This window comes from Acipenser ruthenus, chromosome 2, assembly GCF_902713425.1.
Source record: "Acipenser ruthenus chromosome 2, fAciRut3.2 maternal haplotype, whole genome shotgun sequence".
Taxonomy (NCBI): domain Eukaryota; kingdom Metazoa; phylum Chordata; class Actinopteri; order Acipenseriformes; family Acipenseridae; genus Acipenser; species Acipenser ruthenus.
The window spans coordinates 65,953,370-66,097,548 of record NC_081190.1 but is presented as its reverse complement, the minus strand read 5'-3'; the positions used below and the strand labels follow the sequence as shown (position 1 = coordinate 66,097,548).

General features: G+C 38.3%; 2 protein-coding genes across 10 annotated transcripts; one reads left to right on the top strand and one right to left on the bottom strand.

Annotated features, from left to right (window-relative positions):
- The first annotated feature begins 29,344 nt into the window (after positions 1–29,344).
- On the top strand, positions 29,345–97,566 carry LOC117409372 (protein FAM13A-like). Of its 9 annotated transcripts, XM_034015329.3 has the most exons (21): positions 29,345–29,406; positions 29,644–29,728; positions 32,137–32,309; positions 57,068–57,109; positions 64,820–64,861; positions 65,175–65,354; positions 69,131–69,320; positions 70,811–70,887; positions 71,643–71,685; positions 78,329–78,479; positions 81,124–81,189; positions 82,543–82,759; positions 83,670–83,811; positions 84,071–84,152; positions 84,820–85,025; positions 85,179–85,262; positions 87,925–88,020; positions 89,425–89,508; positions 91,852–92,051; positions 92,360–92,461; positions 94,823–97,566. In XM_034015329.3, exons 3-21 carry the CDS (start codon positions 32,251–32,253, stop codon positions 94,944–94,946), a joined length of 2,187 nt encoding a protein of 728 aa, XP_033871220.3. In that variant the 5' UTR covers positions 29,345–29,406; positions 29,644–29,728; positions 32,137–32,250; the 3' UTR covers positions 94,947–97,566. The 9 variants fall into 9 exon arrangements, with proteins under 9 accessions (XP_033871220.3, XP_033871214.3, XP_033871213.3 ...); XM_034015323.3 differs by lacking the exons at positions 29,345–29,406; positions 29,644–29,728 and adding an exon at positions 31,869–31,994 and having other exon boundaries at positions 83,673–83,811; XM_034015322.3 differs by lacking the exons at positions 29,345–29,406; positions 29,644–29,728 and adding an exon at positions 31,869–31,994.
- Positions 97,567–98,862: 1,296 nt separating this feature from the next.
- LOC117409135 (probable E3 ubiquitin-protein ligase HERC3) lies at positions 98,863–135,528 on the bottom strand. Its single transcript, XM_058985435.1, has 31 exons — positions 135,058–135,528; positions 133,989–134,118; positions 133,782–133,858; positions 133,265–133,471; positions 131,254–131,345; positions 131,003–131,133; positions 130,728–130,855; positions 130,383–130,459; positions 129,879–130,003; positions 129,091–129,150; positions 128,730–128,835; positions 128,412–128,604; positions 127,724–127,878; positions 125,796–125,870; positions 125,419–125,475; positions 124,826–124,918; positions 124,616–124,735; positions 123,255–123,398; positions 122,893–123,059; positions 122,365–122,428; positions 122,210–122,268; positions 121,633–121,816; positions 121,320–121,419; positions 120,832–121,043; positions 107,414–107,502; positions 105,931–106,006; positions 104,872–105,038; positions 100,506–100,695; positions 100,461–100,469; positions 99,715–99,817; positions 98,863–99,071 (listed from the first exon to the last, which is right to left on the bottom strand). The coding sequence occupies exons 1-31, from the start codon at positions 135,284–135,286 to the stop codon at positions 98,863–98,865; spliced, it is 3,828 nt and encodes a 1,275-aa protein (XP_058841418.1). The 5' UTR covers positions 135,287–135,528.
- Between the last annotated feature and the right edge of the window lie 8,651 nt (positions 135,529–144,179).

Here is a 144,179-nt window from a genome sequence, read left to right as displayed (position 1 = left end):
AAATCAGAGCCTGCAGCCTTTGGGTAAAACAGAGCAGAAAGATTTTAAATGAGAAACTGCTAAGGTATTAAGGGGAAGATGTTTAAATCTTTTAATTGGCTTCCCCCTGATTTGAAAGTACAGTGCATCCAGCTGTGTCAGTTTCCTCCGGCAAAGCTAGTTTAGAAATACAGATGAATCAAGCCTTAAACATAAAAGGCAGAATTCTGTGAATGTCAGTGGTTTATTTAAAATGTATAAATAGTTGGACTGAAACTGAGAAAAGATCTCTTATCTGTCTATGTGTATTATTACCGGTACAGAATTTCCATCCCGAAGAAAACTATGAATGTTTTATCTTGACTTAAGAGATTCCCCCAGAAGATATCATTAAATTATTAATATCTATTTTCTAAATCATAGGTTATCTAATATAAATACAGTAATATATTTGTTTCTTTTCCAGACTGACCAAAAAATTGTGGAGTGTCCACCGTTCCAACTCCGATCAATACACGTATTGTTAACAGAGAGCCTGCTAAAGCAAACTCTTGGCCTCGGCAAGTTTCCATGCAGATCAGTATCTAATACGTTTTAAAATAGTATTTCTATGATAGATAGAGTGCATCAAAAATAATGTTGTTTTCTGTGGCCACACAGCAACCAGGCACTTGAACCATTTCTACCATCTCTGCAATCTAATGCCCTTCAGCGATGAGGATTTCCTAGTCTGAAATTCTTAATGTGAGATCTAATGTTAACACCCTCACATGATCCATGACGATCATGATATTATTTGTTTATTTAGCAGACGCCTTTATCCAAGGCAACTTACAGAGACTAGGGTGTGTGAACTATGCATCAGCTGCCCAGTCACTTACAACTACGTCTCACCCGAAAGACGGAGCACAAGGAGGTTAAGCGACTTGCTCAGGGTCACACAATGAGTCAGTGGCTGAGGTGGGATTTGAACCGGAGACCTGCTGGTTACAAGTCCTTTTCTTTAACCACTGGACCACACAGCCTCCTATGATGAGATGAAAATCACATGATAGGCAGTAAAGTAGTGTGCGGTATAGTATATATCAAGGGTAATAATAATTTTATTATACTTGGTACATATGCAGAACTATTTCTGTCCAGAGTTACCCCAAATAAGTCGCACAAGTTGGAGATAACACTGGACAGGTCATTTTCTTGGCCATCGTAAGGGCTACAGATTAGAAACAATATGTCCCCAAATCAGTGATTTGTGCAGATTCTGACAATACAGAGCAGAGCTGCCTGCGAGCTTCATGCTGGGCTGTAGAGATGAAAGTTTGACCACAACGTTTGTATAGTCATTTTCACCCTTCGCACAAATCATACAAAAAAGGTAGGTAAACCCAAGAATAGAATAAAACTAAACTTTTCATCAGAAAGCTAAGAACCAGGGTTTTAAAACAATGTATAGTTTGTTTATATTTAAAAAGTAAAACGTAGTGCGCAGATTTAATAAACAAACAAACAGTTTTCACAAAACAGAAAACAAACGGCACTTTGGCCAAAATAAATAGACAAATAGAAAATAGACACGAAACCAAAAAAGTATCATGCTGGTGTAAACCAGCACGGATAGCAAGTGCTTTCTTGTCTCACGACTCACGTCTCTCGTTCCTCCTGAACACACAACCCTGTATCACCCGTGATCACCCTATTTACGGCTCCAGCCACATTCCCATGTGTTTTTGCAGGGAAGATTTGAACTTCCTTCCTGTCACCCATTATTCCACACACACACACAGTCATCCTTGTGCTCACATACCAATATACCTTTTTAATCTGCACATGAAGTGATTGTGCAATCTCTGTGCCTAAATCCAAATATACATTTTAAATCACCTGTGCTACATAACCCACACTCCGTGCACCACTACATACACACTACATAAAACATAAAACACGCACAGACAGATGTTGCCGGCTTGTCACCTCATGTGACTAACCTGGCGACACACCTGTGATGTGTCTCCCACTTAGGACAATGTTCTAGTTTTCAGGCACCACGAGGGCAACATTTTCAATACCAGCTCATCATATTTGATAGTAGTGTCACATGATAATAAAGATATATTATAGAGGCCATAACAACCAGTAAATGATATGAAGGCTCTAGATATGCAATAAGTGAATGTTAATGTCCATGGTTACAATAATATATTTAAGCTATAATAGAATTATCTTACAATAATAAAATACACATGTAGCGTATTTTTTAAAAATATGTTTTACTTTAAAGTATTTTGCTGTGTATGCAGTATGACTGTCATTCATAACATCTTTCATTTTAATAGTAAACAAAGTGAAAAGAAAATCAATAATCTCAGGTCTGCCTTCTTGCGTTCGAAAGCCTAGCATTAAAAGCATTAAAAATTGTTTAGGAAAATGAATACCAATACTGTATATTTATTATGTTTGGCATATTGTCGACTAAATGCTTGTCTCTTGTGTGACCATCGCAAACTGTAAGGCAACACGCAGGCAACAAATGTGTTCCTCTTGTTGCCGTCGACAAAAGTTGCCCGAGTGACCAGGCCTTTAAAGTAGCAAAGGGTGTCTATGGAGAGTGATAGGATAGTTAGAATAGTGAAAAAGAACCGAAAAAGAAAATTTGACCTACTTATTTTTTTTATTTTTTTTTACCAGTACTAGCTCACATTAAGGAATCTTCATTTAGACCAATTTAAATCCACTTCATTTTCAGAATTAATTAATCTAAATGTCATGCCATGTGATGCTAAAACCTTGTTTAATAAAAGACAATCTCAAGTGAAATTTACTTAAATAGTTCAGGCTGCACTTTAAATTAAGCATCTTGTATACTCATTAATTGCCATTTTATTAAGTATTTCTGACTAGTCTGCAAAGCTTTGTTAAATTGCAATATATTACGCAGTTAACCTTTAGTTGCAAGACTAACACATCCTTGTCCTCGTATAAACAAGAGTTTGTAAGACAGTGATGAATGATTTTGCGATCCATTGTTAACCCTTTTTATCCTGGATACCTACAAACAAAAGGTTGGAACTGACAACAGAGTTATATCTCAGATAACACCAGCTACTATTGCTGTGATATCCAAGACAACAAAGAAGCTTATACCAAATACAAATATAAATAGTGTGGTATGTTATGTGTTTGTTCTCATGCGTGTATTCAAGCTACTGTGTACATTAACAGACATGTATTTTTTTCCATTAGAATGTTACAGTTCTCCCCGAATCTGCATTAATATAAAGCATCCTATAATTGTATGCTTCCCTGCTCCAGGGAAGATGGCAATTGATTTTCTATAGTTTATTTGTTTCCCAGTCTAACATAACTACCCCAGCATGAGGTACAAATTCAAATTTTGACATTTATAGAAAATATGTAAGAGTAAAAATAATATGCACAGAACAAAACATTAGATAGTTGAACAGAACTAACTTGCACTTAGTCTGAGCTCCACCCCTCTCCTGCTTCAGCACAGCTGGACTCAGTCAGTGGAAGGCAAGGCAGACAGGCCCGCTTTGTCCTGCCGTAGAGATTTCAGTCGTTGGCAAGGGTATTGTGAACAATATTCATCAAGGGTTTTTCTTTTGTGCCCCATTTTCAAATCAAACTACTAGTAACTGTCACCGTATACCTAAAGCAAAAGCTTACGTACACCTTAACCTGCTAATTTCAAAGTAGGCGCTTTGAATGACAGGCGCTGTAGCTGGCAAATGAAAGTGCACAGTCGGTGCAGGTCTTGAAGATTGTCCTTTCGAAAAACATTTTTAAAACGGGTTTAAAAAAAAAATACACAAATAGAATTCCTGCATTCAGCGCCCGTGGGGTGTCAAGCACTAGCAGTCTGCTGTGACTCTGCAGCTATTAATCTTGCTCTCCTCTTCTCCTGTACGCGTTCCCTGGAGGGCACTGAAATGCCGGCTGTCCGAAAATGGTCAAGAACACCTATATAATGAGCCGGCAGGTTGTTTACTCAGAAAAGTCCCTCAAACAGATTTTACAGCACATTAAAAGTGGTCCACATCGAATATGAAATGCTCAAATCTCTTATGGACTTGCCTGCATTCAGAAATCGGTGGTACCAATATCATAAAAGCAATTCCTCGACTTATTGGAGAATTAAGAGATCAAGATGTCAGGCTTAAGTGACGAAGGGCATAAATGAAATTTATAATTAAAGTTCGGGAGGAGGGTCAGACACCAATCTCCGCATCACCAAATTGAATCATTCAATTTACACATTAGCTAATTAAATTGTTAGCACTATAAATACTCTCTTCACTTATCTCTCAGTTGCGTTTTGATTTCATCGTAACCCACCACCTCCCCATCTCCACCTTTCTTAATAACAATTTTTATGTTTTATCAATGGGGTCTCAGCCTCGTCCAGTCGGCCAGGCAGCGAACCCTCAAACCAAGTTAGGTTTGATGCCAAATGAATGTGTATATACAGCATACTTTTCTGTAAAATCGCATACTCCGCATTCTCTACAATAAATATTTGTACTAAAACATTTTGTGATTGGTGTTTGTCCCGAACTACTGAATATACATTTTGTTCTAATAACTGCATACAAAATGAAATTCTTATCGGTGGATGAGACTAATAAGGAATGGGAGCCTTGGCCCATGTACCTCAGCAGCTACAGGATAATGGCTTACTACTCATCATATACATGCCTGAAGCTCCCTCTGCTGTTGCAAGACCCAAGTGACATATTAAAACAAATGTTGAAGCTAGCCTAGAAATGAGAAGAATAAAAATACAAAAGAATACCACACTGATTGTTTAAAACTATGAAGTCTTTCCCTATATTTTGACAAATGTCATCAGAGCCATTCTAGAACATGGCTGTAGAATCATACACAAATGAAATAGCCCTCTGTCAGTCTGTCAGATCTGCTGTCTTGTCAAATGTAGTTGAAATGTTCTTGCAACAGGGAAATGCAGATTTCATATATTAGACTACACATATCAGGGATTCCATTTGTGTAAAAAATTATGAAGTTCAAATTTATTTATCCACTACCCTCCAATTAGGGACATATGACAAAACACAGAACTACTGCCAGCAGAGCATTTTTTGCCCTGAATATCTTACTCTCACTGAATAGATCATATCAAAACATGCAGTTCTACTGTACCACAGATCTTTTAGGAATATATACTTAATTTTAAGTTGTTGTTCTACCTGTTGTTTCACAAACTCCAAAAGTTGCAGACCCTCAATCAAGTTGCCCCCCAGTCATTTCCTATGAGACATGCAGAAGGATTGACTACTGGTGATTCCAGGTGAAAACATCCATGATTTGTGGTGGCTATACTCTTCCTGATGAGTTGAAGGTAACAAAGAACCAGTATTTATACAGTAAATGGGGTGGGGTGGTAGTGGAGATGTGTGGCGGTGACCCCACACTGCAAAAGTATTAAACTGTTTGCTTTTTCACAGGGAGACTCTGGAGGGACCCTTGTTTGCCAGTCCACAGTCAACTGTGGGAGGTTCATGGCATTACCAGCTTCGGCCCCATTGGCTGCTATGCTATGGTCAAGAAGCCCAGTGTCTTCATTCGCTCCTCTGCATACATCCCCTGGATAGAATAAGTTATCAAAAAGAACATCTATGACTTAAACAGTATGTGCTTCCTGGATGTACTATTTTGTGGCTTGTTCATAAACATGAACTTAAAGGGACATGAAAATCTAACTGGTCTTTATTCAATTTACCTAAATATCGAACACAAGCTGAAATTCTGTTGTCTAGAGATTATATATAGCCCTCAACAATGGTTATGAAAACCAACAATTCTTAACAGTCTCTGCAAGTCCCTTTAGTTTAATTTTAAAAGGGTGTAAAAACAGTTTTAATGGCATTGATAGTGGTAATTTTCTTCTTACAATGCTGATATTTTCTTTATTATATGTGGAAGTCATAAATACCAAATTGGAACATTTTGTTTAAATGTATTTAGTTCAAAGTAAATACTTATGGCACTATATAATCAATAGTTGAAACAGGATCTGCACTACTTGCTTGAGCATGAATTGAAAAAAAAAATAATGACAGTTTTGGCTAGGACTGAAGAATGTGTTCAGTAAGCATTAATTTAATTATAAAATATCCTCTTGTTAAAGCTCTTGGTATTATTGTAGCCCTGTCACCAATTTTTAAATGTAATTTCAGACATTGACAATCATGGTAGTTACTCCTTCCCAGAAAGAATAAATGGAGTAACAACCAAGACTCCAGGAGGGATCGAACATTATGGGAAATGTAGGGTATTATTATTATTATTATTATTATTTATTTCTTAGCAGACGCCCTTATCCAGGGCGACTTACAATTGTTACAAGATATCAAATTATTTTTTTACATTCAATTACATTATTTTTTACACATTATTTTTACATACAATTACCCATTTATACAGCTGGGTTTTTACTGGAGCAATCTGGGTAAAGTACCTTGCTCAAGGGTACAGCAGCAGTGTCCTCCACGGGGATTGAACCCACGACCCTCCGGTCAAGAGTCCAGAGCCCTAACCACTACTCCACCCTGGGTATTGTCTCAACTATTCCAAAAAGCTAAATGACTTTCTACTTATGTTTCAGTTCAGTAAAAAAAAAAAAAATTATTTTCCTATTCTCCTTGCTGAAAAAGCAAAACATAGTACAGTAAATGAAGATGTATCTTTGTCTCAGGATTGAAATGAAGAAGGAAACGGTTGGAATGATGTAGCACTTATATTGCGTTTGTAATATTTTTAATTGATTTTTCAAAGCCTCTGGCTGTGGTGGTGTAAAGGAGCTGTTGAGCACAGGAGGAACCTTTTCCTCCATGCGATATCCGCTCAGCTACAGGAACAACGGCAGCAGTTTGTCCACCTGCATTTTCAGAGCTTCTATCTGGAAAACAGCTTGAACTGTGTCAACAACCAAGTCACCCTCTCAGATGAAGTAAGCAACATAGGTTCAGGGTATTTTATAACCTTCGATACAAGCAGTTATGCAGCTGTTTTACACACAGTAGAGTTTAGAGTGTTTTTAGACTGGCCCAGCCCAGCCCTGTGGGTGTTGGCTAGAGCCTGCACTTGCTAACAAGTGTAGGGACTTGCACAAAGCAGGCAAGACTACAGGTTCACTTCTAAACCAGGAATGTAAACATATGGCACTGTGGTGTGTGTGGGTTGAAGTATTTTGTTGTTTTATTCTCTGTCCAGGGCATTAGCATGTTAGCAATTTTTTAGAACAACAAATGTGTGAGACTGTATTACCTCTCTAATGTCATTTACCTCTATTTCCTTCTTGCAGCACATACTGATAATTGAAAGTATACATAAAAATAGTATGACTACACAATACAGCAACGTGTTTCTCAAATTGTATTATAAAACTTTTAGTACCATTTTCCTAGAAATAAATATTTGCTGATAAACTTAACCATCTCCTGTTACATAATGATCTTTAATGGTAATGCATTGGCACTAGTGAATGTAAATGATGTTGCGATACCAGTTTTGACTGGGGATAAGTGTTGCCGGAGAACAGGGCAGTTTGGATAATTGGGGTTCAAATGTAATTTATGTTATTTGTTTCTTCTAGGGATCCACTGCAGTAACACAACACCTTCAGATCTGGTAAGCATCAGCAACACTATGACAGCCCAGTTTACCTCGAACGCCAAGACTGTGGATATCAGCTTCTTAGCTACGTGGAAAGCTACATGTTCCCAGTAAGACACACTCCCATTTCATTAATTGCTGGTTGAAAAAGTAGCATTCCTTTTGTAGGCTTCAATGTAAATTGTATTAAACACTTAGCAACTCCAACACCAAGGGGTGCACTTTGCAAGCCCATCACAAAACAAGGAAGTTATAACATTAAAGTACATTTAATTGAACCCAATCTTACTATTAGTGTCCATTCCATAAAGAAACGTAAGTGTATCACCCGGGAGGGGCACTAGTTCTTTTCTGATCAGGGTGGGATCAGCCAGGCAGAATACCAGAAGGAAAATAAACTAGACCACACTATTATGTCGGGCAATGAACATGGTTTTATTACATACAGATGGTAAACTATACTTAAACAGGACAGATCTAGAATACACAGTAATGGCAGGGGGTTTGCACAGCCGATTAATTAAAACAATAACTAAACACTGAATTACAATTTAAAACTAAAGGGCAGTGCGGCTCAATACCTGCACGGAGATGGGGCTCACAAATAAAAACAATAAAACCAATACATTCTGTCTCCAGCACTCCTAAAACCCCAATGCCTTTTAAAATACTAGTTAAAAAACACATACACGACAGAATGGAGACCAAAAACGCAGGCAGGGAGATTTGCTGCTGGAGATCGTGGGGGAGGTCAGGAGACCTGCTCCCACTGCAGCAGTTTCGCTGCTGGAGATCGTGGGGGAGGTCAGGAGACCTGCTCCCACTGCAGCAGTTTCGCTGCTGGAGATCGTGGGGGAAGTCAGGAGACCTGCTCCCACTGCAGCAGTTTCGCTGCCGGAGATCGTGGGGGAGGTCAGGAGACGTGCTCCCACTGCAGCAGTTTCGCTGCCGGAGATCGTGGGGGAGGTCAGGAGACGTGCTCCCACTGCAGCAGTTTCGCTGCTGGAGATCGTGGGGGAGGTCAGGAGACCTGCTCCCACTGCAGCAGTTTCGCTGCCGGAGATCGTGGGGGAGGTCAGGAGACGTGCTCCCACTGCAGCAGTTTCGCTGCTGGAGATCGTGGGGGAGGTCAGGAGACCTGCTCCCACTGCAGCAGTTTCGCTGCTGGAGATCGTGGGGGAGGTCAGGAGACCTGCTCCCACTGCAGCAGTTTCGCTGCCGGAGATCGTGGGGGAGGTCCGGAGACCTGCTCCCACTGCAGCTTCTTCGCTGCCGGAAGTACTGTGGTCGGAGCCCCACCAAGGGGAGCTACCGGCTACGAAGAAAGGGGGAGAGGTCAGGAGACCAGCATCCCCCACAGCAATTTCGCTGCAGGAGTGGACCAGCATGCTGTCAGCCGTGCCACTACTGGCAGGGGTGCTGACAGCATTTCCAGCCATGGGCCCACTGAAGCCTCCCTTCCCAGCCCGAGACTTTGTTCTGGACTGCTGGGTTTTTAAGGGGAGAGGTGGCCATTGAGGACATGTGTGCTTTGCACAGGGGGGGTATATGTGACGAAGTGCCCGCCCCTGTGTGTATTTTCTGTGTTATATGTTGTATGTTGCGTGTGTTAATGTTGGTGTATAGTCATTGGTACACGGGATATAAATGGGTGTGTGCAGCACGAGTATTTAAATTGTATAATTATATTTAGGCACTTCACGTGCATTTAAAGTATAGTACGTGAGCACGGGGTTGCACAGAATTAATTCACGTGCTGGGATTCAAGTGAATAATTAATTAGTAATTGAATCCCAGCACAACAGTATTTATAGATGCACGTTTGACTCATTCGGGGTTAGGTGTTCGAGAGTGGAGAACGGGCGAGAGAGAGAAGGAGAAAGAAAAGCGAAATAAAAACGAAATAAAAACGTAAAGTGTTTGTTCTCACCGTGTTTGTTTGTCTCCGTGCACCGTTTGTTAAGTGTTAGTTCGTTTTGTTTGTCTATTTATTTTGGCGTAAGTGTCGTGTCCTGTTTTGTGTTTGTGTTTGTTTTTGTTTGTTCAACCTTTTTATTTTCTGTTCTGTTTATTAAATGCTGAGCGAAACCATTCGCTCAGCTCCACCAAACCACACCTCTCTGTCGTTTTATTTCCTGCTTCTGGTCTGACGCCACCCACTCCGGCCGTCTTTGTGACAGGGCTGCAAACAGGGGAGCATTAACGTGTTAGTGTAATCAGTTAAAATCTACAAAAAGTAATAATGCCATAATGAATGTGCTTTAAACAAAGTGATGGAATCAAAAAGACAACATTAAATAAAAAGTGAATATACTACAGTAATGAATCAAATGAAAAGACCTAAAGAAGAGACACACTATCTTTTTGCAGGTATTACTGGCTCTGGATGTCATTTTACCAGTGAACAAGCATAGTTTGTGTCACCAGGCTGGCCTAATGGCACCTACCCTCCACAGAAGCTCTGTACATGGCACGTTACAGTGGGACCTAGCAAGGCAATTCACATTTTTTCCAGGTATGAACCTGTTTGGTAGCTGTGTGGACTTTGTGGATCTGTATGATGGAGACCATGCAAATGCTACCAAATTAGGTTAAGTGTTCATTTTATTCTGAAATCTCCAAACGTGGATCTCAGTCGGGTTTAATTAATTTAATCCTTTTTTTTATCTTGGGGTCCCAACAGACTTTAATCAAGCAATAATTACAGATAAGTGAGAATCACAATTAAGCACTAACTACAGTTAAATGATATCTACAGAGTGCATTAAGTGCACAAGGATATAACAGTCTTTCAAAGGAGACTGTTTCCAAGTAACTAGATGCATCCTCTCATTATAGCTACTATATGGCACATGGTCTTTCCTTGTTTCAGGTCCTGTGTGAGAGTCAACACTGTCCTGTGTATCACATGAATACACATTTGGAATCCTAATCCAAGTCAATGACAAATCTCTATTTGTCATGATGCATCTCTATTTGTAGTTCTGACTGCATGTTTTAATAAAGTGAAATCCCAGGGGGAGAAACCTTTAGTCAAGCAAAATGTCTGTCACTACATCATCTGTTTAAAAAACAAGCACATAACTTATAGTGATTTTCACTGGAAAATTATCATAAATCAACACTTTTTATTCCAATTAAGGTCGGTTTTGTGGACTTTTGGCCCCACCTGTACTGACGACAACAGGAAACAAACTGGTGATTCGATTCTACAGTGGAAGTGAAGATGTAGAGAAAGGTTTCTGTGGGTACTGGACAAATGATCTTTTTGTTTTCCCCACCTGACCACCCAAACCCTCTAATACCAGATACAAACATGTTTCCTTTTTTTTTCACCATTTTGTGTAAAAACCCCCCCCCAAAAATTCTGCACACTAAAGCTTAACACTATGGCCCTCGGAGCCAGTGAAACCAGACTATTACTGTATGTCCACCATGCCAACTAACCTAATATGGAATAATGCAATGCTAATGATGTGGTGGGGAAACTAATCTTTACATTCGCCCCTTTATACTCTCAATCCCTGTTTTTGCATTTCATAAATCTTTATTTTAAAGTTACATTTTAAAAATAGTTGTAGGATAAGTTGGGGTGCCATGTGATTCAGTTGTACAGAGTTTTTAATTACCGAATTCTAACAACATGTAAATCTACTGTTCCAATTGATTAGTGATATCTGTTTAAAGCAGACGCTTCAGATGGTAATGTATTCAGAGAGGCTTGGGTTTTAGATCCCAAATAATATGCAGTCAGATTCCTGTGGAATGTCTTCATTGTATTGCATACTGTATCCTGATCCTGGTTCTAAAAGCATTTACTCTCTTGAAAACACTGTTTCACATTACATGTTCAATATCACGGAACTCATTCTTAACTTACTGTAAATATTTTGTGTGTTCCTCATGGTAATTCTAACAAAGCCATACTTTCTGTCACCACAACACAAAAAGCAAAGAAAAGCGTATTTCCAATGATCTTAGTCTTCTGTGAGATGCACTCCCATGCAGACTTAGGCAGTTCCACTTAAAATGGCTTGGCAGCATATATACCTGCCTGCAGGCATGCGTTCACACTCTTTGGTTACACCGATTTACTATAGCAATATAAGCCTAAGATACTAACCAGCTCCCATGTCCTAGTTACAGGAACACAGCTCACACCCTTCCCCTTTTGCTTTTAAAGAAAGTAGAATTTCCCATTGAAAAGACCTCTGTATGGACTTCACATTCACAGCTGTTAATACACTGTATGTTGCAGTGTAGTGAATATCATTTGATTCTCATGGATTCACTAGAGGTCAAAGTGGTTGACTGTTCCCCACTTCTTTACTCTTTGCAGCACAACACAAGCACAGTGCGACTGAAAGAGGATATGAAGAAGATTGTCCAGCAGCCACTGATCAAACAGAAAGGCTTAGGGTGCAGGAAAGCATTTGACATTTCTCTACTGGACCTTCAGCAGCAAGGGCTAATACACGATGGTATTCCAAGTCTGGTGAAGAGCATGGTTGAATATTTGATGGAGCAAGGTATATACAATCGATAGCAAAGAGAAAATAGTGTTGGTAAATTTTATCCCCATAGTAGACTCAGTTAACTGGAGTAACAACTGTTTTTTGTTGTTGTTGAAAGATTCCTCTTCCACATAGATTTAGCAGCAGGGATACAAACTCTGTATACTAATATAATATAAATTAAAAAGTTTATAAAAACAGGTAAAAATTAACAATCACACTGTAGCGTTTGACGTGCTAGTAAATACAGTGCCGGCTCAACAGAATTCTATCAATAAACCTTTTTTTTCTTTAGATGCTTGGCTCTAGCGATATTGAAAACATTCATTTTAGACGGACTGCGTTCTCATTACGACAAGCTTTGGGATTTGGCTCCTTCTTGTTGCTGTACTTTTATGTGAGATTAAATCAGATCTAAATATTTTTGGCAGCCATCAGATAAAACTGAAAATGAGTTTAAATGATAAAAGATCAACAGCAATTATGTCAAGTGATGTTCTACTGTTTCAGTAGCAAAGCATGTACAAAGCCATTTTTTGTGTATTTTTAAATGTGTGGAGTTGCTTAAACCAAGTATCATTTGAGTTGAACAAACTGAAGTTTGTAATCTGTAAAGGCCATGAAAAGGCATGAGAAATATTATTGAAACTTGTAGTTTTTCTAGCAAACTTTTTGTACGTATGTCACTTTTTGGAGATAGATAGATAGATAGATAGGGTACTGGTTATCCAATTGTGATGAAACTTGCTAAAATCAAGGACATTCTTAAATTTCAGAATCTGTGGGTTATACGGAAGTTGTCTGTCCGTCGGTCTATCTGTATATCGCACTTTTACATATGTTTAGAGAATAGCTTATTCAATTATGAGGAAAAAGTTGTTTGTAGATTATTTACCTGTGTTTTTCCTGGATACCACTGCACTGATCATTGGTATTAATCTGAGATTTTAAATTGTAAGTAAAGCTTTATTGAATGTATCCTTCTGCCAGTGCCAAATAGTCCCTGTACTTTGGCTGCAGAGACTACAAACCTGTTACTGCTGAAGTAATTGTTTATTTTTGTAGATATGCTAATTTATTTACTTATTTATCTATGACCCTAAAACAAACTGATCATCAAACTAAGCAATACAATAAAAATACAGTACATATGGGCCCTTGGGTTAACATAGCAAGTTATTATTTTTTGTATTTAGAAAAAAATGGTTCAAATGCAACACTGAAGTAAATTTGACCCAATAAGTTGAAGTTACACAGTAAGCAGTATCTCCATTGTCCCACAGTCTTAACACTAGGTGTCACTGTCTCCCAGTTTGATAGCTTTTACATTCTGTTGTACCTTTGTGCTTCATTTTCCACATATCAAGTATTGTAACCACACTATACCCTATACCAGGGGTGCACAATTCCGGTCCTGGAGGGCCGGTGTCCCTCCTGGCTTTTGTTCCAACCTTGCCTAAATTACTTAATTGGACCAATTATTACCAATTATTGGTCTAATTAAGTAATTTAGAACACAGTTGGAACAAAAGCCAGGAGGGACACCGGTCCTCCAGGACCAGAATTGCACACCCCTGCCCTATACCATTAATGTGACCAAAAATCAGCATGGGTATAATACTGCACAGTCAGTTATGACTTCTCGTACTGTATGTGTAGGCTGATGACTTAAGATGTGAGAATGAAGTTGTTATTAGAATTGCTACGGGTTACCAGAAGGGGGCAGTGTGGTATTTGTACTATTTTTCTTATGTTATGTAGAGCACCCTGTGAATATTTTCAGTTTGATAAAATTAATTTTTGATGTTGTTGTTTTTTTGAATGAATGTTTCTGAGTCAGAAATTGGATTGAAATTACTGTTTAAAATAGTAAAACAACAAACTCTGTTTAAAAAACAAAGCAACAACAATTCTCCACACTCACACACACACACACACACACACTCACACACACACACACCGGTGTAGCCCGAAGATTTAAGGAAGAACAATTATATTTCTGTGTCTTAAATGCTGGTGTTGCGAACTTTCCTTGAATGGTAATTGTGTACCATTCTGCAAGGTCAGGCGTGCCATTGATCAGGATGGATGCTGCATTTTTAATTGCAGGGCTTCAGCAGGAAGGCCTGTTCCGGGTGAATGGAAATCTGAAAGTGGTGGATGAGCTGCGTCAGAGGTACGAGAGCAGGGAGGATGTGGACCTCGTTCAGGATGGAGATGTGTGCTCGGTCGCCAGCCTCTTGAAACTGTTTCTAAGAGAGCTGCCTGATGGTGTCCTAACCTCCGCTGCACAACCCGCAGTGATCCACCTGTACCAGGGTGAGTTGAAGGATAGGGGCAACTAAAATCTGCATCTATGTAAAGCCCTTCGTCTTGGTGCCTTGCCATTTTTGGGGGGTCAACACTAGCGCTTGTACTGTGCTGTATATCTATTTGTTATAAAGGAATTTCATTGGCTTAGCTGCTGAGATAAGTTTACTCAGTTACCCTTTTGTACATTTATTTGTCACCCTGATCTCGCTATTTTATGGCTGTATCACAACCTTTCTATGCTTAGAAGCCAGTTCTCGAAGAGCATGCCGTTCCAGCAATTGCCCATCCCTCCCTGTGTCTGCAAGTTTGTGCTGGACTTGGCAAGAAAAGTTAGCTTGTTAGTGAGTAAATTCACACAACATTCTACAGACCTTGCTGCAGCACTCCAGATTAAGGATTTATAAGAAAGTAATGCTACTAGTTGCCAGTCCAGTATGCAATAAATATTGCATTTTAAGTAAACCCACATGTTGAGGCTTCTTTGAACATCACCTGTAAGAAAGCAAGTTAGAAGTAAAGTCATGCACCTTACAAAAATACTGTTGTAGGATATTTGTTTATACTGTGAGTATGTCCTGAATTTATTCTCAGTAGAGTGTTTATATTGGTTTGCAGCTGCTGAATGTATAGAGAAATGTTAGAGCTTGTCTCGTGACATTCAGTGTGTTTACATGGCCAGTAATATTCCACTAGTATTCGGAATGCTGAATATTCCGACATGTAAACAGCATATTCGGAATATGAAGAGGAATATTCCACCTCTGCTTATTTGGAATATTGGAGCTGGCATATTCCACTAATATGTGGAATACTAGTGGAATATAAAGCCATGTAAACAGCATATTCCGACTATGAAGAGTAAGCCACAACAGACACGTGCAATTATTATTATTATTATTATTATTATTGATTTCTTAGCAGACGCCCTTATCCAGGGCGACTTACAATGGTTACAAGATATCACATTATTTTTTACATACAATTACCCATTTATACAGTTGGGCTTTTACTGGAGCAATCTAGGTAAAGTACCTTGCTCAAGGGTACAGCAGCAGTGTCCCCCCACTTGGGATTGAACCCACGACCCTCCGGTCAAGAGTCCAGAGCCCTAACCACTACTCCACACTGCTGCAATAACAAATACTCATAGCAGTAAACATGACGGCACGTGCAAGAAAACACAGCTGCTGTTGGTCTGATGAGGCGACAACACTTTTATTAAGGATTTTAAAGTCGGGAAACAGCTTGATGGCAAGAAACAGATGTGCAGAAGTGTTTAAAAGGATAGCGGAAAAAATCACGAAGGGGGATTTTAGAGAACTGTGGATCAAGTTCGTCATCGATGTAAAGTTTTAAAAACACAGTACTATAAAGCAAAGCAAAAAAAATAAAAAAAACAGAACAGAAGTGGAGTGAATCTGTCAATGTTTCCTTATTTCAACCTTATGAATGACATGCTGGGTAATTGTCCTTTGTCTTCACTGACCCAGTGTAGCATCCTGTGAGATAGTGCACCCCTTCAGCGCAGCAGTGTGCCTTTAACACGTGAACATCATGTGATGTAAGGGGAGACTGGGAAAAAAAACGTTTCTAAAGTGCCACTCACCAGTAGGTATCCGAGCGCTGTATAGATACAGCATAAAATTCTCTTACAATTTGAGTACAAAAGAATAGACAGAAAACAGAAATTCAAAATTCAATCAAATGCTCTTTGAAAAAGCAATTATGCATATGATGGCTCTTTGAGCTAATATATGTATATATATATATATATATATATATATATATATATATATATATATATATATATATATATACACACACACACAGTCACCTCCAAAATGATTGGCACCCTTGATAAAGATGAGCAAAAAATAATACCAGTACTGAGCTATATTTTAATTTTCCAACATGAGGAATATATTTGACTTTATTAATGATTCAATGGAATCAACCAAAATTACACATTTCTCAAATTATACATTTATTTCCAAAAAACAATATTAAGTGTCACAATTATTGGCACCCTTGTTTTCAGTACTTTGTGCACCCTCCTCTTGCAAGGATAACGACACTGAGTCTTTTTCTATAATGTTTATTGAGATTGGAGAATACATTGGGTGGGATCTTAGACCATTCCTCCATACAGAATCTTTCCAGATCTTTGATATCCTTCGGTCTGCGCTTATGGACTGCCCTCTTCAATTGAAACCACAGGTTTTCAATGGGGCCATTGCAAAATGTAGATTTTGTGGTCAATTAACCATTTCTTTGTGGATTTTGATGTGTGCTTGGGGTCATTGTCTTGCTGGAAGATCCACTTGCGGCCAAGTTTCAGCCTCCTGGCAGAGGCAACCAGGTTTTTGGCTAAAATGTCCTGGTACTGGGTAGAGTTCATGATGCCGTTGACCTTAACAAGGACCCCAGGACCAGTGGAAGCAAAACAGCCCCATAACATCAAAGATCCACCACCATATTTTACAGTAGGTATGAGGTTCTTTTCTACACATGCATCCTTCTTTTGACGCCAAACCCTCCACTAGTGTGCGTGGCCAAAGCACCCAGTTCCAATCGAAGTGCCAATGCCGTTTAGCAAACTCCAGGCAGTTACGTTTGTTGGTTGCTCTCAATAAAGGCTTTTTTCTGGCAACCCTTCCAAATAGCCTATTGGTATGGAAGTGGCGTCTAATTGTAGATTTGGAGACTTGGTGACCCCAAGATGCAACCAAGTTCTGTAATTCTCCAACTGTGGTCCTTGGATTTCCCTTTGCCTCCTGAACCATCTGCCTCACTGTGCGTAGGGGCAAGATACACTTGCGTCCTCTACCAGGCAAGTTTACCACTGTTCCAGTGGTTTTAAACTTTTTAATTATTGCCCTAATAGTGGTAAGTGGTGTATTTAGTTTTTTAGCTATTGTTTTGTACCCATTGCCTGATTATGAAGGTCAACAACCATTTGTCTCTTTTCATTTGTGAGTTCTTTGCCTTTCCCCATGGTGATGGATGACAAATGGATTTCATATGCGTGTTACCTCATTTTTATACCCCAGTGAAACAGGAAGCCATGGAAGGCCACAATACAGTTCCTTAAGACTGAGATGAACTTAAAGAAGTAGAATGTTAATGCAGATTTAATTTTGTTTGATTTTATTAATAAGAATCTTTAGGAGTGCCAATAATTCTGACATCTTTTTGAGAAAAAATGTTATTACTTGTTATAAAAAAACTTTTTCTCTGAGCAATTGTTAGAATAAAATAATTTTTTTTCCCCATATTTGAGCATAACATATAGTTCATTACCTGTGTTTATTTTATACAGCCTTTTTTGCTCATCTTTATCAAGGGTGCCAATAATTTTGGAGGTGACTGTGTGTGTATATATATATATATATATATATATATATATATATATATATATATATATATATATATATATATACACACACACACAGTATTTGCTTTATTTATTTATTTACTATGGTTATTATTCGACTGCACATTTGTTTACTGTAGGCTCTGTTGACATCATAAGCGTGCATGTCTGCGTGAACACATTCCACCCCCCCCCCCCAAATAACAGAAATATACATCCACACCACCAGCTCTTTACAGTAAACAACAAACTATTAAATCAGCACTCTCTTGGTTTGCAGTGGGATGTGAGGTATGCATGCGTTAATGGCATAAAAGGAATATTCAGTTTACCATGTAAACGCGGAATATGAAAGGAATAAGAGAATTCCGCCTGCATGTATACAGAGCATTCGGAATATTCTAGTATTCCACATACTCTGAATAGTCTGAATACTTGTGCCATGTAAACAAACTGATTGATATTGCATGTCACAGTCTGGAATATCCAAATGACAGTATACACTTGATACTGTATTGCTTAACATGATATATTGCTTTGTTTGAAACCCCAGGTGTAGTTAACATCATCAAAAGTTATTTAAAGAAAAGTCTTTGGTCTTGGAAGATTACATAAATTACATTATTCATTTTGTAGTTATTACTGGTAATGTTGTGTATGAAATTCCATTATAATTTCCATATTTGATGAAATGATGCACCAGTATAATAAACTTTGACCTAGTTGGCGAAGTGCATTGCTGAGGGGTGAGGCTTCAGGGGTTATTATATATGTGAGTTAAGCATGATATACTTCACAGGGACTGACCTTCCTTCAGTTCTGCACCAGTTTTAAATCAAGATTATCATTTTGCCAAGTTTTTACAAAAACAGTCCCCAGCTCCAGTGGGAGAGCAATGAATAATTATCTCTAAAGGCTTTTTCCTAGTCGGCTGGAAAATAACAGTGCATTGCTGTTTATTTACATCCATCTAATTAAGCTGTGAGAGTAATGCTTCTATTGTAAAGCCCTGTAACTTTCCGTATGCCAAGGCAGTTGGTGAAAAACAAATGGGATCCTGTTCTTATTATATAGCCTAGTCTTCTGCTGTTTCCACAAGGTGTCCAACATTTACAAATACCGTATTGAACTAGTATTTACGACTTAATGTAGAACCATATTCATATTGAAATGTAGACTTGCTGCTGGTGGATACTTTTAGTTGTTAAACTGTACTGTTTTTGCTCTGCATTACTTTAATGTTGGATACTGTCTTGTCATCTCTGTTTGTATTTTGTATTAAATCTGCTGCAGTTTTGTGAGCCTCTTGGCCAGGTCATCATTAAAAATGAGAATCTGTTCTCAATTGACTTATCTGGTTAACGGATTGATTGGTTGGTTGATTGATATTTATAAGGCATTACATTTTTGGCATGTTGTCTTATTGTTATAGTTGTACTATTTAATAAAAATAAAAAGATCAATTCTGACCAAGACTAGTTATGCCCATAATGCTTAGAAAAACCTCTTCTGGAATGAAAATCTACTAAGAAATACTAAAATATGTGATATAGTAATCCCTGCCATTAAGTTATTTATTAAATGGTTGGGGGGGGGGAGGGGGGGGCTGTGGATCGGAGAGAGTCTTGGGTTCACCACTCACATTGACTTTCCAGTCTTATACTATAAGTATTAATCGACTAGCAGAAGGAGCTGTGAATAGACCTGTGATCTCACTGACCCTCACCAACAGACCACCAGCTGTCTCTCTGATATCAGATTTTTGCCTCAGATTTGTCACCTCTCATTACTTACAAGGTCAATCTCTGAACCCCCCAAACTCGCCAGCTCCTTGCAATTCTCTCGATTTATCTGAACAGCTATGGGCCCCTCCTTTAACCAAATTTCTTACATTGCAATAGAAACAGTTCAACTGAAATTCTTCCTGACCTGTAATTACTAAGGTCTGCCGTTGCTGTCCCTATTCTCCTTCAACTTTACATGTTCTAATCATCCTATGTAGTTCATTTAATCTCCCACCTGGTAGCTCTGTATTTCTTTAACTTTTTTTTAGCTATTGACCTGACATTGGTCTACCCACTCCTTAGGATCTTATTCAGCTTTAAATTTGTCATCTGTTGCCCTCCTGAAATCTTAAAAAAACAAACAAACAAACAAAAAAAAAAAACATTTTCCTACATAAATAGTAATTCAGTCCTTTTTAATGGAGGGAAAATCATGGCAATCACATTTTTAAAATCGTCAGTTAATGTTATCACTACTTTATTGAGTTGGTCTAGTATTTTTTTAAAAAATCTTTATTTGTTATGTTCCATCTAAGACAGGTGTTTTTCACAGTTCACAGTGATGACGATCAATTGAAAGATCTGAAACACCTGCTTCAACAGCTTCCTGATATCCATTACTGCCTGCTGAAGTACTTGTGCCAATTCCTGACACACGTTGAAAAACAACACAAGGACAATCGAATGACTGTGTTTAATCTGGCCACAGTATTTGGGCCAAACATTTTTCAGTAAGTAGAAATAACCCTTAAGGTTTTTAACTCCCTTTCTTACTGTCAGGTGGGACCCTAATGACTATTGCGCAGGAAGAGGATTTATAATAATATTATTATTATTATTATTATTATTATTATTATTATTATTATTATTATTATTATTATTATTTGTTTATTTAGCAGACGCCTTTATCCAAGGCGACTTACAGAGACTAGGGTGTGTGAACTATGTATCAGCTGCAGAGTCACTTACAACTACGTCTCACCCGAAAGACGGAGCACAAGGAGGTTAAGTGACTTGCTCAGGGTCACACGAGTCAGTGACTGAGGTGGGATTTGAACTGGGGACCTCCTGGTTACAAGACAGTTTCTTTTATAAAATGTTGAGCAACTTGGAATACAGCTCTTGATAGCCTTTAATTCCATAGTCCGAGCCTTTTTGGTCATGACTATAGACTAATTACATGTCAGATAGTATCATACCAGCTGAACTCATTTTAGGGTACTGTACTTATTTTAAACTTGAGTACAGGCTAACCCAGGTTGGATGTCATATAATCCAAAGCACTGAAACTTCTCACCATCACAGTTGGGGTCAATTCCAATTCCATTTCCAGTCCCAGTTCCCTTTTATACAATTCCAATTCCTATTCCGTTTTACGGCATAGTCTTTACTGAGGTTTATGCCATAGGCTTTATCTTGTTACCTGACAAGTTCATTAAGTTGTATACAGTATTTGTATGCTCAATAAAGCCCTTGTTATAAAATGATTGGAATAGGAATTTGAATTGATTAAAAGGGAATTGGGATTAGAAATGGAATTGGAATTGAAAAAATGGAATTGACCCCAACTCTGCTCACCATGACTGCAACATTTAATGCATAAGCACTCTGTACATTTCCAAGGTGGTGTGGTCATCAGCGAACACTGTTAATTACAAATTGGACGCATGCATAGTAGTACTTTTTTTTTTTTTCAATTCTCTAGCCACCACTAATCAAGTTAATGAAAGTTAAATAGGGTTCCAGCTGTTTGTTCAATGACACATTTTACATTTAGGAAATGGGAACCTTTTGAAAAGCATTGTTAAAATGTTCGTTGCTAAGCAGCTCAATTGTTTGTTGTGTCTGTTGAAATTATGAAGTGGCTGATTTTGACAAGCATTCCACTAAAATATATTTCCGTAAAGGTTTACTCATATACCACATTTTTGTTGAGCTGAATATTTGGTAAGTTTTAGAACAAAGGCAAAGATAAACATACTATTGTAAACATAAAACTGAGCAACTGTATTTCTATTATATTTTTCAAGATTGTGGAATGTGCTAGCAATTCTTTAGGCAGTAATTACCAATAGCGGTCACAGGCAATGGATTGATGAGCTACATGGTTAACCTGGAATAGCACTGTTTGTACACTGTTCTTCCTGGATTCCATGTCAGAAAAGACCATTCTGGGTTTTCCGTTAGGGGAGCTGCAAGCTGTCTTCACCAAATTTCAGCAACCAGTTACTTTTATTACAAAACAAAGAGGCAACAGTTGCTGGCAACGATTGTTGACCATGATTCCCTAAAAGGTTGCCAGCATATGGCTTTTGCCTTCCTTTTTATGGATTTCCTTTGCATGGATTTATTTAGTTTTGTGTGTTGTGCGCATGCAGCGACGTATTCTGTGCAGATGCTCAAATCGCTCTTCTGCGCAAATGCATTTTTTGGCATCCAGTGCAAACATGTCTGTAAATAACTTATACACCCAAGGCTATGAATAATAGTTAAAACATTATAATGTTTTTTTGCATTCTCTTGCCCTGAAGTTACTATAAATAGTAGGAGTGGTTACTATGAATGCCCCTAAATGTATAAATTGAGGATGTTACTTACCTGCATCTTCTTTGTACCTGTTTTTTTTTTTTTTTTTTTAAATGAGCAGAATTTACTAATACAAAATCATGGCACATATCTCTATTCTATTATTATTATTATTATTATTATTATTATTATTATTATTATTATTATTATTATTATTATTATTTATTTCTTAGCAGACACCCTTATCCAGGGCAACTTACAATTGTTACAAGATATCACATTATTTTTACATTTTACATTTTATTCCATTTTTTTTTTTTTTTTTTTTATGCATATAAGGTCTTTGGACGTTAAATCAGCTTGAAATTGCAGCCTTTAACTGAGATTTAAAATAAAGAAACTGACAATTAGATTTCCACGAAAGAATCATGGTGCATACAATCCAAGTGATTCTGATATCACCATAGGTGCGCTTTCAGCACCGAACACTAATATCTATTTGAGCAAAAATGAACTATTGCAAAAGATGCAATACATTTGAAATGTGCAGTTTTTAAGTTATTTTCTTAAGCCCCTTTCAGACTGACACCTCTACCTGGGTCATAATCCTGCATAGTGTGAAACCACGTACCTGGGTTGTACCCAGGTTAACCTGGGTCCCAGCAACCCACCTCAGGATGTGGGTTGACACGCTTTGACCCGGGTTGAGACAAAATGTATGACGGCTGACGAAATAACAAACAGCCACGCCTGCGTGAAGGTTTCACTTCCGCAAGGAAAGTTTTTGTTTATTCTGTTTAGCCATATTTCTTTTGATTGAGACACGCCATGAGCCAGATTGCAGCAGGGATGAAGAAACATTTGCTCTAATCAACATTTGGGCCGGTGTTTCAATCCAGAAAAACTTGGATGGAAGCGTCTGTAACAAGCTTTACGAGGCATTCATAAGCGTAATGTTTACTTGCCCTGCTTTATCAAAAGCAGTGTGAAATCGCGTAGCCGACCCGCATGACACCGGGTCCTGACACGGGTAGGTTCTGACCCAGGTAGAGCATGCCAGTGTGAAAAGCTTTTGTAGGAGCAATGCAAACTGTCGTATATCTCCACCATGAGCATTTCAAATCTGTTTATTGAATGATGTCTAAAAAAAGAAAGTGTCAGACATGCTTATTGAGGATTTCAAAATGTCCTGTATTGTTGATCACATCTTTTTTTCCATGCACAATACCACAGATAGCCAAACAGAATGAAAAGTACATGCTTGTTGGTGTTCAGCTGGGATGCAAATTTCACACCAGGGTTCTGAAGAGGTTATTTCCTGCTGAAATAGAGCAGTGCTGCAATTAAACAAAACATTCAACAGCTCTTAGCTTTGGGAAGCTCAAGGCATGTGCAGCCCATCCCTCTGCATTATGTGGCTATGCAGGAGATTTCCAGTAAGTACAAATGCTTTGCAGAGGAATCAGTCATGCTGCTAATCAAGAGTCCAGGATTGGTCAAGGTAAGTTATGAGGAATATGTAAAATATAGTATATTTTAGCAGCGTAATATCTGTGTGTTTTCCTTTTTAAATGCGAAGCATCACTAAAAAAATAAAAATAAAAAATAACAGATTTGATTGCATTATTACTTGATATTTGCTGTATAATTTAAGACTGAAACCTTTTAATCAGACCTGACGAATTACCTTTGAAAACAAGTAGACTAATGTTGGTCAGTAATTACCAAAAACTGGTATGTAGTTTGCTTCTTATATATAAAAAATATTATATATAAAAAATATATGTCAACTTCAGTTAGTAAGCAAAGGTTTGGCCAACAGTGGAGCACAGAATGCTAAAATGATACTTTCTCTCTATCCTTCACACACCTTTACACAGGCAGCATGGAAAACATTTGACCTCCAGAATACCAAACCAATTCTCTGTTTTTCAACATTCTCATAATAAGAGTAGAACCAATGATCCGATCTCTATTGTGTTTTAAGTAAATCTGTGAATTGCAAGTAGGTCAAAATTGCTGCTTTTGCCTTTCTGAAAGGACCATTGACCAAGATCCAATAATGATCTGCTAAGGATTTACATACATTGGACAGGTGTTCATTGTGAAAACACTTAGTATTTTTATTTGGTGGATGTTGCATGGTCTATTTGCCATATTTACCAAAATGTAATGACTTTCTGAATATGGTTAATTACTTTAGATTTGAGAGATTGTCGCAAAGTGGTTTGCAGTGCGCAGGTGTAGAGGTGATGCAATGAGTAAACCGATAACAAACAGCAAAGTTCACGGTCCAAACAATTCTTTATTTGTTTTTATAATCCAGGTTGTTTGGCGACCATAAATAATAATCCCTGGCAGTACACACAGGGTTCAGTCCCAGACTAATAAACACGGTATAAACACAAACAGAAAACAAACACGATCACAAGTCCAGAGTGAGTGCTTTGGTACAAATGATGAATTACAATTTATTAGTGAACAGTAGTGCAGTGCTGTTCAGGTTAGTGCTGTCCGGAACGTGTTAGCCATCTAATAAGAACAAACGAGTACAATTAGAACAGTAAACAAACGAACATGAAGCACTCACGGTTACTCTACGGTCCTTCAGCGGTTCTCTCGCAACCATAACAAAGGAACAGTTCACTTTGCCACATCCCCTTTTGTACCTTCAGCCACGCCCCCTCGGTTAGTGAGTGCAATCGCTTTTCCTCCAATCCGCGATTGCTACATTGCTTCCTGTCTGGGGCGATGACTTGGTGTACTGTGGCTCCGCCCCCTTTCTAGATGGCCGACTCCCACCTTTCCCTGGAATGAATTGCCAAATCTTCCAGTCTGGGGCACACTGTTCCCTTTACACAGCACCCTCACAGGTCGGGGGGGGGGGGGGGGGGGGGATTTATAACCAAGATTAATTCTTTCTCTGTCACAGAGATATATAAAAACATTGAATTGAACCATATAATACAATAGCCTACTTTACAAAAATGAACTGACTAGAAATTTGCAAAAGCAACAGCCATTTACAATTTACAAAACAGTGTTCAAAAAACAGTTATTATCGTGCTATCTCAGTCAATACCAAAATAATATATATTTTTTTGCACCGTAAGTGCATCTTAACCAGAAAGTGACTGCAACAAAAAAGTGCTGGCTTTGGAGGCTGGCGGAAATAATTTTTCAGCTTTTTAATGGTACAGTAATTATATGAACCCCTTGCTTTCTTGTTTTCTTTTACTGATCATGTTTAAACTGGGCATTTTGTTTTATGTGAAGTGAAACTGAATTCCTAAACGCACCGCCTTTTCTTTATCTGCAACTGAATCCATTCTGTCCTGCATTTACTGTTTCAGATCCATAATATTATTTGCATTCAGTTTCTGTCAGTACTGTGCTGTTCAGTTGGTAACAGCATGTATAAGTAACACGTGCTAGAGGTCCGACGGTTAATAGAGTGTATTGTATCTTACAGGATTGCATATGATAGGTTCTACTGTATTATTATTTATTATAATAATAATAATAATTATTATTATTATTATTATTATTATTATTATTATTATTATTATTATTATTATTATTCATTTGAATACAGGGCTTTCATGGTGTATTTTCTCAGTAATGGTGTAATAATACACAATGGAATTAACTGTACAGTAAAATAAATTTAAATGAGGAATATATATATATATATATGTGTAATGCATCTTAATGAAAGGGTTACATGGGTAGAATCGATGTTCTATAAAAGAAATACAGCATTTAGTATGACTTATGGTAAGTATTACTATAATTTACATTATACCTTTCATTTAACTATTTAACGGTCTGTCTGTCACACACTACATTGTGACCATCATAACAACCTTGATTTTGAACCAATCTTCACATCACTTTTGTTGTTCAATCCTAGCCTCCTGTATACATTTTGGATTGCGTTTGACTATTCTTTCACTTACTGTATACGCTTCTTATACGATTATGATGATTCTTTATGTGCCTGCACTGGTTTTCATACAGGGTAATGGCTGCAGCTACTGGAATACATGTTTCTAGTTGTGAATAATAATATAGGCAGTAGATGTGCACCGTTCTCTTCCAGGACTCATTAAAACACAATGTGTATCCGTCCATCAGTTCAATTATGTAGCACCACTGTTTGTTTTTTTTTTAACCTCCTACACTTTCATTTACTTGCCAGGAGAGAACAACAGTGTAGCTGGGTAATTAACATATTTGAGGATAAGCTCCTATGTCTACATAATCTATTGGATACAAAAAAAAGATTGCAAAAAGCAAACTGAAACTCATGGTATCCGGTAATTCCAAAATGTGTTTTCTATTGCAGTTTCTGTTCCGGGTTCGAAGGTATGAAGGAGCAGGACATTTGCAATAAAATCATGGCCAAACTGATAGAGAATTACAGAACCATTTTTGAGTCTGGGGAAGACAAAGAACAACCAACAGAAGAGATTTCTAAAGTCATTACAGCAAAAGTAAGTACGTTGTTTAACGTGTGCCATTTCTCTGACTGCAAAGTAAGCATGAAAGGAAGGGGAAGCAGCTGTGATTCTAGGTGCGAGTTCAAACCCTTTGTGAAACTGGCAAAGCTGTCAGCTACAGTGACCTCCCTCCAACAAACTTCTTAAGCAATGTACACAAGGTTTGATCAAAGCGCTTGTATCCTACTACTGTACCTTGTCTCAGCTGCCCGGTTATTATTATTATTTATTTCTTAGCAGACGCCCTTATCCAGGGTGACTTACAATTGTTACAAGATATCACATTATTTTTTACATACAATTACATTATTTTTTACATACAATTACCCATTTATACAGTTGGGTTTTTACTGGAGCAATCTAGGTAAAGTACCTTGCTCAGGGGTCCCCCACCTGGGATTGAACCCACGACCCTCCAAGAGTCCAGAGCACTAACCACTACTCCACACTGCTGCCCCGGTTCAGTGGTGAATGCAAGAGGAATGGTATTACGAGTCCCAAATTAGTGGCAGAGGCTGGACTTGAACCATGTTCTTTTCTAATAACCAAATACTGTATAGCTCTGAGAAGCATGTCATACATTTTAGAGCCTGGTTTTCAAATTTCTGAGCCCACTTAGCATTTCCAGGTATTTTGGTGTAAAATAAACAAGGGTAGCATTAGCTGGAATCACACAGGGTCATGCAGTTTTGTTTATGTTAAAAAGAAGCCAATTACGTTAAACAACTGCCAAGAAAGGGGCTCAAACAATAGCCAAAGGTCAGTTAGCTTTCAAAGTGACTCTCCTTTTTTCTTTTGTTCTTAAAACACTTTTGGCAATTGTAAAGCAATGTTTCATTGTATTAGCATTTAAAGTCTCAAGGGTAACACAATGCTATTGTGCAATATAAGGTTCATTTTATTTATTTATTTATTTTTTAAATATTGAATATTCACACAATTAACAAAAAGTAGGTAAGTTAAATAAGGTGTATGCTCAAAGTCCACTAAAACTTTTTACATACAAGACCAGAAGACCAGGTCAGATTTGTCAAAGGACATTTGATTCCCAAATCACATAATTACATTTCTTTTCTTATGGAACAAAGCAATCGATGCACTTTAGTTCAATGTGGCAGTCCAGTAAAAAATAAAGAATAAAAACCCAGATAACTGAAAAGTACTTAATTACATTGTTATTGTTTTCGATCTGGTGTGTTTTTATTTGTTTTTAACATAAATAGAAAAAAACACCTTTATTTTGCTTGCATTTTAAGGGATAAGATGTGTTATGACTAGTTAATACTGAGATCTCTACTACCGGTATAGACATGAGCAATTAGTGTGTCCTCTGGGCACCCTGCCCCGAGGACACACTAGCTAGGCTCCGGCATTTATTTTGTTTATTTGGACTTGCTCCTGTACAGCTTGTATAGGACTGTTTTTTTCCTTATGGAGATTTATGGTGCAATTAACTATAATTTATTGCAAGTTGGCAAACTGTTTCAGTGTTCGATAGTACAGTATGAACAGGCTGTTTTTATTGCAATACCATTGATCAAATGCTATTTCAACATTGCATTTACAGGAAAGGTTAATCTACAACACGTTTTACCCATACGTTAACAAGGTCATAAAGCTTCAGGCTGTCTGTCTGTGTAGGATAAGGCTGTGTCTATAGGAGGCTGTGTGGTCCAGTGGTTAAAGAAAAGGGCTTGTAACTAGGAGGTCCCCAGTTCAAATCCTGGCTCACTCACTGAGCAAGTCACATAACCTCCTTGTGCTCCATCTTTTGGGCGAGACGTTGTTGTAAGTGACTCTGCAGCTGATGCATATTTCACAAACCCTAGTCTCTGTAAGTCGCCTTGGATAACAGTGTCTGCTAAATAAACAAATAATAATAACACAAAATAATAATATATTAAGTCATTGCTTTGCTTGTTTAGAATATTTTACCAGGAGACCCTCTTGAGAAGGAAACTTTTTTTTTTTTTTTTCTACACAGCATCCAAGGCAGGAAACATCAAAACATATCACAGCACAAATCTCAGACCAAATAGAGTTCCTTGTCCAGTGATTAATTTCAAAGAAAACAATCCATGTTTCAAGTCGGATTTCTGTAAATTACCAGAAAAGAGGATGACCTGAGACCAGGTCTGTTTAGTAGATGATGAATGAGAAGAAACATCTTTCACATGATGACCGTCAGGCTTATTTAGAAATGAATTGTGCAATGGTTCATTCAGTCTCATAGTCAGATCCAGTCCTAGGCGCAGCGTCTTAGTCACTGGTAAAATAATGAAAAGTCAAAAACCAGCATGTTTTTATAGGTACTCATTGCTAACTGCCACTAAACCTACATTCAAAGGTAATTTTAAACATGGAGCAGATTTCTTGCCAAATGTTTATGCAACTGAAAGCAGAGTTTAAGAATCTTATGGTTGCTGATACAAATGCTGTGTGTGTGTTTAAAAATGAGAACGAGTTTTCAAAAGGCATTAAAACTGAACAACTGTTAATGGAGATGCATTATTTAAACACTGGATGGTTTTATCCCTCAGTTAATGAAGAAATCAGATGCACATTTGTACAAGAAAAGTTTCTGTCTTTCAGGTAAGCATTTTTAATCTAAATGCTATGGTGTGTAGGCCGAGGGCAATGGGACAGATTTGAGGGATCTTGTCTATGTCTTCCAGGAAGCAAACTTTAACTCACCACTGTCAGTGAAGTTGTCTGCAAGAATTGCTACAGAGGTGCTGACTCCAGCTCCAAGAAAGAAGAAGGTAGGTATCAGGAGTCCGTGTGTCTGCTAACATTTGTGTGGATATTCTACAGATTATACCATTGAACATTTAAAAGGAACTGTAAAAATGGCCCGTAACTGTAAAAAAGGATACAGAGGCACATGACAATACAGAATTCAAGTTTCTCTGTTCAGTGTCTGCACTTAGTATAAACGCAGCAGCGTGCTACAAAGGGTATATGGCTAAGATTTGAACGCTTTCTATAATTTCTTTTAGGAAGCAAAACTATGTACCTGAACCTTTGAAGCTGTCAAGTGGAAGTGCTACGGAAGTACCAACTCCAGTTCCACGAAAGAAAAAGGTACAGTAGATATCTGGGATGATTATAGACAATTTCTACAAAAACTACAAGCAACAATGCTCATCTATCTCTATCTCTATCTATCTCTCTATCTGTCTATTTCTCTCTCTCTCTCTCATCCACTCGGGGGCATAATAGTGCATTAGTGACATCAAAATGGCATATTCCTCTACAAGATTATACTTGACCTTTGACCCATATTTGAATTCTGTGCACCCCGAGACCACTTTACTAGAGAAATGTTAATTTATGAACAACAAAATGAGAATACCGTGGAAAAAATAAATAAATTTGATGTAGCGCTGGTACATTCATATCTCAGAGAAACTGGAGAGGAATGTGAAATTAAAGACGTTCCTGTCAATGACTTGGACCAACACCTGGCAAACTTCATCTTCTGTATAAAAAAACAGCATGGCAGCGAGTATGAACCTGGAACAATTTGTAGTTTTTTAGGCAGTGTAGACAGCTACCTGAGGTAAAATGTTTATCCACATTATACCGTAAGTAATTATTATTATTTTTTTTTTTTAACATTTATCAACATACTAAGGTGTTTAAGATTTTTATATTTTTACGTTTAAAACTTTCAAGCCTTAATTCTAAATGTGTCAATTGAAATTAAATGTTAGATCTTCAAAATAGCTAACCCTTGGGGTCCCTGAGTGGCTTCCCTTGTAAAAGCACGCCCACGTGGTGTGCAGGGTGAGCCATACTGTCAAGGGAGTGCAGGGGAGCCTCCTGGCTGTGCAAAGTCGTCGGTCTTCGCCCGAGGGAGTGTCACGTTGGCTCTGGTGCTTCCTCTGGTAAGGGAGACAAAATCAGAAGAGACTGTTTTTCCTCATCACGCTACAGCAGACCCTACTGGCTAGGCGCTTGTTTATAACTTGACCCCGTGGACAATTGCAGCTGTATGTGTAGTACAATAACAAGGTGTTTTCATGTATTTATTGCATTGAACATACCATTTCTCTTGAAATATACAGTACCTTTTAGTATCCAGTTCTTTCAGAGCCCTAAATATATCACATCAGTTCCTTAAAGAGCAACCTGATTTGGGGTCTTAAATTTCACAGGTATCTTAACAAACTTATCTTAACAAAGGGTTTAGTAATATTGATGCTACAAACATAACTTGAGAACAAGGCAAAACAAGTAGGCCTAATATCCTCTGTTGTTCATAAACATTTCCAGACATGCCAGAGGATGTCATTGTTGTAAGATCTCTTATCAGTGTAATGCAGATTTAAAAACAAAGTCAGTCAAAGTCAAAATGATTTTAGTAGCCATATAATGTATTTAATGTTACCGTGTTGCTATTAGTGTTAAATTGAACAAAAGTAGAACACAAAATTGAATTGTTTTTACTAATTTAGCCACCTATTGTGCAGCTTTAGTACAGTGACATCATCTGCCATTGATTTTACTCATTAGATACAATTAAAAAATACTAAGTAGGAGACACATCGCCTTTTGAATCCAATGAAATGGACAATGGATGCCTCGGGTAGTAGAGCTTCTCAAAGCAGAGAGGAGGGCACTTGACAAACTGCTGTAGGAAGGTCATTAACAGAGCATTTTTATTGCCATTTTTCTATGAAATGAGCGCTCTGATCTGTCATATCAGTGGTCTGGGAGATCAGAAGCAACCATTCGTAACCTTTATTTTTTTTCTCTCTGTGATAGAAATGTTTTGTACAGAGTCCTGTAAAAAAAAAATAATAATAATAATAATAATTATGTTATATATAATCCTACTGAGTTCTATGGCTTGGCATGCAAAGATTCTACAGGTATTTGCTACTGGTGGTGTCTGGTCACAATTAACTATATATAATCTTTGGAAACTCTGGTGAGTGATATTTACAGTATGCCTAATTTCTTCTGTACACAAAACCTACTGGAAAACATTCTCAAGCAAATCTAATGACAGTAAAAATGTATGCAGGGTTTAAAAGAGGAAATGCCTAATCGTGGGTTGGTTTTGGTGCTATTCTTCTTTATCAAGTGTCAAGATATAGAGGTCATGTCCTTTCCTTTTTCCAGTCTCCAACACTTTTTTTTTTGTTTTTGTTGTGTGATGCATTTTCCACACCAATGAGACTGCAGCAAATCTTTATAGTATGGTAGTATACATAGTTTTTCATTAGAGATGAAACAGTTTATTTAAATTGTGGCCGCAACAAGAACTGTGATTTAAAAAATAAATAAATAAAATAAAACAGGTCTTAGCACCCACCTTTGCATGGTAGCATCGGGCACTGAGGTAATTAAAAAAATCCTCTCCAGTCTCTCCAGAACCTCCAGTCAGCTGTGATAAGTAGCAACGTGTTTGGTTTTGTTTCTATCTATAATTGAGTCTGTATTTGTACTGTGTTGTATTATGATCATCTTCTTTTTTTCCTTAGATTACACAATCAAAGAGTGAAGGAGCAATCAAGCCTGTACCCCAGCCTGGGCAATCAGTAGGAATCCCACAGGTCAAGCTGAGAATATCAGAAAGAGCCCACAGTCTGGAAGAGATGGAACGGGCTGATGAGATGTCTGAAAATATTGTCAAGAGTACGGAGTCTCTGACTAGGTAAGTGCTCAGGGTTTGTACTCCAATATGTTTTCTGTCTTTAGTTCAGCATTACATAGATGATTCTGAAGCAGTTTAATATTATGAAATTTACAAGCAGTACTTCACCTGTGTTTTGTGATTACTTATTCTTCTTGTGGAAATGTTATGATAAAGCTGAAATTGTAGGTACTATAATAATAATATATTAAGGAAAGTATTATCAATATATAGACATTTTTTGATGCACTTTCACGTCTTGAACAAAACCAGATATCACTATGAACATACACAGGGAAATTCACATTTTGTAATGTAATGAACTTACCTCTGCACGGTGTCTGTACCTTGGCTGACCCAATGTGATAATGTATTGTTTCTATTTTTCTATTACTAGTTTCAGACTTCAGCAGCATTGTATAATCATGTGAGACTTGTATTCTCTTACACACTTGCTATTTATGAGCCAATTTGAAATGTACCAAATTAGCATGTCGGTGCCAGCAGTGATAAGGCCATTCAGGCTTTAAACCACCATTCTTGTTACATTGTTGTGCTGGCCTAGTACACACATACTTTTTCTCTTATCTAGTCAAACCAGTCAAAGTCATTGCCTGTTTTAACAATCAGTATTTAGGTTGAACATGCTCCAAGTGTCGCCTGCTGATTTTACAGTAATAATAAACAAACAGAATTGATCTGCACTGTTACTAAGCAAACTTGGGGTAGGAGCCATTTTTCTTTTAGGAAAGCAACAGATCTCAAATCTATTCATTGTTAAATTAAAAAAAAAAAAAAAGAACAAGACCCACGGTTCATACAACCTGTTGCTTGTTTGCTTAGCATTGTAAAAACATTGGGGGGAGAAACTTTGCTTGTAACAATTTTGTGTGTTTTCAGTGCAAATATAAAAGAATCCAACAAGTTGTTTGATCCACTAGGGAGAGTCTTGAGCTGTCTTATTTGCTATAAACACCATTGGAAAGTGTACATACTGCATAATCATTATTAATAGATGTTACATGGTGGGGGTTACGGTAGGAAAGGTCAGACAGAAATCACAGATGCATATTTGTAATAGACAACAAGTGCCAGCGTTCTATCATATTTTTTTCACCATTAGATTCCTTCGTGCGATTCATCAGGTTAAGCTCATACACATTTCTTGTGAATTAAATTACTGAAAGTTGTGGTACTACAAGAGCTTATATTATGTATTTTGTCTATAATTCTTTTACTGACAGCACAAAGGAAGATAATGACCACCACTGCGTATCTGTCTCTTTTTATTGAAAACAACCAGAAGCTTCCTCCTTCCTGGGGGCATAAATACCTTAGACGGGGTTACAAACGTGGTTCCCAACCTGTTCATCCTTACGTGTGTGTGTGTGTGTGAGAAATTGAGAGCTAAAAAACCTTAACTTGTGATTTATGTGGAGATTAGCAATGTATGGTTTATGGTCCTCAGAACAAAGTGCAGTAGAACCTCAGAGTTATGAACACCAAACTTGCGAACTGACCGGCCTACCAAACACCCCACTTTCAACCGGAACTATGCAATCACTTAACCATGTGTGTAGTTCAACCAGATAGGCACTCCTATAAGAGGCGTGCTGGTCATGGAGAAGGCAAACTTACTGGACCAACAAATGTATCCTGAAAGGTGAGGCAGATTTCAAAGCATGCAGGGAACTTAAACAAAGCACGGGTTCCACCCCCTCCCCCCCCCAAGCCAAAGGTGGCTGAATGACTGAGCAAGCTGCATGAATGCGTTTTTTTTAAAAACAAGCATACATGTTTTTGCTAGTTACGATTTTAATGGTACCTTAAATCTAGCCTTATTCTGCTTTTATAGTACTATTTTAAAGACTTTAGAACCTTAACAATGTGATGATTGCATTACTGTGCTGTATCCTTGTATGATTTGCCAGATTAAGGCTAAAGATACCTATTCAGAGCTACAGACGTTTCAGGCTTACACAAATAACCTCCATTCCCAAGGGGTTCATAACTCTGAGGTTCTACTGTAGATGTTAATAAAAAAGTCCTTACATTCCACAATAATATACTGCCGGCCTTAACGGACATTCAGACTTTTCAGTACATGGTGCAGAGTTTCACTGCCATATAAATACATGCAATATATGTAGTTACAGTGTCAGTGTCCCCGTCCCCCCATCCCTCAGTTTGGACACTTTCCCATTGGCATTTAAAGCTTTCTGAGAAAACACGAAAGAATTTAGAACACCTAGAAATGTAAGCTGCTTTGCATCTTTAATACCATTGAGCATATAGCATATTCACATTTAATTCTAATATGTGGATGAAGCCCTAGCTGCAAGCTTTTATTGCTGATCTAAATTTAGCCATGTTAACAAATAACAGGATGTGTTTTATTATTATTATTATTATTTTTTTTTTATAGTCTGATTTTAGTACTTCCAAACCAATTAAAAGTGCAGCTGGCAAAAGTCCACTGCTCCCTAGGTAACAGTACAAATAATAAACTGCACAGTGTTCTTTGTAGAAATATTATTAGTATGCAAGGTAGCATACCATGTTTTCTATTTCATTTTTTAATGTTATGCTAACTATTTTAAATGGGGATAAAGCCGTACCATTTAGCTAATTTGACATTTATAATTTGATAAACAAATCCAGTATTGGGTAAGAAAGAAGTTATTTTTACAGCATTAGTCAAGTCTAATGTTGTGCACTTAAATAAAATGAATAAATGTAAGACCACATTTTTGGTTGTTTGTGAGTTCAATACAATGCACCAGTCTATTATGGATGCAAAAAGCTAGCTATTTGAATATTTCTGTGGTAGAAAAGGTGTACTGAAAATATTTTTCCTTTAACACACAGCTGCATTTATTGTACCTGAATAAGTTCTCAGTTAGTATGTAGCTGTAAAAATCATTAATAAAATATGAACACCTTAAAGTTGAAGGTGCAATAACCCAGCCTGAGCCTTTAAAAAACACATTCTTACCTCACATTAGCATCACAACATTCTCACAAGTCCCATATTGTTTGGCTTTTGATCTTTTTTTGTTCTCCATGCTTTTTAATTTTCTCATTAATTCAGTTATTTTTTCTTTTCCTGTGGTATGGTTAATGGGTTCCCTCCTGTGCCTCATACCTATAAGACTTTTCATGAATAGGAAAGACAACCAATTACCTATTTACAGTACTATGGTGGGCTAATACATTTTACCTGAATCTAATATTAAGTTATTAGTTAGTAATTGACTTTGATTTGTGTATGTACTCATCTTGGTTCATTGATTTTGATATATTCATCAATTTGTTTATGGCAAATGGCTCTGAATAGGACGGTTGTATTTAGGCTCCATGCCTGCTGCAATTCCAGTTTGAAATTGAACCATTTATTGTATTGAGTGTATATTTATTGATGGTTTGTGGCAGAGCGTCTGCTTATCGGAGGAAGTAAATGACTATTGATGCACCGCTGACTGGATATATTCACTTTTATACCTGTGTATATATATATATATATATATATATATATATACAGTGCCGTGAAAAAGTATTTGCCCCCTGTCTGATTTTCTGCATTTTTCACATTTTATTTGGTCAGATTTTTTTGTCGGTTATAAGTATATAGAGGGAGTCTGAGAGAAAAAATGACACCAAAGTTTGGTGCTTCTTTCATTTGTTTGGTGTGCAAGGTAATCAAACATGCAATCTTAAGGTATGAAAATGTTATTGAATTGTATTTTGTCACACTTGTACTTGCTTGAACCAAAGTCATTGTATTTATCTTGCTCTTAATTGTATTATTACTTGTACTGTGATACTTGAAATGTATTTGCTTTCGATTGTAAGTCGCCCTGGATAAGGGCGTCTGCTAAGAAATAAATAATAATAATAATAATTATTATTGCCCCCCCTAGTTAACTCAACCCAATTTAAAGGGATAATTAGGGTCAGCTGTTTGAGTACTTTGGTTAACAACCAGGCCTGATTTGGGCAAGCCCTGCCCAATATACATCTGACTAACTTTGGCCCTTACCATCAGAGTGAAGTTGTCAGCACACAGGTTCTAGAGGTACATCATGCCACGAACAAAAGAAATTCTTGAAGACCTCAGGAAAAAAGTTGTTGATGCCTATCAGTCTGAAAGGGTTACAGAGCCATTTCCAAGGCTCTGGGGCTCCACTGAACCACAGTCAGGGCCATATTGTCCAAATGGAGAAAGTTTGGGACAGTTGTGGCACTAGCCACATAAGTGCTTAAAAAACACTCCCTTTAGTTAAAATGCCTGGCCAGGTAACTTCTTAATCATTGTATATGTAATTAGGGATTCCCCTTTAAGAAGGCTGAACTTCCATGAGTCTTGGTTATTTTTTAAACAGGTAAAGGGGGAAGGGAGGGAGGTCTGTGTTCTGTGTTCCTCCATTTTGTGTATGGCGGTGTGGGTTGTGTGCAGGTACTGAGTGGGTTCCAGTTTGCTTTCAGGATTTTATTTACAAGAAAATTAAAATAAATAATATCTATACTATCTTGGAGCATCTCTTGGATAACTTGTTGCTGTTTTACTGCCACTTGAACTACACAATAAGCATCAACAAACAAACAGTTGGGTTAGATCGTTCTGGGTTTTTTTCCATTTGTTCTTTTTTTCTGTTGGACTTCGTTTTTTTTGCATTTTGGATTTGGATTTGTTTCTTTTTTACTCGGTTGGATTACTCGGATTATTTTAGGACTTGATTTGTTCGAGACATTGCTTTGCATGAGTGATATGTGTGTGATAGCCTTTGTTATATATATAACTTGTTGCACTTATAAGTTTTTTTTTTACCATATTAGCAATTCGCTATTTCAGATCTCTATTTCCTTGCCTGACTTTAAAATTGTTTGTTACCTTTCCCTCTACTACTTGTGTGCTTGTCTTAAATTGTTTGCGATTCGCTTGTGTATAGTTTACTGGTGTGTGTGGTATTAAGTTTGTTAATTGAGGACCCTTGTTTTTTTTGTTTTATTCGCTGTTGGCTGAAGCTCTTTGTTTCAAACCGTTACACAGTAGTGAATCTTCCCAGGAGTGGTCGTCCTGCCAAAATCTCTCCAAGAGCAAGGCGTAAAATCGTCCAGGAAGTCACAAAGAACCCTAGAACAACATCCAGGGATCTGCAGGCCTCTCTCGTCTTGGCTAAGGTCAACGTTCATGACACCACCATCAGAAAGATACTGGGCAAAAATGGGATTCATGGCAGAGTAGCAAGGTGGAAACCATTGCTCACTATGAAGAACATGAATGCTCGTTTCATGTTTGCCAAAAAGCACCTGGATGATCCTCAAGAGTTCTGGAACAATGTTCTGTGGACAGATGAGTCAAAAGTGGAACTTTTTGGCCGACATGGGCCCCGTTATGTCTGGGTAAAACCAAACACTGCATTCCACAGTAAGAACCTCATACCAACGGTCAAGCATGGTGGTGGTAATGTCATTATTATTATTATTATTATTATTATTATTATTTATTTTTTAGCAGACACCCTTATCCAGGGCAACTTACAATTGTTACAAGATATAACATTATTTTTTACATACAATTACATTATTTTTTTTACATACAATTACCCATTTATACAGTTGGGTTTTTACTGGAGCAATCTAGGTAAAGTACCTTGTTCAAGGGTACAGCAGCAGTGTACCCCACCAGGGATTGAACCCACGACCCTCCAGTCAGGAGTCCAGAGCCCTAACCACTACTCCACACTGCTGCCCTGTCATTGTTTGGGGATGCTTTGCTGCATCAGGACCTGGATGCCTTGCCATCATTGAAGGAACCATGAAAACTGCTCTGTATCAGAGAATTCTACAGGAGAATGTCAGGCCATCCATCCGTGAGCTGAAGCTGAAGCGCAGCTGGGTTATGCAGCAAGACAATGATCTGAAACACACACGCAAGTCTAATTCAGAATGGTTGAAGAACAAGAAATTTAAAGTTTTGGAATGGCCAAGTCAAAGTCCAGACCTAAACCCCATTGGGATGTTGTGGCAGGACCTGAAACGAGCAGTTCATGCTCGAAAACCCACAAATGTCACTGAGTTGAAGCAGTTCTGCATGGAGGAGTGGGCCAAAATTCCTCCATGGCGCTGTGAGAGACTAATCAATAACTACAGGAAGCGTTTGGTTGCAGTTATTGCTGCTAAAGGTGGCGTAACCAGTTATTGAGTCTAAGGGTGCGATTACTTTTTCACACGGAGGCATTGGGTGTTGCATAACATTCTTTAATAAATAAATGAAATATGTATCACATTTTTGTGTTATTTGTTTACTCAGGGTCCCTTTTATCTAATATTAGGTTTTGGTTGAAGATCTGATAACATTCAGTGTCAAAAATATGCAAAAATGCAGAAAATCAGACAGGGGGCAAATACTTTTTCACGACACTGTGTGTATATATATATATATATATATATATATATATATATATATATATGTATATATATATATATATATATATATATATATATATATATATATATATATATATATATATAAACGAAAATATCCAGTACATATACATATACACACACACACACACACACACACAGGGGTGAAATTCTGCCGGTACTCGATACCGGGTCTTATTTTGATGCCGGTACTGGGTACCGGGACTTATTTAATCTGCTTTTCATCCAATGCGGAAGCATTCCATCCACTCACACAGTTTACTAGTGCAATGTTTTCTCAAATGCGCTTTCATTCAGCACAGTTTGTTCTGCTTGCATTAAGTTTTGTCATACTGCTTCTGTTTCTGTTAGCTGCTGTTGGTCACCATTATTATTATTATTATTATTTATTTCTTAGCAGACGCCCTTATCCAGGGCGACTTACAATTGTTACAAGAGATCACATTATTAACGCCATTAACGTCAGTATAATCACTGCATGTTGATTGGCCGAGCATTCGTTCTGATCAGATTTCATTTTGGCATGAGTCACAAATCTCCGCTCATTTCGCTTTGTGTCAGTGCTCATTCGTTGATCAGTGAGAGACGGCTTTAGCAGTGCAACGTGAAAACAGCGGTATGGAGTAATTATCATTATTATGAAGTAATTATTTTCTTTACTGTGGCGAAGAAACTATCTGAAATATTCGAAACGGTGAGGTGTTTTTTCTTTGTACATGCCTCCTTTTCTAAAACATTTTTTGAAGAGTTTATTTTAGTTAAATGTGAGTTTTCACTTTTATACTGTTTCTGCCTGAAAAATCTGGAATGGATCATGGTAATTAATCTACACAGAAACACAACAGAGAAACACACAGAACATATTATTGTAAGATAAGTAATAAGTACAAAATAAATAAAAGAAACAGGGATATATGTTCTAATCCAAGGCTATTGTAGCATGGCCAGGTCCTACTTTAGGTGAGTACTCAGGGACAGGAAACTATGGGGATAATTTCAGAGAAATGGAGATTAAAATTGCCAAGTACATCATTAGTAGTAGTAGTGACTGTTACATAATAAATCTGAGGGGTGTTTTAGCCCATATTGCACATTGTTTGACTTAGACCTTCTTGTATCATTTTTTCATATCACAGTTTTTTTATACCATTTTTTATAACCTCATCCCTTTTTTAGGATATCTTGAAACAAAACTCCCCCTCTACAGCAGTTACTGCATAGTGTAATATTTCTTAATGCTTATTTAAGGTTTAACTTAAGTGTTATATTACAGTACATGGCAGAGATACATGCAGAGGGTACAAAGCTTTCAGTATTTTCAGCTTCTTTGTTTATGGTGAATTGGTTATAATTGATCAGTTATTTAATGCTAATTTTGTATTTGTATATGTATCATGTACCAATATGTATACATTTTTTAAGAAGTTATTCATTGGTAATAGTGTGTGTACGCATTACGCCTGACTAAGCATAAAATGTACATGTGTGGATGCGTTGAACTGGATAAATTAAACCTTTGCGGTCCTATGTCAGACCTGGTCCGACATTGCAATTATTCCTATCCGGTCCAATGTTGGACCCTGTCCGACATCATCAAAAAGACGCAAAAAACAGGTTTCTAGTCATTTTTTCTCCGGAAAAAGCAGAGAAAACCATTCAATGGCCGAATGGGAGCGACAGGAGCCAAGACAAGACGAAAAAAAAAGGGCGTATCTCATGAATAGTCATACTTGCCCCTGGGATTGGATAGGGGCGGTCATAAGGAAACAAGCTGCCTGTGACTGCATCAGCGCTCAGAGAATATCACGGACCTTTGCAGAGCTTTTTTCAGATGTTATAGTAATAAAATAATGACTTGGATCGCATTATTGAGGCATTTGGTGATAAAACGAGTGATCAGGAGATGATTGATCGGTATGTATGACTATTATTATTATTATTATTATTATTATTATTATTATTATTATTATTATTATTATTATTATTTATTTCTTAGCATATGTGAAAGCTATAGTGAACGAAAGGGTGGGGCGGGGCTGGAGATGCCTAGAGAGTGCTTTGTTGATATGCAGGGCTTTTTAAACCCGTTTGACTGTGGAAAAAAATACTTTTAAACAGCGCGTCTAAAATTAACTGCGCGTGTGAAAATAAATTGGACCTGACACGGTTAGAGTTAGAGTAGAGCGCTAGAGAGAATATGGCATAATGCAGAATTAATGAGAGGGGCGAGAATTGCCCTTGAAATATATTTCTAGGAATGTTTGAAATTGAAATACTTAAGATAAATACCGTTTTGCTATTAAAATGATGCTAATACTGTATTTGTATAAAAAAAAGTGTGTTTTTGAAAAGTAGTGTAGCGTGCACGGGGTAGGGGTCAAGGCTGGTAGGTGACGCAATCAAATATGAAGAAATAAACCCAATACTAGCAAGTGAACAAGTATCATAGTTAAACACGACAAACGCAGAAAACCAGACACCCTCAATATATATTATTCAGCCATCAACACCAGACAGAAGGATATCTACATCATCATATGGAAGGAAGCGCAAATGGATGGAGACACAGATGGATCACATTAGTTTACTGTAAAGCTACGCCTTAGTTGGTGCTTATCTTGGCGAGAGCTGAGTTCAAATCAGCATGAAGTTTTAACATCTACTCTTGTGTAATGGAAATCATGAAGATCTGGATACGTTCAGTGACTGCTGTGAATAGTGCAGCTGGCAACAAGGGAAAGACCTCGTGACAGCCTGGAGAGACAGCTGACAGGAGGAAAGAGACCCCATTGGGGCTGGCAAGGGTTAGCTACCCTTGTCGGCAGTATCCAGCTCTGTGTTTACAGGATGCTGGAGACACCAGCCCAAGGCTTATAAGAAATTAGAGAAAAATACCCCTAGAGTCTGCAAGAGCAGGGGCGAAAGATGACTCAACGTTGGACAACACAGTTAACAAATTTGGAACGGAAACAGATATGAGTATGGAGAGTACTTCACAAAAGACTAGTTCAAGATCTGCAGTTAGCAAAGACATGGAACTCCAGGTTTGTGTCTGCGGCTGGAGCAAGGCGACAACGGTCAGGGGTTTGAAGATTCATCAAGGGAGAATGAAATGCTTGAGGGAGAAGGGTCAGGGGCCTTGCGTTGATCAGTACTTCTTATGAAGTCATCAAGTCAGTCGAATGAAGTCCAGCAACAGGAAGCAAACCACAGTTCGCAGGATATCAGCACCCCTGTCATAGACATGAGGAGGACTTGCATGGACACAGTTCGTGATGAACCTAATGATCCTTGTGAACCCGGTCAGAAAAACCAGCATAAGAGAGAAAAGAACCTCAATGGGCCCAAGCCTGGAGTTAAATGGCCAAGAGCTTGTGAGAAAACTGCATTGGGTTTGCGTTGGAAAGGTTAAGTGGAACAGTTGAAAAGAAGCTGGATAAATTTGGGGACATCATCTACGCATATGAAAGTGAGAGGTTTGGAGTTGAAAAAAGGAAGGAAAAAGTACAAACTATTCCTTGAAAGTCTAGACGGCAGCAGGAGATTGAACGCTTAGTTGGAGAAAGGAGACAGCTGAGGAAGCAATGGAGAAGAGCAGAGCAAAGTCAGAAGGAGGGACTCAATCTCTTACAAAGGGTCATAAAAGATAAGCTTGCAACATTGCAGAGCTGAGCACCTACGGAAATGCTACAAAATGGAGGAGCGTGCAAGAACTAACTTTTATAAAGACCCATTCAAATTTGTAAAGAAGTTATTCACCGGTGAGAAGAATGGCACACTAAAAGCATCTAAGTTTGAGCTGGAGAGATATTTGGAGGAAACACATACAGATTCAAAAAGGCAGGAGCCTATGTCAATTCCTTCAGACATCCCACCTATCAATCCACCAGAATACCAAATGGAGGACTGTGCACCTAAGTGGAAAGAAGTAGAGCGAGCTGTGAAAAAAGCAAGGGCTTCATCATCTCCAGGGCCTAATGGAGTTCCGTACAGAGTGTACAAGAGTGCTTCAGGAGTTCTATGAATTCTGTGGAAATTGATGAATGTGGCATGGGAAAAACAGGTTGTACCAAGAGCATGGCGCCGAGCAGGTGGAGTCTTTATACCTAAAGAAAAAAAGTCTACAAGCATCAGTCAGTTTCGCCCTATTTCCCTATTAAACGTAGAAGGCAAGATTTTCTTCAGCATTATTGCTCAGAGATTGTCAACTTAACTATTAAAAAACTGCTTAATTGACACTACAATTCAAAAAGCGGGCATTCCAGGTTTCCCAGGATGCTTAGAACACATCAGTGTGATCTGGCAACAAATGCAATCAGCTAAAATGGAGAGGAAGGAGCTCCATGTGACATTCCTGGATTTGGCTAATGCATATGGTTCAGTGCCACATGAACTTCTTTGGGCAGCATTTGATTTTTTTTAGTGTACCAATGACAATAACAAATTTAGTGAAAACCTACTTTGGAGATTTGCAATTTAGTTTTTCAACTTCAGAATTCAGCACTACATGTCAGTGCCTAGAAGTTGGAATAATGGCAGGATGCACCATTTCTCCACTGGCTTTTACCATGGCAATGGAAGTAATCATTAGGGCATCAAAATGGGTAGTGGGAGGATAGCGCTTGGCTTCTGGAATGTGGCTACCACCAATTCGAGCATACATGGATGACATGACAACCATGACTACAATAGTAGCTTGCACTAATCGATTATTGGGCAAATTAACCAATAACATTGAATGGGCACGAATGCAATTCAAGCCCACTAAATCAAAGAGCATCTCTATAATTAAAGGTAAAGTAGTAGATCAAATGTTCTTCATTAATGGTGAGGCAATACCAACAGTGTCTGAGAAGCCAGTGAAGAGTCTTGGGAGATGGTACGATAGGGCTCTAAAGGACACAGTTCGTGTGGGAGAAGTTAGACAACAAACAGTGGAAGGGTTGAAGAGCATAGACAGCAGTGTTTTACCAGGCAAACTAAAACTCTGGTGCTTTCAGTTTGGTCTACTGCCGAGGTTGCTGTGGCCACTGACTGTGTACGAGGTTTCTTTGACAACAGTAGAGAAGCTGGAAGCTTTAATCAGTTCATACATCAGGAAATGGTTGGGAGTTCCACGCTGCCTCAGCAGAGTGGGACTATGGTAAAGGAATACTGCAGCTACCAGTCTCCGCTCTAACCGAGGAGTTTAAGTGCGCCAAGGTCAGACTGGAAATGATATTAGTAGAGTCACACGACAAATGCGTAGGGAGGCAGCACCTGTGTTGAAAACTGGAAGAAAGTGGGCGGCAAAGAAAGCTGTGGAGGATGCAAAGGCTGCCCTTCGAATTGGTGATATCATGGGGGAAGTTCAGCATGGAAGAGGGGGTCTTGGTCTCGGTTCAGCTCCTCCTACATGGCACAAGGCAGCCCCAGCTCAACGGAGGAAGCTGGTAGTCAACGAGGTGCAAAAGCAGGAGAAGAGGATTAGGTGCGTAAAGGCCATTTCCCCGGCCAAGCAGGGAGAATGGATGAAATGGGAGAGTGTGGAACAGTAGGGGTGGTGTTACCTGGGTGATGTGCTGTGTTGGGTTGGCGCCAGACATAACGCTTTGCATTTAGGCCAAATAGTTCAATGTTTGTTTCATCGGACCACAGAATCTTTTGCCACATCTTTTCAGAGTCTCCCACATGCCTTGTGCCTTTGCAAATTCCAAGCAGGATTTTACATGGGCTTTTTTCAGAAATGGCTTCCTTCTCGCCACTCTTCCATACAAGCCAGATTTGTGGAGTACCAGAGCTATTGTTGATACATGGACAGTTTCTCAGCCATGGAACGCTGTAGCTTTCAGAGTTGTCATTGGCCTCTTGCTGACTTCTCTGACCAATGCCCTTCTTACCCGACTGCTCAGTTTGGAAGGACGACCTGCTCTAAGCAGATTCTGGGTGGTGCCATATACCTTCCACTTCTTAATGATCGACTTGACTGTGCTCCAAGCGATATTCAGTGCCTTTGAAATCTTTTTATACCCCTCCCCTGATCTGTGCCTTTCCACAACTTTATCCTGGAGTTGTTTTGAAAGCTCCTTGGTCTTCATGGTAGTATCTTTGCTTTGAATGCACTACCCAACTATGGGACCTTACAGAGACGGGTGTATTTAATCTCAAATCATGTGAACCACTTTTATTGCACAGTGGACTCCATTTAATTTATTGTGTGAATTCTGAAGGCAATTGGTTGCACCTGAGCTTATTTAGGAATGTCATAGCAAAGGGGGTGAATGAATACTTATCTAATGAAGACTTTTTAGGTTTTTATTTAATTGACTTGTTTTTTCACCCCCCCCCCCCCCCCCAATCTTTTCACACACTGAAAGTGTTGAGTAGGTTGTGTAAATCAAAGGTAAAAAAAATCAAATTTAAATGCATCAAGATTTCATGTCATCGCTGAATACGTCACACCCGTCACGTGGCAAGTGAAAAATAAGGCTGGAATCAATTTTGCTTTGCTCACTCCTTGCGTTGTGAAACGAAGAGGTGTAATGCTTCCAGAATTGAAAGTACATTTTAAAATACCATGACTATTATATGTATGGTTATACTTTACAACAAAATGATCACTGTAAATGTCTTGTTAATATCTTTTATGCAACCATCCCTTCAAAATACGCACTGAAAAATGAAATTAATAAAAAACGAAAAACAGGAGCTCATGTTTGTACAATATTGTAGCAGAAAGTCAGTTGCATAGTGCGTACCGCTCATTTGTGCCCTGTTGGTGACTAGCGATTTCGCACCGCAGAAATGACCAGCTATGCCGCGCCACATATGTGTGTTCCGGCCTTAAGTCTGTATTGTTTAGAATTGGTCATCAGCTATGGCGAGTGTTCTGGACTTTTGTTTTGAGTCCTGCCTTGGTTAAGTGGTACACTGGGTCTTGACAATTTTAAAAAGCAAAACTCTTTATTAATAAGACTACATTTATTTTTATAAAACCTAGGCGGAAGACGTGCATTTTTGATACCTTTTATTAATGTACAGTATCTTAATCAGAATTGGAATTTAGACTGATACACTGTTTTCTTTGTCAGTAAAAAAATAAAAATCCAGACCATTTTTTTTTTTCTACACCACTTAAATACAATTCAACGAAGACAAATGTATTAATTCTTTGGTTAAAGTGCTCCTTTTGTTTTTCATCAGTTTCCATGTATTGCTGTTTGGTGGAAAAATGTCTGATTTTCACAGGAAACTGTTTTGTATTTTCCCAGTCCTGTCAGTCTTTCAAGAGTCACATTGTTGTATTTTGGAATTTCAGCTGCACGTTGATTGTCTGCATTTCCTTTTGATATTGTTTGATATTGTTACCCTTAGGACTAGAGCGGATCAACATTTATACCCCTCATATGGCTAAAGTTACAGTTTGTTATGAAAAGTCAATAACCGATCTTTGTTTTCATTGTAAAATATACTGCATTCTATTGTGTATCATTTAAAACAAACCATTTATAAAACATTAATATTTATGTTAATGAGGAATTTTAAAAATCTTTTTCTGAAGAATACACTTCAGATGAGGTTACCCTGTAACATCACAAGAATACACAAATTGCCAGGTAAATCACAAGCAGCACAGCGCTGTTTTTATGGTCGTCATTAACATTGTGGATACTTGCACAATGTGTGTATGTCACACTGCCCTGAATTATCTCCAATTTTGGATTTGATTTATTATCCATTGATTGTATACAAAATGTACAATATGTGACCTATGAAGACCCTTCTTTTGTGGGGTGATAACACATTAATTTCAGTATTACTGCGAAACATTTTACCTTTTTAAATGAACAACACATAAAGAAGCAATTACTAATCATGATAAACTTACTGCAATGTAAAAAAAAAAAAAAACACTACTGTACATTACCTGCTTGTGTTCAGTTTTCACCTGCACTTGTCTGACAACAGGGTTGACACAAGTAAGAGGTGTGCCATTTGTAATGAAAAGGCAAAAATGTAAGGAATATTGAAGTCTTAAAACAAAAATTGTAGCTGCTAGCGTAAAGAGTTGCAGTTTACTGAACATTTTTTACTCAAATATGCAAGCAGCATTGAAGAAGAAAAAAAAGCAAAAACTATGTAGCAAATATGGCAAGGTACTGTAACAGAAACCCTGTAAATATCCTCCTCAGAGCTGTATTTAAACATAATTAAATGCAGTGAGAGTGAATAGAATAGCTGTATCAATGTTCAAATATTAAAGAAATACAGAATAACTTTAGTGTAATAGGGTACTGTATAGTGTAAAATACATACAGTACTTCTGTTCAATTTAAGGAGGAGCAGGGGGTTGTTATTTAATCCATATTCTCTCTGCTGTAGGGATTGTGATCACAGTATGCTGATCAGCGTGACACCATAAAAGGGGTATGGATGCAAAGGAATACTCCATTGGCTCTCCCTGAGAGTGACTTGCTGAATGCACAGTTCTGGGAGGGCTCCTGTAACTGACATTCAAATCTCACAGAGGAGCAGGGGAAGGGGAAACATGAATCCCTGCTTTGATTGGCTGGGTGCTTAACTGCTCTTCCTAGGAGAGTTGGGGTCAAAGGGTAATGGTCCAACTGTAGCTAGGCATGCAGCTGACAGCACAGACTAGCTTGGCTATATCACTGCCATGGAGTGCATTCTGGTCTGTAGATATAGCATAACTTTGTTGATTCATGTCATCAGGCTATTGTATTTGGTTTAAAGGACCGTGTTTTGCAACTGGAGACTATAGGCAGCCTTTGTTGACAGAGACAAGAAACTGCACAGGAACCTGTGGCTCTGCAAGCTGTTCTCATTTGTGCGTGATGGTTACAAACTTTCTTTTCCTGACAGGAATGGCTTGTAAAATCATACCTCTGCAAAGGTAAATTGTGGCTGCTTCTTTTCATGGTTGATCATCACTATATTCTGACAGCAGTTGTTTTTTTTTTATTTGTTTTTTTTATTTGTGATGAACTACACATGTGGTAAACTTGCTTCTCAAAGCACACACTGCATGTATTCATGCATTCTTTAAATAATTTAGATAATTGTTTTTTTCAAAAAGGGTTATATTTGAAGGCATATCTTTTAAAATGTGTTTTTGAAATCAATGGATATGCAGTATGTTACACAGAATTACATTATTCATTGGTATACAATGCATTTTTTTAGATTAAATTGTACTGTGCACTATTTTAAATCTGTTAAGCATTCGATGTTAAACTGGACATTTTAAAGTGAGCAGTACATGCTATATATATTGTAGCAAATCCATTCCAAATCAGTTAGTGAAAAATCATTCAACATGGGTTTCACACTGCTTTGGCTATAAATGGGGTATATGCGTACGCTTGAAAGGGTAAGCATCGATTCATGTATGAAAAGGGTATACGTTTTCTCATAAACTGGACTCAACAAATTGAAACATTGCAGTCCCAGTATTGAGTAGCTCTGTGAGAACTGCACAAAAGTGTGATACAGACTGTGATCTGAATAGTAGTCAACTTGGATGCTGCAGTGACTGAGAAGATATAGTGGTCTCATTTCTTTCAAGGTTTGTAGCTTGAACACATTTCAAGTTCCTGGAATAAAGCAGTAATTCATTGAGATTATTATTCAAATTGTGAGTGGCTGTGCACAAGGTTTGTATTTATCTAAAACAGGTATGTTTACATGTCTGTTTGTCTTAACAGCTTAATCAGTGCCTTAAAATATGAAAAATAAAAATAAAAGTTTTTAAATACCATTAATCCTTAATTCAGGTTCTTTTGTTGTTACGGGTGGGGAGGGGGCGATGTTTTGTTCTTAGTATCTGTATATTCCGGTATTACTTTGCTTTAGCAATCCATTCTATGAGTCAGAAAATGATCTCCCTTGTTAATCCCCAGCACCCACCCACGTTTACATCTGATGCCTGCTAATGTATGAACTGACTTGGCAGGAATGTGTGTGTGTGTTTTTTTTTTTTTCACTTCAGAGGTATAAGGATTATATGAGCATAATAGGGGTGAGACGATGCACCAAGTTCACGATACGTTATGTATCACGATACACAAGCTACGATACGATTCGTATCACGATACTTACGAAAAACTCATCTCTGCTTGACAGACTTGAAAATATTTCCGATCTATACACAGATTCAGTTGAAAATCAATTATATGTATTTACCACTAAGTAGTATAGCACTTGTTGAGTTTAAAGACAAAGCAGTATGTCATCTAGAGTTCCTGGGATATCAGATTTAACTTAATTAACCAAATCTCCTTACCACATTTCTGAGAGAGGAACAAAAATACTAAGCAGTGTGTTTGATAACTATTAAAGTACAAACTTTGTTCATGTGTTTCTTTAGAAAAATCTAAATATCAAGGGCCTCATGCACTGAACAGCAGTAACGTGTTTTGCACGCAATAAGCCCCTTTACTGGGCTCTTTAATTATAAAAAGAAATAACTAGATATTTTTTTAAGTTTAACTAAAATTTGCTTTCCTCTCTGTTTTTGAATCACATATTGTACTTTTTTAATAACAAATTATAGTTTTATATGTAGTTCATAGATTATAGAAGAACATTTTGATACATGCAATTTATATTTCAGTCAAATCAGAGAGCACATACAGTTAGACGGCTCACAACAGGGCTCACCACAGCCAGGCACCAGGGACAGCATTCCAATGCAAATATACCGTATCGGTATCTTTGCAACTGTGCAGGGTCTATGCAGCCACAGAGCAGTTTAGATGCATGATTGGCCAATGGCTTTTTGAGTTTTTATTGTAAAGTGCCATGGGTTGCTCTGCATGAAGAGAGCTATATAGAAGCAATTGTGTTGTATTGTATTGTATAAAGGAAAGAATATCACCTTAATTCAATAATAGGCATTCTAATTGTAATTAGCATCAGATATAGCATAAGCTCCACTATACAACAAGTTATGCCTTGTATCCCTTTTTTAACTGAGTTTGAATTAATAAGAACATAAGAACATAAGAAAGTTTACAAACCAGAGGAGGCCATTCAGCCCATCTTGCTTGTTTGGTTGTTAGTAGCTTATTGATCCCAGAATCTCATCAAGCAGCTTCTTGAAGGATCACAGGGTGTCAGCTTCAACAACATTACTGGGGAGTTGGTTCCAGACCCTCACAATTCTCTATGTAAAAAAGTGCCTCCTATCTTCTGTTCTGAATGCCCCTTTATTTAATCTCCATTTGTGACCCCTGGTCCTTGTTTCTTTTTTCAGATCAAAAAAGTCTCCTGGGTCGACACTGTCTATACCTTATAGGATTTTGAATGCTTGAATCAGATCACCGTGTAGTCTTCTTTGTTCAAGACTGAATAGATTAAATTCTTTGATACATACGACATGCCTTTTAAACCCGGGATAATTCTGGTTGCTTTTCTTTGCACTCTTTCTAGAGCAGCAATATCCTTTTTGTAACGAGGTGACCAGAACTGAACACAATATTCTAGGTGAGGTCTTACTAATGCATTGTAAAATTTTAACATTACTTCCCTTGATTTAAATTCAACACTTCTCACAATATATCCTAGCATTATGTTGGCCATTTTTTATCGCTTCCCCACATTGTCTAGATGAAGACATTTCTGAGTCAACATAAACTCCTAGGTCTTTTTCATAGATTCCTTCTTCAATTTCAGTATCTCCCATGTGATATTTATAATGCACATTTTTATTGCCTGCATGCAGTACTTTACACTTTTCTCTATTAAATGTAATTTGCCATGTGTCTGCCCAGTTCTGAATGCTGTCTAGATCATTTTGAATGACCTTTGCTGCTGCAACAGTGTTTGCCACTCCTCCTGTTTTTGTGTCGTCTGCAAATTTAACAAGTTTGCTTACTATACCAGAATCTAAGTCATTAATGTAGATTAGGAATAGCAGATGACCTAATACTGATCCCTGTGGTACTCCACTGGTTACCTCGCTCCATTTTGAGGTTTCTCCTCTAATCAGTACTTTATGTTTTGTACATGTTAACCACTCCCTAATCCATGTGCATGCATTTCCTTGAATCCCTACTGTGTTCAGTTTGAGAATTAATCTTTTATGTGGGACTTTGTCAAAAGCGTTCTGGTAATCTAAATAAACCATGTTGTATGCTTTGCAATTATCCATTGTCGATGTTGCATCCTCAAAAAAATCAAACAGGTTAGTTAGACACGATCTCCCTTTCCTAAAACCATGCTGACTGTCTCCCAGGATATTGTTACCATATAGGTAATTTTCCATTTTAGATCTTATTATAGTTTCCTTAAGTTTACATATATTAGAAGTCAGGATTATTGGTCTGTTGTTACCTGTAGTTATCATGGAAATAAGTTCTATTCAACGGAAGACGTTTTAGAGAACTGTAATTCCTTGGTTCTGGTCTGAATGAAAAAAGAGAGCAAAGGCAGAGCTGTCAAGCAATAACCGTTGGGTTTGCAGTGTAAACAGAATGATGCAAACATTTGCATACATTATAAATGCTTCAGTTGCCCGAGTTTTCCATGTATTTATTTAATGTAGCTTGTGATGTGAGTAATATGTATATTAGAACATTAGACTGTGTATATGCTTAAAGGGACAGTTGTTATCTTGCATTGCAGAGTGAATGTGCCTTTTTAAGCTTGTGCTTTTTTTAAAAGTCTCTATAGAATTTGTCTATACTTGGTTTCATTGACGACAGTATAGACAAGTTTAATAAATGCCAAAGTTTTTTTTTTCCCCCAGTTGATCAAAACAGACTTTAAGGATTATTTTAAAGTTTTGTGAATAGGGCACCATAACCCTTATAAAATTGTGTTTGCACTATATTTTGGCAGTTTTCCCATGGTTGTTCACCCAGTTCAAAACACTGCCATGTCATCTGAGACTTGAGCTTCTACCTTACATGTGCTAAATTAAAAATAGTACATGAAGATACTCAGACACTATACTGTCAAATATATTCAAGCTGTCTGGCCGACTGTCTCAGAATTAATAAATCACAAAATACCTTTTGTTACTTTGGACCATGCTTTTGGAATAGATATTCTTGATATTTTTAAAACTTTATCCAATTTAACTTTAAGTTGTGATGAATGTTCTCTCTCTCTCTTCTCTCTTCTCTCTCTCTCTCTTTCTCTCTCTCTCTCTCTCTCTCTCTCTCTCTCTCTCTCTCTCTCTCTCTATATATATATATATACACACACACTGATGCACAATGAAAACGCAACACTCGGGTCTAATGGATTTAATCAAATATTTTAAACATAGATATCAAATAAAGTCACAGAAAATGTGAACAAAAATACAGATCAAAGAATCATGATAAGTTTGCAGTATGAAACGTGACACAATGTCAAAATGAAAACATTACAAAGTTAGTATCGGGTATGACCTCCCTGAGCATTAACACAATCCTGGCAGCGTTGACGCATACATCTGATCAGCCTCTGGATAGACTGCTGTGGGATGTTCCGCCACTCTACCTGTGCAGCTGCAGCCAGCTGGCGAAGGTTGGCTGGTGATTTGGTCCAACAGATGTTCTATTGGACTCAGGTCAGGAGAAAAAGCTGGCCATGGCAAGACCTCGACATTGATTTCTTGAAGTTGTACAATTGTAATCCTAGCACTGTCTGGTCTTGCATTGTCCTGCAGGAAAAATTGATACTTCTGGATTGGCTTGCAGGAACGGAAAAACTGTTGCCTCAAGGACTTCCTCAATGTGTTGCTGAGCAGTAAGGTTGCCCTCAATCTGCACCAAAGGTGTTCTTGTGTTAAATGAGATTCTTCCCCACATCATCACCCTTCCAATGCCCCACCGGTTGGCTTGAAAAACACAACAGTGGTGGGCCGGTGTGACCCTCTACCTTCCAGGACGTGGCCTGTCCTTTACAGAGCCGGTTTCTTGGTTTCTCTGGACTAGTCTGCTAATTGTTGAAGCAGAACATCTCATTCTCTGAACAACTTCTCTCACAAACTTCCATCATGCCGATAGCAACCAGACCAGACTCATTACTCAAGTGGGGCATGGTCGTATCTTTCGCTGTTCTTACGTTAATTAAAATCATGTATTTTTTAAAATGGCTATTTATACAGATTCTTAATCAACTCATTTTGGCAATTTGAACTCAACTCAAATACCAAACACTGAGCACCTGGCGTTTTTATGAAATCACATGATTTGGGCTCAGTATTTTGTTATCCCAAGGAACAATAATCAAACAATCAACAAAACCTACCTGCTCACTATTTAAAATGTAAATAACATTATCTATTGTATCTTATGTAACATTTCCTGACATCCAGCCTCGTTTGAAAGATTACCCTGGAAGCAAATACTGTTTTAACTTCACATGCTTCTGTACTTTTTGTACAATATTTGCAACAATATTGGTAAGATTTAAAGATGTTGTGCAAGTACTAGTTCCACAGGGTTTTTACTACATTTGGTTACACTGGTTATTCATTCTCATTACCCGCATCATAATGCAAAATAATCATGCGGTTCCATTTTTTTTTAACCCTTGTAAAAAATGAAGCAACATGCTGCTGCTGCTGCTGCTTCTGTGTCTATAAAAGTAAACAAACCAACATGCAGTTAGAGGTATAAACTAGTGCAGGATGTGAATGAAATTGATTAGCAAATACTGAATGTAATTTCTTTGAGTACTATTGGTGTTTTCATATGCGTTTATGTGTTTGTTTCCTATACCAGAATAGAGCTTGTGATTAAGTTCACCAAGTCGCAATGAAGTGGGCACAAGCAAGACAAAGCTGGCAATGAGCTAGCATCAAAGATGCATAAAATACATCTTAAGTGAAGCTTGCAGTGATATTGTTAATACGGATTACACTGGTCTACAGTACACAGACGTCACGTACACACACGTTGGTAAATATCGAAATTGCCCTGGCAATGACAAATTATGCATATTATTGGAAAATAAACATTAACCTTTTTATTTTTAGTAAAATTCATCCTGTACAGGGTGGACTTGACACATGAGAAAGCAGTTAATAATGTTGACAGTGGAGGAAGGTTTGCTGGGAATCGAGATTTTTTTCTTATTTTTAACTGGGAGCAGGCACTTGAGTTAATGAGTCATTGCTAAGTTACAACATAACAATAAGGATGTTTTGCTATCCACAGTTAATTGGCCTTGTGAGAATTAGAACTCTCTGCACTGTAATTCCGAGTGTGCCCTGCTTCTGGTCTTGAAGTTTTCGGGTTTATTTTTGATCACATGACATCCCTTTAAACCTATTTTGAGCCGATTCTGTTTCCTAATTAAACTCAGAAAAAGCTGTTAATTACAAAACAATGTCACTTGTTTTACCTTCATATCTTGACTGAGCCGGATTCTGTTTCGCTTAATTTTGATTTCAAAGAGACGTGACAAATTACATTAGTTGCTCATCGCTGATCCGAATTGCATTACATTCTTGCAGTCGCCTAGTTTATCATGCATTTGTTATTTTCACTCATTTAACAGAGTTGTCCCTACAGATTTTCTTTTCCCATCATTTTAAAACTCCTTGATTTGTAGCAAAGAAATATATTCTTAAACCAAGTTTTTAATTAGTGTTTTTCTCTTATTTGGCTGCAGAGACAGCTTAACAACTACCAGATAATATTCAGTTCAACCAAAAAAAAAAAAAAAATTCCAGATAGTCTTAACTGTTTGAATTATTGAAGGGCGTTTTTTTAGTCCACCTTATTGGCCAGAGTAAACCTACTGTAAACGTCGGTGGCACAACAGGACGCAGACGTGACCTTGGTGGAGCTGGCCCTTTGTTGGCATCATTTGGTCAGCAGCAAAAGGTAGAGTATGTGATCTGGGCAACAATTGACATGTACAGTGATGAGCCTGATATTACAACCCTTGAGAGGTGGTCAGCTAATAATTTGCCTTATTACTAAAAATGTATATAATATATTGTATGCAATAATCATAGCAGACACTTAAAGGATGTACTGTACAGCTGTTTTTTTGTTTTTTTTGTTTTAAATACAAATTCACAGTGGAATAAACCTTATTCCCATTGCCAGAACTGCATTCTATTATGATGCAGGATTGAAGTATTAATTTTGTGGTTTTTCCATTTGTGCTGCAGTAATGTTACATATTGTTGTGCGCTTGTTAATACTGTTCATTGGAGCATATTGCATTTACCAAAGTGGTCTAATGGCCAGATCTAGGTTCAGAGATTTACCTAATGCACTAGGAACGAAGTTCGTACCTGACTGTTTAATTCCAAAAAATGTTATCCAAATCGTATCATTGGTTCTACTCCTATTGTGAGAACATTGAAAACAGAGAATCAGCTTGGTATTCTGTGAAGTCAAAGTTTTCTCACAATTCTTGTATATGCCGTAGTCTCCATAATCTACTTACCGGTAGTTTGTGAGCTATGGTGTGAAAGAAAGACGGGCGGAAAACATCATATTAGTAGCTGCTCCCTGTTTTATGTGCTGCTGATAGTGTGTCTGCGTGCCATTCCATCACATCTTGAATGGAGTTACTTTAGATGGTATTTTAATCTGAACCTTTTGTTTTGTCCAGAATGGGGCTGTAGTGGCAAAAGTTCATTACAGTAGTGGCATGTGATCTGCTCAGCTTTGAAGTATTTTGAACTTTAACACAGTTTTGGTCTCCCTAAGAGGCTTTTAAATCCTTTTGTTTTGAGACTATAAAGTACTTCTAGTACTCCATTCAAGACCCATTCATAAGAAGTCAGTTTAGTTACTTAAAGGACTTGCACGTAGAAGTACAAATATAAATCAATAGTTATAATCCCTGCAAGCATAATCTAGTTCTAAGTAAATCATTAGTATTATGTGGAGAAACTGAAAATATGCCTAATAGGATGTTTTTATGTTGGTCATTTACTGGAAGGCAGGAATTAGTAAATCTGGTCATAAACAATGTCCCTAGACATGCAATAGGTGTTTTTAATGACCACGATGAGCCTGCTAAAAGAAGAGGTTATTTCTGTGTATAGCGTTTGAGAAACCTGTAAAGCTACTAAAAGGTGGCCTAAGGAAATCTTGTTTGGCTCTGCAGCAGGCTTTATTTCTATAATTAGGTTTTGTAGACAATTTTAAAGGATACCAGTAACCAGTTAAATGTTGTTTTTGTGTGTGTGTGTGTGTGTGTAATGAAACCTAGGAAGAATTTGCAATTTGTAAATTTTCTTTTAAGGTATACTGAAATAAATACATAAATGAATAACTATTGTTTAGGTCTTTTTGTACAGCTCTTTGCCAAAACTACAGAAGTGTCTTAATATTTTTGATGGGATTAACTGTGATTTTATTGACGTCACAAATGGGCTCATAATGCGATTTGTGATTTTCTAAAAAAAACCTTTTCATATGATTGTTTTGTGGCTGTCGTATGCATATACGAATTTGTTGTACTTTCTGTACTTTAGACTCAGCCATTGTACAGGAAATAGTCCAAACAACATGCTATTTTCTGTTTACGTCCAAATCCGAGAACCCTTTTTTTTTTTGTCTGTTTCCAACTGCCCACACCTTGTATAGTAATTCCTTTTTTTCTGCACATTTAGTGTTTGTACTTTTAATTGCATGTTAAATTCATGCATTGGAACAGCCTTTTCTTGGAGGGAGCAATTCTATTGAGACATTTAAGAATGTATTACTATATGGTGGTCAATTATGCATGGTCCGTACTGATGCAGATCTATGTTTAATTGAGTAAACGTTTTAATCTTTTATCTCCGTCCTACTGTTTTATGGCCATCCATGCACTAGCAGCTGGGCTCACCATCAGAATAATCTCAAACCAAAGGCCTAACATGGACACACCAGCCGGTAGTTCCTCAGTGCAGTCATTGTCTTGTTGAAATACTTTCTTACTTCCATGTTCATACTAGGGCACACCTTATATTTTGCCTTGCTTCCATATTCATGGCGCAGTGACTATTTTGTAATGCTTACTGTACTTCACTAAAGCTTTTTATTTCATAATCATAGTTTTAAATCAGCTTTTCCTGCTGTACCTCAGCTGTGCTAAACACTACCCGCATTAGTGTGAAATATAAACGTATTCCTTGTACTACAGTAGTTCACAACATATTTCTTGTTTGTTTTTTATCTTTGAGATGTGGAGAAGCTGACCTGTGCTTGAGGAAAAAACAGATAATGTTGTTGTTTTTCTGCCACAGTATTTATTGTCGAGAGCATCTGAAATAGATAATAGATTCACTGAAACTTCGCTAAAATCTACTGTCATTCTTCAGATATTTCTGTAATAAAATAACAATTGTATATCATTTAAACTAGTTTCTTTATTTTCTTTTCCAGCTCTCAAGATGATGAAAGGCCAATGTCTCCATTTTACATGAGGTATACTTTAGTTTATTTTTTGTTACGTGAATGTAGTTTTTCTACATAGTTTACAGTGTGTTTGTGTATATATAAATTTGCCTACCTCTTTGGGCAATAGAGATTAGAATTACTGGTATACCAGATGTGGGCCTATATGCAGCAGTGTGGAGTAGTGGTTAGGGCTCTGGACTCTTGACCGGAGGGTTGTGGGTTCAATCCCCAGTGGGGGACACTGCTGTTGTACCCTTGAGCAAGGTACTTTACCTAGATTGCTCCAGTAAAAACCCAACTGTATAAATGGGTAATTGTATGTAAAATAATGTGATATCTGTATAATGTGAAATAATGTATAATGTGATATCTTGTAACAATTGTAAGTCGCCCTGGATAAGAGCGTCTGCTAAGAAATTAATAATAATAATAATAATAATAATATGCATAAAACATGTCGTAAATTTCTGGCCATTCAAAAAATTACCGTTTTATAAAATATAATGATTGATAAGACTACTGCCTGGTTATTTTACAGGCCAGTAATGGGTTTAGATATGATTTAGCATCACGGATTGTTACCGAGATGTTTTACCTAACCAATTGTCAGAGATATGCAAATGAGCTGTGTCCCCTACTTAAGACGTCAATGGCATACACTGTCTGTCACGTTATGGCTACGGGACATGTCTGGAGACAGGTTGTCCGAAATATCGAGATGTCCGGTTTGTATGTCTCCTTTCTTTCTTTTTTTCTTTCTTTCTTTCATTCCTGCTATTTTGGCGTTTTTTTTTGTTCATAATTACCTACCTAAAACACAATTATTTTTTAATGCGTTTTTGATCATGGTGAAGCATATTCGTAAGTATTCATATTGGGAGAAAAATGATATACGTGATTATAATCGGTGTGTAGTTTAATTGTGTTTCCAAAATAAACACAAAGACGTTATTTAGTGGACGGTTCGGTACTGTACATACACAAAGATCAAACGAAGAAACCAGTTATAACGCATTTCTTTCAGAAGAAGCCAACTCTAGGTAAGAATGTTTAGTTGTGATACATTTTAGTAAATTAATTATTATTATTATTATTTGTTTATTTAGCAGACGCCTTTATCCAAGGTGGCTTACAGAGACTAGAGAGGGTGAACTATGCATCATCAGTGTTTTTCCTGCACAGTGGCATGCCTTCCCCCTCCCCTGATATAACGATTTAAAAGCTGTTAGTTTTTAGTATTTTCATGTATTCTATTTTTGTGCGATGGCCCTGATGCCATGGGCTACAAGAATTGGAGGTAATTCTATCCATAAATTTACTGTTTGGCGACAGCATTTTTTAAAAATATATATTTCTTAAGAGAAAAAAATCCAAGGAAGTGCTGTTTTTTTTAATACTGATGTGTTGTAGGCAATGTTTAAACCGGGCAGTTGAGTTTGCTTTATTTATATGGGTTTATTTATTTCTCGTTATTTTAACTGCACACTGATGCTCTGTCCAAGTGCTGCCCTACTTGGCGTACATTTATAGCTTTATATAGTACTGTCTACTGGCTAATGCATGGGGCCATGTGTATTTAGCGCACAGGCCGACTTGCTACAACACTAGGATCACTGCGATCTTTCGCCTACTTGACACTGTGCTAGCCTGCCCTGGAAACTGGAACTGTAGCTGGCAGTGCGCCAGTCTGACGTTTGGGACTTTGGGTGGTTTCAGTTGGTCCGCTTTGTGTAAATATCTGTGAGCGCTGCAGCGCTCAGTGGGTAGTTGTTTGCTGGCTGGTGTGTTACTGTGCTGTAGTTGCTGTTTGTGGTGCTGAACCCGCTGTGCTATTAACTAAGAGTGTGTTGTTGGCGTCCTCTTGCAATCCCCTAACTCGCTACAGTATGTTTCAGAACCGACTTCAGTCGTAACGCCTCCTTTAACCCTGATTCCTTGATTTCTTACATTATTAACATCTTCAAAAGAAATTGCGACACTATAAGAGAAAAAAAACAAATTCAGCCATATCTATGTTAATATTGTGGTTCATGACGTAGAAAGAGTTTAACTGAGTGCATCATTTCGATACGTTTGATTGGTCTTGTAGCAGTATGGGTGAAAATTGAATGAATGGCCTTTCCCTGCTATATGATCACAGAGTTTTGTCCCAGGAGGAAGTGTCACAGTGTAGGCTATAGGAGGATTGGCAAACTCTATACTTAAAGTAAAGCCTTCTAAATCCGTTTTTTTTTTAATCGTGGCGTCATACAGTCTCAGCAGTCCCATCACTCTTAGTACTAGTATCAGCAATCTTACCAGTTCCAGCAGTGTCAGCACCAGTCTTGCCAGTTCCAGCAGTGTCAGCACTGGTCTTGCCAGTCCCAACAGTAGCAGCACCAGTCTTACCAGTTCCAGCAGTGTCAGCACCGGTCTTGCCCGTCCCAACAGTAGCAGAACCAGTCTTACCAGTTCCAGCAGTGTCAGCACCGGACTTGCCAGTCCCAACAGTAGCAGCACCAGTCTTACCAGTTCCAGCAGTAGCAGCACCAGTCTTACCAGTTCCAGCAGTAGCAGCACCAGTCTTACCAGTTCCAGCAGTGTCAGCACCAGTCTTACCAGTTCCAGCTGTAGCATCACTGTCAACAGTTTCAGCATTAACTTCAGTAGCAGTGAACCAAACCCATATCTCTCAATGAAGGTATAAACCCATCTACTTAGTCATATTTGTAAGTTATATTCTTCTTCCCTTTTAATATCACATATTTTTGACAGTGTGAATAGGGTAATTTTAGGTTGTGTGGTTTTGCTTGGAGACAATTTGTTTAAAAAAATATGGGTCTTGAAATTTCAAACATCATCCAAGGTGGGTCACTGGCTAAAGAGTTAGCGACTTATATTGCTTTGCAGTTTGCATTAATAGTCTCCAGGTTTTTTAAGACGATAACTTTCACCTTTGTAACATAGCTACGTACCTGGTTTCCACCAGTACAAAATGTAATTCTTCCACCAGGCTGCTGGGAAACGGTACAAGTCACGCATTTGTGACTATCCCTCCAACACATGCGAAGCAGACACCGTAAAAAAGGTACAGGGTCTGCTACGAAAATGAAAACAAAAGAAAAGACACAAGAAAAATGTGCAGTGGTTGCGAAGGCAACCCCGGGTTCTGTTGTATTGAACATTTCAATAAATGGCACAGAGCAAGTCGATAATGGCACACGTTTTGATGATGTTTGATTTTTATTTGATAATTACTGTTTACTGATTATTGTTGTTACGTTATTAGCAGCGGTTTTGTTTTCATTGTTAAAAAAAAACAATTATTTTTTTTTTTTTATCTCTATATTGAATATGGGTATGTAGTACACAGCAGCATTAAGGGTTAATGAAAACACAGTTTAAGTAATTTTTCTGTGTTTTATTCATCATATGTTAACATTTTCTAACAATCTGTTACCAGGGAAGGTTTCATTTTTACGTCTGGAGTTTAAGTGGTTAATAATGTAATGTTAAGTTTTAAAGTTACTGCATTTAGGAGTCATAATCCGGATGTTTGCCAGCACTGTACTTTTCCTATCACATCTCTTTCATTTTTTAATGTGACTGTTGGTCATTTTTACCAGAATACACAGAGCGCGTTTCATTAAATTACAGCTTCCGTTTTATAAACAATTGGAGGCATGCCACCACCTACAATTGCAGTACAATAAGAACCACAGGGGCCAAGAGAGAATTTGATTGTTAAGCATGTCATGGTTGTTTTTCTGTTTTGATATTTTTCCTTTTTAAAGGCAATTAGAAGGAGCACCGTATCACTGTATCATTCTACCAAGTAATAAAGTGGAATAGCTGCATGCCTTTGTCTTATGTAGGTATTCACGTCAATTCAGGCCACTACGATTTCAGTTTACAAAATCTCCCTTATTTTGAAAACTCAATGTTGACAGGTATGGTGAAGTTTCAATCAGTCGTTTAAGTAGGTAAACCTTTGGGGAACAGTTCCACATTTACAGCAGTCTGTGTGATGAAACTTGATATGGACATTCCTTAGCACAAGTTCAACGTTCTAAGTTCCAGGTCATGATGAATGATGAATAGATTTATTTAGGCTTTATTATCATATTTGAATATGTATCACAGAGACCTTTTCCATGGGACTGATCCCATCCAATGGAGTAGCTGTTAAGTATTTAATTTCTTTCCATGCTATTGGGGTAATTTCTAATTCACTGAATGTAATTAATTTGTTATGCCTTTTAAGTGGATGATTAACATCCGTTCTTGTAATTGATTACACACTACAGTAACCGGTAGCTCTTATGTTATGCTGTCATTGGTTGACCTCTAAAAGTGCCCCCAAACAGTTCAAATATATAAAGCTGTGATGCAATAGCCGGGGTGGTCCAGTCCAGAGAGCACATTGAAGTGGAGATTCCTGGCAGTAGTGACAATTATGGTAGTTTTATTTATTTTTTTAACTAGCAGTAGATATTTCTGCTATCCTGGGGATTTTTCAGGCACAACGTCTTGTTCTTTTCATGAACTGTGAGCAGTGGAAAGATATGAGGTAATTTGAGCTAAATCAGCATCATAGCTTTGTTTTGTCTTTGAAATGTGTGTTTAAATAATATAAATGGTCAGATATACCTTCCTACATACATTTCACATTGTGAGTAATTTATTGCAAATAATTGTAACTGTGAAACCTATAATCACGGAGAAACTTCAGAATGATGCCAGGCACAGCGACATGACCTTATCAACCAAGACAACTGTTTTAGTGATTTTTTTTTATATATTTTTTTATAAATGTTATGTGCATTAGATCCTAAACCTGGTGGGCATTTTCCATTTGTAAAATGACTGATGAAAGTGGAATCAGATTAGCTGAAATGTAAATGAACAGCCAAGTTTGATACCCCATTGGCGAGGATTCAGTCACGTACATGTCAGTATTGCAATTAGATGCCTCTTAACTGAAACAGTAAATAATCTTAGCGATTTTTTCTGTAAACTTTTAGCTAATTGTAAGACTCTGTATTTTGGCAGCACCATAGACGGGGTAAATGTCAATGTGTTTTGAAAGAATGTGTAATGTATTGGTTTACAACAGCATTCCATTATTCTTTGACTAAAGTTCCAAATGCCCCACCCCCCCAAAAAAATGTTGGCTATTATACCAGCGAATAGTCAGAATAATCCCCTTAAACCTAATCTTTGATTAAAGTACTTGGAAATACCTGCTAATTAAATCAAGGGAAGGAAATATTTATCTTGTTACCATTAGCACAAGAAGAAACTGTAGATGCTTAACTTGTGCACTCATTTTATTTATATTTGTGCTATAAATAAAGTATGTTCTACAAAATGATATCTTAAAGTATAAATCCACTGGGTGAGTGTGTGATTGGTCGCGGTGTTTAACTTGACATCTTTGTTGCTGTGTTTACTTCTAAAATTCTTATTTATCTTATACTGTGTCTACTGTGTAGAATTAGACATTAGTGCTCTCCAACTTCCTTCTCTCGTACTGTACCTTATGAGTGTTGGTTACTGTTGACGCTTTGTGTGTCACTTGTTAGTTTAGCATGTCTGGTAGGATTGATCCTCAGGTCCAGGTCACGTGCATTCTGCTAGTCTGAACATGCCATGTTCTGTGTTGCAACTTGGCCGATTACAGCCCTGAGAATTTTTTTTTTTTTTTCTTGGTAGCTATTATACAGGATTCACAGTTAGGCTATTATTTTGCTAATACCCATTCTCTCTTTTGCCTGGATAGGTTGTAGCTCCATATTAGAAATGTATATCAGTGCTAATAAAAGGTCAACAGAAGAGGTGGTCGTTATTTAGGGACAGACAAACAAACCATAGAAACGTATAGCTAATTGGTTAATCTTGGTTTAGCCTTGCCATTTTCTTTACAAACATAGCCAATTTACTTTTTTATTTAGTCTTTAGAGGTAACACACCTTTCTGCAGGAGAAGCAAATTGCAAATAAATGTATGTGTTTCTTCCACTAAGTATAAAAGGTGTGTAGCTTTATGTTCAAAGATGTTGCTCTCTAAAATGTTCATAACCACTCAAAATGGAACTTGTACCAGTTCGCAACAAATGCATTATGGTGTAATTTGACATGTGGGCTGCTTCTGTAAACCACATATGAGGAACAAAAACCTGACATTGATGCAGTTTCAAATTGTGTGTGTGTGTGTGTTTTTTTTTTTTTTTTTTGTCTTTCTGGAATGAAAGCTGCAGTTTAAGCGCTGTTGTGCAGAAAATAATAATAATAGACAAAAACAAACATGAACAAACAAACAAGGCACAGTGGCCAAAATAAAAAGGCTTAAATAGAACAATACTTGCTAGAAATACTAATGTCAGGCTGGGCATTCGTCTTCACTGACCAACACCATATACAGAGCATACAGTGAAACTCACCTACACACCAACCGTTTACACCAGCAGGTGCCCTGCCACACATATGAAATGAAATTGTGCAGGTACTAAATTAATTTGGCGTACTACCCACAGCTATAGCCCAAACAAATAATAATAAAAAGGTCAGAGTAAATTTAAAAGAAACAGTTAGAGGCTTAAACTCAGTAGTCTGGTATTGATGAATATATCTATTTATTTGCATGTACTGTACTTATCCCCCCCCCCCCCCCCCAGCAGTCAGATTGTTGATTCTAATATTAAATATAGCAACAACAAAAAAAAAAGAATATAGCTTGCAAAAATACTGGGGCCTGCATTAACCTTATCAGTCACTGAAAAACTCAATTACATTTATTTTCATTCATTATTAGTTTTTTTATTTTTATTTTTTAAATCAAGTGAAACTACAAGAAACTTGGAACAAGTAGACACGTTTCAAAGCTCTTAAATTAATAGTTTTACCCCAGAATTTGAGTGTTTTGAAGTTATGGATGGATAACTGGTTATGTAACCCGAGCCATTTTGTTGTTGATGTTGTTGTTGTTGTTGTTGTTGTTGTTGTTGTTTTCTTTCTTGATGGTATAATCAATGTAGAAAGCAGTTTGTTTTGAGATGTACACTATATCAAATCTCAGTGGTATTTATACGCCTTGTCTTTCAGTGAATGATATATTGATAACCCAGTTGTTGCTGATTTGAGGGTGTTGAAAATTGGTATTCCAGAGTGCATAACATTATGAGCCAATCAGAATGGGGAGGGGGGAGAGAATCGGTACAATTCCACCCCTTCCTTCCCCTCAGTCTGTGCTGCATTGCTTATCTTCACTCTACTGCTCACGCTGCTCTGCTTTAAAATGCCAGTAGATGAAAAAGAAAGGTGAGGGGAAGAGAACTGCTGCATTGCCAGTTCAGTCCTCCTCATTTTTCCCCAGGGATGGATACCTAAGCAATTAGAGTCAAGTGAAATGGATCTGCTATTCAGTCGTATGATGGGATTTTTTTTTTGCGTGGAATAATCTGTGTATGCGGTTTGTGTTTCGGTATTCAGTGGGTGGTGGCACAGTGGCTTGTGAAACCCCGTTGTTTTCAAGGAATACACTACATCTTTGTGAGCCAGAAAGAGAGAGTGAGGACTGAGGTTCCTAGGAATAATTGATGACACTGCATCTGGTTTAATCCTAAAAATGGATTGAGTGTGCCGGCTTTGCAAATGACACGTGGAAACCGTGAGCTACGTGATTCTTGTGCAGAAATGCTCTGTCGGCTTCCACTCATCAGATTAATCTAACGTGCTTCTTATCTTTCCCTTACTTTAGTGCCCAGATCTCATCTGTCAGTCATAAACCAGCATCTGATGAGTAAGTGCTCTTATATTTCATAAACCCCTGGCTTTCATTTTACAATTACAGCAGTGTTGTCATCGGATCACATTATATTGTTTGCTATGCCGCAATATATTTTATATACTATAACATATCAAATATTTGTATAAACACAGTGTGTAATTGCCTGCTGTGCATTTCTGTCTGTCTGAACCTGACCACATATTATGACAGGTTTGCCACGAATCTTGCTGTTTTTGTACATCTGTGTATTCCCTGCACTCAGGATATATTTCTGTATATAATTTATAGATTACAGTGTGCGTGACAAATTCCATTCCCATTTCAGTCTCCTGGAGAAGACAATCAGATCAGCAGTGGAGCAGCACCTCTTTGATGTGCATGGCTGCGGGGGTCAAAGTTCAGAAGAATCTGAATCGGGGACGTCATCCTCCACTTCATCAGTGATTGCCAGGCAGAGAAGACGACATCTGAGAGATCAGGATGAGACACAGAGGCACAAAGACATGTAGGAACACTAATAATATCATAATGGGCTATTTAGCTTTTAATAATCATGTTTGCTAGTGGCTGGAACAGGGCAGACACAGAGCAGCACAAGCAGGTCCTGAGTTTCAAATCCCAGGCCAAGCTTGCTGCAAGTATGTTTTGCCTCAGTCAGAAACAGCTTTAAAAATGTGTGCAAACTGAATTCGAGGGACCACTGGAAATTTAAGATGTTACATTTATTCTAGTTTTATTATTTGTTTGTTCATAAAGACCTAAGACAGTAACTGTTTATGATATTTCTTACATTGTAAAGTGTTGCTGGCAGTTATTTGTATGACTGTTGCGGGTTTAGTAATACAGTCTGGTTCGATCTTAAACTTGTCTCTGGCTAAGACAACACCCCTGGAGAAGCAAGCAAAACGTTCGCTTAGGCAAAGTATTCTCTAAGACAGAGTTGACCACCAGACACACTATGCCGAGGCCAATCACGTCATGAATCAATAAATACAAATATATGTATTACTTATGTCATGAAGCACATGCATCAACATATGAAATTAACAGAAAAACACAGCTTTTATTAACACAGCACCCCCCTTACACAGCAGTAGCTCTAGATTACTCTCGCGATGACAAGTCGTTTTTGAAAATATTGAATAAACCATTTGCATAGAGTTTGATGATGAGTTATCAGGTTACAAAACAGTACTGTATCAGTTTTGAATCGGTTAGCAACGAATCACTATCGGTGCCAAAAAAGTATTCTTTTAAGCCAGGGGTTCTCAAACTTTTTTTGCTGGGACCCCCTTTGGAAATATTTCAGGCTGTGATGGCCCCCCACCACCACCATCACCCCTACCCCGACCCCGCGGTGCGATATCATATGAAATTACTGTACACCAGTGGTCCACAACCTTTGCTGGCTCATGGGCAACAACACTGAACAAGTAACGCACCGCTGGCAACATCATACTTTGCTCTACCAATCAGCCTGAAGAAACATGTACATGTGGCAAGCATAATATAGGAGACACAATTACTCTCCCTCAGCCTAAGGAAACATTTATGTGTGTAAAATAAAATATAGGACCTTCATCTCAGACAGTGGCGATTCTAGAGCATAGAACTCAGGGGGGCACCAAGGGGGGGCCCAATTTAATAATGGGGGGGCACTTCAGGGGTTCTAATCTAATAAAATGCCCCCCCCAAAAAACAACTGTGTTAATTAAAAATAAGAACTCTGCAATGGCATAATCTGAAGCAAAACTGCATTAAATGAAGTGGGGAAAAAAAACCACACCACACACAATTGTGTACCTTCCTGCAATTTAACGAATTCTGAAGTGCCTTGAACTCCCCTAACTTTAGTATTAACCTGGTGTTTTTAATAAATATATAGTATTTAAATATAGGAGGCTGTGTGGTCCAGTGGTTAAAGAAAAGGGCTTGTAACCAGGAGGTCCCTGGTTCAAATCCCACCTCAGCCACTGACTCGTGTGGCCCTGAGCAAGTCACTTAATCTCCTTGTGCTCCGTCTTTCGGGTGAGACGTAATTGTAAGTGACTCTGCAGCTGATACATAGTTCACACACCCTAGTCTCTGTAAGTCGCCTTGGATAAAGGTGTCTGCTAAATAAACAAATAATAATAATGATAATAATAATAATAATAATAATAATAATAATAATAATAATAATAAATAGCAATAAAGTATAGAGTAAAATAAATATATAAATAACATTAAAAATACTTTACTTTAATGCTGACATTAAATGTTGGGTGAGATTGGATCTGATTTAAGAAGCTGACTGTGACTAGAGAAATACAAGAAATAAGAACGCTGTCAGCACATAATTAATTATTTAAAATGATTGTCACCCATATTTTTCTCTTAATAAACCACAAATGTGAAATATTGTGAGCAAGAACAGAACGGACCCCAAATTAATTTCTAAATGCATCATATCATATGCTACTTGAATTTAAAATGGTGGTAATATATATATATATATATATATATATATATATATATATATATATATATATATATATATATATATATATAAATAAATACATAAATAAATAACACAGCTTGGAAAAATAACAACCTTTGATTGGTTAAACAGCATCACGTGACCATGCGTATATCATGGCTTGCATACTAATGAGCCGCTTCACAATGAATAAATCACTATGCACCTCTACATTCTATACTCCATGACAAACTGCCATTTTATTTGTTATTAGTTACAAAACCACTGCCACAAATGAGTGACATTCCACATAACTCCTTTAATGTATTTGGGGATTAAAACTGATAACTGGTACAATACCAGCTTGCTGAGTGAAGACAGCAGTCCACCTGAAAAAAAATAAAAATAAAATAAGTGCACCAGCAACTGTCAAGAGTAACACATAACAGCAGATGAGGAATGGCTAAATTAAATAAAAGAAAACTAAGGTTGAAGAAACACTAAAAAAAACAACAGCATAGGCTGTTAATGTACTTAAAGACTGGCTTAAAGAAAGCAAAACTGGTCATTAATTTTAAGGATATAAATCCAAAAAATCTCAACATCAGTATTCAGACTCCAGTTCTATAACGCTGAGAGCTAAACTAAATAGATATTTCAAGAGAAGTGTTAACATCTCTGCTGACAGCGAGTTTAAAACCAGCAATAATGTACTCCTGTCAGTCATGAAAACTTTTAGAAAAGCAGGTAGACAAGGCCAGACTCCACATCCTGAATTACTGGCCTAGATTTGAAGCGTCTGCGGGAAACTAAGGCACTGTCCCATGACACCGTGGTCAGATTGGTGCGTAAAGTCTGGTTCGATCTTAAACTTAATCTGGCACGACGTGGACACGAGGGTGTTCGACAACTAACAAAAACATCTTTTGAGATCCGAAAGGATGAAAATGGACTATGTGCCTCGCACATAAAGAGGTCACAAACTCACCTCAAGACCCGGCTTCAGCATCCATAACAGCTGCTCTCCTGTCTTCCTCAGTGTTATTTGAAACTCCGCCCAGACCATCAACATCATTAGCTTGTGCTCAGTCTTCTAGTTTCAAGATGCCACTTTCGAAGCATAAATTCACAATAAATAGAGACGTGCAATTTATTTTTAATAAGTGAACAATACACTAAATTAAATTAAATTAAATGTGGGACTATATTACACTGTGGATGTATACACAATATAAGTTCTGGTTTTGTCTTAATTTAAAATGTGTTTTAATTATTTTAATTCCCCCAAATGACAGGCAGCCGTGTTATAAGCAGTATAAACCACTTCAGGCTGTGCGGTTCCGGTGATATATACCACTTCTGGAGTGGTTATAGGGGTGATATATATCATGGGAAACGCACGACCCGTCGTGGTTTATACCTTATATACTGGAGATATATATATATATATATATATATATATATATATATATATATATATATATATATATATATATATATATATATATATATATATGGTATAGGAGGTGTTCCTATACTTAGACTACTGTACCTTTTCAATATAAATACTGTATGTCCAGACCTGGCTTTTAGTCAAAAATTACTGTCAAAGAACTGCAGTGAGATGCACTCGATAGAGTCCCTATTTCCCTGACCGGTTGTATAAATATTTTAACTGAAGGAGAGAAAAAGGGGCTAACTGGAAGATTTGTGAATGTGGCTCATTTTGTATTTACTTTTTTTTTATTTTTTTAAACTACACAGACGTTGAATCCTTTGTATGCATTGCTATCATTTGAAAAGAGATTCTTTTCTTTTTTTAGGGACGATATCAATAAAGAGAACATTCCCTCTGTATTCAGCACCACCGAAGACAGTATACCAGTCTCACGGGACGGAGAGAAGAAGCAGAGAGACTGCAGCACCTCTTACATTGAGGAGAGCATGAAGCTGAAGAGGCAAGTGTCCATCACCAAGCTTTCTGAGCTCAAAGAAAACAAGGAAGGCTTGATTGTAAGTACGGCAGCATCCTACAAAACCGCTGGTGAGCAATGAACAAGCCCATGTTTTGAAAATTAATCCCATCACTGACTGTCTGACTGACTCGTTTCACGGCTGTTAAAACCAAAACTGAAAGATGGTCTAAAATATAATCTGGAGGAAGGGGGATCGCATGAAGGAGCGATCTAGCCATTCCTTCAGGAAAGATATTATTCTTATCTGCAGAGATTTCATCTCATAAAGAGTCTATGTGTATTACCTGTTTTACCATAGAAAAACAGATAAAATTTGCTGATGGTTGCAAAAAAAAAATACACACGTTGGTTGGTTTGTTCTGTAATTTAGAACTCAATGTTCAAGAAATGATAAAAATCTAAAGGATATGATTTTATTAGCTGGGACTTGCACAAGTTGGCAATTAACTCTTGGCAGTTTTTCATTATAATCCCACAGAGATATGTTATCTTCGGTGGATATGGATGTTTTCTGCTTTGATGTGCGTTTTCATTGCTTGTCATTTAAGAGTACATCAGACAATTATCCCTGCAACAGTACTAAAAGTTGCTGTCTTATTTATTATGTTTTGACAATGACCAATCCATGAGGATGCTTTGATTGAATAATACTGTGTTATGTAAGGGTCTGTGACATGCATTCCTCTCAGACAGCGAAGACACAGATGCCACCAAATGTCAAACACACGGGAACATATGATATTCAATACTGTATAAGCACTGCCCTGGCAAAGGCTGTAGTTGTGATCAAAGCTGGTCTATCATCCCCCTCTGGAAATGCTGTAACGGTATGCAGCCAGGATGAGATGACCTAGTGGTTAACTGCTTGCTCAGCTGTTTCAAGGCCTTTAGGGGGTTTGGCATAGTTTAACCTGTGGATGTTTTAAAAGGGGGGTTGAGAATGAGGTCACACATTTATATTGCCTGGGAACTACTGGAAGTTTCTGAGTGAGATTAGTGGCTTATCATGTGTTATGTTGTAAATTATGTATTGGTGAGTGGGCAGGGTTCTCCGAGTGGCATTTTGTTCTGTAGTTTCATCCTTTCAGATTGATCTTAGCATGAGTATTTAATGTTTTAAAATCCTCTAGGGTTTATACTGGTACAAACCACCAGAGAATGTTTGGGGGGTGGGAAACTAAGAAGATATTTTTTCTATTCTTGAAGATGATTTTATTTTTTGAGTTGCTGAATTGCACTGTGGAGCTGATGCGCACAGTGATTCCATTTTAAATTACATTTATTTGTGACTTTACATTCCAGATTATTACCTATTTCTGATTCAAAAACAAGTGTTGGGAATGCAGATACCCACTTGCTTTATTTGGTGTTTACTCTAAAAGCAAGGAAAGTACATGCAAATAATATAATTACACTCCATTGCAATAAAAAGAAAATCTGCAGAAGATACAAACCGCAGCCTGCTGTGTGTGATGTGTTCGACTGTACATTTATTTGTGTTCATTAAAAACAGGATCCTTGTTTCAGGTAATGGAATGTTTTGGCACATCAAGACTACAGGACAGAACAAGGTCTGAGAACATGGATTCGCTACTGGAGGAAAGGTGGGATTGTGGTTTAATTTGTGTACTGTATACTGGTATCTGTATATGGAATACTTTTATAGCATAGATATTTTAGTGCATTGGTTTACATTTAGTTTTTCAGTCAACCAACCACCTGTTCCTGTAAACAGAAAAGTGTTGTGTTTTTTAAACTTTGTTATCATTTTATTTTATTGAATTATTTAAGTTACATGCTGTTTTATGTGAGAAGATCTTTGATCTTCAGCTTATTTTATCTTTTAAATTATAAAATAGACACTTGTATTTATTTGAAAAAAATAAATACAAATGGCAGAGCTTGCACACTAGGAGTTAAATATGAAAAGTTGTTAAGACATTTTTCGTTTGCTCTGTTAGTTAGATTCAAGGTTATGTAAGAAAGTCCTCTAAAATATGTGGTGCAAAGAAATGTGTTTATAACAAAGATTTTAATCTCTCTGAAACAAAGCAACATTGTCATGCTGCTGCTGCTGCTGCTGCTTCTGGAAACATGACATTTATTCTGTCTATCTGATCGGATTAAACAAAAGTAAGCCAACTGATATACCAGAAAGTAAAAGATAATATAACTAGGCACAGCACACTCAGATTTTGTTTTTTTATCAAACATAGCAATTACTCTTACCATAATTGTAATTTAACGTTTGTGAGGAACCTGTTATATTAAAAATCAGTGCTTGAATGAAGTAATTGAATTTTAGTGCTGAAGAAAGCATGGATGGAAAATCGAAAACTCTTTGATTTCAATTTTTCAGAAATGAAAACCAGAATGAGGAGGACTCTGTACTGCTACCACTGGTGAGTGTTTTGTTTTATTTTATTTTATTTTATTTTATTTTGTTCATGTTGCTGTCCTTAATGTTCTTTAAGACCTTACCAGAGGTCTAGATGTAAAAAAGATTGCTGACGATATCATCCAGAGGGCTGCAGTGAAACGTAATGTCTTTTAAATGGGGACATCAGAGGCTGTTCTCACCAATTCTCTAAACAGACCCCACCCCCCACCCCGGCATCCCTTTTCAAAGCACCCAGTGGCAGAAACAGAAGTGATCGACGATTGTTAAGTCTTCCGAGGTTGGAGAATGAGCATTCTGCATTGCAGGATGTAAAAGGTACAGTCGGAAAGATTCTTAAAAAACTGCAGTACTCGGGTAGCGCATTCCGTATCCATTTCCTTCAGTTTTTAGAAATACGATGACATCATGAACACATGAACGATTCATCCCGCCTTCCGGTTTGACACAGCCGCCACTTAAATTGATACTGTCGCCACGTAGTAGTACTCTTCAGTGAATGTTTTACTTTTAACAACTACAATAGTTCTGATTGTGAAACATCCACATTTACATTTTGATGGAACTATACCAGTATGGACTGACTATGCAGGACCTTTAAATTTTAGCCATTTTTTTAAGGGCAATGTTTTTAACTTGACAGATTATTAATTGCCTTTATTGCATAAAACCAAAACTGGGGTGGGTGCTTATTTTTCATAATGGGTGCTTGAGCCCCGGAGCCCCCACGAAGCTATGTGATGGGGTTTTAAGAGGCTCTGTATTTGGGTTGTGGATGGCGGACCAGAGGTTATGGTTGTGTTTTTGTTAGTTTGTTATTATTGAATACAAGTAAAATGTACTTTTCTCTCCTCCGACTTGCTGCATGCCATTTTGTCTTCCTGGGGTGTACTGACTGAAGCAATTCATGACGAAAATCATTCACATCGCCCCTGTGAGGCCAAAATTGTACAGTTTGGGTCTCGCTCAGCTCGACAAATAGCCAGTGAAAAAAACCCATACCGCCAGGGCCTGGGGCTCTCATGGCTTGGATGTGTCAGGGAAAAGGGGCATGAGAATACCTGAATCCAGTTTAATTAGGTTCATTAACAACACATCAGGAGCAAGCAACAATGTGTCAGGTGTTTACAGTGGTATAACACGCAGGACACCTCAGGCGTCCTCGCTGCAGCCTTGTTTATAGAGCCATGGTTGCTTGGAGTTGGAAGCTCCTGGTAGGGGCTGCTGCAAAGTGCTACATTAGGACCTCCTAATTCTAATGCTAATTCTAGTGGACACACTGCTGCCAAAGGCAGCATTAGTGAGTTTAGAGCAGAGCTATTTTTTTCATTTTGTTTGTATCTTGGCTCCTCGTTGTTTGTTCTCACTTTTGTTCACAGGGCTCTTAGCTGAGTGAGTTTATAGTTGTAACTTTCTTGTACATGCTGATAGATCTGGGTCATGCGTTGTGATACACCAACACTTTCTATGTAAAATTCAGTCAGTGAAACAGAAGGTGTTGCTTGGTAGTATTTTTGTTGTTGTTTTAGCCTTGCTTATGATCAATTAAAATTTGATATATATATATATATATATATTAGGGGTGGGTTAGAGTACATGAGTACCGGTACTCTAAATAATTATAATTACTCAAGCACTCATGTACTTGAAAATTGTTTAATAGTATCTCTTCATGAATGCAAGTTCAGTATATTATAGCGACAGGTTGGCAGACTTTTGTTTCATCTGGTCCTGTGCATTCACGTTATCTGTATTGTTCTGGGGTGGGACCATACCACTAGTTTAAGTAGTGTGTGTGTGTGTGTGTGTGTGTGAGCCGCTGTAGGGTGCGGACCATGTCATCTAGACCCCTTTGCTCTGCCCCCCCATGAGAGTAGTGGTCCGCTCACTTCTCTGTGTGTGAGGGGACTGATAGAGCCGGAGCCTGTGTGTGTGTGTGGAATAGAGCGAGCGAGAAAGTTTTTAGGATAGACAGGAGGAAGGATTTATTGTTTTTGTGGTGTGGTCCTGACCCAAACACAGACCCTGTTTAATTAATAAAGTAGTTTTGTTAGTGCCTGAATCCTGTATCCGTCTCCTGCTTTGAGCTTCAAGACCAGGGGTCGTTACAATATTTTATTCACATATATGATACCTTATACAATAGCCACGGAAGTCATTTTGACGGCTTGAGGTTTTCAAATTTAAATTACTCTGTGTGTCTGAAAGTTATGTGGTTGACCATTTATGGCTTTCCCTAAGTAACTATCCCGACGGCGCTTGAAAGGCAGGATCACGAAAATAAGAAGTTATAAGCCCTGAAAATATCAGTAGGAGAGATTTCATCTTAAAGCTAGCAACAGCACTTCAGCAGAAACATTTCGATGAGAAAACTGCAGGCTGCAGCAGCTCAGCCTGGATTCTGTGCTGCACCGAATGACACACGCAAGAGCTAACACATGTTACTTTCCTTTTAAATTAAAAACTACTTTTGTTTTTACAGTTTTGTATGTACATATACCTGTTTACACACTACTTTCTTTTAAAATGTTTAATTTATTATATTTTTTCATTTTTTTGAAGTAGTGCTTTATATGTTTAATTGTTCATTTAAATACAGCGTTTTGGCTGTGCAGATGTTTGATATGATGTGTTTGAATAAAACTTTTGAGTTGTAGCTGATAGTCTGTCTTTCATTTTAATATTGATGTTGTTGAAAATGTAACCGTCATAATGACTGCCGGCGGTGGTTTTAGGTATGAGTATAACCACGGAGGTTCCAGTGTTCACGTGGTAATTTTTGTGGCGCATATGCTGAATAATACTGTCTGGCATTAGGTTTGAGTACTCGAGTACTTAACATTTTTAACGCTTGAGTACTTGAGCACTAATTTACTCAAAATTCCCACCCCTAATATATATATATATATATATATATATATATATATATATATATATATATATATATATATATATAATCAAGAGAGAGAGAGAAATAGATGGGCTTCAGTGAGACAGGAAAATAATTCCATCTAAGGTTTCTGTGATGTCATAAATTACGAGACAGAAGACTGAAGAGACCCATCTTATTTTTTATAATACCTTTGTGATGCTAATATTAAAGAAGATGAGGTTCAGCAGTACAGCTGGTTTTTTTAAATGTAGTGTTTCAGTGCTGTACAGTCGTTCTGTGTCGTTATCCATTAGTGCTTCAGCTTTATTTGGATGATTGCCTTTACCTTGTTTTCATTTCCCGTTCCTCTCCAGTTTCTCTGAGATAAGAATGTACCAGCTTTACATTTTTTTTTTTTTAACATATTCTCATTTTGTTGGTCATTAATGAACATTTCTGTATTGTCGAGTGATTGAAAACGATACATTTTGTGTTTGAATTGAAAGTGATGGTCTCGGAGTCGAATGGGTCAAAGTTCTACATTTTGCTGTAGATCTTTTTTTGACGTCACTACTGTAGTATTATGCCTTTTTTTTCGAATGGTTCAGGATGCAAATATAGCCTTCATCCATGTATTGTGTGTAAAATATATATATATATATATATATATATATATATATATATATATATATATATATATATATATATATATATATATATATATATATAAAATGTGTGCAACACTGTATACTTTAATTTAAATACACTGTACTATGGTCTTGAAAAAAGTTTAATTTGGTTTAAAAAACGTATTTTAATGTCTACAAAGTTCCAGCCTGCATAGTACATTTAAAAAAATTAAAATTAGAAATCAAGAGTTCTGCTCAAAATAAACATAAACAAATAATAATAATGAGACTTTTTTTTGGCTGCTTTGTTTAGCTGGCATAAAGTGGGACTTCAGCGGTCAATAAAAATGTGGCGTATGTAAAGAATCAAATTAGCACTTTGCCATCATTAATCCATTTAAATGATATTGAAAAGTTTTCAAATGAAGAAAAGAGCATAGAATTGGATGGGGATCTGGAATGCTAAGCGGGTTCAAACATTATAATGTGATGTAAGGATTTAGCCTTACAAGGTGCAAACCATTGTAGAAGTGAGTAATTAAGAGCTAACCCATCCTGTATTGTCTAAGCATCTGTAAAATAAATGCATATAAATTCACTGTAAAGAACATATTAATTAAATTAGGACAGGACAGAGAACATTTTCAGCGCTTCGCACCACAGTGATTCTTCATGAACACAACGTGGCTATAAATGCAATACAATGACAACTGCACATGGAATTAAAAATGCATATCAAAATGCAGAGTATTAAAATAAAAGTAATAAAAACAGCACTTAGTGTTTTGAATGCTTCATACGCTGCTGCAGACTCGCTTAGTTTAAAAAGAGAATATGTTCAATGAATCGCACTATTTGAACTTGAACTACTGTACATGCAAGACTGTTCTGTGTACTTGTTCATTTGCACTTTTTGATAGTTCTGCAAGATTTGTAGGTGTGAACAAGATGGCTTGTGGTGACGTCGGACCTGGGAATGCAGGACACACAGTACCGGGGTTGAATGCGCTGCTGCGCGTTTTAATAAAAAATAAAAGATTTAAACAAAATGAAACACTTTTGAAAGTAAACTGCACGTATGCCAAAATAGACAGATGTGAACACTGAACACAGAGCAAACAAGTATTGTGCTGATGTATAGCCAGCATGCGTAGCAATTGTTTTTTCTCTATTTCAGTTCTTTTTACTTGCGTTCCGCCTCTGAACAAACAACCTGGTTCAGCCAAAGCTGCGTTTTTTTTATACATGTGACCGTCTCCAGATTAACAGTAAATGAATTAATCTGGAGACTGCCAGATTCTACACACGTTTATAAAATAAATGTGTTTTTAAACACCAAACCATACATTTGAAATAAGAATATTACAAAATAATACAAAATACACACAGGGGTAGGGTGTACCCTGTCACAGTAGGCTTCAGATAGTCTCAGCTGAAAAAGCATAAGTAAAAAAAAACCTCTTCCATAGAACCCCAGATGTATACATAAAAAACCTCTTCCATAGAACCCCAGATGTATACATAAAAAACCTCTTCCATAGAATCCCAGATGTATACATAAAAAACCTCTTCCATAGAATCCCAGATGTATACATGTAAACAAGCCAAAACTAAATGTACCTTATTGAGTAAGGTGTGTTTAATTTGCATTTAATCAAAGTATATCTTAAGGAAACAGTTTTAAAAATGCACCAAAACATTCAAAATTGTTTTCCTAAGACAAAATAAAAAAACTGTGTGTATGTGTGTGTGTATCATTTATACAGTAAAATGTTAATGCATTATTTAATATAAGTTTTTAATGATGGATTCCCCAAAAATGTAATTTTCGCATTGTCCCTAATTATAACATAATAGAACACAGTTGTCTGTTAGGGGATAGTGGCTGTGGCCTGCGACCCTGGGTGATGACACTATTGAGCAATGCAGAAACTGAAGCTCAAGTTCGCTACAACCATGCCCACGTAGCAACACAACGTGTCATCGAGAGAACTTTTGACATCCTGAAGAGTCAGTTTTGCTGCCTGGACCATAGTGGGGGTGCCGTCATGTATGCGTCTATAAAGGTCTGTAAAATCTCATACAGCGCCTACTGCTCTCTGTACTCCTAACTCACCTCTCCTCTCGGCTGTAAGTGCGGCCACTATTCGACCCTCATTATCATGATTGCAGCTCATTATTTGTGCGTGTTGAGTAATTTGCATTGCTCATTAGCTTACATAGGCTACAGTGCAAAATAATTGCCTGGCTGCTAGGCAATTCAGATTTTGCAGGCTCAATTGTTTGCATGATGCCTATCCTTACATCAGCCCCTTAATGTAATCTAAACAAACTAATTGCAGTAATGAAATAGCTTTTAAGGCTAATTAGAGTGTTTTCAAGACAGTGGAAATTCCCAGCATTTTTTTTTTTTTCTTGCGGACTAACAAAACAAAAAATTTGCAAATTGTGAGAACTGCAACAAGTTACTTGTCCACCCCATTTAAAAAGATAAATAATGGGACATCTCTGTTTTCAGTTAAACATAGTGTATTATGCCTCAGCACATTTGGCAGCCTTCCAAAAAAACTGCACTCCCAGATCCATTTGAAAATGCCAAACCCACTGCGTGTTACATTTGTAGGTTCCTTCTGTATTACCAAGAGCTGCATTATAAATAGCCAAGTCCCACGACCGGCTACATAACAAGCACAGGAAATCACAGAGTGTTCGACCAGCTTAGCTGGCACTAATTGAAGTAAGCCTGCTCTGCCAGCATGAAAGCATTCACGTATGCTGTTAATGTTTAGCTTTAACTTGCAGAAGCTTAAAGCAGCGTCTGGTTTTACACCAAGAAAGAGTGCTGCTAAAAACCTCGGGCTGCCTTTTGCAAAAAAGTCACAGCCCTCACAGAGTCTGATCAATAATCTTGTTCACTTTACTTCACTGGCTACTGAAGTAAACAACCCAAGGAGCTGGTCGTGGATGATAGCACATGCAGAGGAGAAAAACAGTGAGGAAGACAGATGGGCGGATATTTTGGCCACTGGGAGTGACCAATTAGCATTCAGGGGTCACCGTGCATTGGATCTGGAAGGCAGGGACACGCAGACAGGCTTTATTACTGAAGTTAAGGAGAGTGCTACAGCTATTGTTGATCATTGCAGAACTCAGCTATGAAGATTCAGGAGGTGCAGAGTGGCTGTGAGACAGCTAAAACGCAAAGAAACCAAGAAGCGGGTGTTTGTGAAGAAAGCTCTGTCCCGGAGGTTCCTAGACTGGATTTGTCAGCCTTGACGGAGGACAACAACTGGGGAGGTATTGTTATGATTCTGCCTTGCTTTTTCAACCACATGGATAGTTGACATATGGACACTGCACTGATAGGCTGCATGCTTATTTTTTATTGTGTTATTTCAGTTGTTTCAGTTAGTTCTGTTGTTTTACTTTAGTAAAATGGTTGTTAAAAATGTAAGTGTATTACAAAGGGAGATTTATTTTTTATATCTTTTACACATATTGCTTCATGTCTTTTTGACTCAATACAGGATGTGATCATGTTTTATATATGAGACAGTACATACTGTACTGTTACTATTTAGTAGTAATTATTAGTTTTATAAATGTGGGATTAGACAGGGAGGAACCCGAAAACAATCTCTGATCTCTTTTGACTTATTTGCATGTGGGTGTTGAGAAACCATTAGGACTAAAGCATGCAAAAATAAATTAGATGTGATTTTATTTACATTATTAACACTACATTCTTATAAACATATTTTATTTTTATTTTGCTGGTAAATGGGAACCATACGACTTAAAAAGCAAAAACACATATTTATGTTTAGGGATTGCACTGTCCCTTTTGAATGTAGTGATTCTGCTATTTAAGCTGCATTTTTACTGAATTTAATTCAGGTTTTTATTCATTTAAATCCAAGTTAATTGATATAATAATCTTTAAGATTTGTTGACTGAAACTTGTGAAAGGTTTGCTGTAAGGTAACTACTAAGGCAACTGTAAAGATGCATTGTGAACTTTAAATTCTGCATTAAAATGCATTTAATACTTGAATATATTTATAAATCACTATGAGAACTGTGTTTTTGTTTAGAGTTATATATTTGAAAGGAAGGGGGCAGTGAAGAGCTTGTGACTGTTGTTTTTTTTTTTTTTCCAGTTCCTTTAGCTCTCCTTTGAGTGCCAAGCAGAGAGTGATTAGTGTTTGGTTTGCCAGTACCCATCTTGTAAAGGCTGAATACATTTAGGGTTCCGCCTTGTGCTGACGGCATGCAAACTAAACAGTATCACAGCTTCTTTTGGCAGATAATAACATTTTCTCAAACTTGCATCGACAAGTGACCTTGGTAATTATGTCAAAACAAAAATATTAATCACCAACATTTTTTTTTACACTGCACCTACTGCATCCAGTTGTTATCCCGACAGTCATTGTAGATCCACCAAATGGTTGTTAAAAGCTGAGCATGCCATTTTGTCAAGATTTGGCCCTCTTGTTATTTGAGTGTCTTAAAACATTTATAAGAGGCTGCATTGTGTAAAATATTGCTAAAGTAATCGTTCCTCTTGTTAAACTAACATGAGCACTGATAGCTGTAAAGATATACTGCAGGTGCCCAACCTATATCTGGAATGTGTGTGTTGCTGACACAAGTTAATGAATTCCTCTGTTGGTATACTGTTGCAATGTCCACCCATACTGGAGCAATAAAGCACTGCAGAACTAGGAGTAATAGGATCAATTACATTTCTGAAAAAGGTGAATAAATGAAAAGTGGGTTTAAAAAGTACATTTATAAAAACATTTTAAGAGTTGAAAAAAGGATATATACAACTTTCCTATTTTTTTTATTTTTTTATAAATCAAGCTACAACCTCTTATTGTATCAGCTTTTTTTGTTTTTGTTTTGGTAAAGTAACAAGTGCAGGGAATTTTGGCAAATCTTTTCATGCCTGAACCATGCGGCTACCTGCTGATCAGTAAGAGGAGGGGTATTGGTGCTGATCAGTAAGAGGAGGGGTATTGGTGCTGATCAGTAAGAGGAGGGGTATTGGTGCTGATGAGTAAGAGGAGGGGTATTGGTGCTGATGAGTAAGAGGAGGGGTATTGGTGCTGATGAGTAAGAGGAGGGGTATTGGTGCTGATGAGTAAGAGGAGGGGTATTGGTGCTGATGAGCAAGAGGAGGGGTATTGGTGCTGATGAGTAAGAGTAGGGGTATTGGCAGGTGCCTGATGAGTAAGAGCCCGAATCCAGGTGTTTCCCAGCCTCTCTTTTCCCAACAGGAGGAATATGAGGAAATCGGCAGGAATGTCCTATTTGGAGTAAGAAAGAGAGGGCATCAGGGTGTAAAGAAGTTGATTTTGTGCTGAACAGCTGGGTTAAAATAAGATTTTGCAGTGCTGTTGATGACACAGTTTTACAAAAATGATTAGTTAAGTACCCACTTTCATATAAGGGTCCAATCTTTCATGCTGAAAATCAATGTTTCATTTGTATTAAAAGTTGTCTTGTGTCTCTGTGTGACACTGATGTGCCAGTCATACTGTAAGGCTTCAGGCATGTTCAGGGCAGACTGATCAAATTTCATGCATCACTACAGGCTTCTCCCCAGCCCTGATTGACTTAACACATAAACTGTGCATGCGAAATCCTCAGGGGTGATGGCCTACATCAGGAAACCTTACCTAGTCTAGATGAAAAAAACACAAACAAAAAAAAAAACAGCTGTTGTGTTTGTGCCAGTTTAGTTCTGCTTGCTTGATAATTAATATTATTCGCTGCTTTGCTGTGGCCTCTTATTTTTCATAATCTTTACTTAACTTCACTGTTAAAGGTTCCAAAATCTATACATGCATACTTGTGTTGTTTAATGTTATTTCTACTGTCCTGTCATTCAGCTGTCTCATTCCTCCTTTTTCTTTCATTTCTGTTTTGTTAGATTCATCTTTTTTCACTCTCGCCTTCATTGATTTCAAATGTATTGGGCAGCAGAGTTATTATGAGGGTAAGTTCAAACTGCCAGAGCTGCAGCATTGCTAAGGAAATGTCTGACATTGAGAATTGATTGAAGCCACACATATCATGGCATGTTCAGATAAAACTGATAGCCGTTTTTTTTTTTTTTTTTTGCTTGTTTATACACAGAAGTATAAAATGTCATAGACACACCACATAATCTTACATACTATTTACTTTACAATTAGAGACAAATATTGAGGGTTGAATAAAATATTTGGCATTATTTTAAATAAATAAAAAGAAGAAACTCTACAAAATATATTACTTTTATTTTGACAAAATAGCTTTCTTGCAATGGTTTCCAGTATCAAGTTTGGCCAATTACTGAAGTTAAAGCGACTCATCTCATATGGGCTTCTTAAGTATGGGAAGCTTATCATCTTGGATAGAAGTCAAGTCAGGTATTGATGTGATTACATTTTGGAAATATTCATATGTATCCCTCTCAGTTGAAATACAGACGTTCATCTCTTCATTCTGTTCTGCTGTTATTATTACTTTTATTTTTGCTCAGCTTCATTCTTTGGTAGGTATTTTAATCGCTGTGATCAAAAGAACTCGGCTGATTCCAAAATAACCTTGACCTCTGCCTGTTATTTACAGCCACGTTCTTGAAGAGGCAGTTTAACTGTTGTATTTATTTTTAGGGCTCCCTGCCAGCATATATCTCTACATATGTACTTGCATACCCTCCACACTCATAAATGACCTGCTGTAAATATAATACACATGCCATGCTTTGAGGCTTATATTTCCTGAATTAACATTTTCATTGTTCTGATAGACCTGTCTTTTTTTGAGGTTCTCTTAAAGTATGAGATTTCTAATTAAGCGGGGGTGCTACTATTGAACCAAGATATAAAGTTACAGTTGTGTGAGCATGTATCAATTAGCCATCTGTCTGGCACCTCAGAGTTGGGCTAATGTTTTCGATGCTGTGTCCTGATTTACAGAGTAGCTCGGTATCAACAAACAAAGAAAAGCATTTGTCACTTAGTTGATATATTTCCTACTACATAGTTTAAATTAGTTGCCTATTAGATCTAGTACATCTGCACAGATTTATACTAGTGTCATAAACAAACATCTGATGGAGAAATGAAAACAGGCTCTTCCAGAATAAACCAGCAGAAACCATTGCTCCAAAGATGAACTCAGATTTATTTTTGATTGTGCAATGCAAAGGTGCTGCTACATCACCTGATTTCAGGTCAGAATGGTTAAGCAATGTTACAGCCTTCAATATTGAGATTAAATGGCACATGACAGTATTAGTAATGTGAGTAGTGCTGGTATTAGTTTGAGATGACACATGAATGTTCTTGCTATTGATTCACAGAGCCAGTGCCAGCCTGCCCGTCGTGGCAGAGGGAACATATGCACATGGAGGAAGCCTGCCTCTCCCCACAAGCCGGGGGGCGCCTGATCCGCCAGCTCGTGGACGAGGACAGCGACCCCATGCTATCGCCGCGCTTTTATGCCTTTGGGCAGAGCCAGCAATACCTGGATGACCCAGAAGTGCCCCCCTCTCCCCCCAATGCTCACTCCTTCATGAGGTGAGCAAAAGCAATGAGCTCAATTAAACGCATTTGAGAGAAAAGCCTTGCATGGCTTTGGTTGCTGCCGTTGCAAATAGAACGTATACAGAATATTATTACTGGAATGATAAACATTTGTTCATTTTTTAATAGATTTTTTTTTCTAAAAGCAAGGGGTGCTTTGCAGAAAATCAGTACTAAATGAAATACTTGACCCAGCCGTGTGGTCTGTGAAGCTGCTTTGTCCCCAGTTTTCAGCACATAACAGAATAGGCCTCACAATCATTTTGATTTGCTTCAATTTTGTATTTAAAGTTAATGCATATTTTTTTAAAGACCCAATATTTACAAAAGGCAATTACTAATCTTTAACACAGTACCAGCATTCAATCTGTCTCTTGGGAGAGTTTGCTTTTCCGGTGCAATTCCACGGATATTGCTGCTCTAGAAAGGGTGCAAAGAAGAGCGACCAGAATTATTCTGGGTTTAAAAGGCATGTCATATGCAGACAGGCTTAAATAATTTAATCTATTCAGTCTTCAACAAAGAACACTACGCGGCGATCTGATTCAAGCATTCAAAATTCTAAAAGGTATAGACAATGTCGACCCAGGGGACTTTTTCGACCTGAAAAAGGAAACAAGGACCAGGGGTCACAAATGGAGATTAGATAAAGGGGCATTCAGAACAGAAAATAGGAGGCACTTTTTTACACAGAGAATTGTGAGGGTCTGGAACCAACTCCCCAGTAATGCTGTTGAAGCTGCTTGATGAGATTCTGGGATCAATAAGCTACTAACAACCAAATGAGCAAGATGGGCCAAATGGCCTCCTCTCGTTTTGTAAACTTTCTTATGTTCTTATTATTTACCGCTCTTGCTAAGGCGTGTTTACTACCCTGCCTAATTGACAGTGTGTTTAATCTCAGCAGGCGGCGGAGCGCTTCGCTGGGCTCGTGCGAAGATGACAGAGAAGAACTCACAAGTGCACAACTCTCCAAGAAGATCCAGAGTTTAAAGAAGAAGATCAGGAAATTTGAAGAAAAGTTTGAAGAGGAGAGGAAATACAGGGTGAGTACGAACAAAGAGAGTGAGAGGATGGCATAATGGAGTGACAACTGGGAGGGGGCTGGCTTCATTGAACCTCAAGCAAATACAGTTCTCATAATTTACAGCAGGCTCAACATTTAAAAACTGACGGTTTTTGCTAGCATGTCAAATAAATGCAATCCAACTGCTTTTAATGGCCTTACAGAGTTAACAGAGTCTTGTTTTTCTTGTTAATTCGTCTGTGAGCAAAATGTGAACTGTCATGTTTTGTTCCTGTTAGCCTTCTCACAGCGACAAGGCAGCTAACCCCGAGCTGTTAAAGTGGATGAATGAACTTGCCAAGTTACGAAAACAGCTGAAAGGTAAGCGGATGCCCTCTCAAAGTTAAGGTTTTATGCAGAGATTCAGTAGGTTACTGTGTTACTGTAAATAGTTAACAAAGTATTATTTTTGCCCTTACTGACCAGGTATATGAATATTTAAAGCCAAATATTTAGCATTTAACAAATCTTAATGACTTTGAAAGATTGGGAGACCATTAATTTTAAAAATAAGTTTTGTTTTAGTTTTTTAGGAAACCATTCTTAGGAGAAAAAAGTGCCATTCTGTCGAAATGAAATGTTATACTTTTAAGTAATTGCTATCAGACTGATTGCAAGCAAAGCTTTTTGTGATGATTGGTCTGTCCTAATGCAGCAACGTTTAATCATCAAAAAGTATGGGACTTGCCGTAGTTATTTTTGACGTATCCAATGTAACAAATGCCTGAAAACAAAACCATAGCCAGAATTAGTGCTATTCACAAAGCTTTAAATTGTACAAATTTAAAGAATGTTTTTTTTTTAAACAGTGTTCTGATGGGATTTTTTTAAAAGTTTAATATTTGTCATTTTTAACAAACTTGTGAATAGGGCTCTGCGATGCATCTTTGTTTGACCAATTAAAGCATGTACATTGGATTAAAGCTGTTGTCCTGTATACATAGTTATATTAAACCTAAATATGTTGGTCTGTTTTGACCCTGTGTAGAGATGAAGGTTAAAATCTCTGAAGAAGGCCTGCCTCCTCAGGCTCGCCAGCGCAGCAACACCCTCCCAAAGAGCTTTGGCTCCCAGCTAGAGAAGCAGGAAGCTACTGAGAAAGCACCAAAACCCACTTTGGAGGACACACTGGAGGCTGTTCAGGAGAAGCTGCAAGAGAAGCGAGCCGAGGTCAACCGCCCCGAAGATATCAAGGTACGAAGACACTCAGAAGATTAGATTTAGGTTTCTAGCATCAACTTTTCTATTAATACTGCCGGCGATTAGATAACTGAAACAGTGATGATGAAGAAGATGCTGTTTTTCATTTAGGTTGTTTGAGAATCCACAGTCTGTTCTCATTCACAGGATATGACCCGGGAGCAGATCTCCGCAGAAAAGGTTGCTCTGCAGAAGGCGCTGCTATACTATGAGAGCATACACGGGAGGCCAGTAAGTACAGGCACTGCTTTGTTATTTCTTGTGACATATTCATTGCTCTGCAAGGAAGGTGAAACATCAGATGTTGTTATTGTAGCTGCTCTTTTCTCAAAAATAGCATCCCAAAAATAGTATAGTATTAAGTGCTTCTTCAGACTTGAGGGTTTGAAATGTGGAGCTTTTACACAAACACAAAACATATAATCCACTGTAAATTAACATAAACTCTTAAAATGAGGGGGAGGGGTGGGGTTCTCTCTAATGCGTGGTTGCTCAAAACATTTCAGGACTAAACTGGGCAGTAAGTCTTACTGTTTCATGTGTTTAAATATCCAGACCAATGCTTCCTGCTGATACAGGGCCGGTTCTAGCAATTTTTGGGCCCCCCCCCCACCCCCACCATTCACGTTTAAAAGTGGACCTTCTTAGCTTTGCGGACTGCAAATTCCTCAGTGATTGTTGAATAGTTGATGGATTGGCAGCTGTCCTGTTCAATTAAGATTTCTGCAAGGCCATTTAGCCGTTTAAGGCTCATGATTGATCGAAGGTAAGTTGATTAGTTTCAATTTTGAGAAGCTGCGCTCAGCTGTAGTTGCACTAACAGGCAAAGTTGGAAGTTGTAGTTTATCTGTTATCAGTAGAAAACTTAATAAAAATGGAAAACCTGCTGATGTTTCTAACAATGTGGTAATAGATTATATGAACACATACAGCTTGATTTTTAAGAGAGGCAAAATAAGAGGGAGGCCTAGATCTTAATGTGATTTAAAACCTGATTTGGTCACTGAAGAATTAGCTTTCCAATAATTTATATAAATCACATTGTGTATCCACTTTTATAACCTTTTAAAACATTGAATTAAAGTGATTAGGTTTCATTAAGCAGACTTTTAAAAATAATTAAAAAAACTAGTAGTTCTTACTTTGTTCCTTTTGAAAATCATGCTAATACTGTATAAGCACCCAGAGACACACATACAGTACCTGATTAATACAAACAATTCATACAGCACAAAAAAACTCAAAATGTATTATTTAGCAGGTTGCATGAAAAGATAGATCATATGTGGTGATCCTAACATAACTTAAATATAATAATTAAGGTTTTAGAGACACTGATAAGCAGCACCGGTAATCTTGGACTACTGAATGTTAATTTAGATAGCTAGAACTAATGCAAATCACGTTCTGTGAAACCAGCCCTATAAGTTTAAATCACAAAACAAATATAGTATATGTGTATGATTTAATGTAAAATAATACGTTGTGTTTTTTTTGCGTATTTCAAAACCTGTGGTGTGCTGCATGTCAATATATAAAACTAAAAAATAAATGTAAATATTTTTAAATAAATAGTTGTAATACATTGCACAGTATCGTACAGTACTGCAAATACTACTCAAGTAGCCCACTGACAAATAGTCTTGCTGTTTACTTCATTGGTTATTTGTGATGTATGTTTAATATAAGTTACTCCTAGCCATTTACTTTATCAAATATAACCAGTTAATACACAAAGCAGAAAAAAGAACGCAGACTGAATTAGATGCTATGGTTGCCTTCCTTTTATTTCCCGATGACTTTTAAAATGTTGGTACATGATTACAGGTCCTCCTCGCTTGCTTTGTTTAAACATATAGATTCCGACATTCGCGGAAGAAAATGGGAACTCTGGGAACTAATGAAATACCAGTAGTAATAATAAACCCTTTTTTTATAGGCTATTCAGTTCAAGTTTTTAAATACATTTACCAAAACACATGTAAACCCATCCACCTCCCAGCCCCCAACCAGCATTATTTATTTAACTCTCACTCAGTGTGCTCCTTCCGTACTGTATGCTGTTTTTTTCAAACTAGGACAAATACAAGGCAGTGCAGTCACGTGACAAAACAGGTTGTTCTTTTACCGGAACCTTACACCAGCGTGCAATGATTTTGTTGTATAATAATATAGGGCATATTGTAAACACACCCTCGAAGTTGAGGGGGCCCCCTGAGGCAAGAGATTAAAGTGGTGATTTCTTTTTATATATATATATATATATATATATATATATATATATATATATATATATATAGATGTGTGTATATATATATATATATATATATATATATATATATATATATATATATATATATATATATATAGATATATATAGATGTATATAAAAATAAATCACCACTTTAATCTCTTGCCTCAGGGGGCCCCCTCAACTTCGAGGGTGCCTAATGCCAGAACTGTACACATGCAATGATCTATTTTGTGTATGTACTGTATTAAAAAAATAATAATTAAATCTAGAACTCAGGGGGCCCATCAACCTCGGGGGCCCCTTGCGGGGGCAGGGTCCGTGGGTGCCTAACGCCAGCCCTGCGCCGATAATGCAACTGCAAGTGAGACACATAGCCTTTACGTGCTTACTGAATTGAATAAGTGGAAACCTGCCAGTAACATAAAACACGACACTTCAATTGAATGAAGCAGACAAAGCTCAGTCTAGTGTTCCTGGCATGTAATGAAATTGGAGAGCAATGACTTTTAAAAGAGACTGACAGTAGTTGCACTAAATGTTTCAGTCATGTCAGTCAGTGAATATTACAGCTGTATTAAGTTGTGATGAACAGGCAGAAGTTACAAACTAACGAGCTATTGTGTTTTTTTTGTATCTAAGGTTACAAAGAGCGAGAGACAGGTCATGAAGCCTCTTTATGATAGATACCGTCTTGTCAAGCAGATCCTTTGCAGGGCATCCACAATTCCTGTGATTGTAAGTATATGTTTCTGACTTTCTGTAGACTGTGGTTCCCATTTCTTGGAAAGCTCATTACTGTGCCAAATAAAGTTCTGGGCACAGTTTCCTTGGCTGAACGGAGAACAGGGTGTAGGGGTGAGACAACCTCCACAGCTTGTAACTTCATCAGTATACAAGCACAGCTTTCTGTGCTCAATAAATCCTCAGATGCTGAGAAAACCTACTTAATAATGTATTGTGCTGTAAAACATGATTTTTTTTTTTTTTTTTTTTTTTTTTTACCAGCACAGTGCTGTGATAAATATAGATTTTATTATCGGTAGTCACTTGTTTACAAGCCACTAAACCTTGGTGCCCCTCCATATGAAATCAAAAGTCCCAGATTGTTTGGGGTAAAGCTACTGTAAGTAATTTGTGTAGTTTTAAGTTATAAATCAAGGATTAGTGTAACAGTGTGCATGTAGTATTATAAATAGCATACCATACAAATACATTTTCTTTGCTAGAAACACAGCATCTCTGAATGTTAATGCCCATGTAGATGAAGGGAGCTGCTATAATCCTGCTATAATCCCTAATCCTCTTCCGATCATTTTGAGATTCGTCAGTGTGACCTGGGTCATGCTGATTTTCTGCGGTGTCACAGTTTAACTTTTCAGGGGTGGGCTGAACTCAAACTCTTAACAGAAGAAGAAAAAAAAGACAATCAAAGAAACGACTGTGAAGAAATTAAGTAAGACTAAATTTGCAACAAAATCTCAGTTGTCTTGACCTGGATTCCAGGGGAGGGCTTGCATGTGAATTATTATTATTATTATTATTATTGATTTCTTAGCAGACGCCCTTATCCAGGGCGACTTACAATTGTTACAAGATATCACATTATTTTTACATACAATTACCCATTCATACAGTTGGGTTTTTACTGGAGCAATCTAGGTAAAGTACCTTGCTCAAGGGTACAGCAGCAGTGTCCCCCCACCTGGGATTGAACCCACGACCCTCCAGTCAAGAGTTCAGAGCCCTAACCATTACTCCACACTGCTGCCCTACATAGTTCTGGTAGTCATCCTGGCTAATTGTGCCAGAATCGTGACTCTCCCCTTTTGTCATTGTGTGTTCATATGTATGAAAAGCTATCCAGATTCTTTCAGCAAAGTGGTCTCCGTATTTCAAAATGAAATTAGGTATTAGCAACCAGCTTTCAATTTCCAAGGACACGTAAATGTTTTTACACCAGGTGGTACTTCATGAGTTGTGTAGAGAATATTGGCCTGCTAACTGGATCGCTTGCATGTAGAGGTAGTTGAGCCTGTGATCTGCAGCCTGTTGGATGCGGAGGTTGTGCTGAGTTAAACACAATATTGGGATCCCGAAGAGGGTGCAGTAACATAACCTACTTGTTAACACCTGTCACAGGGTTCCCCCTCAAGCAAGCGTCGAAGCCCTTTGCTGCAGCCAATTATCGAGGGCGTAACAGCATCGTTCTTCGAGGACATAAAGGTGAAGGCCTGCTGCTAAACTAATCTGTGAATTTAGCAGATCTTGCTGATTTCCCCCATGATTTGCAATCTGTTGACTTTCATACAGTGTCTACCACTCAAATCAGTAGCTTTTTAGTGAACCCCTTGTATTGTGTCCGGACAGCCTACAAAGAGAGAAGAGTAGTCAGAATCCTTTCTGCATGATGTGCCGTTCCCTAAGAAACTTAGATTTTTCTTATAGGACCTTACAATTTAAAATGAAAAAAGAAGACCTCTAAGACAAACTTTCAACCTGGTTGAAAATGTATTATACAATATGCCAGAACACTTAAAGCACAACAACACAGTCCATTATGATTGTGAATGTTAGAAACAAAAACACTTACATGTGGCTACTATACAAAGTATTTTTTTTTTCACACCACTTGCCTAGTTACAGCACACTCTTCTTATAAAAGCATGTCATTCGAGATGTTTTAATGTAGGTGAAGTACAACACACACCATTTACTGTTTTAACAAATTTTAGAAGCCAGTTCTGGCGTTTAAACCAAAGGGGGAGGAGCGGGATAAATGTGCTGTTTTGACAGTATTTACAATGGAATATACAACTACACAAATCACTAATCACTAATCAACTTGGACACAATAAATAATAATAACAAAAAATGAAAAATATATACTTTTATATTTTATATTATAATCTTAAAAACATAAAAATATAATTCTTAGAAGTTGATAACATCTAATTGTACTGATTGTATTCCTGCTAAGCTGATCAACATTTTGTGTCAACGATTATTTAGTTTTTGTATTGGCTACTACTTCAAAAAACAGTATTTTACTTGTATGAGAAGGATGTGTGAATTCCATATGAGAAATTATATAAAGATGTACACCGGCTATATATATATATATATATATATATATATATATATATATATATATATATATATACTGAGCAGCAAAAGACTCTTATCACTTATATTTGAGCATCAAAAGAAACGTATCACTTATATTTGGATAAAATTCACTAGATGTGATCGAAAAAATGACTTAGAGCAGGTGCAGTGACTTTTTATAGTGCTGATTAACAACTGACATCACAAAGATGCTGCAAAATGATCTGTCGATCTTGGGGCAAGTGTTGTGACTCTTGGTCTCACAGTTCGTGGCCTGTCATTGACAGAGTGTGTCTGGTTATACTGTCTCTCCAGGTTTGAAATTGCTGGCTGTGAGCACCCAAGATGGCGAGCCACAGTACGCTGCCCTAGTCCAGCCGATATGCTGATTGCACGAAGGCGCTGCTCTCTTGGCATATTGTTGTTTTTTTTCCGTGATTTTCTTTATTGGTTTTATTCAAGCTTGCAATTCAACAGATGAAATCACTCCATATCCAGTCCAATCAACTGTCTCACTAATTAGGTGATTAAGTGCATGTGCTTCAGTCATAGTCACTCAAGCGTGTCATGGTCAAGGATGAATGATCGAGTGATTTAAAAAGAAACCAAAAACATTTTGTCAATGTCCATCATTTATATACCTTATTTTTTTTTCGAAAATAAATGTTTTATAATAGTGATACGTTTCTTTTGATGCGTGGTATGTGTGTGTGTGTGTGTGTATATATATATATATATATATATATATATATATATATATATATATATATATATATATATGTAAATGAATGCACCAAGTTTGATTTCTTCTTGATGATCAGTCTAGACCTGAGCGCAGTCCTGTTTGTCATTGTAAAAAAAAGTTTAGCTGCATTTGTCGGCTACAGCCACTCTCCAACTCTCAGGATCAAAAAGGAAGGAATTTTGGTGTTTTGGTGTATCCCCCCTTCCTCCCCAAAAATGAACAAGGAAACAGTAAACAAAGTTAGAAAGCATTACAACAACAAAGCATTGCATACATGCAGCTTTTGGAAATGACATCCCAGCAATGCAGTACTGCCTCAATGTACCCTGCACTGAGACTGAGGAAATTCAGATAGTTGGCATGCTATACATAATCAAAAATATTAATCTGGGAATTATTGCTTTTTGAGTCTGGCACCTGCATGCCTACAGATTACATCTTCAATTCTTTGTGTTTTTATTTCAGTGTAGTTTTATAGAGCAGAGCGAGCCCAAATGCACCTTGTTAAAGTCTACAGTCTTTACTCTCAGATTTACTCTAGCAGCCTTCTTTTATGGAGTTGTTTGGTGTGTGTTTTAAAGTCTAATAGTGGTTTCAGTGTTCATACTAATATGTTCCCAAACCTCCTCATTCGCCCAGCCCCTTTGGCTCCAGGCCCTCTCGCCCTCTTGCAGAGCTCAGCATGTTAACGAAACCCTCATTCTCTTTCTTTGCAGGAGGAGGAGGAAGACGGCTCAGAAGATGAAAGCAACGCAAAGGCAGACTTCAGCGTCACCTTGAAGCCGGGTTTCAGGGTGCGTAACTTCCTGGACCAGCTGGACGAGGAGGGGGATGGCTTTATCTCACCAGTGGATGATAAAACACAATCCAAGAACACTAATGACATGAGGCTGTCCAACCTACACTCTGCCACCATGTAAGTCAGAGGATGTGTGCATGCTCTTTATTTCACCAGGGGAAACCAGAATACAACTTCTTGAAACCTAGATGTACATAATTGTAGTTGTGAATTCTATTGACGGATTATTCAACTAATTATTCCAGAACCATGAATGTCAAGTCCCTAGGGTAAATGGTGGCACGTTTTGGAATACATTCAAATAAAAATTGAAATAAAAATACCTTCCAAGACAGTATTTTTTTTCAACTTCATTTATTAACAAGTATTGCAAATGATTGACCTCTTAATGCAAATTCTATTCTAAGAAATCCATTGTGTTTTAGGCCTGAACTTGTTGAACAGCTTCAGGATGCAAGGGAAGACAAAAAGAGACTCCGCAAGAAACTGAGAGAATTTGAAGATGCATTTTTCAGGCAAAATGCAAGGTATGCTTTTTTGTTTGTTTGTAAATGTGGAACCAAATGAAGAGTAAAGGAAGTCTAAAAACACTGCCGGTGTTGACATAGTTACAACTTAGTCCGTCTGCAAGTGTAACAGTAGCACAAAGCATTGTGCTAGAAATGCAAGATGCAAGACTTGTGGAATAATTGTCTCCGTTTTTGTTTTGTGTTTTTTTAGTTTTAAACCTTTTGAGTTTTCTTTTCATTTTGTAAAGCAATAGATTCTGCTGCTATTTTTTAATGCTTAACTCTAAATTATTTTTATACATTTTCTCTTTAGCTATATTGAACCTGGCAAATCAGAAGATGATGTTGCTACTTTACTGGTCAATTACTGCAGTTAACTTTGAAACAAAATATTGTTAATGATTGAATAGACGTGACAAGTAATTGAATCATAATGAAAACGCATATAAAAAGATTGTGTTCTTTGTATAATAAAGTAGTTACTGACTGCATAGCTGGAGACAGGAAAAAATTGAAATGTCAGCGCAACCCGCTGCCACCAGCCGAGTAGCTGCTTGGGTATGACGCAACTAAGACAGGGAGATAAAAAGGTGGGTTAGTGAGCAAGACTGCGACACAGACTTTGAGGACAAAACACAGAGCTAGTTGATCTTTTCCAAAGGTACCTACTGTTGAAGGACAGACGCCTGTCGACTGTGCTCCCACTAGAATCTGGGATAATATCCACTTTCAGTGTTATACTTACTGCTTAGATAATTGAAAGCATTTATATAGACTGATAATAAAGTGATGTCATTCAGACAAACTTCCATTGTTGTGCTTTCATCCTTCCTACACCTTCGGCACCTATTCTGACACATTTAAAATTGATTGGTTAATTTATGGGCATTAGTTGATTTATCGGTAGATTAATCCGTGCACATTTTTAATAAAGGTAACAATCTTATAGCGGCTGTCCTGCATAGTAATACTAAAAAATCAGTAGAATCTAAAAAAAATGAAAAACAATTGGCACAATGGGATTAATTTGTATTATTATTTTTATTTTATTAAATGTAACAAATTTTCACAAAACAACCGTTTGTTCGGGCCACTGACACATAACTGAAAACACAAGACATCTGAGCTGTGTTTGGCGGTTGTTTAATCTACTATTACAGCTTCGTACTTGGCTTCCTGTACTTCTGCTTTTATTCGTTCTGTGGCTATTGACAAGCGATTGCTTAACATGCTGCCGTAGTCAGAAATCAGAGAAAGTAATTCCACATAATTACCTCTGTTTGAGGAATTGGTGCCTTCATCGTTCCCTCTGAATGCCAGTTCTTGCTTGCCAAGGCAAACAACAGAATCAATCAAGCATTTAAGAACCTCACAATGTTTTCTTGCTTGCTCGTTGTGATGTATTGTATCCCTGTGCTTCTGCTTATCCAGTTGAACATCATGTCCAGGTTTGTCCAAAAGTTTTGAGTGTAACAGTGGCTTGCAAGTGACTTTGGGAATGCTCATGGTTTTTCATTAGACATCCTAGATTGCTGTAGCCAGTGCTGTTCCATATCGCCTTTACTGTACTGAACAAAAGACAAGTCCAGCAGTATAATTTTTTTAATTGACAGCTACCGGTAAGCTACCTTTCATAATTTGAATGTTGGAAGTGGTGAGTAAATCCCTTCCCTTCCTGTGTCAGTTCAGGTATTTGTGGTGTACACCTACCTTTTTTAACAATCTACATTTTTTCTAAGAAAGTGGAGATGAAAATGGATTTGCAACCAAATCGACTACGATGTCTCTGTTGTCTGATTTTTTTTTTTAATTTGTAAAAAGCAATTCTAAATATTTCAAAGTGCTCAATATAATTCTCAGTAACGGTCTCTATAATAATAGCAATATCGTGCGAAATTCAACTGTTCTTACACCATGCACCCTAGCATATTTATGTCCCACCTCTTCTCAGTTATGATTGGACAGCTGCAAAACCAGGGCAGATCTTTGACTTTCCCATTGGTTAAACTCACAAGACCTTCAACTGAAATGGGGAATGCCTTCAATGGTGTATGTCCCGCCTCTACTCACTGATGATTGGACTGCCGCGGAGAAAATGCAGATCTTCTGTTGGTTGATTTTATTTTATATAACATGATTTAAATTGTATTTTTTTTTATATATATCTGTGATCAACTCTTTAGTTGATTAATTGGTCCGATTTAATCTGGTAATTGGAGCAGCTGTGTGTGTGTGTGTGTGTGTGTGTGTGTGTATGTATATATATATATATATATATATATATATATATATATATATATATATATATATATATATATAAAACACACTGAAATACAAATATGTTTTGGACAATAAAATTATATTTTTTGTCTCCTACAGAAATGTGCAGAAAGAAGAGCGCACACCAATGGCTGACGAGTACAGCGAATACAAGCATGTTAAAGCCAAATTGAGGCTCCTGGAAGTTCTCATCAGCAAGATGGATTCTTCAAAGACCATGTAAATAATTGGAAGGACTGTGTTCAGTGGAATTCCACTATTAACAAAATAACAACAAGAGGATGATCACAAAAACAAAGAATAACAGTAACACAAATACTGAAACTTTCTATCAACTCGATAGCATTTTATTCCTGGTGAACAACAGTGTTTATTCTTTTAAAGTGCCATACAAAGAGTCACCAGCAACTTCTGAAGGACTTTTCTAGGATGATTGATACGTTTTGCTAACCTCTATCGTCAGAGGCACCGAACACCATATATATACATATACATATACATATACATTCACACACACACAAGGATTCCAGGGTAGATCCATTTTCATACTGGTTTCCAGCAGCTGCAGTATTGAAAGCTCTTACTGTTAAGCTGCAAATAAAGCTGGTTGGTGTGAAATCCTGAGATTCTGGCCCATTTCCAATGATAAGCTACAAATCTGAAGGACATAGGAGCAGAACAATAACTTGGAATCATGCATGACCTGAAAATAATTTCTCATAGTTATTTAAGTAGGTAACGCTATCTGGGTGTGTAAGCCTTATATAAGCTTTAGAGAAAAAATAAGTTGTGTAGTTTTGAGAGGCCTAGTTTTAAAAAGGAGTGATTTTTAAAGCGATTGCAAATTGAAGCTGTATCAGTTTTAATTCTGCTTTGTGATTAAAGCAGATAAGGGGTGATCAGACTACTTTCTTTTCATGTAAAAAGATTTACTGTGATGGGAGTGCCATCAAATGAATTGCGGGTAAATTAATATTCATCTCTACGTCACACTACACCTGCTATCCAAGATACTGCTTACAAGAGGCATTGTAGCACTGTGTTCCTAATCGCTGTTTGCGATCAGTTTAATGTGGGTCGTTAATTCTATCTTTATTGTTGTCATGTGGTTGAGTTACAAGTACAAAAACAATGTTACCTTAAAGGGAACTCGAAAGAGTATTATTCATTGCAAAGGAAAACAGTATGTAGAACAGTTGTAAATAGCTTTGAGGAGTCTCATAATGTACTAAACCCTGGCAGCATGAGTTCATATTTGTTGTCCTGCAACAGCAATGAAACGCCACTACATCCATGTCTTATGGTGAAGTTGGGATCTGCTGTTTTTCAGCCAGTCTTTATTTTACTTCAAGTAATAATTTTGGTGGCTATGAAGTTCAGCAAATTATTTTTTAAAACCAATGTGCTCGTGCAGTTCACAGACATGGTTATGGTTCTTAAATTCACTATATTATTAATGTGTGATTGGTGCCATAACATTTGAAATGTGTTTTATTAAATGCAAAAGGATAACTAGTAACTAATGCAGTACTGAGTTATATCACCAGCTACTTAAAAATGTTGAATGCAGGTCTTCAAGTCATTGTGTTTGACAAGAAATACAGTCCCACCCCACCAACAAAAAAAGAGGCTGGATGTATCAAAGGATTGCCACATTTTAATACACATCTCTGTTGATGAATCTTAATATAAAGGTTATACTTTGGGCTTTGGAGAGAGAGAAAAATTTATTTAATCAAAACCAAATTTTAACAAGGCAATTAATCAACGAAAAGTCTTAAATCATTATCGAGAAAAAAAAGAAGCTATTATTGGTTTAAACAAAAAAAGGTGTGGTGATGGAGTATGTTTAAATTAAATAATATATATTTTTTGGCTAATATACATGCTTGTAACATTGCAGTTTGCATCATTTTTAAACGGATGTATTCAAATGATCCAAAGAGAAAATGAGTTAATGACCACAATAGACCAAAACAGTGTGGAGTACATTGTAGCTTTAATTTTTTTCGTATCATACATTTTTGGGTGTTCTCTAATGAAATGTTATAGTAATTTACTTTGCTACTGGTTAAGTCATAAAATAAATCATGTATTTTTGGAAATCTAAGCAAAGCACAAAACAGGAATAGCGCATGGATTCACATGGATGCTTGATTCCAGTCACCGTTTTGTTATGATTGCATTTAGAGGTAGACATGTTCAAATAAGATTTGTTTTCTGTTGTTTCTGCTACTGAATTTTTCAAATGCTGCTTTATGAATGATTGTCCATTATGGGCACCTTGAATTGAAACAACAGCCTCACCAGAGCTAATTAGTTCACTCCCATTGGTTAATAGCAATCTTTGTTATCTAGATAATTCTTACTTGCTTCTTCTTACAAAATACCCAACATGTGCATATGAACTGTGTAATACAGTGATCAGTTGTTAGATTTCATTGTATTCCTTGTGCTTGTTTGTCAGTCTAGACATTTGCATGCTGTTGTGAGCCACATTTTTTCTGTACTTAAACTGAAAGACTAAAAGCCAATTTAATAACTGGATAAATCCTTATATTAACACCATTCAAGGCCTATAGTAAGCATTAACCAAGTACACTGTTTTTTTTTTTTTTTTTGTAAGTGGTCTGAAAAGTGAATTTGTTCTTTTGTGAATATGGACCCAGATCTATGTTTACATTACAAAGTAAGCAAGACGATTTATTGAACTGAATTATTAGTGTATGCTACTTCATCTCTGAATGTAAACACTGAATGGAAAATATGGGTGTGTACATTTTAGTACATCATTGTATTTTGTATATAATATATACATATATAAAAAAAACTAAAATTTTGAATGAGTTTGTGTTGAGTAAATGATATGTTGACTAGTTGCACAAAACCAGTAAACTAGACACATTGGTGTCTTGTGAAAATTCACTGTTACCTTTATATATATATATATATATAGATATATAGATATATATATATATATATATATATATATATATATATATATATATATTAAATATAATAATAAACTACTGAATGTGCATGCATGATACATAAATACAAATTTAAACAGCCATTTTAAATTGACACAGGGACAGAGGAGGATATTTAGGTCTATAAAATAATGACAATCATTTCTTAGTTTTCAACAAATTTGTAGACTCATGTATGTTGTTCATGGATGGTGACAACAGCTCAAGATATGTACGTACTGTAGTAGAGCTAAATATACTTAAATATATATAGAAAATATATATGTATATTATAATGTATACAAATAACTAGTGTTTAATGTTGAAATTTCATTTATTATGGTTTTCAGGTGACACTCTTGTTTTTAAATTTCTCCATCAGAGCCCGTTGATGAAATTATACAGCATTATAATACACACCCAGCCATCTATTATTCTCTTAGAAAACCATAAGAATTATTGTATCCCCAATTTTTGTTTTAGACAGATGACTGACAACTGCAATGGTTTTGTATAGTTTTATTTATTTGAAGAAAAAAAAAATTAAGTATAAAAGCAAATAGATCAAGTTGTATTAACATTCCTAATCTTGATAGGAGATACACAAGAGAGAGTTAGTTGGCTTTGAGAATTAATCCAAGTGATGTTGGAGTAGATAAACTGGCAGACCTAAGGTCACACAGTGCATTATCGTAAACCACTTGATGTCCAGATTTAGTATCTATTTATACCACACGATTAGGAAAGATGAAACTGAAACTTGCTTTAACAATAAACATAATTACAGCTAACTGGTAACTTTGTGAAGGATCTGCTAATTGGTATACACAGAGATCACCATTTATTTTCTGGGAAACAACAAATAGTAATAGTACAGCAGTGAAATAATACTTATTACAAACTAAAAACAGGAAAAGGAACAAAAAAACGTACACTACATTTTAACAAAGCTGGAATCCCCAATGAGGGGTTATTATCCAGCATTCCATTATGACAATGAAAAAGCTCTAATTCAGAATTATATACAAGGGGTATATAATGTATTTTTTGGTACTCATTTATAAAGTTCTGTTCTGTTCTTATATATATTATTTATGAACCTTTACCACCACCCCCCCCAGATGTCAAAAACTGGAACCAATTTTTTAAAATGTGTTTTTAGTTTGGTTTTCATACCAGACTGAATCCTTCAAACTGTTCAATGGCCTGGGTAAGCCTCCTCCTGAGAATCTCTTTGGTCTGGTACTTGGGCAGATCTAACCGGTTGTAGCAGGTGTGAGCCACAGGCCGGTACTGCTCTCCTGCCGATGTGGGCTGAATGACCATCTGCAGGCTCTCCATTCCGTATATGGGGATGCGGTCACTGCCTGTCAAGAACACTGAGAACAACAGAAAAACGCTGGGCCTGTGCAATACGTTGGCTGTTATCTTCAGACTTTAAAACATTTATTATGTTTTTTCAAAAAACCTATTCCTCAAAGGAATATATGTTATATTGTTTTCAATTAACAAACACTAAATAAAGACCAATGGAAAAAATAACCATGTTAACTTAAGTATTTGTAAGTTGACACAGTTTGTTTGTGTTCAAAAACTAGCTTTCAAGATCTTAAAAGTCTCTTCAGTGGAAATTTACAGAAAATGGTGTTAAACAAGTTGTATCTTTAAATACTCACTTACACCTGAAGAAGAGAATTTTGTGGTCTTTGTGGCTGATGATTATATATTATAGCTAGTCAAATAAAACAATGTCAACTGTTCAAATCTATTATCACTATTACATTGAGTATTTTTAATATTGTCATATTGGAGTAAACATAAATGGGGCCCATACATACTATAGAGTAAAAGCAAAGTGCTTAAGCTCTGGAGTTCTCCAGCGGTTCATCAAACAAACACACACTCAGTCAGGACCAGCTTACAGCTAAAATGCAAATGTATAAAATAAATATGATAAACATAGGTATTCGCAAAACAAATTCATCCAAGAATTCATTTGACACTAGGCACAGATGCACTTACGTAAGATTTGTTTTCTCTTTTCCAGTTGAAACCCATGGAATACTTCCCAGAATATTTTTACTGTAGGATGTAACAGTGAGTATTCACCTTTGTATGCAGCATTCTACAGAGAAAAAGAAAGACCGAGGGCTGAGCAATATTAAGAGTACAGTAGTAGATGCTTAAAGCAATTTCAGCAGTCTGTGCCTTATTCTAAACCTACAGCTATGGCCAAAAGTTTTGCATCACCCTATAGAATTAACAAATGTTGCTTCATAAAGTCAAATTAAACCTGCTGAATAATGTTACAATAACATTGAATCACATACCACTTTGCTGTTTTCCATATACTTAATGAAAAACTGACAAATAAAAAAATAAAAAATTGCAATCTAACATGAAATACCGCAGTACTATTATGGCTTCTGGTAGATATTATTTTGGAGTTTCTTTGATTGCATGATGTTAAATAAAAGATTTAAAATTATGTTCATAGAGTTTAGTTTTTTTTTTTTTTTTTTTATGTCTCGCTCCTAAAATTCTAGGTGATGCAAAACATTTGGCCATAGCTGTACATAGCTGAAATCAAGTTAAAACAAAGGTTGAGGAAGATGAAAGAGTTAAGGAACCAGGGGAAAGAAAAACAGCAAGAGAAACAACAGCAGCAGATGAGGATATCTGCAGGTTTAGAAAACAAACAAAAAACAGCTAATGCTGGTATTAGGAGGGTATGTGGACACAGTTCTTAGAGAGTCGTCTATACTCACTGAGATATGGGATTATGATTTTTGTCTTTGATGTGGACAAGCTCAAAAGCTTATCTTCTCCACCTCCTCCCAGTTATAATTGTTCCTCACCACCATTGCCATCGGCTCGGAGGGCTGGAACAGTGACAGGACCTTGCCTCCACAGACCTTCAGGAAGCTGCTTGAGAATGGCTGGTACAGCTCCTCAATAGACTTGTTAAAGACGTAGTTAAGATACGCTTCCACAAACTCTTGTCTGGAAAAAACAATAAAACAGGGTTTCTCATCACTGAGGGATACCCATGGGGGGGCAGGGGGGCGGCACAGTCTAATTATAGAATTGGAAGCATCACCATGGGAAAGCGCAAACCATAACAATGCTTGTTTCACTATCTTGTTTCACTAAGAGAAAAATACCCCTAGAGTCTGCGAGAGCGGGGGTGGAAGATGACTCAACGTTGGACAACACGGTTAATGACTTAGGAACAGAAACGGATATGAGTATGGAGAGTACTTCACAAAAGACTACTTCAAGATCTGCATTTAGCAAAGACATGGAACTCCAGGTTTGTGTCTGCGGCTGGAGCAAGGCAACAACGGTCAGGGGTTTGAAGATTCATCAAGGGAGAATGAAATGCTTGAGGGAGAAGGGACAAGGGTCTCGCATTAATCAGTACTTCTTACGAAGTCAGTCGAATGAAATCCAGCGACAGGAAGCAAACCACAGTTCGCAGGATATCAGCACCCCTGTCATAGATGTGAGGAGCACTTGCATGGATACAGTTAGTGATGAACCTAAGGACTCAATCTCTTACAAAGGGTCATAAAAGATAAGCTTGCAACATTGCGCAGAGCTGAGCGTCTACGGAAACGCTACAAAAAGAAGGAGCGTGCGAGAACTGACTTTTATAAAGACCCATTCAAATTTGTGAAGAAGTTATTCACCAGCGAGAAGAATGGCACACTAAAAGCATCTAAGTTTGAGCTGGAGAGCTATTTGGAGGAAACACATACAGATTAAAAAAGGCAGGAGCCTATGTCAATTCCTTCAGATATCCCACCTATCAATCCACCAGAATACCAAATGGAGGACTGTGCACCTAACTGGAAAGAAGTAAAGCGAGCTGTGAAAAAAGCAAGGGCTTAATCATCTCCAGGGCCTAATGGAGTTCTTAATAACTTAAGCTGTTAATATGTTTGGATATATTAAGGTGAGGGCTTGCCTTCTATGGTACTTGCTTTATTGGTGTATTGCAAAAGTCAGTACCAGGGTCTTTTGGTTTGTAATGAAATAGCAAACAGTTTTTACAGAGGAAGCACACATGAGGGAATGTTATTTATTTATTTATTTTAAACAACCACACCAATCTTAATTAGACGACCTATTTCAGCCAGATTACAGGTTTGCACAGGGATCCTGGGATGGGAGAGGGGGTTCACTGTAGCTGTGCTTGATTTAGCTGGACATTAACTTGAAACAAGCTTCCTGGCGGCCACTTGTATCCTATTTGGATATGTTTTTCTTCAGGGGCAGATAGTCACTTGTCCCCACACTTCCTCCTAAAGGAGCCAGCAATTCCTGAAACTGTGTTACATTGCTGGTGCAGGAGCGCCAAAGTAAGATTTCACAAACAGAATTCTGCCAAATGTCTACTGGGAAGTACAACAATAATAAAATACATGTCTGTAACTATGCATCTGAAGACTTACATCCCAGATAATATATTTATTACCACACAATTTCTAGTAGAACACTTAAAGCCTAAGCTGCAATTACAATACCTTTTAGGAAGCTGCAAACAAGGAAAGCAGCATTTCAAACAGTTTTTGTGATGCTGTGATACTCTTTTAAGTGTAGGTCTGAGACAGATGGATTTGGTATTAAAGCTAAACTAGTATGTGAAAAAGCAATCAGTGTTTTGTTTTTTTGTCTTTCTTTTAATACATACAAATGAGGACAGCAGACCTTTATCTGTATTTTGTGGTTCAATACAGCACAATATTTCTGAAGTTTTAATAAATCCGGCAAATGACCCAGTTCTACAGACCATAAAGGATTTCAAATTAATTTATGTAGAAACCTGGACAAACTGGATTAACTGTTAACCTGTAACCTTTCCTACAACAGTCAAAACAAGATTCAGAGGACTGGTATGTTTGTTTCTTGCCAAGAGAATTTCATATTACCCAAAATATTTTAATCCTGTACTGTAAAATTATAGAATTCTTATCCAGGGCGACTTACAATTGTTACAAGATATCACATTATACATTATTTCACATTATACAGTTATCACATTATTTTTACATACAATTGCCCATTTATACAGTTGGGTTTTTACTGGAGCAATCTTGGTAAAGTACCTTGCTCAAGGGTACAACAGCAGTGTCCCCCACTGGGGATTAAACCCACAACCCTCCAGTCAAGAGTCCAGAGCCCTAACCACTACTCCACACTGCTACCATATAGAAATGAGTGACCTGAATGCCTCTATTTTTTGTTTATAGGTGTTAGCAGAAATCAAAGTAGATCACCATGAATAACTGGTGGTTATGAATGTGAATACCAAGAAGTATGACAGTAGTACCCATAAGTCCTGACACGTTGTGGTTTCAGATGTAAAAATCAATCATTTAGCTGTCTGAATATACTGTTACAAGATATTTAAGTCATGCTCTGATTATTTATCAAGCACGTGCAGAACTTGTTGGAAATGGCATCAAATTAGTCGGCAACGCTGTATTGTGTGAGCCATTTTAAACTGGTTACTCAAACTTGTAATATTTCAGATTGACTAAAAGATAAAAACATCTTGAAGTTGATGTCAAACTATTCCAAGAGGATCAGCAAAGGCTCCAAACATTTCCCTTCTTTAAATCACACATCAATTTTGAAGAACCTTTTAAGTTACTGGCAGGACAGCCATTTATGATTCATCCTGGCTTCCTCTCGAGGCTTGTGAATCAGAGGGCTGTGTTCATGTGCCAGCTGTGTCATTGAGGAAGGGACCTGAACTAATCCCAGTAAAATGTGGAGCTTCCGGATTTCAAATCGCTCATGTCAGGTGGCAATATCATCAGTCATTTTAGAAGTGTTGATCCAAACACTTACTGCAATCCTAGTTATAGCCCATGATTGCATGTGTGTTTTCCAGTTGGGAACTAAGCAACACCCCTGTGAATAAGATTTGTTATTACATTATAGAAATGAGTGACCTGAATGCCTCTATTTTTTGTTTATAGGTGTTAGCAGAAATCAAAGTAGATCACCATGAATAACTGGTGGTTATGAATGTGAATACCAAGAAGTATGACAGTAGTACCCATAAGTCCTGACACGTTGTGGTTTCAGATGTAAAAATCGATCATTTAGCTGTCTGAATATACTGTTACAAGATATTTAAGTCATGCTCTGATGACTGGGCCATTACTGAAACAAATAATCTCCAAAATAATATCAGGTGCGGCAACATTTAGGATCCTTTTCGGTGGATCAGTTAAGTAGGAAAATCAAATGGTTGGATCAATGTATCTTATTTATTAATGTTATAATACAGATCCTTGATCAGTCAGTCAATTAAGGGTTACTTCAACTGCCTTCGCTCATCTGCAAATAATTAAACAGGAGGCACTGCCTATTTCATTCAGCCACAGCTGGGAACAAATTACATAAGCAGTGTTATATAAACTGGCAAGGAAGTTTTTCTTGAGCTGAGATCCTCTCTGTTTGCAGATTTTGAAGGCCCTGGTTCTGTTTTGCATACGAGGACACTCCAAGTAAACCATCCCAGTAGCTATTAGCTGAATCATCAAAACGCCACCTTCTTTGTGATAAAGCGAAAACAACTACACAATCAGCAGCACTAAATTACTCAAATAATCTTCCAAGCACTAAGTGAATTTTAGTTATTTTGATCTTGTAACTACAGTTAAACAGTGTTTGAAGTTCCATCACTGACACAGTATGGAGCTTTTCCACCATATTAAAGCTGCTATCTGCTCCTCTGTGATGAGCAACCCTTTGAATGAATTGCAATTCTCAGAAGGCCCTGAACAAACTAGGGCAGAGATACATACTGGAACCTCCACTGTAGCTGTCTCTCTCATTTCCCACAGAGGATGTTCAATACTAAATGGCCTGACCTACATACAGTTCAGAATTGCATTGCCCAGAAATATTTACTGTTAATTAGCTGTATCAATTGCAGAATCACAGTAAGTAATTGTGGCGGAGTGTCCCGCCCCTTGGTTTATTATTTGTTTAAATCTTTTGTGTTTTATTATTTAATAAATAAGCTGAGCGCTGTAGCGCTACAGTTTCACCCGCCATTCCTTGTTTTGGTTTCTGTTCCTGATCCGTGACGTCACCACCCACACGCCACTCAACAGCTTGGTCACAGTAATGCATCTATGCATTGCTGGTCTCACATACCTTCCCTCAGTCAGGGACAGTTCCTTTAAGTCCCCCAGAGTGGGCGGCACACCCAGAAGCTTCTTGAAGAGGGCCAAGGGGAAGTGCAGGTCCACCACAGTGGAGTTGTATATCGCCAGACCACATGTTACACCAATCAGGTGGAACCAGGTGTGTTCTACAAAACACTGACAGAGCAATTAAAGAGCATCAGCATCAATCATGAACAAAGAAACCCCATGTTGTTCATTTCCAGAATGAAGGCATATATCACACAACACAACCGGAAATAAATTGTCTTCTTTTAGTTAAGATTAGGATTAAAATATGATGAAGAACATACGTCTAGATACTAGATACTCTATTTTGCCACATACAATGAAAATACAACAGCTCTTGAATATTTTAGTTTATATTGAAGAAAAAGTGTGTCTCCCTGTCAACAGGCTGCATTCTGCTATGTTTAGTAAAAATTTTTTATTTTGTCTTACCGGCTACCGTTACGCTATGCATCAGAGTTTCATTATTACAGTTATTTTTTTTAAACTTCATCCCCCGGTAATATAAAGCAGATACCTTGATGGGATTTCACAGTGAACATTTCTATTTATGTGCCATGTTTATTCTGCGATGGGACATGCACCATCACAGTCAAGAACAGCTGTTTCACATTCTGTCCACTATATTACTTATTGTACTGTTTCACTTGTATGGGTGACAGAACTGCATAACTGGTCCTCTTGACACTGAAATTTGTCTCTATTGTAGATTAACTCCTATTTCGGGCCATTACATATAGTAATTAATCATTTAAGGTAGCTAAACAGGGCATAAACATTCAGACAATAAATTTAGGGGACGAGTGAATTAACTTGTATCTAGGAGGGTATACAAATTCATACAAAAAAACAAGAACATTTCCCCAAAGGTGCACCTGTACATTTAAAGTTAGTGGAACATAAGAGTCTTGGAGATACAAGCAAATCATTGCAAGTCTTCGGCAGCTGTGGCTGTGACGCAAATACAAGCAATCCGTAAGCACCCCCTCAAGCGAGATGCTTAACAAACTGCTGAAATTACCTGCATCTGTAACTGAGCATCTGTCTGCAGTATTTTGGTTTTGGTGTTGAATATAAATGGGTAGGCACACAGAGTTCTACAAATGAAAAAAGAGACCTCCTTTAGGATTTATAAGGAACACTTCTGTGACAATGGAATTTGCCTGACATGCAAATTTAAGCAAGAATGCACATGCATTTTTTCACCTGTACAAGGGATGGTCTAATTTTCTGCAAAGAAAACTACAAAATGCTTGTCAGTACCAAAAGAAACTTTGAATTTATAAAATAAAAACCTGCATAAAGCACCCTGCAGCTTTGGAAATATTTTTAACATGTTAAAGAAAGTTTTCTGTAAAATAGGAAATAATAGAAGTATATGTGGAATCTATGAACCTTCAGGTTGGCAAAACGATTTTAGCTTTTTTTTCCTGATATACAGTATTATCAGCAGTATAGTGGTGATAATGGTGTCACTTACCTCAATATGAACCTTCAGGTTGGCAAAACGATTTTAGTTTTTTTTTCTAATATACAGTATTATAAGCAGTATAGTCACTTACCTCAAAATACAATCTCAATGGAATTTTCATAAAGCTCAAGTCAGATTTTTTCCTTATTCATCAAAATTACATAATTATAAATACTTGAGGGCATCACGGGTACATGTCGAGTTTTAAGGTACCCAACCAGAGTCTCTTTTTACTACCCAGTTATCAATTATTAATTTGAGAATTTATAGAAAACATATAACACCAATGCAATTATTGTGCAGCTAATCCCACAGCATACAGCGTATTTCTGCTTGCAATAAACTTGATACAATATGGGATGATTTTTCTGTAGTAATAGTGGCTACAAAATATTTTCTGACCGCTAATATATAGTTTTTAGTTCATGTCACAGTATTGGTATGCCTTTACCATAAGCATGCTCTTAACTTTTTGTTAAAGTTAGTCTGGATGTCTAATATTCTTTCACTGCTGGTTTTAACCAATAGTACATCCAGTATTTATTCCAGGAACTATTTATTGTTTAACATGGACAACATCATATTTTATTACAAAGGAGACATTATTCCTGCAAGTTTGATTATTTAAAAAAAAACACCATGAAGCACAGCCAGGTTCGTGTCCTGGCTGTACGAAGTGGCTGGTCTTCGCTGGAGATTCCAGAGGCCGGTAGCTCGCTAACATCTGCTCTCGAGTTCCTGGGTGAAAAAGGAAGCTGGCTTGATCATGGGATCGGAGGATGCCCACTGAACCTTCGGGTCTCCTGAGCCGCATGGCGAATTGCTGCGGTGAGAGGAAAAGCGATTGGGCATTCCAAATTTGGAGAAGAATTGGGGGTAAAATAATAACTGGACACACTAAATCAAAAAAAGAATTAAAAAAAAACATGAGTATGCACCAATCCACTGAACTACAAAGATCCATGCTACAGTAGGTTAAATAAGGCATACTACTGACACAGTACTTACATTTCCAGCCATGTTTAAAACCCACTTCAGGTACTCTTCCTGGATACCCACCAAGCTGGTTAAGCCAGCTATGTAAAATTGGTCATACTGAACGTGCTGAGCCTTTAAATTCACCTGAAGGTCAAACACAAAAGTAATGATGAGACACAACTAAAGGGTTACACAAACTTTTAAGAGATACATTTAAAATAAAATAATCATGACTTATGGATTTCATTTATTGTATTCTCCATTTACCCTAAAATTATCAGGAGCAAAGGTGGCGTGAGGTTTGCAGGTAATCTATTGCAGTGCTGTACCGCATGCTAAGGTATCAGTCAAAGTGTGCAACCGTACCAGGACCACTGGACAATATTTTATTTTGGGGTAGCGAACTCACACATTTTGTGCCATAATAAAAAGTATTGTGAGATATTGTATTAAATATAGGTTAGTAAACTAGTTTTTATTTTCTTGCTTTACAGTAATTAAACAAAGTAAGAACATATAATTTAAATGGTATTTTAAAAAGATATACACTGACCTTAACATGAAAATAAAAATGTAACATATATAACACCCTGTCAAGTCTGACACAAAATTTAGACGCAGCAGATTCTCTACTTCCATGCATACTTTACTTATACTGTACATAGACACAGTACATACTGGTACACGTAAACAATGAAAACACATCACTTTGGTTTTGGTATTAGTGGAATTTAGATGTACCTTGTGCAGCTTCTCTAAAAGCTTAAGTGCAGCGCTGATGTAACTGTCTAAAAACACAGGGATTAACAAAGCTTTCCCTCTGCTCAAGAGAAAAACCACTATCTGCTTATACATACATCTCCACAAGTCAAATAAAAACTCCAGAACCCACTGAAGACCACCAGTTATCTAAAAAAGAGAACGAAACCATGTCATTAATTTTGCTTAGATGAATCTTACAAGCACATTACAAAAACTCATTTAAAGGCACTTCTCTTGGGAGAATACATTTTATTTAGAGGATAATAGATGGCAGACGGTGTATTAGAACTTTTTGTATTACAATATTGAGAGGACCTGATGGAGAAATATGGGGGGGGGTTAGAGTTCCAATAATACAGTAGTTATAGTATATAATAAAACAAATTCTAAATATATTTTTACACAAGTATAAATGTGAATTTTACAAACTTGCAAATGTTTTGTGGTTTAATTTAAGTTTATTTTGTATTTTACCTATAACACTTGTACTTTTTTAGTCTGGAAAACTGTACTTAATAAAGCAGAGACCCAATCTTTGGGATTTTATGTTTACAAATCAGTGACAGTTCCTGCAGCATTGTACCCTTGTTCAGTGCATAAAATGAATCGGTTTGTGGTGAGTGAAAAAAGTGATTGTGCAGGTGCATCATCATCTAAAAAACTAAAAGTTCAGAAACAGGAAGAAATTGGATTTACCTTTATTGGCAGGGCAGATGAACCTTGTCCTCAGTGTGTTGTCTGTGGTGATATACTGGCTAATGGCAGACTGTTTTTATTAAAAAAATAAAGTGCAGCCAGAGAAACGTATGTTTTTAAAAGTTTGTAGCGTTTGTCGGACAAACTTGCGTCAAGTTCAACAAAATTCAAAGAAACAGTGAAGTTACTAGGATGATCCATTTTACAAAACGTACCCGGTTTGTGTGATTTATTTTATTGTTGATGTTTGAACACTGGAATCAGGTGTGGTGTTCTATGCATGGATGACATCTGTACGCAGGATAAGATGGAGTGGAAGTTTGGCAAATACTTCACTGTGATGGGTTGATTTATCATCTGTGATTTATAATTCTCGCTATTGTGGTGGTGGTGGTGGTGGGGGCTCCAAGTTAAAAAAAATAATTGCTAAGTGGGCCATTGCAAAAATCACTTGACAAGTGCATTTAGACAGCTGGAGCCATAGAAAAATATATTTATTGGCTTTACAATGTGCAAAATATGAGATACAGTCATTTTACATTTGTGTCAATTGAAATTGAAGTGTTGCACATTTCCACAATAATAAAAATGAAATTTAAGACATACCAAGTGCTTTGCTAGCGTTTTTGTCCAAACGAAGTATTGCCATGGCCAAAGGAACTGTTGATGTAATACTTGGAGTCGTTAAGAACAGGGCACTCATACGGAATCAGACAGATCAGCATGGCCTCAGCATCTGGGGGAGAACAGGACAGCTGGGGAGTCAAGCGGCTTTCAAAACTCCTGGAAAGAAGAGGAGCAAGCTGACCACAGTGACATGCGCCAGATAATAGCTAGACTGAAATTGCTGCAGACAGAGAAGAAAAGCAGAGTATACTAGGGAGGGGCCTGATCCTTAAAAGTTAGCAATGCTTTTCAGAATGTGCTAAACTTCTAGCAATGTCCTAAAAAATGTTAACATCTGTAGTTGCTCCATAAAACAGCAGGTTCTAAAGGATGCTATATATAGTGTAATCTACCAAATATTGTCATCTCTTCACGTGCAAATAATATATATATATATATATATATATATATATATATATATATATATATATATATATTTATTTATTTATTTATTTTGGGTGGACTGTCTGAAATTTTACTTGATTAAAATAAACAAGTACTGTATGTCCATAACATACACCCCATGCCACCACTGTAAATACAAAAACAGATCACTATGACCTACTTCTAAATTTTGTATATGTAAAAATGTAAGTGGGACATACAGGTACTGAACAAAAAAATGGAAACACCAATGTAAAGTCACTTAATAGGGTGTTGGGCCATGGTATGGTATCCCGCTCTGTGGAGTTCTCGGCGGACCATTTTTGATGAAACTGGCTGATCGCGCCCCAAGTTGAAATTTGCAGTCAATTAATCTGCAGTTGCTCGCCTGTTTTGCCTTGCACTTTGAATTAATGCACGGATATCACGATCCTGGAGAATGCGCTTCCACCCACTGTTGCCCTTTGCTGATGATGTCTTTCCCTCGGAGTTCCATGCCGACATCACCTTAGAGACTGTTGCTCGTGAAACATCAGCAAGTTGAGCTGTCTTGGTCACTGAAGCTCCTGCCAAATGCACCCCAACAATCACCCCTCTTTCAAAGTCACTGAGGTCTCCTCTTGCAGCCATGCTAGCCATAATTATAGGCAACCAGGCCTGTCCAGCATTTTTATACATGACCCTAAGCTTGCTGGGATGTTATTTGCTTAATTACCGCATGAGCCACACCTGTGTGGAAGCCCTTACTTGGTGTCCCTCATTTTTTGTTCACTACCTGTATTTTGTTGATAGAGAATCACAATTGTAGATATATGCAAAACTGTTAGCTTGACATACTGTACAGTACATATGTTCACACAGACATGCATAGTGGTGGATAACAAAAATCAACTTCATGAACACACACAGACATCTGAAGGAAACACCTCTAATATGTCAATTGTGTTTTCTACAAACACATGTGTGGGGGTTGAATACTTATGCAAGCAAGATATTTCAGTTTTTTATTTTTCTTAAAAATATTTACCAACATAAAACCAATGTCACCTTACAATAATTGATTTTGAGTTTCAGTGTTTTAAAATAAAATATCAAACAGAACGAAATTTCAATGTACCATTTGTAATTCAGTAATATGAGAGAATTGGTCAGGGGTCTGAATACTTTTGCAAGGCACTGTATATATGTAAGCAATAAGATCCGACACAGAAGGCATTATACGACCGTTTGGGTAATGGGGCCCGAGACAAGGGCGCTATTACAACCAAACGGTCGTATAATGCCTGGCAATGCCCGATGTGGAGGGTCCTATTGGTTATATTCTTCAATGTTACAGCACAATTAACTATCATTTTTATTGATTTGAACTGAATTTATTTAGGTTTTCCTTTTGTTTTTACGTATCCTTCCACATAAGCACTCTAAAATGAACGTTCTGTAAATATAAAACTGTATACTTGTATTTGGATAAACAGAGAACAAAAGGTTGTGAAAAATATTTATTAGTAGTAGTAGTAGTAGTAGTATTACTGCTACTACTATTATTAGTGGGCAGTTATTAAAAATGCTTCCATAAAAATAAACTGAGGACAGAGATCGGAAAAAAAAAGATTGTGCAATTGTAATAATAATAATAATAATAATAATAATAATAATAATAATAATAATAATAATAATAATAATAATTGGTCTTTTCCTTTGTAATTGATTTGAATATTTCCAGATATCAAGCAATTATTAAAATAATTGCTCGAAGTCTGTCCGACAGTACTTCTCTCTGTACTGCTTACAGCAACTGTAGGTTTTGATTTAGCCATTCCTCAATTGACATCTTATTAAAAAGGTTGAAATTTACTTTATACGACATTTTGTTAATAGCTGATGACATGATCTTGTTTGATTTGTTTTTGTGATGCGGTTACAAAGATTCTAAGGGCATATATCAGGGATTATATCCATCTAGCTCAACCGTACTTAGAATGTGTGGAATCTTTCCATTGAAGTATCAGATATGATGTCATACATGACATCAGTAATGACATTAGCAATGACTAATCAAATGACAAATGCTCCACCAAGACTGCCCAGAAGGACATTACCTGGGTGTGTTTATTGGTATGCAGAATATTGTGACATTAGCTGTTCTTAGGAACAACTCATATGACAAGAACAAGACAAAGAAGCACAGTTTGGTCCTCATTCTCCATGGCACTGTTCTAGAAAAAAAAAAAACATTCCTTTTACTGAGTGGATAGATATATGGCAATGCCATATTGCATAGTGGCAAGTGTGCCAACTTTTGCATTGGAAGTAACAGTAGTAATTATGCAACACCTATATCACGTCTATAGACAATAGTGACCCGAGTGACAGTGAGCGCAATGGAAGTGTACTATGATTGTGTCTACGTTGGCAAATATGCCAAGAAGCATGATAGCTACAGTCCAGCACAGTGTAATGTCCATCTGGGCAGTCTTGGTGGAGCATTTGTTAATTAGTTATGTAAACATTCATGTTAAATTTAATTACAAAAACAAAAGACATTTTCCTCTAGACGATTAGATTTGACCTGTGACCTAAGCAAAGACACCAGGTATCCAGGTAATATAAAAAATATAAAAAATAAAAGCTGTACTTCAGTGAGTTACAGGTTCTGTGACTAAACTAAAGGTTTCCTAGTTTATGATGACATCACAGAAACTCTCCAAAGGTTATTATTTTGGTAATGTCATTCTAGGCAGTCTTGGTGGAGCATTTGTCATGTGATTAGTCATTGCTGATGTCATTACTGATGTCATGTATGACATCATATCTGATGCAATAGGGGTGAGTTAAGGTTGCGTGCAACCTTAACGTCCCATTTCCTGACTTTTCTGATTTTGAACTGCAACCTTTAATTGGAGAGTTAAATTAACCTTAAGTTACACAATACTAGAAGTTGGTGCCTTACTACGGTAGACGATGTGTCGGTCATGGATTGGAGGAGATGTGATTGTACTCGCTACCAAAGGGGGTGTGACTGAAGGTATATCAGGGTGTGTGGCCGAGCGATCTGTTCCTTTGTTATGGTTACGAAACAGAGCGCTGAAAGAACCATAAAACGAAACCGTGAGTGTTTTGTATTTGTTTTGTTAATCACTGTTTATTTGTATTTAGTAGACAGCTAACAACCGGGAGCTGTCGCTGTTCCAGCCAGCATTAAACCTGGATTACAAATACTGCACTAGTCACTAATAACTGTGGATTCACCACCAGCACTGGAGCACCGCGAGAAAGGACACGGAGCCGTGCCTGTATTCTTGTGTTATTATTTCGGGACTGAAACCCTGTTTTGCTTAGCTGTGCAATTACACATTGCTGTGTAGTTGCCACTATTATTATTTAACGGAGCCAAACCGTGAAACTAATTAAAGAACTGTTTGGACCGTGAACACTGTTTGTTGTTGTTGTTTGAGCATCACCGCTACACCTGCGCACTGCAGACCACTTTGCCACAACAATATAAAAAGGTACCTATTATGTGCGTAACTATGCTTATCTTTATATCTATATCACCACTATTATGTTAAGACTAAATTCATTAATTAAAATAAGTTAAGTATTGTTTCTTTTTGGTGAACATTTGAATATTTATCTTAATGTATGTACATTAATTACTGTACCTAAAACATATCAGTAATTAATGCATTTCTTCATTTAAAAAAAGGCCTATTTCATTTGAAGATGTTTTTTTAAGAATCCACCTAGTCTAATATTTTACTTTTACAATTTGCCTTTTGACTGTTTCCTTTATTTTCAAGTTCTATTTTCCTTACTGGTCTGCTTTAAATTGCCCCTGTCATGCTCCAAATATCACTTCTATTCAAGTGCTTTCATTTCTAAAGCACCAATTGACCAGTCTGGAACTCATTACTTTTTGCGAGCTTTAAACTGCATGGTTTTTCCAAAGTAGCACTTAATGGGAAGTCTTCCCTCCTGGTCGCAAGGTTAATGCAGTACTTCAGATCCAAGGAGGTTCATACTGGACCTTATGCGCAGACCTTGCCTCAATTCCTCTGCTATGGTGTAATCTGTAGACTACCTTGCACAATAAAACCCAACAGTAAAAGTGATTAAAAGAGCTTTCCTCTTTAGCCCCTTACTTGTGCCTGTTGTGTCCAATGCCTAATTAAGTACAGTACAACAGCTTTCAGACACAACCACAGAAGCAGGATTAGAACTTGGCATTTGTAAACACTGCACTTCCATGACCCTCACTCAGAGAACTAACAATGCTTCAACTGAATCTTACACACGCTTGCTCTGATGCTGGTTTTAAAATACCACAAATGACGCAAATTAAACAACATGGCAACAAGAATCCACAGAAAAACACTTAATATCGCTACTTACCTTTGATCAAGAAAACTTGCGTTCCAACAGGCAGTGGAAGAAAGCAGAAGGATTATATCGCTAAAATGAAAAGTGAACAAGAAATGTAATCATTGAATTGTGATTATCTAACTTAACCATCAAATAACAACAAATAGTACATTAGCTATTTCTTTTTTTTTTTTATGTATATGAACGTTAACAACCTTTTGCCTCCCCCCCCCCCCCCCCCCCCCCCACAGCTGTTCCCAGCGGAGGTGGTTCCCTACAGTATTTTCTTGAATCATATATGTAACCTACATATTTTACCACAGTGACTGTTTGACTAAAATAATCGTACAGCTAAACTGCAGTTTGATTTACATGTTAATATAAAAGTCTTGTGCCTACCATCTTTAGTCTAAAACATAACCTTGTCAATCTTGTAAAGACTGGGACTTTACAAAAGTATTACAAATAATTTAGAAAATAAAAAAATAACAAGCAAAAGCAAGATGAACATCTTATATTTACAGTTAGGTAAACGTACTTGAAAGCATTAGAATCAATATCCTCTATCAGCTTCAAAGTAGAAGTCCAAAATAAGCAGGCCTCCAGTTTATCCAACACTCCCCGATAAACAATGGGAGTTTACATAAATTTGTTTTCTCCATTACTGCATGAATACTGCATGAACATTTTAATTTTGTAGCTTGTGCTACAGTACCACCTGGTGGTAGTATAAGGTATTTTGAGACATGCAAATACAGGTACTGTCACAAATGAAAACCGATAGGAATTGCTTGAGAAAATGCAAACATAAGTTAAATGTTTGAATCTTTTATTCTTACCTCACATTTTGAGCACATCAAAAAATGATGGTCACCACCACAGTAAATTCTTCTAATGGCATACTGTTCAAACATATCTGTTGAGAGGAGGTGGGGGGAAGTGTCCTACATTAAATAAGTCAAACAATTACAAGAAGAACGCAGGTCAACTTCAGGCTCTTGACCATTATACAGCATATACACATTCAGGGCATGAACTTAAGGTCATGAAGGGCAAGGCAATGTTGCCTTCATTGGGCGTGAAGATTCAGGGGCACCAAGGCAGTTCTATGGGGCAAAAAGGCAAAACATAAATCCAACCCAAGGCCACCACGGTAATTTCATACTCATTCATAAAACAACAAAAAAAGAAATACAGAGAGCCTGTTATGTTGTTGAAACAGTAATTCAGACAAACACAAATCAATTTTTTATGAGTGATTCACATACTAAATGTTACAAAAGTAAAATATAGGTCACATTTACATTGTAAAAATAAAATGGTATAAAAATCCAATTTAAAAACAACAAACTTTTTTAATGAAAAAATACAAAGGGTAATTTGGCACAAAAAAATCTGGGTATTTTTTTTAACTAAACTCGTCACACACCACTGACTAAAACATACATTACATGAGAGGCTTCAATACAGCCTTAGTGATACAACAGCACAAATATGCGATGTCAGTGAAGGGAAAGTTAAAAAAGATAAGACTTTCAGCCAAACTGGTTGAAGATTTATGCATGGCTGGAGTTTGAAAACGATAGTGGTCAAAACGATAGTGTAACCGCTGTTACAACAAAACCTGTACAAACAACGCGGCTTTGGAAAAAACAAACTCAAAATATAAACTTCGTCAGGCAATGGAGAGTGCTCTACATCACAATGACAGATGTACATAATGTTAGATGTTTACATTTGAGAGACTTTATATAGTTTCACAGTTCTTGAAATTTACAGTTGCAAAGGATTTACAGTTTTGTTATGATGGTGCATTGCTGGACACTCGATTCAGAAAAAAAAAAAAAAAAAGGTATGCTGTTTTTAAGCATTCTAACCCCTTTCATGAAAGCACACGTTTTACAAGTTAAAAAGCAGAACTTCCTAAGGTAGTGAGAATGTATTACACATAAATAAATGAAAATAAAAATCGATGTACTTCTCAAGATTGTTTTTCGTTCACTATTATGTTATCTCTGCTACTCGTTTCATAACACAAGGAGCTGCTACTTGAACCATGTCATAGCTACTTAGTTTTTTAACTAGGAATTTGAACAAAACTAATAATTGTCTACCTATTGTGTGTTCATTTTTAACAGGTTGGGGGGATAACACCAAATTGCAAAACAGCGACAGTCATTGAAATGTCTATATAAATTAGCAATTTATATACGCTGAAGGCATGAGTCTGTGTATTGCACCGTTGCATTTTAAGTATGGCAATTTTAAACCCGTTCTATCACAATTCAAGTTTAACTCTGTCGAATCTCGTCCTTTCTGCAGTACTTGAGAACTTGAGTTCACATTAATATTATTATTATTGTCAGGGACGAATTGTTGTCCACCCATTGTTTACCTGAACATCTGACATCTGGCAAATCCGAACATTCCGCTGCCACTTTACAGCTCTTCTTTCTTTTTAAGCGTTTTTGAGTTAACACAGTGCACACAGATGGACAGGTGAACACGTGCGATTGAACATTCCTTGAAGCGCAGTCATATTCAGTTTAGTCTAACACCGTCCCTCCCTCTGTTTGCCCTTTATTAACCAAATATACATTATGTCTTTCTCGTGGCTTAGTGCTGGGAGGTGCACATTAAAAAGAATGGGAACAATAATACATTATGATAATGAGTCATTTCCTCGCAGGACGAGATTAGACAGAGCACGGGCCAGCTGACGCTGAGCAAGTTTGTGAATGGTTACAGACAACTTTTGCCGTAGGTTTTGACAGGCATTGCGGAAAGCGGCTTGGGCACTTCGGCAATTGCCGTCAGTTATTTCGAGCCCTGCATATTTACTGAGCAAGACACACACCTCAAAATGTGTGTGAATCTAGACTAACATTACAAATCAGTCATGTGAGGTACAGTCCATTTGCACTAATGTTTGTGCTCCATATGACAGATGTTTCTATTTGTTTGTGCGATCCAAATATATGGGGAAAGCCCCAGTTTATATGTAAAATGTGTTTCTAAAGTACAGTTGTTATCTCTGCATATGTGATGCTTCTATGTCATTAACATATTCACATCTGCTCTTTCTCCAAGCACAGGAGCAGATCTTGCTTTGTAAATGAGAATTCCGACTGGTTTAATTTGAAGTATCCCATTTGCCTTACTGCCTGGAAATATATTTAAATACAAATCCATTGAAGATTAGCTTATCCCATAAACAATTGGATAATGTATTTACTTATCCCAACAATAAACTACAACAAAGCATTGTCATCACTGAAACATTTTCATTTACACGACTGCTAATGTCAGGTTACTGTGCTGATTTTAATGAAGAATATAATCCTGTGCATTACGAATATACGGACGCCTTGAGGGAAATATATATATATATATATATATATATATATATATATATATATATATATATATATATATTTTAATATTCTTACGCCAATAAGGCAGTCCCATTTATAACTTTGAACTACACACTAAATTAAACTGAGTAAATTAATTTAATTAAAACATGCAAAAGAAAGTACATCTTTATTTTTGATATTGTGCACATTGCCATTGAAAAGATACACCAGGGGGCGGAGTTGAGACGACACAGAGTTGTTTTTTTGTTTTGTTTTGTATTTTTCCTGTCACTCAGTGCAGACACATTGTTTGAGCAGAACAGGCTTGAGGAATAACAATAAATTCAAATATGTCTCGGATTTCAGTAATTTTTCTTAAATACTTTGCATACTTTCATCAGGTTCTACCGACTTAATGTGGTAGATCCCTCTATGTCTTCGTTAGGCACAAGGGTCATGATTTTGTGTTCTTGAGACATCCCTCATCTGCTGTCTCCATTCACGCTCCATTGCAACAGCTTTGGTATACTTTTCCCAAAAGTATTGCTGGTGGTCATCTTTGAATTGAAACCTTCGGAGGAGAAGGGCAAGACGGAGAAGACCCTGCACATTCAAACCCAGGGTCACTTTGTTTGGGATGTGATGGTAAGGCGTTATCATCTCACTCCGCAGGTCATCCCAGACCTAGTAGCTGAATTTCACATTTTCATCACCTGGTTGACTGTCCTCCTGCTAACACTGATGGCATTGACTTTCTCCACTATAGAAGACCATATGGCCTCTTTGGTAACATAACTGATGTTGGCAGAGGCTTTTCCAAATAACTCAGTTTCATGCTGAGTGACCTCAGCTGTAAGGACTCTCTGCTCCGCCTCAGAAAACTTTTCTTTAATTTTCCGTGCACCAAAAGGGCTTTGCTGCCCTTCCTCTGACATATTTTTGGTTTGGTCTGATTTTCATTCTCCACAAATCTCATACAGTGCCTACTGCTCTCTGTACTCCTAACTCACCTCACCTCTGGGCTGTAAGTGCATCCGCTAAATATCCTGATGCACAGGCAGCGCTCATTGCGACCCTCATTATCATGACTGCAGATCATTATTTGTGTGTGTTGAGTAATTTGCATTGCTCTTAAGCTTACATAGGCCACAGTGCAAAATAACTGCCTGGCGGACAGGCAATTTGGATTTTGCAGCCACAATTGTTTGCACTACGCCTATCCTTACATCAGCCCCTATGTATCTATTTTATAATGTAAGTTTTGGTAGGGCAACTTTCAAACTCCATAGAGTTCACACAAACTGTTTTAAATTTAGATTTTAGCTGTTTAAATACATTAGGATTTTGCCAAACATTCTTAAATTGCATACCCAAGTAAAGTCAGAAATTAAAGTATAGACCATGACACAGGCAAGTTCCTTGCAAAATGGATAGTATGGTGGCTATATATACTGTATATATATATATATATATATATATATATATATATATATATAGTTTATTTAGCAGACGCCTTTATCCAAGGCGACTTACAGAGACTAGGGTGTGTGAACTATGCATCAGTTGCAGGGTCACTTACAACTACGTCTCACCCGAAAGACGGAGCACAAGGAGGTTAAGTGACTTGCTCAGGGTCACACAATGAGTCAGTGGCTGAGGTGGGATGTGAACCGGGGACCTCCTGGTTACAAGCCCTTTTCTTTAACCAGTGCTCCACACAGCCTCCTATATTTTTGTTTTCTCCTTGTTGCTGGTATAATGGCTGACACCAACCCCAGCTGTTTATTCTTGGCTCTTGGAGCACTGTATATTACATCATGAACTATGACCATCCCATCACCCTGTACAATGTGTGCACATGTTTTCAAATGTTGTACAATACAACCGTACCATTATACTCATCCCTCCAATGCAACAATAATTGTTTCATGAATTAGATTTTATTATGGAAAATAGAGTATAAACAAATTCTCAGTAGCAGCTACATGGAGATACAGACAGAAGATTTTCAGAACCATTTGCTCTATGCTATCTTATGCTGTAACTGTAACTGCTTCTAAAAGGATGAAAGTTACAATTAAGGCAAAATGTTTTTTTTAAATAAATACATTACAACTTCAAAATTAATATCCTTTCTATGGACCCAGATGAAAAATATTAATACAAAATAATACAGCAGCAGGATTGCAGGTCTTATCCCTATATGCAACATTTTTTAAAAGCATACAATTATTATTATTTTTTTTTTATAAGTTATACATTTTAACATTAAATGAAATAAGACAACAATTATACACAGGGTACAGTTTGATCAAAAAATACTGTTTAAAGTAAAATCCCCATCTAATTCACAAAGCCATTTACTTTCATTATCACCATTTATTCTGAAAAGAGAAACACTTGATAATCTTAGAAAATTAGAAAAACAATTTAAGACTATTGTACCAGTTTTAACATCTGTTTGTATTTTTCTCCTTTCAGAAAACAAAATAAAAAGCAGTTAAAGGCTTTATGAATTTCCCCACAGTAGTCTATATTACCTAATACAGTATCACAATGTAAAAAACAATTTGGAACCTGTAACACAGAATACATTTGCAATATCGTATTTAGCATCCATGAAATTTCAGCAACAAACAATGATTTTATTTGCAGTACTGTAATTTGAACAGTATAATAATATTATTATTTATTTCTTAGCTGACGCCCTTATCCAGGGCAACTAACAATTGTTACAAGATATCACATACAATTTTACATACAATTACATTATTTTTTTACATACAATTACCCATTTATACAGTTGGGTTTTTACTGGAGCAATCTAGGTAAAGTACCTTGCTCAAGGGTGCAGCAGCAGTGTCCCCCACCTGGGATTGAACCCACCACCCTCCGGTCAGGAGTCCAGAGCCCTAACCACTACTCCACACTGCTGTTCCAATACACAAAAATCCATCATTACCGGTAGCTCTGATGAAACTTATTCTCAATTCTCACTTTTGGGCGAAGAAAATCTTTGGTTCAAACACTTCAATGTATTTTGACACAGCATAAAGGTTAACAACAGGGTAAGATCCCTAGTTAATTAATCAGTTATAAGGAAGCTCCACTTTCCAGTTTCATGTCTCAAAAAGAGTATTTGGAAACAAGAATGTAAACTCAAAAGAACTATCTAAATATTTTATAACAAGTAATCTATGTTCTAAATTCAAACAGTAGCAATGATAAAAACCATTGCTAAGCTTTAATATTCACCAAATCCTTCATAGAAAGTGATTGCATGCAATAACTGCTCTTTCAAGATGTCCACATTGCTGTAATTGGGAAGGTACAAGAACCAATAACAGGTGTTTGCAACGGGATAGTATTCGTCTGGATCCTCTCTTTCTATGTTCACTATGGTGATGCTGAGACTGGCCATCCCTCCTACTGGCACTCTGTCACTTGCTGTCAAAAAGGCTGATAAAACAAATGTTTAATTCAGTAGGAGATACTCACAAAATGATGACTTCTTTGGGCATGTAACTACTGTAATAATACGAGATTATTAGGAGAATATGGGCTATAAATACCATTTGAAAGTTTATTGTAGCATCCAGTAAATTTCAGTGTGCTTTTGTGAAAGGAAAAAAAACTGGCCCTTTGTGATTATTTTGTGATGATCCAAAGGTCTGATTTCTGTCAGCTTCAAAAACAAAGTCATGTCAGTTATGGCTGATGCTTGAAATAACTTACCAAGGAAATGCTTTTTCTGCTCCTCGTCAAGTTCATGGAATACCATCCAGAAATTCCTGATGTTCTCATCTGTAGGTTCATATCCTTTGTAGTTTGCATTCTGTGTTCAAAAAATCAAACATATTATGGTCTGGTAATGCACAGATAGCCTGTACTGTAAGTTACAGGCTGCTAATGCATGTGTTTATTGCTGCCTATTGTGATTTTGTTACCAGTGCCATAGGAACAGACTTCAGAGCTCTACCACTCATATGACATAATGCTTCAGGTCACTTCTGACCTGGACTAGAATCGAATGCTGCAGGAAGCTCACCTTTTCCAATTCTTCCCACTCATATTTGGTGTTTCCATTGAGTACTGCCATGAGCTCAACAGGCAGGAATATGTCCCACATCTTACTGGGGCATCCTTTTCTAAAACCTTCCATAAAATCGTCAAATTGCTTCTTGACCGATTTGTTGAACACAAAATCCACGTATTCTTCAACATACTGAGTTCTGCAAATAAAATACATGGAGTGTGATCATAATAATATTGATATATTGCAATTAACTAAATTGTATGTATATTTTAAAATATGTAAGTTATTTTTCTTGATACAGTATACCCAAAAAGCAGAACTTGTTGTTTGTTTCCCCAGTTTTGAATTACCATTTATGTTTTCTCACTTACTCCCCACATCACCTCTGTTAGACAGGAGATGTCGGCAAGCTACCAGCCCCTGGAGGACAAAGGCCAACTTTGCAGGAGCTTAAGCTTACCAGGCACCTGGCCAGTAGGGGCCACTTTAGTGTGGTGAGGTGAAGCAGGTGATCTGTGTTAACTATGAATGATCTTTGATTTTCTCATGCCAATCCCACACTCATGTTTAGACACATTTCAGGTGTTACCTGTTGTATTTGGTGACAAGTATATCTTTCCCATTCGGCACGAGTTCATGTCCTTGAACCTAAAACCACAAGGTAATATTTGATTAAATGCTTGTCTTCTGAAAGAACTTTTAGAACTTTTTTTTAATTTTTTTTTATAGGGATCACATGCTTACTGTGAAGTCCAAATATAAACTTTCTACGGAATCTTCATCTTCATCAAGAACAGCTTGAAGGCTCCTTAAAGAAAAGAAAAAAAGACAGACATTGTCAACTGATTTTGCATCCATATAGCGTACACCCAGATTTTAACCCCCCAAATATATCTGCAGTTGTCACTGTCAACTATGGGACAACATTCAAAACATTAAAAAATAAATCCATATTCAAGTGGTTTTAGCAAACAAAATAAATTCCATACATCTTGTCTCTATCTAGGTCTCAAATTTGCAAGTTTAAAGGAAGCACATGTTCTAAACTGCATGTACTACACTAGGTTAAACCTGAAAGCAAGGTTTGCAAACAAAGTGTAACTAAGTGTAGTAACAGAAACTGTGTCTTGAGGTGAAAATACATAAATTGCTTCTTCTAAAACTGCGTATTTGAGTCCTATGTATCTAACGGAAGTAAATGAAAGGTTAGATGGAATGATTGCGTTAGCTACACCCACTTGAAGTTACGACATTGAGTTTGCATTTACTTACCTCGCTTCTATTGGGGACAACTCCTTCAGGTCTTCCAGCGTGGGCTTTTCATTCAGCAGCTTCTTGAACAAGGCCAAGGGGAGGTGGAAGTCTGCTACGCAGCGATTGTACAAAGCCATTCCGCAAAGGACTCCAATCAGAAAGAACATATCACTGTTTCTGTGTTCCTGTAAATATAAATGTTTTTTTTTAATTAGAAAATATACTGCTGAAGCTCACAGACACACACACTATGATTTTAATGTTGTCATCAGACATTAACTTGTTGAGCCCCTTAACTCAATCTTGTAATTGCTAATAACATATGTGTAAATATGTATGTCACCAATAATAGATATATTTGTATTATATACTGTAAATACCTTCTGAGTAAACCACACAAGTCTGGAGTCTTCATAGAGTTTAAATACTCTAGGTTCAAATGCATGCAGCTCCCTGGTGATGACAGAGAAGAACTCTTGCGATATCCCTCCGTGATCAATACCGTTTTCATCCACAAATTTGACCTTAAATAAATTTTAAAAATCAATAATGCATCATGCAGTTGACCGGAACTACAATAGAGCTACCCACTGGTCTATTCAAACCAGAAGGTGCCAAATGCTTAATGGTCACAGTGGTATTGGCTAGTCAGGCTACTGAGAATAGTGAAAATCAATACAGAAAGCTTCCCACTACAGTATGTCACAGGCCAAACTAAACAGATAAATATATACCATAAAAGAACAAATAACTTAACCATTTGTTTGCCTATGGAACTTCTGAGTCCTGATTGCCACTAGATATTTTAAATAACTACAGTAGCCCAGTACATACCTTATTTATGTATGTATTGCATTTATATAGCGCTTTTTATACAAAAGTATCACAAAGCACTGTACAGTATTTTTTAAAGAACAAACCACAATACATTTGTATAGCATGTCAAATATACAACTGCCACAATCAGACCATTTAAATAGCAGATTTAAATAACAGTATACACATGATAATAATAATAATACAAAAGCAGCAATTTTAAAGTTACATTAAAACCCACTAAGATAAGAAAGCCATTTTATTATTATTATTTATTTCTTAGCAGACGCCCTTATCCAGGGCGACTTACAATTGTTACAAGATATCACATTATACATTATTATACAGACATCACATTATTTTTACATACAATTATAACATTCCATAATTTAGGAGCTCTACAAGAAAAAGCACTACCTCCCATGCTTTTGTTGACCCTATGAATAACCAGCAGCCCCACATTCTATAATCTCAGAGTGCGGTTTGGGAGAAAGGAGGCCAGTAACTCCTGCAAATAACTGGGTGCTAATTCATTTAGGGCCTTGTAAGTTAACAGCAAAATCATAAAATAAATTCTATACTGCACAGGAACCCCCTGTAAAGAGGCCAAAACTGGTAATATGTTCACTTTTCCTTGTTTTAGACAGAATTCTAGTCGAGGTATTCTGAAGAAGCTACAAGCGGGATACCACAAGTTTTGGGATACCAGAGAAAAGTACATTAAAATAAACAATTCTAGATGAAACAAAGGCATGCATTAGTCTCTCGGAATCAGACACGGAAATAATTGGTCTAAGTTTGGCTATATTTCTCAAATGGTAAAAAGATACTTTAGTAACTTCCCTAATATGAGTCTCAAATGAGAGATCAGTATCCAATTCATTACCTCAATTCAGATGTATTTTGAGTTTTATTATATAATCACCTTTAATGGCCAGCAGGGGTTGCAGGAATTGTTTCTTAAGTACTGCAAGGTATCATGTAAGAGATTTCTTCGGTTGACAAGCAGATTATTTCCTCCAAAATGATGCGTCTGGGCAGCGGTCTGTCACAAGCAAAACACAAACAGCTGAAAGTAGCACACAACTTTATAAACCTAAATTTAAAACATATTGTAAACTAAAAATCAACCTACAAAAAATGTTTTATAACAATCCATTCGGAGTGTAAAGCGTTTGGCACAGAAATCGAAGATACAAGGGTAATCGGTCAATGAATGTAGGAGAATCTGAAAAAAACAAAAAACAAGACACATTTGTGTTTAATCTTTTTCAAAAAATGGCCAAGTCAAAGAGAGTCAAAGAGGCTAAGTCAAAGAGTGGTTTATTTAACTTGTTATAACCCAGGAAATGGTTTTAACAAAACTAAAAGAAACCCCATGGCATAGCCCTCCGAAACAGATATTATATATTGTCCCATTAACAACAATCATGGCTGAAAGTACCGTTTTGATATTTGTTTATTGATGATATGTACAATAAAATCAAGAAAAAAAAAGAAAAAAAAACTATAATATGTCTATTATTGGTGACATACATATTTATACATATGTTATTGGCAATTACAAGATTTAGTCTTATCAAAATGTAATCAGCGAACCTTTTTTGAGGGGCAATTAATTCCTAAATTCAAATGGAAAAGAAAGTAATTCTGGACTGATTTAAGGATTCTGAAAACAGAATGCCCCCATATATTCAAATAGCAACTATAAAATGTTGTTCTACATACCATAAATGATTTTTGTTTTTCAATTAATTTCAAATTAAGAGGATGTATTTGTTCAATCTGCAAAGATATAAAAAGTATATAAAAAATTGTGGAAGATATTAACACATAAACACACAAATGATCTTAATATTGCTAATGTAAACAATCTATAATGATAATGTGCCCTGTAATTCCCCAGACTTTCACTATAGTTCCACTAATCTTTACTATCCTTTTACCATGATATCAGCTTTTATAAGATAAGGGTCTCAGGAGTTTTGATCTGCTTGTTTTAACGTGTTTATAGCTCCCAAACAGGATGTAATAACTAATAAGAGGGGATTTCTGAAGTAGGTATATATTAAATACAAAATTTAGGGGGAAGAAAAACAACTTACTGAGTGAAAATAAAGTCCAATCTCAGAGATGTTGAACTTATTCTCCTGAATCCTGTTACCAGCATTGGAGTTCACCTGTAGACAAATAACATAATAAAGTATAATCTAACCACACCAACTAAAACTTAGCCAAATTGTCAGCCAGAATTAAGAAAATGTGATCTCAGATCTCTGTTAAGCATTATCATTATGCAGAGAATGGCTGCACAGACATGGGGTTGATGTAAGGATATGCACAAAGTGATTTGCGGGTCCAAACCCCTCATAATGCTACCGTAAATCGTGTTTAGCAGCTGTAAAGTCGGAGTGTACCGGTGTTGTGTAATATTCTGCATCCCCTGACTGATTGCTGCATGCGCAGTTTTGTTATTAGTTGTGATCTGACTTGTGTGCACCTGAGTCTTTTGAGCAGATTACACGTTCATGAGTCATCACCCAACAGTGCACACTTGTGTGAGTAAGAATAATTTGCTCATGGCTACATTAACAAAATGATTTCTAATTATTTCTGTTTCAAATCAATTTCCACATCTGTATAACTTGGCAAAGCTTTGCCTTACAGCCAATTCAGTGGATGCAGACGTGCAGTCTCAATGTATGGGCAAGTCCACACCAGACAGAGAATGTCGGCAGCAACTGCTGGGGGATGTTGCATGCTTGCCTTTAACAAATGACAGCACTCTGTTTTAGTAAGGATGCAAGTACCACTATTTATAGTGCTCTGAAATAGTGTCTACTTAGGTTTATTTAATGTTTAAACAGGTCTGCAAAATGTCCACAAAATCCTAATTTTATTCCATAACCTACCTGCGAAAAATATGTAAATTTACCGCGATTTAAGTAGACACCTAATTATAATGTTTATGTAAGGGTTATGCCTTGCACTTAAGCAATTGCTGACGCTCCAAAAACTTTGCACCTCTTCTTACAAGGTGCAAACCACAGTTGAAGCGAGTAACTAAGAGCTGTATAAAGGCACACACCCAAAGAGACCTGTCATTGGCTTCAGGAAGGCGGCTATGGTACACTTCCCGATGCGGCGACACTTGGTTCTTGTTGAGGAGAGACAGGAGCACGTTCGGAGGAGAAGGGCAAGACGAAAAAGACCCTGCATATTCAATCCCAGGGTCATTTTGTTTGGGATGCCAGAGGATGCAGTGCTAAAGCGTTATCGTCTCCCTTTGCAGGTCATCCTAGACCTAATAGCTGAATTGAGGGATGAGCTAGACCCCAGCATCAATCTAGGGACCGCTATCCCTGCACTTGTGAAAGTGCTGTGTTCTCTGCACTACTTAGCCCCTGGTTCCTTTCAGACCCCAGTTGGAATGTCTGGAGGGATAGCCCAATCCACCTTTTCCAGAGTGCTAGGCAAATTTCTGGATATCATGCTGAAAAGGGCAGGCCAATACATATCATTTCCTAAGGATACTAGCATAACTGATGTTGGCGGATGCTTTTACAAACAACTCTTTCATGCTGAGCCATAAGGACTCTCAGCTCCTTCTCAGAAAACTTTTCTTTTCCGTGCGTCAAGAGGACTTTGCTGCCCTTCCTCTGACATATTTTTTCATATTTGTATTTTCGTGCTCCACAAATGTCATACAGCAACTACTGCTCTCTGTACTCCTAACTCTGCAAGTGTGGCCCTGAATATACCGATGCGCTCATTGAGACTCTCATTATCATAATTGCGGATCATGATTTGTGCATGTTGAGTAATTTGCATTGCTCTTAAACTTACATAGGCCGCAGTGCAAAATACCTGCCTGGCCGCTAGCAATTTGGATTTTGCATCTGCAATTATTTGCACTGCATCTATACTTGCATCTACCCCAATGTATCTAAAGTTTAATGTGTGAGCATGAAGGAGGATAGGGTTAATGCAGGTTGTTAAATAATAATTTTTCTCTTTTGAACCACTACATTACCTTGTATAGTATTTGCAGGACACGTAAAGAGTTCTCAAGTTTATCCTTCACAGGGGAACCTGCTCTTGCCCTGTGAAGGTATCGGCTGGATACAAGATGATATAGCATCACAACCAACTTGAAGAAGGCAATGGGTATCTTTGACCACAAGGACTCTAATACAAGAGAGAATCAGAGGAAACATAGGAAGACAGCAGGGTAGGAAAAGCACAGAGCATCTTTGATATGCATCTTTCTGTTCATGTTTCTTCAAGCTAACACAAAAATATCAGTAAGGTACATCCCTCCACAGATGTACATTCAAAACTACAGCGATTGGTATGATGAAAAAGTTGATGACCTTGATGTATATCTACAGTATGTACAGTACAGAATAATATAGAATACAAATGCCAATGAGAATATTGTACGGTAGTTAAGACCTAGATGTCATTATGTAAGCAAATTAGGTGTAAAGTGTTCTCAAAATATAATGTAAGTGTGACATACAGATAGACAGATGTACAGACAGAGAAGCACCTCCATAGATCTTTTACTCCCAACTTATTCTATGATGTTTTCACCCCATTTAAAATAGCGAGGATAATAATGGTGGTGTGAAAATATCAAGCCACAAGATAAAGTGTCTGTAAGTCAAATGCAACAAACTACTACAAAGAACACAAAACATTAACATCACAATTCTTACCAAGTATTTCTCTGCTGCTTGGCTGTAGTCTGAGAATGGCTTCAGCTAGAGAAGATGCTACCTCGCTGATACTTTGCTCTGTTTTGAGGACTCTAATGAGTTCAGGTATAATCAGGTAAATCCTCAAGGCTTCGACACCAGCTGGGGCCCCACTTAGAGAAGGCAGCAGCTTGTTCAGAACCACAGATTCAACCTGGAAGCACAAAGGAGAAGTTTAGGATCTAAACACAGGTAAAAAGAATATTGGTAATCAAGAAATATTGATTACAGATGACAATGCATGGATGGGGCATTAGTTTGAAAATAAATAAAATATACCTGCATTAACACTTTCATATTCCTTGCTAACTTCTCAAAAGCAAGACGCACAAGGGATAAGTCCATGCCCAAGGTCTCAGCGGTTGTCTTAAAGTGTTTATCGTTGCTTAAACAAATTATAAAAAAAAAATTAAAAAAACACATATTTACATAGTTAATGCTTCTAAACAGTATTGATACCAGTTAAACAGTTGTGAGAGAGACAGTAAAGTTGTCAATTTAAAAAGTAGCAATAGTTAAACATTACCTTCTGGGAGGGCAGAGGATCATATAAAATAATTGAAAAGCATGAATGCATTTAGCTATCAATTCCATTAACAACCGCTTCATAAATACTTCATTGCTTCATAGTTTATCTTACCTTTGTTCCAGAAAACTCCCATTAAGACACGAAGGAGATGAGAAAACCCTTGTAATTTCTCTAAAAAACAAAACCAAAAAATGTAAAAGGAAGAAAATGTAAATGGTTTGTCAGTTACAGTAAGTGGTCCCTGTTACATTATGGGTTGGCATGGGCCTTGGAATTGCAAGTCCCAGTTTTACAAAGAGTAGCACACAGCAGCCAATGCTCCCCTACTCAAACATTTGTTTAAATTGTGTGTGTGTGTGTGTGTGTGTGTGTGTGTGTGTGTGCGTGTGTGCTGTGACAAGGCAAAACAATACCATGCCAATTTAGGGCCAACCTTTCCCGCTTCCTCATTTCTGAGGCAACTCTGAATATGCATGTGAAATGATGAAATACAATTGAAAATAACTAGTATGAACTGCAGTCGATTGTGGAGAGATTGGATCACTTGAGATAGGTGGTAGGCTGCAGGAACCACTTGTGTGTGTGTGTGTTTGAAGTGCATTAGAGATGTTACAGAACTCTAGCTAAGTGAGTGACAGAGAGGGAAGAACTGTGTCTCCCCATGTAAAGACTGAAGCCATATTTTGGTTATTTATTATTATGCCTAATTGTGTGCTTGGAAAACCCTTCAATTTACTTTCCTTTACTTTATCATATTAGCTGTGCTTTCACAGTAACATTCATATTCCTCACAAAGTCATAAAGGTGGTCATAAATATCTGGAAATTACTCTAAACTTTGGGAAACAAAAAGCTACAGAAAAAAGTCATGTGAGGGAAACAGTTGTTTTAATTACTTACTTTTTTGTATTCTTCCATTGTTTTGACTCACATTCTGAGATCCATTTGTCCAGCAAATTATCATTGATACTGGAAATCCTTTTACCAGTTTTTAAGGGGAAACTATTTGCTGAAGGCTCAAGCTCCTACAAACAAAAAATATTTTAAATTATAGTTTTAACAGTTGACAACATCCTAATGTAATTTATATGCAAATGGTTTCATTAACATAAATGGGCTTCGAATGCTATCTGCAAGCCCCAGTTTTACTAAATCCAAACTTACTCAATTCTAAAACAAACTTTTGGCTAAAAGTCTTTCTCAATGTCTTGAAGACTGCACTTTTTTAGTATTTCTAAATGTATCACTATTGAGTGTTTTATAGTTATGGTTGAATTAGCTTTTTTAAATGCTGGACAAATAAATGACAGAGTTTTTGTAACCGTTTATAAAACAGGTTCCAGTCCCTCTAGCACTATCAACAGGTATTGCTATTTAGATGAGATAGTTCGTTAGTTAGCTTACCTCCATTTGAGAGTATAACACAAATGTCTGGTTTCCTCCAGCAACAATTTTATCAACGGCGAGGTTGTTTCCATCTGCTATACAAAACAGAAACAAGGCAGAAAGCAAAATAATTACAATATGAATATCTCTAAAAAATACATTACTGTGTATTGGGGTTTAAAATGTGGTGGTGGAAGCTCAGTAGGCTTGATCTCTCTTCTCTCGGATATTCAGAACTTGTCAATGGTGTGGGGTGTTACCACTGTGCTTTTTTTTCTACTTGGAGTTAATTCTGTTAATAAAAAAAAAAAAACATGACAAAAAAAGAAGCACAAGCTAACTATCTCGTCCAAATAGTAATACCTGCTGATAGTGTTAGAGGGTGTGGAACCTCTTGATTACTGTTCTGTCCAGTTCCCAGCTGCCCTTGCTCTCCACACCCAAACGAGTAGACCTTTCTGGTAGAGGAAATGTAAACAACCGTGTGGTGCCTAGAATCCAAAGAAAAAAAACACTATAGACAGTTAAGCACAGACTAAGGACAACTTATGGCAAATAAAACAGAACACAAATATTTTGGGATGATTTAGGTCAATCATCGTAATCATTCTTGGGTATATTCAACACAGTTATGTTACCTTCCACATGCTATCTGTGAAACTTTCACCCCCCACAGCTCAGCAACTAGTCGAGGTCGGACTTCATTCCTTGTTGAGTTGTGTCCGAGTTGCCCGAAACTTCCTGCTCCAAAAGTGTACACTAACCCATCCTTGGGGAAAAAAACATAGCAGAAATAAATAAATAAAAGCAATTAGTTTAATAGTGGGTCAAATTTGTCATTTGTCAAATTTCTATACTAAGAATGCAGGTACCGTAAGTAAAAACCAACCTTGGTAAGAATGGCTGTATGTTCCTCTCCACAAGAAATAAACACAGTCTTCTTGCGTTGTAAAGACTTTACGAGGGTTGGACAAAATATGTCTGCAAGTGGAAAGGAAATCATGGAAAACAGTCACTCTGCTACATGCTATGTATTTCAGTTTGGTAATGCTACATGCTATGTATTTGAGTATGGTAATGTTATATGCTATGTATTTGAATTTGGTAACGCACAACAATTAAGATGGAGGAAACAGGGGCTCCCGAGTGGCGCATCCAGTAAAGGCGCTCCGTGCGGAGTGCAGGATGTGCCCTATAGCCTGGAGATCGCAGGTTCGAATCCAGGCTATGTCACAGCCGACCGTGACCGGGAGTTCCTAGGGGGCGGCGCACAATTGGCTGAGCGCTGCCCGGGTAAGGAGGGCTTAGGTCGGCAGGGGAATCCACGGCTCACCGCGCATCAGCGACCCCTGTGGCCGATAGGGCGCCTGTGGTTCTGCAGTGGAGCCGCCAGATCTGTGTTGTCCTCCGGCACTATAGGTCTGGTGGCATTGCTGTGGATCTGCGTGCGAAAAATGACGGCTTGGCAGGAGCACGTTTCGGAGGACGCGTGTTCCAGCTGCCGTTTCCCCAAGTCGGCGGCGGGGTTGCGAGTGGTGAGCCGAGGATACAGATAATAATTGGGCATACTAAATTGGGGAGAAAACCAGGGTAAAAAAAAGAAAATTGGCGACGACTAAATTTATAAAAGAAAAAAAAAAAAAAAAAAAAAAGATGGAGGAAACAAACAACAATGAGAATATTAATTTAGAGCAACAACCCTGTGTCCTTTTTGGTTGATTTTCTCATCTCAAACTTCCGGAGCTTTCTACAGAAAGACATCAATTGAGCCTATTCAAATTCTTATGATCATTACCTTTCCCTTTAGGTGAACTAGTTCAGTTTTCATTTCCTAATTTGTGAACCATGTACATTAGTACAGTACTAATGAAGTCCTGCACATATTCTTACTAAATTATATATAAATGTACCACCTATTGCATTCACATATTTATGCACATGACCTTATTTATTGCATGTTGGCTAGACTCCATGATTACCAAGATTTTAACCTTTTAGGGTCTGCCCAATGTTAAATATCCTGCCGGCGACCTGGCCCTTTAAATCGTTTTACTCAGGGACTGTGAGAGCCTTTAAAACGAGGTCCTGCTTGTGTATTTCCGATAGATGACCATATTAGGAGATAACCTTGAATGGGAGTGTTTTGGAATGTAGCTGCTGCGCTGAAGACAGACCTACCTCAGTACAGTAAACAAACATTTTCACACAAAATCTTTACAAAATAAGAGAAATGGCGATATTGAAGGCACAAGGACCTATTTTCCAATAAATATTTTTCTTTTTTCGTGTGTGTGGATAAGATGCACGAGACTAGAGCTGTTAGGGTTATGTTGCTCTGGTCGTCACCGTTCTGGTCACTGTGGTTTGGCCATCAAACCACAGTGAACAGCCCCATCTTGTGCCACATGATCAGGGAAATTCGTCGCTGGGACTAACTGTTTTTGGTTGCTTTTGGTCCCTTTTGTATGGCCATAATTCCTTTATTTTTTTTATCCAATTTGTTCCAAAAAAATGTTTCCATGTTCCCTACATGTTGAAGTTTCATTATGCACTGTCATATTTAAGCTGGTCATGCTAAAATATTTTTTACAAATAATAAATAATGTTTTTTTCTAAAAAGCGTCTCTCTTTCTGTGGTTTTTGTTATCTGTATTGAACAGGGTGAGTTTCAGACTATTTCACTTTTTTTCATGAAAGCCTAGTGTGTGCAGATCCATTTCATATATGACATGTACCTGTAACCTTTATAGGTAAAGAGTTATAGCCACAAATCTAACAATAGCAAAAAACAGGTGAAAATAGTTCAGACCCTAATTAAAAGCAAGATATAAAAATAACAAAGTTCCCTTTCTATTACAAAACAATTTGCTTATATGTCATTGACAATGAAATGCTTTTACCTGTGGTGTTCCCAAGTCCCAGCTGCCCTGCATGGTTCCTCCCCCAGGCATACACAGCCCCCGACAGAGAGACAGCGAAGCTGTGGTCTCCACCTGCAGCAATCTGAGCCAGCGGGATCCCCGACAGAGACTTCAGAGGCTGGGGGGATGGAACTTCTGCACCAAACTGACTCGTCTTAATGGTTTTCCAGGAAAACACTTCACCTTCTTTAAACAGAAAAACAAAGCACAGTTCAACATCTTGTCTGTGAAAGTATGCTATCTTAGGTACATATACCGTTATTTCTCTGTAGTCTTTTCATTTTACCATTTTCATATTTGTATTAACTAAAGTTCTACTTCAAAATGACCAGCCAGGTTTGTAGATTGATAAAATAATGGTAATTAAGTTTGCCTAGACATTAATAAAATAGTACTAATGATAATATATATATAAACGGGCTGTCCAGTGCTATCAGTTACATTATATATATATATATATACACACACACACACACATTTTGGAAGATTTTCTTACCTCTGGACAAAGCCAATGAATGATGGTTTCCACAAGCAATTTGAATGATTTTTCTGTCACTTAAACTTGACAGCAACCTGTGGCAAAATACAAAAGAATACACTTCATGTGTTTAGGAAATGCAAGTATAAATATATACAAATACAATACTAAAGCTTACTGAACAAAAATGGCGTATCCAAAAACCTGAAAACCCATGCAACTCACCTGGGATGTACCACTTTAGATTGATCTTGGCAATTCCACTCAAAAATCTTTCCTGTTTCAGAAACCAGCACAATACGAGTTGCACCACAGTCTACAATGTTGATCTTTTCTTTTCTCAGCAACAGAGGCTCTGCATCAACACAAATTGAAGGTGTGACAATTGAATCTTCATTCATTAAATTTCAGAACTAAAACCCACAAGACACAGCAAACCAAATACACAGAAAGTTGTAGGGAAGTTAATGGAAGGAAGGGGAATGAGAAGAACTGTTTGTGTAAAGACAGGGTTGACGTTGGCAGGAATTATAATAATGATGGTGCAATTAGCAACTTTCCAGTCAGTTGTATGTGGCCTTATTTAGTCGTTTATTTAGACGTTTATTGTGCTATACTGTACTATTGTAAACGGGTAGAAACGTGTAAGCTCTGTGGAAATCAATCATGGCATATATGGCAAAGAATAGTTTAAAATATATAATTGCATTGTGTAAGTACTGGGAAAAAGTTGTAAAAGTGGATATGGGGTGGCCGTAGTCAGTGTAGGTTTTTTTTTCACCTCGATATTCCAGGAGAGGGCGCTCAGGGTGAGCTTTGCATGCTCGAATCTTGTGATTATGTTGTGAGAGAACAGAAAACGAAAATGAAACTGTTCGCTGTGTGATCAATTTCATCAGAAGCGAGACAAATAAGAGCTAAGCCCTAGAATTTACGACACAGTGCTTTGGTAATATTCCACTACGGAGTTTTACAGTTATTTACAAAATCGAACAAGCAGTAAACATTAGGAATATCTGCCCATAAGCTATTAACAGCATTGACTGAACCTGAAATGTACACACAATGCCATCATCTCAGCATATTAAATAAAATAATAACCTCATTATTATTTTTTCTTTTTTTTCCTAAATAACTAATTTTTCTATTAGTTATTTAGGAAAAAAAAGAAAAAATAATAATGAATAATCAAAACCAACACTTACCATAGTGTCTCATATTAATAGAAATATACAAATACAAAAATTACTGAACAGCAACATCAATATCAAATATATAAACAAAATACACATACTTAATTTTCTTTTCTGATGTTGCTCTCCTCTTTCTTCACTCTTTGTCCACATCACGCCATTCCCATTTTCCTTAACAAACGCAATAACGCCGTTTCCACACGCAATTTCAATTACTTTTTTCGAGTCTGGTAGATGGAAATTGTTGTCCTCCAATTTAATGTCATCACCTGTCTGAGGAGATAACCCTAAGTCAGTCCAGGTAGCTTCTCCCCAGGTGTACATCATCATAAAAGCAATCTGCTATCAGCCTACAATAAGGTTTGATTCTGCAGTGTGCATCGGTTTCAACTTCTACCGCTGAATGCTAAATAATAATACCGTATTAAAAGCTCCAGTGAACAATTATATAGTATTCCAGATGTTAATGTTTTGTCACGCCCACGTTTTTTTTCAAGCAGTGAGAAAAACATACCGCCGCCCCCAGACTACACGGATTGGATCGTACACATTTTAACCTGCCTTCTGAAACAACACGCATCACTGGCGTGCAGTACGAGGACGCAGAATGTGCTTTTTTCAGGCGCTTTATTATTTGGTTGGTCTTACTTTACCTACTGAGGGGGCTGGTTTGACCAACCTATACCCAAAGGTAAACAACAGCTGTTACAGTATCATGGAATCCAACTGGATTGCATCATCAACCACTTATTTTAAAGGGGAAATCACAGGATAACCACAGCTGTGAGCGATGGAACCCAGTGCTTGAAAATTCTGTAATACAATCTAGCTTCCCCAGAATGTATTAGGGTACTACTAGAGCCAAAAATTAAATGTGCAGTTTTTCAGCTAAAGAACCTATTTATTTTAATACAAATATAAAATGAATTCATTTAAAGAACATCACGTATTTTAACAGTGAAAGGGATATGGATTTTAATGTATTTAACAAACCACTGTATTGCTGTTAGTGTTAAGAAGTAATTAGCATAGTATTATTATGTTACTGTGGGATGATAACAGTAGGTTATTAAAAACAAAAAATATGTATATGACTTTGATTATTATACCGACCAGCTGATAGCCACGCGATTAGTTTCGGTTTTTAAATACGATGACGGTAGAAAACAGAAAACGAAAGTGAAACTGCAAGCATACACCACAGCTTGAGATTCAGCACGTCAGAGCAGTTACAACAGCTACCCTTTCTTCTGTCTTTTTATTATAACTTAATCGGAAACTAAGGTGCGGGGCGGGGTTTATTGCACGGAATGGGCAGTTAAAGGTGGGTTCGGTTGGTCTTTTCAGCAGTGTTATATTGTTCCCACTTAGTTGTGTTATGTGTATAATTTTCGTCGTCTTTGCACCTTCGGAACCAAAGGTTCCGGGAACTTTTTGGTGATAGAAAGAGGGTTCTGAGCCGGAACGGGTTAATGACAGCACGTTATTAATCGGTTCTGATTGCTAAAATATTCTCCTCACGTATGTGTAATGTTCTACGCTGCTTTTTAATGCAATTGAATTAAAGTGCCTTTCTTGTCCGTTCTGTCTCGTAGCTTTTACTGACAGTCTTTCTTTAGTAAACAGTATGTCAGAAAAAAAAGAAAAAACGAAAGTTGAAACTGCTGAATGAATTTTTATTCTCCAGAAATGAAACTAGAGCAGATAGGATTCTGCTTAACTACAGTATATGGTCTTCCCCTTTTCGCATAATTATTACTCGCAGCTCACCATGATGATACATATATTTTATTAAATATATTAAAATAGACTACACGTAGCAGTGCAAATAATATTTTAACAGTTTTTTATTGTCTTAAAAAAGGAACATTAACTAAAAGCAATGTGTTCAACATTTGTGTAAGAATATATCCAGTATCAGATTTTAAATAAATAACTAAAGTTAGTTGACAATGAAGACATTGTAGCGAGCACAGGGATTAATGGAGACACGCACACAATAGCACTTTTAGGTAATGCAGTTTATTAAGCAGCTAACAGCAAGTCAGCGCCAACCAACCAAACACGCACACACAGCCCTTCCCCACCCCAGAGCACTACTCTGCCTCTCAGGGTGACAGTCACATACTTAACAAACAACACCGGAAGGGTAATAACAATTACAGGGAAATGCATAGAACAGTACTGGAACTTTTACAATAACAAACAAATAAACACAACAACAATAATTCCGTTTCTCCCCTACCATAGTTCGTACTCCCAGCATCCTCTGCTGCACATTAACCAAATGTGGGGGACTGGCTCCGGGCACAGCGCCCTATTCGCCGACAGGTGGCAACGGCGAGTCAGTCCAGCCGTGCCCGTTACACAGCCCCCATCTTAGGGCCGAACGTCCCGTCGGCCCAACACTTAATGTCTCACAAAGTCAGAGAGTCCCGGGGGTGGTCGACGGATACACTGGCCGCGCTGGAGCACAGGTGCAGCGGGCTGGGAGTCAGCTGAAGCTGGAATGCTCCTACCTGGGCCACCAGCTGGTGAACTATTCGGTTGTTGCAAGGGGGAAGCGCTTTCCCTGTCCTGGGAGCTGGCCTCCGGGCTGGCTGCAGGGACAACCGAGTTTGTTCCGGGGCGGTAGGGGGCCAAGCGGTCTTGGTGGAGCACAACCGCCCGGCTACGGGTCCGCAGCCGCACTCGATAAGTCACCTCAGAGAGCCTCTCCAGAACAACACAGGGGCCCTCCCAGTTACTGGCCAGCTTGGGGCAGAGTCCCTTTCTTCGCCGGGGGCAGTGAACCCAGACCTGCTCCCCGGCTTTAAATCCCCGGCCCTTGCAGTGAGTATCGTATGCCCGTTTCTGACGCTGGCCAGCCGAGGTGAGGTGCTTCCGAGCGTAAGCATGGGCAGTGTCCAATCGGTCCTGTAGCTGCTGGAGGTATTCTGGGCCGGCAGGTTCCGGAGTGTGGAGCTGAGGTGGCCGGCCGAACACAAGGTCCACTGGGGTGCGGAGCTCTCTCCCAAACATAAGGGCCGCTGGCGTGCACCCTGTAGATTCATGCACTGCAGTCCGGTAGGCCATTAGGACCAAGGGCAAGCATTGATCCCAGTCACGCTGGTGCTGGGAGATCCACATGGTCAGCTGGGTGGCAAGGGTGCGGTTAAACCGCTCCACCAATCCATCGCTCTGTGGGTGTAGTGGGGTCGTCCTGGTTTTCTTAATACCCAGCCGCCTGCACACCTCACCAAACACCTGCGCTTCAAAGTTACGCCCCTGGTCACTGTGTAGCTCCTCGGGAACCCCAAACCGGCAGAACATGCCTTCCAGCAGTGCCTCCGCGCAGGTAGTCGCGCTCTGATCGGGGACTGCGTACGCCTCGGGCCATTTAGTAAAGTAATCCATGGCCACCAGGACGTACCGGTTGCCCCCCTCCGTCCGTGGAAACGGCCCTAAGATGTCCACACCGACGCGCTCTAATGGTGCCCCCACCTGGTACTGCTGGAGCGGGGCATGAGAGCGGTCCAAGGGGCCCTTCCGGGCGGTGCACTGGTCACAGCGTCGCACATAAGTCTCCACATCACGTCAGCACCGTCCCCAGTAGAACTGCTCCCGAAGCCGACCCAGGGTCTTGGCAACGCCGAAGTGTCCAGTGGCTGGTCCGCCATGCACAGCTCGCAGGACGGTCTCTCGGAGAGCTTGAGGAACCACCGCTTGTAACCGCTTGCGCCCTGTCGCAGGGTCTGTCCAGGCACGGTACAGCACACTTTCCCGGAGGCTCAAACATTCCCATTGCGCCAACAGCGCTTTTACCTCCGGGGAGAGGGCTGACACCGCACGTCTGGCTGGGCGCTGACCCGCCGATAACCAGCGGATCAGCGGTGCCAGCTCAGCGTCCAGACCCTGCTGACGCTGGATCTCCCCCGCTGGCAACTCAAGGGGGGTCTCCACAGCTACAGTGGCAGCACTTACTCGCTCCTCCAAGGACCGCTGTGCCTCTCGCTCCTCCATCCGATGGCAGTGCTTACAGTCCTCAGAGAAGCAGGGGCGACGGGACAGGGCATCTGCATTATTGTATAGGCGGCCAGCCCAGTGCTGGACGGAGTAGTCATACCCTTGCAGTGTCTCTATCCAGCGAGCCACCTGTCCTTCGGGCTCGCGGAACTTGAGCAGCCACCGCAGGGAGGCATGATCCGTGCGCAGCTTGAATCTTCGCCCGTAGAGATAGGGACGGAAGTGGTGCACGGCCCGTACTACAGCCAACAGTTCCCGGCGAGTCACACAATAGTTCCGCTCTGTTTTACTAAGAGCTTGGCTGTAGTACGCGACCACTTGTTCCCCGTCCGGGCCTTCCTGGGCTAGCACTGCTCCGATCCCCACATCGCTCGCGTCCGTGTCCAGGATGAACGGTTTTTGGGGATCAGGGAACGCCAAGACTGGGGCCTTCACAAGGGCCTCTCGCAATTCCCCAAAGGCAGCTGCGCAGTCGGTGTCCCAGCTGAACCGGCCCCCTTTCTCGGTCAGGTGGTGCAGGGGCCTGGCGATCTGAGCAAAGTCCTTCACAATAAGACGCCAGGCCCAGAAAGCTACGCACCTCCGTCACAGTCCTGGGGACCGGCCAGTCCTTTACAGCAGTCACTTTAGCGGGGTCTGTGGCAATGCCGTCTGCCCCGACAACGTGTCCGAGGAAGTGTGTTTCTCTTCTCAGCAGGTTGCACTTCCCAGGGTGGAGTTTCAAGCCAGCTCCACGAATGCGCTCGAACACAGTCCTCAAGTTCTGCAGTGCCGCCGAAAAGGTTGTGGCGTGCACCAGTAAGTCATCCAGGTACACAACACAATGGGTCCGTGGAACTCCGGCGAGCACCCGCTCCATCAGGCACTCGAACGTTGCTGGGGCATTGCACAGTCCAAAGGGCATCACTGAAAACTGCCACAGACCCTGGCCAATAGAGAATGCAGTTTTCTGTCGTGCCTCAGGGGCCAGCTCAACCTGCCAGTATCCGCTGTGCAGGTTGAGGGAGCTGAACCAGCGGGAGCCCGTGATGTAGTCCAGAGCTTCATCGATTCTGGGGAGGGGGTACGAGTCTTTGTGGGTCACTACATTCAGTTTGCGATAATCCACACAGAACTGCAGTGACCCGTCTTTCTTTTTTACCAGCTGGGCTGGCGCGGCCCAGGGGCTAGCCGACGGTTCAATTACCCCGGCAGCGGCCATTTCCAGAATCATGCCCTCGGCCGCTTCCCGCTTTGCCAAGGTTAGCCGCCGTGGCCGCTCCCGGATCGGAGCCGCGTCTCCCGTGTTAATGCTGTGCTGAACTAATCCAGTCCGCCCACAGTCCTCTATGTTTGCAGCAAAAATGTCCAAGTACCCCCTTAATAGTTCCCATAACTGGTCCCGCTGGCCCTGAGATAGACCCTCCTTACTCCTCTGCCACAGCGCTTTCACTGCATCAGTTGTCCTGCAGTCCTGTGTTCCACCGGTTGTGGTTGCAGGGGGCGGTGAAAGTTCTGCAGGGGAGGGGGCGGAGACAGTTGAAGCCCTTGCAAACTCTGTCGCCGATGTCCTGTCCTCTGCTTCTGGGAGAGGCCGGGTCCTGCCCCCCCGCGTCCGACGAACCTCCTTCGTCTGGCTATGCCGCACGGTGGTTCTGGTGCGGCGTTGCTCCCCTTCCTTCTCCCGACCCGGAATCAGGCGCAGTTGGCTCTGGCCAAGGCACAGGGTTCCCTCAGCCAAGTCGATAGTAGCTCCTACTTTGTTCAGGAGGTCCAGGCCCAGAATGCAGCGATCCAGTATCTCAGCCAGCCAGAATTCGTGTTGGATCGTGCAGTCTCCGAGCTGGATCTCCAGACGCCGCCGTCCCAGCATGGACGCGACCTGGCCGGTGACAGTGCGGAGGCAAACCTTGGTGGGCGTCCAGCCTCCCAGCCATCCGTCACTTTCTCTGGGGAGGACCCCGGGCCGCAGGATGGAGATGGTGGAGCCCGTGTCGACCAAGGCCTTGCACCGCACCCCATTTAGGAGGCAGGGTGCATGCAGACTGTTGCCCTGGCCAACACGGCCCACCATTGCCACCGCGTCGTTCTCATTGTCCCTATGGGTGGGGGAAGGAAGGTGAAGGAGCGGCGGTCCCCCGTTTACGCCGCTCCTTTTTCGTTTCCCGCCGCCGACGTCTCTTGTTCAGACGGTACTGGGTGACGGCGGCATTGTGCATGCAGGTGACCCGGGCTTCCGCAGTTCCAGCAGCGCCTTACAGACGTGGTCTGCCTGACAGCGGCGGTATCCTCGTCTCCATCGCTATCTTCCTTTCCTCTGACCACGCAGACTTTGGGGATCCGGACTCGCTCGCCCTCCTCGAGCACGGCCTCAATCCTTAGGGCATGGGTTAAAGCCTGCTCTAGGGAGGTTGGGGCGACGAGCCGAACCTGTTGTCTGAGCGCGGTGGGGTTCAGGCCACGGATGAATGCCTCCATCGCCAGGTCTTCTTGTACAGCCGGAGGTAAACCAGGATACCCCCTCCGTGCCAAGTATTTAGTGTCCGCGTCCAGTATCCCGAGTTTCTCGCCACTGGCTCTCTTGCGCGTGGCGAGGCGATCGCGCAGGCTGACGGCTGACTCCACTTGTCCAAAGCGGCGCTGGAGAGCCGTGGATAGGGTATGGAAGTCACACGGCTCCTCTGGGTCTAAATCGAGCAATGCTTGCATCGCCTTCCCTTCCAGTGCTGCCGCCAGCTGCCCCGCCTGTTCTTCTATTCTCCAGTTGTTTGCCAAGGCTGCGAGGCGGAACTTTGCTTGGTAGGCTTCCCAGGGCGCAGTCCCGTCATAGCGGCCTGCCTTGACAGCACTCTTGTTGACAGGCTGCGCTGGTTCCACCGAGGCAGGGGGCTGGGGCCACCCAGGCTGATAAGGGTTCACGCCACTTTGGTTCCGTTCTCGGCCGTCCTCTTCCCCGCCACCGGCGTGCTCACAGCCTCTCCTGGAGTAGCCCGCTCGGCTAGCCTCGTCTAGGCTGCTGCTCCCGAGGCATCCCGCCTGGTTGCCGTCTTCGGCGTCTCTCCGGAGGTGGCGCGCTTGGCTGCCAGCTTCTTTCTTGCCGTCTTCGGCGTCTCTCCGGAGGTGGCGCGCTTGGCTACCAGCTTCTTCCTGCTGCAGCAAGCGTTCGCCGCCGTGGGTCTTCTGAAGCGCGAGTCTTGCTTCTCCGCGTCACCGCTGGGTGTTCTGCATCCGTCCCGTCAGCTGGGCGATCTGTTGCTCCATCCTCTGGATCTCTTCGTCCATCTTCCAGCTGCGGATTAAGTGCGTGTCATCCATCCCGCTCTGACACCAGTGTAGCGAGCACAGGGATTAATGGAGACACGCACACAATAGCTCTTTTAGGTAATGCAGTTTATTAAGCAGCTAACAGGAAGTCAGCGCCAACCAACCAAACACGCACACACAGCCCTTCCCCACCCACTTACAACGTACAGCGCTGTTGTGGAGGAAGCCCTAGCATTCTGCAGTGTACTGATGACTGCGTCTGAGAGCCGTAATGCGGACAGAGTCCCGTTCAGGGGTAAGACCCACAGTTGGAGTCTGCCTGGTTCTGGGTGCCAGAGGGTGTCTTTCGCATGACTGAGGAGATCCATGTGCAGAGGGATCTCCCAGGGCTGGCCCTGCAGCAGCTGGCAGAGGTTTGAAAACCAGAATCTCCTGGGCCATCTGGGGGGCACCAGGAGAAATGTCGGCTTGTCTCTCCTGACCTTCTCGAGGAAGGCAGGGAGCAGCGGTATCAGCGGGAAAGCGTACAAAAGCGCTTTGGGCCACTCGTGGGCTAGGGCATCGATGCCTAGTGGACCTCCACAGCCATGGAGGGAGAACCACAGGGGGCAATGGGTCATCTCTGCCATGGCAAAGACATCAACGTGGGCTTCCCCGAAGTGTTCCCAAATGCGCTTGTGACAGAGAAAGAATGAATCTTGGTTATAAATCTCCCTCCTGACCTGTGAGGCACTGTGTGAAGGGACTGGATGGTCTGACAATTCATTCCAGGGAAAGGGACTGGATGGTCTGACAATTCATTCCAGGGAAAGGTGGAAGTCGGCCATCTAGAAAGCGAGTGGAGCCACGGTACACAAAGTCATCGCCTCAGAAGGGAAGCGATGTGGCAACCGCGGATTGCAGGAAAAATGGTTGCAGTCGCTAACCAAGGGGGCGTGGCTGACGGTACAAAAGGGGACATGGCTAAGCGATTGTTTAGTGTTTGTTTGTTTTGTCGTGTCTAATTATACTTTTTTGTTGTTATTAGACGGCTAACACCTACTGGGAGCTGTCGCTTAAGGCCAGCAGCAACCCAGACAACACTTCACAACTGTACACGAATAAATTGTATTTCACCACTTGCACGTTAGCACTGACTCTGGACTTGTGATCGTGTGTGTGTCTTTGTGTGTATTTGTACTGTGTATATTATTTGGGGACTGTAACCCGTAGTTAAAACATGCTGTGTATTGCATGGGATTATTATTTACGGTCGCAACAACCTGGATTACCTCCACCAAACAAAAATAAAAGAACTGTTTGGACCGTGAAACTTTGTTGTCTGTCTTCTGTTAAGCACTGCACCACCTCTACACCTGTGCACTACTTACCACTTTGCCACAGCGCTGCACCACCTGAGGGTGCAGTCGCCATTCTGACGGATGATGGCCCTCTCTCTCAAGAGGATGTCCGCTGCCCAATTCACAAATCCCAGGAGATGGACAGCCTAGAGGAAAAGTATGTGCCTCTGTACCCAGATCAACAGGCAAAAGGCTATGCAGTGTAACCCCGGGGACCAAAGCCCTCCCTGGTGGTTCACGTATGCCACTACTGACATGCTGTCCATGCAGACAAGGACATGTCTGTTCTGGAGCACAGGAGGGAAATGTTGAAGCGTGAGGTGGACCGCTCTCAGCTCCAGCGCATTTATGTGCAGGGATGTCCAGCGACCGACCAGAGCCCACTGACTCCTCTGCTTGCCCAGACTGCACCCTAACCGGAGCTGGATGCGTCTGTCATCACCACTTGACAGCTGTATCACTCCCATCCTTACGCCCTCGCTCAGGTGACAGGCTTGCCTCCACCAGCGTAGGGCTTCCCAGAATAAGCGAGACAAGGTCAGCCGACGGTGTCTGTCATGCTTGGGTTGTAGCCGAAAGGAATTGAGCCATGCTTGAAGCGGGCGCACGTGGAGTAGCCCCAATTGGATGGCTGA

Coding starts and splice junctions, on each gene's coding strand:
- LOC117409135 (XM_058985435.1), bottom strand. CDS start 135,286: ATGATGATGTACACCTGGGGAGAAGCTACCTGGACTGACTTAGGGTTA. Junction 131,134..131,253: donor ATACAGCCATTCTTACCAAG/GTTGGTTTTTAC, acceptor TTTTTCCCCAAG/GATGGGTTAGTGTACACTTT. Junction 130,460..130,727: donor CCCTCTAACACTATCAGCAG/GTATTACTATTT, acceptor TGTTTTGTATAG/CAGATGGAAACAACCTCGCC.
- LOC117409372 (XM_034015322.3), top strand. CDS start 31,974: ATGGTAGCATCGGGCACTGAG. Junction 64,862..65,174: donor CATAAACCAGCATCTGATGA/GTAAGTGCTCTT, acceptor TTCCCATTTCAG/TCTCCTGGAGAAGACAATCA. Junction 89,509..91,851: donor CGTTCTTCGAGGACATAAAG/GTGAAGGCCTGC, acceptor CTTTCTTTGCAG/GAGGAGGAGGAAGACGGCTC.